General features: G+C 47.5%; 3 protein-coding genes and 1 pseudogene across 8 annotated transcripts; 3 read left to right on the top strand and 1 right to left on the bottom strand.

Moving 5' to 3' along the window:
- Positions 1–1,754: 1,754 nt before the first annotated feature.
- Positions 1,755–5,165, bottom strand: RBP5 (retinol binding protein 5). The gene is given in 4 exon segments (XM_060113903.1): positions 1,755–1,808; positions 2,265–2,366; positions 4,626–4,804; positions 5,093–5,165. Coding segments are annotated over 4 exon segments (408 nt in total).
- A 1,963-nt stretch (positions 5,166–7,128) lies between these two features.
- On the top strand, positions 7,129–34,265 carry CLSTN3 (calsyntenin 3). Its single transcript, XM_060112792.1, has 18 exons — positions 7,129–7,192; positions 9,478–9,600; positions 10,038–10,233; positions 11,842–12,050; positions 12,313–12,462; positions 12,720–12,905; positions 13,486–13,767; positions 14,559–14,671; positions 18,079–18,241; positions 19,217–19,273; positions 19,974–20,131; positions 20,263–20,411; positions 26,070–26,296; positions 26,599–26,769; positions 27,910–28,055; positions 28,292–28,427; positions 33,813–34,015; positions 34,125–34,265. Exons 1-18 carry the CDS (start codon positions 7,129–7,131, stop codon positions 34,263–34,265), a joined length of 2,874 nt encoding a protein of 957 aa, XP_059968775.1.
- Positions 34,266–52,567: 18,302 nt separating this feature from the next.
- On the top strand, positions 52,568–70,436 carry PEX5 (peroxisomal biogenesis factor 5). 6 transcript variants are annotated; one of them, XM_060112690.1, is made up of 16 exons: positions 52,568–52,713; positions 53,329–53,491; positions 53,799–53,834; positions 54,104–54,236; positions 54,457–54,588; positions 60,282–60,387; positions 60,907–60,997; positions 61,403–61,513; positions 61,776–61,868; positions 62,234–62,353; positions 66,871–67,014; positions 67,210–67,280; positions 67,678–67,890; positions 68,131–68,296; positions 68,637–68,794; positions 68,987–70,436. In XM_060112690.1, the coding sequence occupies exons 2-16, from the start codon at positions 53,345–53,347 to the stop codon at positions 69,186–69,188; spliced, it is 1,923 nt and encodes a 640-aa protein (XP_059968673.1). In that variant the 5' UTR covers positions 52,568–52,713; positions 53,329–53,344; the 3' UTR covers positions 69,189–70,436. The 6 variants fall into 6 exon arrangements, with proteins under 6 accessions (XP_059968673.1, XP_059968676.1, XP_059968675.1 ...); XM_060112695.1 differs by lacking the exon at positions 52,568–52,713 and adding an exon at positions 52,879–53,053; XM_060112691.1 differs by lacking the exon at positions 52,568–52,713 and adding an exon at positions 53,060–53,193.
- A 39,477-nt stretch (positions 70,437–109,913) lies between these two features.
- Positions 109,914–111,040, top strand: LOC132498832 (pre-B-cell leukemia transcription factor 2-like; annotated as a pseudogene).
- Positions 111,041–112,032: the final 992 nt, after the last annotated feature.

Raw genomic sequence — 112,032 nt, forward strand, 5'->3', positions numbered from 1 at the left:
CTGCACCTGGGAATGGAAAAGGTAGGATTCCCCCACTTCCTCTGAGCTTCTGCTGCTCTGCCTTCCCCACTCTGCTGGGGACCCTGTGGAGAGGTTGGACAGGGATGAAGTTGCTCAGGTCCACTCTGGATTCTTTCTTTTTCTTTTAAAAAAAATATTTATTTATTTTTGGCTGTGTTCGGTCTTCGTTGCTGCAAGCGGGCTTTCTCTAGTTGCGGTGCGCAGGCTTTTCATTGCGGTGGCTTCTCTTGTTGCAGAGCACGGGCTCTAGGTGCGTGAGCTTCAGTAGTTGTGGCTCACGAGCTCAGTAGTTGTGGCTCTCGGGCTCTAGAGCGCAGTCTCAGTAGTTGTGGCGCACAGGCTTAGTTGCTCTGCGGCATGTGGGATCTTCCCAGACCGGGGCTCGAACCCGTGTCCCCTGCATTGGCAGGCGGATGCTTAACCACTGCGCCACTAGGGAAGCCCCACTCTGCATTCTTGTCCAAATTCTTTTCCAGATTCATTCCAGGCTCGTGGTGGGATGAGTGCTGCAATCCTGGTTCTTGGCCGGAGCCCCAGAGACCATCTCGGATGTGCAGGGGCCTGGCCACTGCAGGAAGGGGCAGCAGGGGTGTTCATCCAGTGAGCACAGGCCAGGGATTTCCCAGCATTCCCCTCCTCTCCCCCAGCCAGGCTCTGTCCCCACCCCACCTTGAGCCCTCTTCTCTCTGCTCTTGCCCTACAGGAAGGACTTTTATTCTGAAAGAGCCAAGGCCCCTGGAGGTAGGGAGGTGACCAGAGGCTGGAGCTGGCCCTGAATCTGAACAGGCCCTACCCATCTGGGCTGTTGTCCAGGGCAGCGATTCTGGGACCCTAAGGGAGGGGCTGTGCTGTCTTCATTTGTCCCCCTTACCTTCTGGCCCCAGCCTTGCTGGACTGCAGGCAGAGGGTCCTAGAGGCCTGTTGCCTTCACACCTACTGTCACCTTCATGCCCTCATGTCCCTCATCTTTCTAGCCCTTGGCCTTGTATCCTTCATCTGCTTCCCTTTTCAGTCTTTTCTGGCGCTCTTACCGCCTGTCCTTCCCAAAGCAGACATGGAGGCCAGGTCACTATTTGGAAGCTTCCAGCCTCCCCCAGCACTGGACAGAGGTCTCGCCCTGACCCATCCCTCTTCCCCAACAGGTAGGATGCAAGCGTACAATGGCCAGGGCTCATTAGATGTTGGTCAACGTGGTCTGTTGAACTCTGTGTGGCTGGGGCCATGCCTTGGGCCTGGTTCTGTTGAGCCCATGAGGTTTCTCAAGAAGAAGGACAAGGAAATGGACAAAAACCCTCTCCCAGTAGCTGCTGTTTAAATTCTTGAATCCAGTCACACTTTTCCAAAAGGTCCACCAGTATCGTTTCCACTAATGCTCAAATGCTCAAAGCTGAGTTCTTAGATAGAAAATAGGAGGCCAGATGAATGAAAGAGAGTGGGGATCCGTTATCCTCTGGGCTCCTTTCCCCTTTGCCTGTTTCTCTCATCCAGGAGGCCAGATCTTGAGCTGGATATGAGGTCGCTATTGTGCAGTGGAGTGTGAGAAAGAAAGGGCTTTGGCCTGGGGGCTGCAAGTTATAGATTAACATGGGGTGGAGGGAGGGGGGAAGCAGAGGGAGGGTAAGTGGCCTGAGAAAGGGACTGCTGACCTGGGACCATCTGGGCTTGAAGGGGGCACAGACAAGAGGAGACTGGGGACTGCCGTGGTCCGGGGGGGGCTCTCAGCTCCTCTCCGGCTACTTGACCTTCCTGAAGACCTGCTCGTGCCCTGCATCCCTTGCAGTCATTTCCTGGGGATAGAGTAGGAATGATGAGAACAGAGAAGGTTCTTGCCAGCAGAGCCCATTTCTCAAGGCCCTTGACCTCCATTGAATCCTTCAGGACACATCAGCTAGAGCACTTGATGTATGGGGAATTGTATCGTGTTGCAAACCCTCAGCTTTCCACCCCAGAGGAAGGAAGGTAGCTGGGTCAGGGAACTGAAGTGGCTAAGTCTCCATGTCTCCGGTCATGATTTACGGACATGCGTCTGACTTACAACCAGGGCCCACCTTGCCCACTCCACTTCTTCCTCTCTCCACTCTTTCCAGGGCTTCTGTGTCCCCTCCTTAGTTGCCTTCCTTGAAGGGAGGCGAGGCTGGAGTAGCAGACTGACTTGATTTGGGTAAGGGAATGCATCCTAGCTGGAGGCCCCCCTCTCAGATACACTCACTTGCGTCTCCTCTCCCAGCCCTCACCCTGCTCACCAGATACAACGTCTGTCCCTCCAGCCAGTGTCTCCAGCCCCAGTCAGGGACCTCCCCTTTCTCTACACATACCAGCTGCTCCTCTTCCCAGGTGACAATGGTCTATGGGGGAAAGCGGGAATAAAGGAAGACTTGGGGGGGGCAGGACACCCCAAATGCATCCATCTCACTCTGGCTGGGCTGCCTGCTTTGCATCCAGCAGACACTGTCTTGCTACAGTCCCTTCCTTCTGAGTGATTCAGCAGGACTCCCATCCCCCACTCCTAAAGGCCACTGTTTGTGACAGTGACCATTTGGGCAGGGCAGGGATGAAGCAGGATCGTGGAGGGGTGGTGGTGAAATTGGGGGTTAGGGGATGAAGAACGGAGAATTTGTCCTCTGCCACTTCTGGTTGACCCGGAGGAGATTTTGGGAAAGAAGGGAGATTGGGAATCTCCAACCAGGGAATCTCTTTTCTCCTTTTTCTCAGTCTCAAGGGCAGCTGCAGTGTCCCTGAGAATGAAGGATCAACCCCCCAAATCACAGCTGGGTGGGCCTGGGCCTTCCAATCACCATTGTTAGGCCCCCCCAATAGGACAGGCCCCCCTAAACAAGGAGCTCAGAATCTTATGGATTTTTTGGGGGGCCGTGCCATGCGGCTTATGGGATCTTAGTTCCCCAACCAGGGATCGAACCCAGGGCCCTGGCAGTGAAAGTGCAGAGTCCTAACCACTGGACCACCAGGGAATTCCCAGGGAGCTCAGAATCTTGATCAGATAGAGGAACAGTTGGTAGGTATCTGTGATACCAGGCAAGACTGTTGACGGTGGGAGTGGGGAGGGAGTGCGTCTTCAAGGCAGTGAATTAGATTGGAGATGATGGGAACTTTCTAGCAAGGATAGAAACAGTATAGAGGTAAGAAAGAAGAGTAGGTAGTTGTGAGGGGCTCTAACCCAGTATGTTTGTGTGGAGGCCCTTGGATGCAATGTGGAGCATATGGACCTTACCTGGAACGTAACAAAATGTCACTGAAAGGGTTTAAGTCAGGGAGTGTCGTGGTCACTTTTACATTTTCGATAGATCCTCGTGGCTACAGTAGGCAGAGGGATTAGAGGAGGGTCAAGACTGGGCACCAGGAGAAATGAGGGCCTGAAATAAGGTGGAGACAAAGAGAAAGGTTAGGAAGGAACAGATAAGAGCCATGTAAACAAGTGATGCTCAATAGAAATGCAGTAGGTCTTAAATGCAAGCCACATATATAATTTTAAAAATTTCTAGTAACCACATTAGAAAAGCAAAAAGAAACCGGTGAAATTAATTTTAATAATATATTTTATTCAACCTAAAGTATCCAAAATATTATAATTTCAGCATGTAATCAATATAAAATTTCTGAGATGTTTTATACTCTTTTTTGGTATTGTCTTTAAAATTCAGCATGCATTTCACACTGATAGCACATCTCAATTTGGACCGGTTACATTTCAAATGTTCAATATCTGTATATGGCTAGTCGCTACCATACTGGACAGCACAGAAGAGTTATACAGGCTTCTTGACCCATTACATGTGGTGCACGTGTGCATGCGTGTGTGTGCACACGCGCGCACGTGTTGGAAGCATGGAGGTAAGGGAACCCAAGGTAATGACCGTGACGCAACCAGCAGGACCAACACAAGGTAATGACTTGGTCCTGCTGGTTGTTGACATTGAGGGAGACAGTAAATATAAAAGCAGGAATAGGTTTGTGTAGGAAGATCATGACTTCGGGTTTGACCTTGGGGCATGCAGATGGAAACATTTTGCAGGCAGTTGAAACTTCGCCCTGGAGCTCAGGTGGTGCCTCTGGCCGGAGAATCTGTGTCCAAGGCAGTTTATAGATGGTCACTGAACACATGGGTGTAGATGATTTAGCCCATGGATAGTATACAGACAAGAGAGAGAAGGTCAAGAACAAAATACTGGGGGGCAAATCCCAGTTTAAGGGATTAATAGGGGAACTACGGTCTGCAAAGGAGGCCAAAAGGAACATGTAAGAAGCAGAAAGGACTGCACGAGAGTGGAGTTAAAGAGGCTGAGGGAAAAGAGACTGTGGTGTCCACAGGGTCACAGGCTAGAGGGTGAGCACATGTTTGCTCATTGGCCTGGGGGTGACCTGCGCCTTTTGCCCCTTTGGCTGGTGCTAAGAGGGGGCAGGGGAGAAGTTGGAGGGAGTGGGGGCTGGGTGGGTGACATCAGGAGCCTGTTATCCTAGGGACTCCATAGCCTGCTGTGGTCATCACTTCCCGGCTCTGGATGGGAAAGGTCACTGTATTTTGCCCCACTCTGTGAAGTGCCCCCTGCCCATCCACACCCCCTCCCCGCCAGCCTGAGAAAAGGTACCTGGAACTTCCGTCCCTCCGTGATCCTCAAGTCCTCCTCAAACTCCACTCCCACCTCGAATTCCAGAACTTAGTTTCGGAGGGTGCTGAGGGTCTTCACTGTCACATGGTTGCCCCGATGGTCAGTCTCCTTGTCTGGCTTGAGCAGCAGCGTGATCTTCCGCAGAGCCACATTGATGTCTACGGGGCCTGTCCTCTTAGGACAAGGGTCCTCTTAGCCAGCTGGCCAGGGCCTCCTCCACTCGCAGCAGCAGCCTGGAGCTGGGAGCATCCCCTGGGCTGAGTCTGGGACTGTGGATTTACTCTTTCCTAGCAATGCCCTTGGCTAGACAAGGAGCCCAGCCCCCTGACCCCCAGCCTTTCCACAGTGTTGGACCCTCGCATCCCCCCTCCTCAATGGGACTGGAGGCAGGAAGGGAGAAGGGAGAACGGGAGTGAAAGGGCTCAGGAGGGGGGTGAGGCCATTACTTAGAGCTTGCAGGTAGTTCTCCAAGTTCTTCTGCGAGACAAAGCAGTAGTAGCCGGTGAGGTTGGGAGGCATGGTCCAGGCTGGCCAAGGTGGAGGTCAAGATTTCAGGAGAATAGAGGGGACAGGGCAAGGACGGAGGGGGTGTCATCTGACAGGTGGGGCTGGGAGACTCCTGGCCAGCCTCTGCACACACAGAGGCAGCTTGTGTAAGGTCTGTGCTACCAGGGTTTTTATAGAGCGGAGGCCCTGTTGCAGTAAGAGCTCCTGCCACACTTCCTCCTTCCCTCCCCCCCGCCACCCGCCGTGATGAGTGTGAGGCTGGTGTCTGCAGCTCCAGAGAGGGGCAGGGACTTGGCAAGTTTTTGCCTGACCTCGGCTTTTCCTGAGGAGGGAACCTGGACCAGGATCTGGGGTTGTCAGTCAGGCAACACTTGAGCCTTCCCGAAGGTCAGTTTTGGCCTCCAGCCCATTTCTGGCAGGTTTGGGAACCATCCTGAGACTCCAGGGGCAGCCTCTCCTGGGAGGGAGCTGGTCTTGCTGGGTGGAGGGGGGCGCCCTTTCAGACTCACCCAAGGGTGAGTTCTAACAATATCCTGAGATCTTGGGGCTGAGTCGGGGATCCCGAAAGGTATGAGGGGGAGGAGGTGGGGAAAGAAGTGGGGACAGCCAGCTGGCCGGGAGCCCCAGTGAAGAAAATCCTCCAGCTCTGGTCCTTACAGCTCCCTCAGACAGCTTCGCTGAGCTGGGGCCCCCGACACCGGCTTTCCAGACTCTGTCTTATAGGACCATTAAGAGGGGAGCAGAGAAACTGCAGAGGGGGCCGCCAGCAGCCTGACAAAGTCTGGCTGGAGCAGAAGGTGAGGGAGGGGTCGCTTGGCTGTTCGGGAGAATTCTACGCGCTTTGGCTTGGGACCCAGAGGTTCCCCTCTCCTTTTGGAGTCACTGATGGTACCGTCAGCCACCCGCGTCCGCAGCCGTTGGCCAGCCCACGCTGGCCAGATGTACTCCCATTGCGGGGGGCGGTGCGCCTCAATTACTGTGTGCCCCGCCCCGCACTCCCCCCACCTCCCCCGACGACGCGCACTCTTCTTTGCCTCTCGAGCCCACCAGCCTCCCTGGCTTCAGAACCAACTGGGCTGGTTCATCAGGGTTTAAGGTGGGAAATTTGGGGCGAGGGGGTGAGGGAGGGTGAGCGCAAATATCTCGCTCTTCCTCCGGTCCCAGAGCCGGGTCCACGGCCCGGCTGCCCACCCCGTGGCTTCCTCAGAGACCTGGGGCTGGGAAATGAAATGCTAGCATAGGTCGGGGTCAGGTTGTGGGTTTGACTGCGCGGTTCCCAGGAGGCACCCAGCAGGGACTTGCTGATGGAATGGGCTGTGAAAAGAGGTTAATGCAGAGTTGGTGATGGTGGTGGTGGGGTGACGTGGATGCTGTCCCTCCTCGCCTCCCTCAGGTCTCCGTTGACGTCTCCTCTCCCCACCCCCGGGCATCTCGCTTCTTCATTCTCCCCATGGCCCTCTTTTTTCCCACCCCCTCTACGGCTTTCCAGCTTCCTCCCCAGCCCCCGCACTTCACTTGTGCCCCCAGATTGCAGTCAGGGGAAAAAGCCCTAACACCTTCTCCCACCCCTGCTCTCCGGTCCCATTGGTTCCCTCCCCCCGCCCTGCAGCACCTGGCCGCCCCCCGTCACCCGATTGGCCAGCGGCCCCATCAATCCTCGCCTGGCCGTGCTGACGTCATCCTGCAGTAGCGGGGATGGGGTGGGCATGAGAGAGAGAGCCAGGACGCGGGGCTCCAGAGCGAAGGAGAAGAAGCCACTGCCAGTCCCCCACCTCAGCCACCCAGGTTGGGGGGCTGCTCAGGTCTGCTCTATGGACTAGGGTGGGCGGCAGGCTCCTTTCTGTCTCTGCCCTGCTGCCTGCTCTCTTCCCTCCCCTCCTTGGAGAGCCCCTGCATCCCTCCCCCAAGGTGGAATAAGCGGGCTTGAGGCTCCCAGGGGAGAGCGATCGGGGCCCTGCCCTGCCCGCGCCACACCATGACCCTCCTGCTGTTGTTCCTCTTGCTCGGCTCCCTGCTCCCCTCCAGCTCCTGCAACAAAGGTGAGTGAGGCGGGGGGCGGGGGCACTGAAGGAGGGGTCTCAGGCAGGGCGGGGGGGGGGTGGTCGGGGTGGGCAGGAGCCCTTAAGGCTCCCTGGCACATGACAGGTGGTTCTTCAGACCACCCCCCTTCCCATCCGTTTTCTCAGACCTGCCCCCTTCTCTTCTCCCTCGCACCCCCCTTCCCACATCCTCCTCTCTGGTCCATCTCTACCCATGTGCTTCTCTTGCTCCCATTTGGTCCCCATTCCCATCCTGGGGTCTCTCTCTCCCCCTCCCCCAATTTCTCCCTCCTGGAGCTATCTCAGGTCTCAGAAGGACTTGCCCCTGAGGGGCGATACACATCTCTGGGCGGGTCTCCGTTTTCACCGGGGTGTGCCGGAGCTGAGGGTGTGTGGCACATCCATCTGGTTCCTCTCCATCCCATCCTGGGGAGAAACTGTTCCCTGCAGCTCAGCAATTCGGAGCACGTATGTTTTGGCGTGTTCCTCTGCATCCATAACCTTCCGTCTGCATACAGCTGGGCTGAGGGTTCCCAGAGCTGCCCTCTCTGCAGACAGCAGATAAATTCAGCTGGGTGAGGCCGTCCGAGGGACCAGGAGGGAGGGAGGGAGGGGGTGGGGGCCGAGGGCTCAGGTAGGTGGAGACGGGCAGGGAAGGGCGGAGGTGGGTGTCCTGGAGTGCTAAATGAGTGGTGAGAGGAGAAGGGAGAAGGGAGATGAGGTGTGGGCGGGGATGAGAAGGGGGTGGACCAGGGTCAAGGTGGAGGCCAAAAAAAAAAAAAAAAAGAGAGGAATGAAAGGGAAATCAGGAAGAACAGTTGAGGAGAGGGGGAGGGGGAGAGTCCAGGAGGGAAAAGACAGGGAGCCCAGGAGTCAGTGAGAGGAGATGGACACAAGGAGAGAGTCGGGGGCCAAGAGGAAGGCAGCAGAAGGGCAGGGTGGGGCGTGAGCTGTGCGCAGCCCCTCCATCCTCGGCTCAATCTCTGACCTCAGCCGGCTTCTGAGCCTCCTGCCACTTCCTGTGCTGCCTTCTGGGCACCATCTTGTGGCTTTCTCCTCCGCCACTAGAGAAGGGGGTTATGGTGGGTCTTCGGCGAGGAAGGGGCCGGCATTCAGATACCAGAAGGCTTTGGGGGATGTCACTGGAAGAAAGAATGGAAATCAGGATTTCTTGCTCACCATGACATACTGGGGATGAATTTCCTTTTGGAGACTCAGTTTCCCTCTGATGATATGTCTTCCTCTGCCCAGGTCTCACTGATGGGCCATCGTGGATGTGCTTTGGCTTGATGGGATTCAATAGAGCAGGCAGTGGAGGTTGGCGTTGGTGAGGGGAAGGGAGGCCCTCACCTGGCTGGTGGGAGATCGGTCCTGGGGAGGAGACGTGATTGAGTTGAGTCTGGTAGCAGATGGGGAGATCTGGAGGCTGAGTGAGTCCCACATCCATCGTGGATTGGCTGGTGGCTGAAGGGAAGAGGGGTGGGGTAGGCAAGAATTAGGACTCAGCCATGAGTCTGTATAAGAGCGGGGCTCAGGGAGTGTGGGGGTTGGTGGCCTTCTGGGGGACATAGGGCCGTGTTGGTTATGAGTGTGTTCTCTGGGTGTGAGGGTGAGAAGCAGGGAGAGGATTTGTCGTGTTTCTAGGCCAGTCCGATAATCCCCGAGGATGTCGGCTCTGCTGGGCCCAGTCGTTCGGCATTGATTCCTCTGCTGCATCCCTGGCCCTCTCTGTCCTCCTCCCTCCGGCCTATAGATTTTCCCTTCTCTCTTTTCTCCTCTTCCCTCTCCTCTGGGAGAATGGCCTTAGGATGGGGCTTGGCCGGGAGAAGAAGGGATCAGGATTGAAATGGGGGGGTGGTGGTGGAGATGATAAACAATCAGGACCCCAGGAAGCTTCTAGTCTGCTTTTCCTAATCTCAACTCTGCCCTTAATCTATCTCTTCCCTTTTCCAGGGCCTTCTGATGGCCCACCACTGCTCCCTGAAGGCCCAGTGTCTACACTCTAGCTCTTGAAATCCCTCAAGAGAGTCTCCATCTTCTGACCAGGTTTCCCAGGGGACATGGCAGTCCCCCTCCCCCCAGGGCAGGCTGTGGCCATGGAAACTGTCTCTCCTGTGACCTCCCGAAGACCCTCTGACTCCTTTCATGGCTGGTTTCTCGTCCTCAGTCCTTTCTCCTGCAGGTGCTTCTGCAGGGGCTGGACAGGGTGGTGATGCTGGAGTGTGTTGTCTGGAGGTGGAGGGCCAGCTCACAGGGCGCTTCCTCTCCTCTCCCTGGGGGGGCAGCCAACAAGCACAAGCCGTGGATCGAGGCGGAATACCAGGGCATCGTCATGGAGAACGACAACGCGGTTCTGCTCAACCCACCCCTCTTTGCTTTGGACAAGGATGCCCCCCTGCGCTACGCAGGTAAATGGGGTTGGGGCAGAGGTGGGCGGGTAGGACAGAGAGAAGTGGGCGGGACGGCAGGGGCAAGGGAGGAGAGGGGAGGTGCTGGGAGGGAGCGCAGTGAGGACGTGGTGGGAGAGGAAGAAGCAGACTCCAGGAGGAAACAGGCCACGGCAAGGTGGTAAAGTAAAGGGGGCCAGAGAGGAGGAGGTGGGCAGGTGGGGGTCAACGCAGTCAGAGTTTGCCAGATCTCAGACCAGGGGGCTCTGAGAGGTTGCCGCTCAGGGAAGCTGGGGTTGGAGCTGAATGTCTGATAATTAATGCTTTTCCATGTGCAAGAGAAGGGACAGGGATTTGGAAGGAGAGGTGAAGTGGGAGCCTGAGGGGCGTTGGCGAGTGTGGGAAGGAGACCCTGGAGGTGGTGCAGGAGCTGCGTCCTTCCCTCCCTCTCTGGCCAGGCGAGATCTGTGGCTTCCGGCTGCATGGGTCTGGAGTGCCCTTTGAGGCCGTGATCCTGGACAAGGCGACAGGAGAAGGGCTGATCCGGGCTAAGGAACCCGTGGACTGCGAGGCCCAGAAGGAACACACCTTCACCATCCAGGCCTATGACTGCGGCGAGGGCCCCGACGGGGCCAACACCAAGAAGTCCCACAAGTGAGGACGCTCCTGTCCCCTGCCCTCTGCTGCAGGCCGCCCACCTCCTCCCAGGCCCCTCACCATCCTCTGTCCTCGCGGTCACTGACTATCTACCCCCCTCCCCTCTCTGTTCCTGGGGTTTAGGGACGGGGCCTTGTCGTCCGGGAGCCTTCAGCCAAGGGGACGGAAGCATGTGGTAGAACTCAGTGGGATCTAATCTCGGCTTTGCCTCTTACGACCTTGGGCAACTTCTTAGCCTTTCTGGATTTGCTTTTCCGTGTCTGTAAAATGGGGTGATGGTGATGCCTACTTCTTCAGGTTACTGTGAAGGTGAAAGGAGATGGTTTGTATAAAAAGCAGGCACTGCAGTGCCTGACACTGAAAGGGCTCAATACCCGGAGTCAGGATGCTGAGAGAACGAGGAAGAAGATGGTACATTCAGCACACACCCAGATTCCTCCGACTGTCCGGCCGTCTGCAGTGTGTGCCACACTCACACACAGAACATACACACACACAGCCGCGGGTGAGGGTGGGCAGGAGCTGGCTACGGCAGGAAGAAGGCTGGGGCCCAGGGCTCAGACATCTGTCCCCAGCTCACTTCTCCTTTGAGAATGGGAGGAAGATGGGCGGTCAGGACTCCTGGGCCACTACGAGGCACTAGAGATAAACCACTCCTCGTGATGACTCAGTTTCCCATTTGGAGACAGGACCCTTGCCTCTGGGCCCTGGGTGCCAGGATCTGGGCTGGGGGCAGGGCTCAGCATGAAGGGCTTAGCCCCTCCCCAGCCTCTGCTTGCCCCGCAGGGGGCCTGGGCGGGGGAGGGGGCACGGCCGGCTTGCTCACTGCACACATCAGATGACTTGTGACTCTGGTACAAATACCACTTCCCTGAACAGGGTTGCTTTTAATTTGGTTTTTATTCTGCATCTTCCTTTTCTTCTTTAAGAAGGTTTATTTATTTATTTATTTATTTTTGGCTGCCTTGGGTCTTGGTTGCTGCACGCGGGCTTTCTCTAATTGCAGCGAGCGGGGGGGTCTACTCTTCGTTGTGGTGCGCTGGCTTCTCATCACGGTGGCTTCTCGTTGCGGAGCATGGGGTCTAGGCACGTGGGCTTCAGTAGTTGAGGCTCGCGGGCTCTAGAGCGCAGGCTCAGTAGTTGTGGCACACGGGCTTAGTTGCTCCGCGGCACGTGGGATTTTCCCGGACCAGGGCTCAAACCCGTGTCCCCTGCATTGGCAGGTGGATTCTTAACCACTGCGCCACCAGGGAAGTCCCTGCATCTTCCTTGATTGTCCCATTGGATTTGACTCTCATGAAGGAACAACCTGCTGGACACAGAATCCTCTGTCTCGTGTGGCTGTCCCCAACCTATAGCATTCTGTATAGAAGTCATCAAAATCGGCCGCTGGTATCCCCTGGGGTCATTCCTCACCCCGTACATCAGTCACCCTTTCCCCGGTGGTGCCTGTCCCTCGCTGGGTCTGGTGCCCTGGCTGGGGGGATGAGCGTGCCCGCTGCCCCAGGCTCCAGGACCTGCTGGTCCTGCCTGCTCTGCTTCCCGGTCTGGACTCCTACCTGTGGCTGACCTTTCCTCGTCCTCCTCCCGCTCTGGCACCTGCAGGGCCACCGTGCACGTGCGGGTCAATGACGTGAATGAGTTTGCCCCAGTGTTTGTGGAGCGGCTGTACCGCGCGGCCGTGACCGAGGGGAAGCTGTACGACCGCATCCTGCGGGTGGAGGCCATCGATGGCGACTGCTCCCCCCAGTACAGCCAGATCTGCTACTACGAGATCCTCACGCCCAACACCCCCTTCCTCATCGACAACGACGGTGAGCCCCTGCCACCCCAGCTGCTCAGCCCTGGGCGCCCGCGTCCCTCAGGACATCTCGGGGCTGTGCCCTCCACTCCTGCCCCTTACATCCTCATTCCTCGCTGTCCTTCCCAGATGTGGAGCCTCCTTCCCTAGATTCCTTCCTCCCAGCTTCCCGCTGTCTAATTCACCTGCTGCCCTATTAGCTCACAAGTCCTCCCTGGCCTCCCCAGACTTTCTCTAGTGCTCCTGACCCTCTCCATCCCCCACCCCCACCCCAGGGAACATTGAGAACACGGAGAAGCTGCAGTACAGTGGCGAGAAGCTCTACAAGTTTACGGTGACGGCTTATGACTGCGGGAAAAAGCGGGCGGTGGATGACGCTGAGGTGGAGATCCAGGTGAAGCCCACCTGTAAACCCAGCTGGCAAGGTGAAGAGCTCCGCTCTGGGACCTGTCTTGTAACCCATCTTTCACCTTGGTCTCCCTTTGCATCCCTTCTGACAACCACAGGGGCTAGGCTAGGAGTCAGGGGAGGGATATTTGGGGAAGGCTTGTAGCTGCCTACCCTGGCTGGCTATTTTCGTAGGAGCCCGAGACTGTCCGTGGATGTGGCCAGAGCAGAATGGATAGGAGGGGCTGCTTTACCCATCTCCGTCTCCACTGCCAGCTCCCTCTCACCCCTGCAGGCTGGAACAAAAGGATTGAATATGCACCAGGCGCTGGGAGCTTGGCTTTGTTCCCTGGTATCCGCCTGGAGACCTGTGATGAACCTCTCTGGAACATTCAGGCCACCATAGAGCTGCAGACCAACCATGTGGCCAAGGGCTGTGACCGTGACAACTACTCAGAGAGGGCACTGCGGAAACTCTGTGGTGGGTGTGTCCCCCTTGGCTCCCCGGGCCTGTCCCCTGTGCCCCCTACCCCCAGCCTCTGCCTGAAACTCCCCTGCCTCTTTCTTAATAATCTGTCTTGGGAATTCCCTGGCGGTCCAGTGGATAGGACTCTGCGCTCGCATTGCAGAGGGAGCAGGTTCAATCCCTGATCCGGGAACTAAGATCCTGTAAGCCGTGCGTTATGGCCAAAAACAGAAACAGAAATAATGAATCTGTCTTACATCTCCCTTTGCCCATCCATAGATGTATATATCTGCCGCATGTGGTTATCTCTTGTGGTCCAAAGAGCCCATAAATATGTGGTTGGCAAAGATGCATAATTGTGGCCCAAGAAAGGCACCAGATACATTATGGGACAATGGCAGGGAGAGATGAAGAGTTGGAGTTGAGGTCACTGTAGAGCTATTCCTAGCCATTCCGTTCTCATCTCTGAAAGGCCAGAAGAGGCGGTGAAAGTAGCTGTAGGAAATCTTTTCTTGCCCCTCTCTCCCTGCCTGCATCCTGTTCCCCATCTGCTGCCCCTCCGCTCTGACACCTGTGCCTTCTGGGGCTCCGGCAGGCGCGGCCCCTGGGGAGGTGGACCTGCTGCCCATGCCCGGCCCCAATGCCAACTGGACGGCGGGCCTCTCGGTGCACTACAGCCAGGACAGCAGCCTTATCTACTGGTTCAACGGCACCCAAGCTGTGCAGGTGCCACTGGGTGGCACTGCTGGGCTGGGCTCCGGGCCCCAGGACAGCCTCAGTGACCATTTTACCCTGTCCTTCTGGATGAAGCACGGTGTAACTCCCAACAAGGGCAAGAAGGAAGAGGAAACCATCGTGTGTAACACTGTCCCAAATGGTGAGCCTTCCTTAGGGCACCCGTCTGAGTGTGGAGAGACTGGCTTCTTGTCCTGCCTCTGTCACTGTCCAGTCTGTGACTGTGGACGGGTCACTCCTCTGTCTTCATCTGTAAGATAGCAGTGCTAGGTTTCGTATTGCTGTGATTTACTCCCAACATGACAAGCTGAGATACTACCGCTCTCCAAGTGATGGAACTGCTCACCGCCCTTCCCATTTGCAGCTGCCTGATCACCCTGCATCCACCGTGTAGTAGACTGCCCCCCCAGGCCTGCTCCCCTTAAAGCCCCCTGTCGCAGTGGAAGAGCCTGAGTAATGCTGTGCCCCATTCTTCCTCTTCCACCACCCCATCCTCCTTCTTTAAGGGCTAGTGGGCTCCAGCTCCCAGGACCCCTCTTCCCTCTATGTCAGTAGCACAGCCCTCTTGAGGGGCTGAGCCTTGACCTGCTCTTTCATTTCTGCCTGTTCTCGGAGCTCATCTCTCTTGAACTGAAAAGAGTGTTGCCCGTGAAGTTTGTATTAAGCAAAGGACCAGTAAAGATCTGGGTGGGGGCAGGCTGGCCAGTGTCCCCCCTCAGCCAGTCAGAGTGCCCAAGAGAAGCCCTACACTGGACTCTGTGTGTGTGTGTGTGTGTGTGTGTGTGAGAGAGAGAGAGAGAGAGAGAGAGAGAGAGAGAGAGAGAGAGAACCTGAAGGGATGAAGAGGATCCGGCATCCCCTCCCTCCTGGTGCTTTGAAGCTGTTCTTGCCCACGCTTTGTGTTTGACCTCTGTCCCCATCCTCTGCCCTCAGAGGACGGCTTCTCTCACTACTCGCTGACAGTCCATGGCTGCAGAATTGCCTTCCTCTACTGGCCTCTGCTGGAGAGTGCCCGGCCAGTCAAGTTCCTCTGGAAGCTGGAGCAGGTGAGGCCGGAGCCAGGCTGCTGGGAAAGCTGGGTGCATGTAACTTGCTTTCAGGGGAGGAGGTCCTAGGGTGGGCATTTTCTGGGTTGCTCTGTGTCCCTTCTTTCAATCTCCACTTTCAGTTCCTGACTATGTTTACATCTCCCTGCGCGCCACCCCCCCACCCCGCCCTGGCTCCATTGTCTTGTTCTCTTTTTCCAAGGCTTGTCTCTTGCAGAAAGCACTCCTGGATTAAAAGGAAGTAGGGAACAAATGACTACGAACACCACACCTGACCAACCATCTTTCCCCTCTTGTTTTCTTTCATCTGTTTCATATCTAGAACCTTACCAGTGCAGATGCCTGACTCTCAAGCAGTTAGCATGTTGTAATCGAGGAAATAAGTAATCTGAGGAACATAGATTAGGTTTGAGTCCCGCTAGGGGAACTTCCAAGCCATGAAATCTTGGTTAATATGTTTACAACTCAGTTTTTTTTTACCTATGAGGTGAGGATAATAAGAATTCTGTATCCCAGGGTTGTTGTAGGATTAAATGATGTAATAGACCTTTATAGACCAAAAAGCAGTATATATATGTGTGTGTGTGTTTGTATATTTATATATCCATGCACATATATATATATATATATATATATACACATATATGTATATAAATTCTCACTATTTTCATGGTGATGAGGAATAAATTTAAATGGGCCAAAAAAAGAGAAAAGAAAAGAAAAATCTCTTGAGCCAACCGTTGCAGCCTCTTCTTTGTTCCTCCTCCAAGCTGACCACAAGGACCGTGGGGACGAACTGTGTTTCCATCTCCTCCTGTTTTTCTTGTGAGCCCCGGTGGAGTGGCTGAGTAAGGAAATGGCTGAAAAAAGGCAGGAAGTGGAAGAGAGAGGGGAACGAAAACCCACAAACTGGATAAGTGAGGGCTGTCTCCAAAAGCTTCTGCTTTTTGTGGCACTCTTGTTTTATTTTTTAATTTATTTTTTATCTTTTTTAACATCTTTATAATTGCTTTACAATGGTGTGTTAGTTTCTGCTTCATAACAAAGTGAATCAGCTATACGTATACCTATATCCCCATATCTCCTCCCTCCTGCGTCTCCATCCCACCCTCCCTATCTCACCCCTCTAGGTGGTCACAAACCACCGAGCTGATCTCCCTGTGCTATGTGACTGCTTCCCACTAGCTACCTATTTCACGTTTGGTAGTGTATATATGTCCATGCCACTCTCTCGCTTTGTCCCAGCTTACCCTTCCCCCTCCTTGTGTCCTCAAGTCTCTTCTCTATGGCTGCATCTTTATTCCTGTTCTGTTGTGGCACTCTTTTAAAGAGATATTCTGACATTTGCTTCTTCTGGATCTTTCTCCCACGTTGCTAATACTGGTAACATTCCTCTTTCTATTTTTCTTTTATTTACCCTTATTTATTCAACAAAGATTTAGTAAATACCAATTCCCTGCCATTCTGTTAGATTCTGGGGATACAATGGGGTCTAAGGCAGAACAAAATCTCTGCCTTCATGGAGCTTACATTTTAGTTGAGGAGATAGATTTTTAAAAGGTAAGCAGACACATAAACATGATGAATTGTGATAAATGCTGTGAAAGAAGAAGCAAGGGACTGAGGCAGAGAATAGGAGGCCAGGAGAAGGGAACTCACTTTAGATTGGAATTCAGGGAAGGTCTGATAGAAGTGAAATGTCAGCTCATCCTGAAGGATGAGACAGAGCTGTGAGAGAGAGTTCCAGGCAGAGGGAAAAGCAGATGCAAAGGCCCTGAGGCAGCAAAGGGATCAACCTGTTGCAAGCATGGAAAGAGGACCAGGGAGTGAGAGCACAGTGAACAAGGGCAGAGACTGGATTTGAGGTTGGAGAGCTGGACAGCGATCAGGTGTATGGTGGACTTTGTTAGTTGGGGTCATTTGGATTTTGTCCTATGAGAAATCTTTTGAAGGGTTTACAGCAGGGACATGACCTGATCAGATTTACATTGTAAGAAGATCCCTTTGTATATGTATATGTATAACTGATTCACTTTGCTGTACACCTGAAACTAACACAACATTGTAAATCAACTGCAGTCCAATTAAAAAAAAATCTTAAATTTTGAAGGTGCTGCTCCACCAAATTTGGGATGTATTTCTCAAATTAACTATAAATTTTTGGGACTTCCCTGGTAGCGTGGTGGTTAAGAATCTGCCTGCCAATGCAGGGGACATGGGTTTGATCCCTGGTCCGGGAAGATCCCACATGCTGCAGAGCAATTAAGCCCGTGTGCCACAACTACTGAGCCTGTGCTCTAGAGCCTGTGAGCCACACCTACTGAGTCCGAGAGCTGCAACTAGTGAAGCCCACGCGCCTAGAGCCGGTGCTCCTCAAGAAGAGAAGCCACCGCAATAAGCCCACGCACTGCAACGAAGAGTAGCCCCCGCTCGCCGCAACTAGAGAAAGCCCGCACGCAGCAACAAAGACCCAACGCAGCCAAAAAAAAAAAAATTTTTTTTTTGTTGCAAAAATAGGAAGGATTTTTCTAATTTTGCTTCAGAAAAGATTTGGTTACAAGTAATTTATTTAATTTGCAATTAGCTATATTTTTCAACAATTGTCATTTATATTTGGGAACATTTGTGAAGTGAGGAGAATCCAGTCTTTTCAAATGTAATGAGCTGTTAATGAATACTAAGTTTGACAACATTAAATTCAGTAGTGATTTAAAGATTAAAAAAAAAAAGAAGAAGATCCCTTTGGCAACTATGGGAGGAAGGTATCGGAGACACCTAAGCGTGTAAGTGCTCAGACGAAACTGTTGTACCAGAGAGAGACTGGGGACTTGAATGATTGGGTGGCAATGGAGATGGAGAAACGGCACAGAAACCCACAGCTTTTAGTTCTGTTTGGACTCGGGATGGACAGCACCTGCTGATGGACAGTGTTGTACTCCTCTTAGGAATGTTGATGCTTTTTTTTTTTTTTTTTTTTTTTTGCGGTACGCGGGCCTCTCACCGTTGTGGCCTCTCCCGTTGAGGAGCACAGGCTCCAGACCCGCAGGCTCAGCGGCCATGTCTCAAGGGCCCAGCCGCTCCGCGGCATGTGGGATCTTCCCGGACTGGGGCACGAACCCGTGTCCCCTGCATCGGCAGGCGGACTATCAAACACTGCGCCACCAGGGAAGCCCAGGGATATTGATGCTTTTAAAGGTTTACCTGCAGAGTGGAATTTTAGGTACGAGGTTGGAGCCTGATAGATTCTGGGCAAGGATATTATTCCTTTAGCTGGGTGGGCAGCAATTCACTAATAGGACCTGTTGATAGGACAGGGACTATGAGGGACTGTCCCCTGCCTCCCAGGCTTGTGTTCGTTCCCTGGGGATGATGTGACTGACAGGTTCCTGCCCTTCCCCGCCCCCCAGGTCTGCGATGACGAATGGCACCACTATGCCTTGAACCTCGAGTTCCCCACGGTCACGCTCTATGCCGATGGCATCTCTTTCGACCCTGCCCTCATCCACGACAATGGTCTCATCCACCCGCCCCGAAGGGAGCCTGCGCTCATGATTGGGGCCTGCTGGACCGGTAAGTCCTGCTGAGCTTCTCCATGGAGATGCTCATGGTTGGGGCCTCCAGTGGCTGATGGAGGAGCTCATGACCTCATGCGCTCATCGCCCTGAAGTTGGGCAGGGAGGCTGGGAGAGATCTCTTGGGGAGGAGACCACAGCCCCTCAGGTCTCCTTCCTGTTAGACTGGTCATCACGTCTGACTTGGAGGAATTTCCTGCTCAGGCATCACCAGCATCTTTCTTTCTGTAACTTCAGTCACTTCCCACTTTGTAACATCCCAGTGATGATGATTCCACAGCCCATTCCCCTGCTGGAGGACAGTAACCCTGCAGAGGGTCAGCAACCTTCTAACTCTTAAGCTGTTTCTTTCATTTTTTCCTTCTGGGAGGGTGTGTGTGTGTGTGTGTGTGTGTGTGGTGTGTGTATGTGGAGTGTTTGTGTGTGTGTGGTGGGTGGTGTATTTGCATATGTGGTGGGTGTATGTATGTGATGTATCTGGTTTGTGTGTACAGTGTATCTATGCATGTGTGTGTGTGTGCGTTGTACCAGAGCCCTTGTGTTTCCTCAGCAGCATATTTGTCTTTTTTTTTTTTTTTTTTTTTTTTTGCGGTACGTGGGCCTCTCACTGTTGTGGCCTCTCCCGTTGCGGAGCACAGGCTCCGGACGGGCAGGCTCAGTGGCCATGGCTCACGGGCCCAGCTGCTCCGCGGCATGTGGGATCTTCCCAGACCGGGGCACGAACCCGTGTCCCCTGCATCGGCAGGCGGACTCTCAACCACTGCGCCGCCAGGGAAGCCCCCTTCAGCAGCATATTTGGAGTTTGTCTATAACAGAGGCCTGAGATCATCTCAGACATGACAAAAGAAGGGTTGGGATTCAGCAGAGAGGTTCAAGTCCTACACGGGCAGGGGCAACGCCTGGAAGACCTCCCCGTCCTCTCTGTCAATCTGGCCACACATCCCTGAGCTCACTGGCACTTTTTCTCCCCCAGAGGAGAAGAACAAAGAGAAGGAAAAGGGAGGCGACAACAGTACGGACGCCACAGCAGGTACTTGCGTGTGAGATCTGGAGGCCCGAGAGCTAGCATCTCAGCTTAGGGCTCCGGCTCCCGCGTCCGCAGGGTCCTACCCGGCCTCACCGTTCACCGCCTCGCCCACCACCAGGGGGCAGAGCCTCCGAGCACCGCAGCCAGGCGGGCTCGCCCGGGAGAGGGCGGCCAGATGGAGCCGGGCTGGGCGCCAGTGTCCTTTGCTGCCCACGGAGTGAAGTCGAGGGTTCCCGTGCTGGCTTTCCGCGTGGCAGAGCGCAGAGGGCAGGAGGCAGCCACGCGGCCGGGAGAGCTGGGCATCCCTGAAGCTCACGCGCATCCTTCCCGGTGCTCCCCGCATGCACCGTGAAGACCCCCTCGCGCACCCTCCTCGTTTTCTGCCTTGAGTCTCCTGTTTCCTCCCTTTGGTCCTGCTTTCCTTCTCCTTTTGCCTCTGCCGGAAGCTTTTCTCCTTTCTGTGGCTTCTATTTTTCGCCCTCCGTCCCCCCCCCCCCCCCGCCCACCCCCGGTTTTATCCTGTCTTCTCGCTCTGCCTTGTCCCATCTTCCCTTCGCCTCCCTTGCCGCTCATCCATCTTTTCTTCTTTTGGCTTCCACCTGGCTCCTTCCCGTCTTCCTTCTCCGGCCTGCTGCTCTTTCTCTCAGCCCCCTCTCCTTGTGTCTCGTCTCACCTCTGGTCCGCCCCTGTGTTCCTGCCCTAGGAGACCCCTTGCCGATCCACCACTACTTCCACGGCTACCTGGCTGGTTTCAGCGTGCGCTCAGGTCGCCTGGAGAGCCGTGAGGTCATCGAGTGCCTCTATGCATGTCGGGAGGGGCTGGACTATAGGGATTTCGAGAGCCTGGGCAAAGGCATGAAGGTATCGCCCCTTCCTCTAGCCCCCTCCCTCCAGGCATGCCCCCTGACCCCGCCCTTCCCCACCCCCACCTCTGCTCCCTTCCTCTCCCGCCTCTGGTCCTGCTCTCAGCCCTGTCTGTGTCTGGGGCCCAGGTCCACGTGAACCCCTCGCAGTCCCTGCTCACCCTGGAGGGGGATGATGTGGAGACCTTCAACCATGCCCTGCAGCATGTGGCTTACATGAACACTCTGCGCTTTGCCACGCCCGGCGTCAGACCCCTGCGCCTCACCACTGCCGTCAAGTGAGTGTTGGGTGGGCGGGCAAGTCACGGAACAGAGCCAGACAGTGTCAGGACTCCTTGGCCTTAGGCACCACCGACGGCTAGGCACACCTCCCTCGTTTTAGGGATGAAAAACTGACCTTCCCAATTGACACAGCAATGCTGGGAGAAGAGCCTGGACCAGACTCAGATTTTCCAATAAAGGGTTCATGACTCTTCCCACTGAAGCACACCTCCAGGACTTGGGGGGTTTTAATCTCTGTGTCTCCGTGCTGATATGTAAAGTGGGACGGAAGAGGGTACTGGATTGGGAGCCAGGCGACCTGACACGAATTCTGACTCAGTACTAATTCTCTGGATGACCTTGGGCAAAGACCTCTAGTTGCTTGATTCATCAAGCTCTTGCAAGATCAAACAGGATGATCTAAGTCTGGGGATTGACAGCCTATGGCCCCAGGATCAAATCTGGCCTGCTGCTCATTTGCATATTGTTTATGGAAATGAGCTGCTTTCACCCTATGATGGCAGGGCTGAGTAGCTGGGACAGAGACTGGTACAAAAGGTCGAAAATATTTACTGTCTGGCCCTTCATAGAAAAAGTTTGCTGACTTTTGAGTTCTAAGTGAAGGATTCTGAATTCTTTAAATGAAAAATTGTGCATTACTTCAAGGTTTAAGTATATTAGGTATTTAAAAATACAGATTGAGAGGTCATGAAAGCATAACAGTTATGGACACAGAGTCTTTTACTTACTAGCTTTTTAAAAATAAATTTATTTATTTATTTTTGGCCGCATTGGGTCTTCGTTGCTGTGCACGGGTTTTCTCTAGTTGTGGCGAGTGGGGGCTACTCTTCATTGCGGTGCGCGGGCTTCTCATTGCAGTGGCTTCTCTTGTTGTGGAGCACGGGCTCTAGGCACGCAGGCTCCAGTAGTTGTGGTGCGGGGGCTTCAGTAGTTGTGGCATGCGGGCTCAGTAGCTGTAGCTCGTGGGCTCTAGAGCACAGGCTCAGTAGTTGGGGTACACGGGCTTAGTTGTTCTGCGGCTTGTGGGATCTTCCCAGACCAGGGCTCGAACACGTGTCCCGGGCATTGGCAGGTGGATTCTTAACCACTCCGCCACCAGGGAAACCCCTTACTAGCTTTTTAGCAGTGAGAAAATGCCCTAGAGCAGGGATAACAATAGAATCTAACTCATGGAAAGGTTGTGAGGGTAAATGATAGAATCCAGATCCAATGCCCAGCAAAGCGCCTGTTCTGTCAACATTGGCTATTATTATACAAAGGCTTTTTCACCCCGTATTATGTTTATGGGGCAGTTTTTAGGAGCTACTGCCATCCAGTGGTGTATCACATAATATAAGGGTCAGGATTCCTGTGTTCCCTTCTCCCCTGCTCGGCCTCAGTCTCTCCAAAAGCTGTCTGAAGAGAAACATCTCTGACTTGTCCCTGTCCTGGCATGGGTGGGTTTGGAGAGGCGAGGGCTCTGAGCCCTGGACAGTGACTGGGCCTGATTGTCAGGCCTCCCAGAGCTTTGGAAGGCAGGGGCAGGGCTTTGGGGAACTGGGCTGCTGGTCCATGGTGTGGTCCTGGTGGGGAGCTGAAGGCCACGGCAGATGAGGTCACGTGGGTGCAGATCTGCGCTGAGGATGCGCCCCACCGTGTTCTAGTCAGAACTCTAGCTGTTAGAGGGCTCTCACCCAGCTACGAAGATATGAAGGGCTTCATCCCTCAGGGACCAAGGAATGGCCTCATTCCCTTCGTAGGCTCAGGAGCCACGTCAGAGGGAGGGCTCTGTCTTCTGGCTTAGGGTGGAGCTCTGCATGGGGCAACCCCACAAGGGGGGAGTTGACACCCTCTTTGTTGACGGGCTTATCTGAATTCCTCCAACCTCTTTCCTGCCCAGGGAAGAGACTTATCCAAGGACTGGGAACCTGACGTTGGTCCTTCAGTAGAGGGAAGGGGCCTTTTTCCTTTATGAGGTTAAGAAGGAGAGAAGTCTCATTTCTCCATTTTAGGGCTACCACGTGGTTAGTGCTACCCTAACACTTCCTTGAGTTGAAGGAGAAAATATAGGTGTGTGTGTGTGTGTGTGTGTGTGTGAGAAACAGGGAGAGACAGATACCCCGTGGCACCTTCCTTCCAGTGATACATATCCTTGCCCTGGTCCATGTGGCTTCCCTAGCTTCCAGTGTTCAGTGCTTGGACCTCTGTCCATTTAAAGCCAGATTTATGCAGCCATTCAGTCAATGCAGGTTCCCCCTAAGTTGTTTTCTTTTTTTTTTTAAATCTTTTGGATTCTTGGAAAGCTCATCTGGCTACCACATCTTTTTCTCTAGCTTTGTTCTCTTTCCCTAGCTCTTGAATTTCTTCCTGCTTGTTGTAACCTCCTTCTAAAAGCTCTGCCAGCACCTCAGATCAACGAGCTAAAGCTTAATAATGAACTTCGATGCCTGAACTAGCCCCTCCCCCTGAATTCTCTGCTTCTGTAATGGGGTCTCTGTCCTTGCAGTTACCCCGGCTTGCAGCTTCTGAATCACCTTTGATTCCTCCGTCTGTATCCTCCACACCCCATCGGTTACCAGGTCACCTAGATCCCGCTCTGCGCCCATGTCTGGCATCCGTCTCCTCTTTTTCCATCTCCAGCAGCGCTCATTACCTCTCATCTGGCCTATTGCTCTAGCCTCCTAAGTAGTGGACGATCTCTAGTATTCTAACTTCAGTTCAGTTTCTACCCAGAGGCTAGGTTAGTGATCTGGAATCAGAATATCCGTCCTCACACTTCCCTGCTGAAGAAGACATCCACGGTTCCCTCCTGACCACTGCACAAAACTTGTGCTCAAAGCCCGTGACCATCTGGCCCAGTGTTTCCTGCCTCACGTTCCTCTACCCACCTTCGTGTATTCCTCACCCTCCACTCTAGGGTCAACTTTCTGCCCTCCTCCAAAGGCTAGCTCACTTGCTACTTCTCTTGATTATTCCTACCCTCCCTTGTCAAATGCCCCACTCCCATCCTAGCCAGAAACAACCTCTCCCACTCTGAACTCTTGTGGGTTTGTGTTTGTCCCATTCATGTGATGGTGACCATGTTGGCTCTTGTTTTAAGGTTTGCGTGCCATTTCTAATCTCTTGACCAGTTCATTAGTGTCCTTCGGGTCTGGACCAGCCCCCTAGTACCTTTTGGGTCCCCTTTGGATCACCCATCACAGTGGGAGTGTCTGTTGGTGTCTGTGTTTCCAGAGTTAGCTGGGGTTGTTTTCCAAGAGGCTTTGATCCGGGTCTCACTGGACGACTGTGCAGACTGTCTCAGGCCCTGCTCTTTATGGCACAGGAGCTCAGCAAACTGTGGGTTTGGTACCTTCAGGGGCTCTGCGTTCATGGTATCCGCTGAGGTTACACCTTCTCCCTCTGGCTACAGTAGTCAAGCTGGGCCTGCTCGGTAATACGTGTGATAGTCCTCTCAACAAAATCATTTCTGTTAGCCCAGGTGTATGCACCATAGGCCCTGCTCTGGAATTACCACCTCCCCTGTGAAGACTGCTTGTTCAAGGGGCACCTCCTTTTTTTTTGGCTGTGCCGTGCACCTTGCAGGATCTTAGTTCCTTGACCAGGGATTGAACCTGGGTCCAGGGCAGTGAAAGCGCCACGTCCTAACCACTGGACCACCAGGGACTTCCATGGGGGCACTTGGTTACAAATAAATTGGACTAATGCAAACCCACATGGTGGCTGTGGTTTAGTGGAAGAATCATGGACTTGGAATGAGAAGAATGGTTTCAAGCCTGGCCCGGGACACATATTTCTTATGTGGCCAAGATGCTTGACCCGAGAGCTTTGGTTTCTTATCCCTATTGCAACAGCAGCCAAAGAAGGTTAAATGAAAGAATGTGGACAAAGTGCTTCACAAAGCAGCAAGCACTCTGAGAATTATTGATTCTCTCCCAGGCTGGAGGCAATCCTGGGAGCGTGTTCCCCGAGCTGCTGTGCTATTGTTGGTTTGGGCTGGCTCAGTCCTCTAGGGAAGGTTTGTCTGGCACCAGGATCAGTGAGGCTTCATGGGATGGTAGATGGAGGTCCAAGATGGTCAGATTAGCTCACCTACTGAAATGTGTTTCTCTGATACTGGAGGGGATGAATTGAAGACACTCCAAGCAGGAGGACATCCTTTTTTTTTTTTTTTTTAAATTCACGTATAGTTGGTTTACAGTGTTGTTGTAATTTCTGCTGTACAGCATGATTCAGTTATACATATATATATGTTCTTTTTTGATATTCTTTTCCATTATGATTTATCATAGGACGTTGAATATAGTTCCCTGTGCTATACAGTAGGACCTTGTTGTTTATCCATTCTATGTATAAAAGCTTACCTCTGCTCACCCCAGCCTCCCACTCCATCCCTCTCCCAACCCCCCCCCCTTGGGGACCACCAGTCTGTGCTCTACATCTGTGATTCTGTTTCTGTTTCATACATAGGTTCGTGTCATATTTTAGATTTCACATATAAGTGATATCATATGATATTTGTCTTCCTCTTTCTGACTTATTTCACTTAGTAGGATAATCTCTAGTTGCATCCATGTTGCTGCAAATGGCATTATTTTGTTCTTTTTGATGGCTGAGTAATATTCCATTGTTTATATGTACCACATCTTCTTTATCCATTCATCTGTCAATGGACAGTTAGGTGGCTTCCATGTCTTGGCTATTGTGAATAGTGCTGCTATGAGCATAGGGATGTATGAATCTTTTTGAATTATAGTTTTGAGGGCATCCTTTGATATGCTCCCCACCCCCACCCCACTTTTGTTGTTGAATATTTTTTCTTTTTTTTTTTTTTTTGGTACACGGGCCTCTCAGTGTTGTGGCCTCTCCCTTTGCGGAGCACAGGCTCGGGACACGCAGGCCCAGTGGCCATGGCTCACGGGCCCAGCCGCTCCACGGCACGTGGGATCTTCCCGGACCGGGGCACGAACCCATGTCCCCTGCATCGGCAGGTGGACGCTCAACCACTGCGCCACCAGGGAAGCCCTGTTGAATACTTTTTTTTTTTTTTTTTCCGGTACGCGGGCCTCTCACTGTTGTGGCCTCTCCCTTTGCGGAGCACAGGCTCCGGACGCACAGGCCCAGCGGCCATGGCTCATGGGCCCAGCCACTCCGCGGCATGTGGGATCTTCCCAGACCGGGGCATGAACCCGTGTCCCCTGCATCGGCAGGTGGTCTCTCAACCACTGCGCCACCAGGGAAGCCCTGTTGAATATTTTTTGACACGTATCTACCAGATATTGTACTGAGCACACTTTTTTTTTTTTTTTTTAACATCTTGGGTGAAGAACTATGTATGTATATATATTTCTGTAAGTTCAGTTTGTAAAATACTGTTTGATAGATGTTCCACGGTCTTGGGGTAGGGCGTTGGTGATGTCATCATCCCCAAAGGTCAGGGTTGCCTAACCTTCTGCCCCCGGCCCTTCCCTGCAGTGGTATCCTCCCTGGAAAGGGTATCTCCCCCTCCAGCTTTGCTATGGGGGTGACGGTCGTGCAGAGACACTATGCCCCTTTCCCTCCCTGACATGGGGTGCTCTCTGTAGAGGTGGAGGCCCAGAGTGGTGGTCAGAATATAGATTATAAGGGAGGGGGTGATGGGGTCACAGGCTGCCTCTCTCCCTCTTCTCATATAGGTGCTTCAGCGAAGAATCCTGTGTCTCCATCCCCGACGTGGAGGGCTACGTGGTGGTGCTCCAGCCTGATGCCCCTCAGATCCTGCTGAGTGGCACTGCTCATTTTGCCCTCCCAGCTGTGGACTTCGAGGGACCCGAGGGGGTCCCTTTGTTCCCTGATCTTCAAATCACTTGCTCCATTTCTCACCAGGTGGAGGCCAAAAAGGATGAGAGTTGGCAGGGCACAGGTGAGGATGACCTCAAGGAGTGATGGTGTCCAGAGAAGGGGTCCGTGTCTGGAACCAGAGTGAAGGAAAAGATCTGGGGCTGGCCATGAGAGCGACATCACCCCTTATTCACGTTTCCAGCACCACTGACTGTCAGGAACGAGAGCCAGCGGGAGGCCCCCGGGTGTCAGAAGGTTGACGGGTGGTGACGTTGTTGACAGTGGTGCTGGCAGCTCTCAGGGGATGACCCCGGAAGGGGAGGAAGCGGGGCCATGGGGTGGGCCCTTCAGCTCTGACCCAGCTCCTGACTGCCTCCCGTCCAGTGACAGACACACGCATGTCGGATGAGATCGTGCACAACCTGGATGGCTGTGAGATTTCTCTGGTGGGGGATGACCTGGACCCCGAGCGGGAAAGCCTGCTCTTGGACGTGGCGTCCTTGCAGCAGCGAGGCTTGGAGCTCACCAACACGTCTGCCTACCTCACCATTGCCGGTCAGTGGGGCCCGAGAACCTGTCCTCTTTCCTTGGGTGCGCCCCTCCCCGTGGTCAAGTCTCTGGGAAACTCAGAGGGTCCTCCTTCCAGGCTCAGGGATGTGGCCAAGTGCCCCCTTGCACCTTCCCTGCCTGGAATGCCCTCTGGCTTCCAGATTGTCCCTAGAGGTGGTGGCTGGGGTTTAGGCTCTGATGGTTCTTGCCCAGCTTCTCTCTCCAGCCCAGCTCACCTCCGCTTTGGTCTCCACTCTTCTTTGGCTCAGTCTCTGAGTAGCTTTCTTTTTTTTAAAGTTATTTATTTATTTTGGCTGTGTTGGGTCTTCATTGTTGCCGCGCGCGGGCTTTCTCTAGTTGTGGCGAGCCGGGGCTACTCTTCGTTGCGGTGTGCAGGCTTCTCACTGCAGTGGCTTCTCTTGTTGTGGAGCACGGGTTCTAGAGCGCGGGCTGTAGGCACGCGGGCTTTGGTAGCTGTGGCTCGCGGGCTCAGTAGCTGTGGCTCACGGGCTTAGTTGCTCTGCGGCATGTGGGATCTTCCTGGACCAGGGATCGAAGCGTGTCCCCTGCATTGGCAGGCAGATTCTTAACTACTGTGCCACCAGGGAAGTCCTCTGAGTAGCTTTCTAATCCTCTAGCCATTTGGTACTCGCCCTTTTCTCTGTCTTGCGTCTCACTAATCTCATGGACACAGCATAGCTTTAAGTCAAGTGCTCATCTCTTAATGTCTGGTGGTAATGATTTTTTGGTAGCTTCCCAGGGAAGCCTCCTCCTCTCTGAAGGACCCTCCATCAGGGAGAGTAGAAGATGAGGCGGTCAGTTCCTTCCTGTTTCCGTTCCCTTCCAGAGCCTCACCGAGAACTTCTCCATTTCCCGCCCCCGCTGCCACCTCCCTCTGTCCTGCAGGGTGTTCCTATTTCCTTCTCTCCATCCCTCCTCCCAGCTCTCAGAGGAGGGCGGAGGCAGAAATGGAGCCTCGGTTACTCTATCCCAGTCAGTCGGAGCTGGTGGGGATGCAGGGGAGCGTCTCTCCATCTGAGAACTCGGGTCGCACCCCTGTTGAGGGGTGGCAGCTGGTGGGAGTCTGGGAGAGAGACTCCAGGCCTCTTGGCTGGCTCCTGCCCTGAGCTGCCTCCTGGTCGCCAGGGGTGGAGGGCATCACTGTGTATGAAGAGATCCTGAGGCTGGCTCGTTACCGGCTGCGACGCGGGGCTGCCCTCTATGCCAGGAAGTTCCGGCTTTCCTGCTCAGAAATGAACGGGCGTTACTCCAGCAATGAATTCGTCGTGGAGGTACCCAGAGTCCCCTTCCTTCCACAGCCAACCCTGTTGGCGAGGAGCCAGGGTCGGGTGGACTGAACCTGCTGGTGCGTGGGGATGGAAATTGCAGCCCAGGGGACTCCTGGCCCCGGCGGTGGCTGGAGAAGAAGGGGAAGCTGGGGGGCAGCGCGGGGGAGAGCTGGGCCCTCGGGGGGTGGAGGAGGGGCGGGGAGAAGCGAGCGTGCCCACTGAGCCCACCCTCGCCCCAGGTCAGCGTCCTGCACAGCGTGAACCGGGTCACTCACCCCAGCCACATGCTCAGCTCCCAGCAGTTCCTGCACCGAGGTCACCAGCCCCCGCCTGAGATGGCTGGACACAGTCTGGCCAGCTCCCACCGGAACTCCAGTACGTAAGACTGCGTGGGTCCAGCCGGGTGGGTGGGTGGAGGGAGTTGGGTGGGCACAAGGCATCCTCCCCGCCACCACTGGGCCGTGGGGGTGGGGGTGGGGGGAGGAAGGGGGTGGAGCCATGGATTCTGTTTCCTGTGGAACTTGACTTAGTTGACGGCTGTGATCCAATCCCTTTATCCCCCAGATCATTCACTTTGCCTAGTGGAGAGTCCGAGCCTTGGGTCATCACAGGGGCACTCATGCCTGGGATCATGGTCAGTGTGGGTTTAGCCTTTATTGTTCCTGCTGCCCTCTCCCAACAATATCAAGTTAGCCCTGGACCTACGGGTCCTCAACATTGAAGCTACCAAGTATGTATTAAGCACCTACTGTGTACTAGCACTGTCCACAATACAATTAAGAATACAAAATTTATAGGATAGATACAGTTCCTATCCTCAAGGAGAAAGTTGGTGCTATTGCATGTGTAATTATGTGCTATCCATAAAGTCATAAGACTGTTTCTAAAACAAAATATGCAAACACGCCAAGTATTACATCCAGCTGGAGCGCTGCCTCTCAAAGCAATCTCATTCCCTGGCCATGACTGTTTACTAACGATGCAATTTTTAATCCACAATTTAAGAGTTACTTAATTATAGAAAAACTAGAAACTATAAGTATAAAGAAGAAAAGTCAGCCATAATTCCACCACAATTGACCATTGTTAATACGGTGTTATTATGTGCCAGCTTTTGTCTGTGCCTGTTTTTTTTTTTTCTTTTAACAAACTTGGGATCGAACTATTTTGTAACCTAATATTTACACCTAATATTCTAAAATGAGTCTTCTCCCCCATTGTTAAAAACTGCAATGATTCTGATGTTGCTGGAAGTGATTTTTGGAATCTCTTTTTAGAATTGCTTTCAAAGTCATTTTATGAGATGCATTTATTTTTGTTCCTCTTGGTACACACCTTGCTTTTGGCCCAGTTCAGTATTACCCAACTTCAGCATCCACTTTTGTCAGAGTTGGCTCTGGATAGCATTCTGTGTTTGTAAACAAAAAACCAACTCTCAAAGGGCAGAGATTTGTCACTTCTTAAAAAAGTCAAGAGGCGTATCTCAGGCTCTGAAGGCAATTCCCTAAAGAGTTCCAAAAATGCTCTCTTGGAAGGTCATGGTCACTGAACCCTACCCTGAAAGGACACTCGCACATCAGCCGTGTAATTGGAAGAATAATGAACACATCGGTGTGCCAGGCACCCTGCCTGTGGGCTTTACACCTATTAACCCAGTGAATCATTACAGACAACAGATGGAATAAGTACTAGAATTATCCCCTCTAAAGGCAAAGAAATGGAGGCCCAGAGAGGTTAAGTACCTTATCCAAGGTCACACAGCTAAAACATGGTGGAGTCAGGATTCGAATCCAGGCAGCAGGATTCCAGAGCCCGTGCTCTAACCATCACGCTCTATACCGTCCATTTATGTTTGATGCTTTAAAAAAAAAAGTCTCGTTACTTTATAGTTGCACCTAATTTGGGGGAGCTCCTTAGGGCTTCCCAGTATATCTTTGACCGAGGCTAGCTCCCTGGTATCCCCGGAATTCAGTCGGTTTTCCTCTCCTTGGGCAGTGGCCACCACTGCACTGTCTCTTGTGTTTCCCTTTCCCTGGGACTGGCTCCCTTCATCCTTGCTCTCTCTGAAAACAACTGCAGACGCCTTTTAAAGTGTTCTTCCTGTGATTCCTACAGCAAAGCAGATGGAAGTAGGTGAGAGAAGGGAGTATAAGGCGTAACCAAGTTGCAAAGGTTCTAGGAAGCTTCACACGATCTTTAGAGGTGTGTGAGTGAACTAACCCTGTTTTTGTTAAATAGGCTTTTGGGGCCATAACTCTCTAGCTCTTCCTCCAGCTCTTTCCTTGGGAATTATCCCACTCAGCCTCTTCGGGGTTGGATACTGAGTTCTGCCACTCAGGTTAGGCTCAAGGCGCATCCAGGTTGGCATTGCTGCTGGGCTCGGTAAGACTCATCCTTGTTTTCTCTGCTTGCTCTGAGATCCCAGCTGAGAGCGGCAGCCTGCTTTTGCCTTTTCCCCTGATTTTGGCCAGAGTAGGACACAGAGTTCATAGTTCACCTGAGGGCCTTGGTGATTGACATCTCCTCAGCTTATCAGGAGATCCATTTCATCAAACCTGTTCTGTGTACCCTTCCTGACTCTTCAAGGTGTTCTCTCCCTTTCCCCTCCCTCCCAGCCCCAAGAGTGGAGTTACTGGATTGTGGTTTTGCAATTTCAAATTACTCTGACCATGCAAAAGAGTAAAAGAGAATTCCCTCCAATGAGACAGGGGCTTCATTTCTCTGAAGCTCCTAAGTGCACGAGGAAAGAGAGATCAGTGTGAACCAGGACAGTGAGCCAGGGAAGGTCCGGTGGTGCATTCAGACCTTGAGCTTGGACCTTGAAGGGTAGAAGGGTAGATGGAAGTGAGGGAGAATGAGGGTGGGTGAGAACTGAGGGTGGGTGGGTGGTATGGGGAGTTGTGTTTAGGGAGAATGAGGCTGTCTGAGAAGGGTAAGATGAGCGATGAAGACATTTATCCAGTCTTCCCAAACGTTGACGCACATCACAGTCGCCTGGGGAATAGTAAAAACGCTTGGTGCCTAGGCCATACCCAAACCAGTTCAATCAGAAGGTCTGGGGTCGGGAGCCAGGTATCAGGGGTTTTTAAAGATCCGCAGGTGATTCCAACGTGCAGCCAAGTTTGGAACCGTTTCCCGGTTTGTTACCTACATGTATCTGAGGCTTTGCGGAAAGGCCTGCAGTGCAATAGGATACAAATAGAAAATGAAATTGGAAGTGAGGAGGAAAGGACAATGAGGAAAGAAGACGATGAAGCCAAGGAATAAGTCAGTTCATAAAATACCTGCTGTGAGATGCTGCGACGTTGCTAGAATGGCCAGAATTTGGACTCTGAGCTTCCTTGTAGCTGAAGCAGAAGGAAAGCTGAGCAGTTAGGCAAGTCCTATAATGGGACCAACCAGTGCTTCAGGAGAAGCCTGGGGACCCAGAGCAGAAGGATGTTTCTCTCTAGGCTCTTCAGAAAGGGGGCTCCATGTGGAGCTGTAGGCAGGGCTTCAACCCTGTCTCACAATCACACGGAGCCAGGAGTTTCACACGGGCCACTGGCTAAAACTAAAACACCCCTTCGTATTGTCCTTGGAGGTCATTCAAGGCCAGAATCAACTGCTTGGGTCTAATGTAGAAAGAAAGGTTGATGGTACTTCCTAAACTCTTGATTTTTGTCTAATGTAATGTAATGTAACTAATGTAAAAATCCTCCCATCTCCCTGGCCTCCTGGCTGATTAGAAACTAATTAACCATACTTGTCTGCCTGCAGATAGAGGGTCTGCATTTTGTCTTTCTTGTGGTCATTTCTTATTCCTGGCAGTCAACTTGTCGCTTCCTTCACCAGGCCAGGGGCTCAGAGGAACAAATGCATTTGATTAAGGCACAAAACAGAAGCTTTGGCTTGTCGTCACTGTGCCCCTAGAGCAAGTTCACCTGCTATGGCCTCCACCCTGAGGAGGGGTTTCTACTCCTTCTAGAGCCTGGGCTTAGCTACAGGGGCATTCTGCTGGTGAGGTCACTGCCCTCGGAGCTTGCCCACTGACACGGAGACCCGGGAGGGGCTGTTGCCTACAGAGGAGCAGAAAGGGCAACTCTTCCTCCCCCGCCTCTTCCCCCATCCCCAGACAGTGCAGAAATTCTCATCCAGCCAGGCCTGTCTCTCCCCGGAGCCAGTGCCCGGGAGCCCACCTGGCCTGCTCAGCAGAGTCAGCTCTCGTTGGCCCCAGGTGGGCTATGGGTCAGGTCAGGCTGGGGACCGACCTGGCAGAGCATCATCAGGGCGGCCTCAGGGAGCTGTGAGGCTAGTATGGCTGCTCTGGCAGGGGGTGCTCCCACACCTGGTTGGCTCTGGAGTGCGTGGCAGCGTGTGTGTGCTGCCGGAGGATGGGTGTGCCACAGGGGTGGGGAGCTCCTGTGCTGTGTGCTTCCCTGCGCTCTGCTCTGTCTTTCAACATGCGAGTCTTAGAGGCTGTGGGTAAATCCGTGTGCGTGTGTGCGACGCATGCATTAATAGTCCCTCAGTAACGGGACTGCCCAGGGTCCCGTGAGGCTGTGGGCCTCATGCAGCCTCTGTGGTTAGTAAGCTGCTGTGCCTACACGGCAGGCAGGGTGTGCACCCATGTGCTGTGCAGTGGCCCAGCTGCCCCTGGGGGCCGTGTGTGTGTGTGTGTGTGTGTGTGTGTGTGTGTACAGGAGGTGGGCAAGGCTGTGCTCACGGCTGTTGGCCCTGTGGCCCTCAGAGCCCAGGTCTGTGGCGTTTACACCTTCCTGCAGGGGGTCTCCTGGTCTGCCCAGCTGGCGGGGAGCTGGGTGGCACTGCACGTGTGGCTCTCCTTTGCCTTGGTGGAGACCCTCAGGCGCGTCCCTTTGATGCTGCCGTGTGAGCAGGTCTCCAGGTGGCTGGTGTGGGCAGTTGTGCAGGCCGGCAGAGGCCCGGTGCAGGTGCGGGGCACGGTGAGCCCGGTCCAGCTGGGCGCCCACACGCTCTTCCCGGGCGCGTACCTGCGCCTGCACGTCTGCTTTGCTGCCGTCAGCTCTAAGGTCCAAGTGAGGGTCCACGCGCCCTTCTGCGTCTCACTGCCCTTCAGAGTCCATGCCCCCCTGAGCCTGTGGGGCTGCGGGCCCAGAGGCTTGACAGGGCCGAGGGGGAGGTGGGTGTACCCCGAGGGGAGCAGGGGCCCCAGGTGTCCAGGAGGCTCGAGCCCGCAAGGAGATGGGAGGCGTCACGGAGCAGGGGTGAGCTCTGTCCAGGTGGGTGCGTGAAGGGGCTGCTCTCTGTGCCCTGGACCTGTCCGCAGCTTGGGTGCCAGGCCGCGCTTGGAGCTTGCTTCTCCTCTTACGATGCAGGAGAACATTCTCTCCTCTTGCACGGTCAAGCCTGTGTGGCCGCCTCTCTCCTTTCCCCGCTGGGCTCTGGGCACCTCCTTCCTGGACTATGTGGTCCCTGGGGAAGGCACAGGCAGGAGGACCCAGCAGGGCCCAGGCCTTGTCCTCTGTGCGCTGAGAACAGGGCTGCTCCGGCCAGCGTTGGGCTGGGAGCCCTTCTCCCCTGCCCTTGCCTGCTTTGCAGATCTCCCTCCCTCAGGCTCTCTGTCCCTCCCCATCTCTGCCCGTCCCCGGGGGGAGCTCTACTTTTCCTCCAGCTTCTGCAGGGCAGACCCCTCTTCTGGGCCGTCATGGACCTGCCTTCTGCTCGGGGACTGCCTCTGCCCAGGCCCCCGACTCCGCCCCTGAGCGGAGTCTGCTCAGGTGCGCCTGGCTCTCCCCGCAGTGGTCCCGAGCGCGGCGACCCTCATCATCGTGGTGTGCGTGGGCTTCCTGGTGCTCATGGTCGTCCTGGGCCTCGTGCGCATCCACTCGCTGCACCGCCGCGTCTCGGGGGCCGGCGGGCCCCCGGGGGCCTCTAGTGACCCCAAGGATCCCGACCTCTTCTGGGATGACTCAGCTCTCACCATTATCGTGAACCCCATGGAGGTGCGCGGGGGGGCGGGGCGGGGGGGTGTCGGCAGCGTCGGGGCGCAGCTGGGGCGCACTCCCAGCGTGCGGACTCCCGCTGAGCTCGCCCTCTCCCTGCCTCCCCCAGTCCTACCAGAGCCGGCAGGCCTCCATGGCGGGCGCTGCGGGCAGCCAGCAGGAGGACGAGGACAGCAGCGACTCCGAGGCAGCCGACTCGCCCAGCAGCGACGAGAGACGCATCATCGAGACCCCCCCTCACCGCTACTAAGGCCTCCACCCCTCCCCAGACAGAGAGAGGATTCCGCCCTGGTGAGACAGACACGCCCCCGAAGAGAGAGGAGGACACGCTGAGAGAAGAGAGACCCAGAGGGAGCAGCTCCTGGAAGAGTCATCCTTTAATCTCAGAACCCCGTGGCCCTACCGGAGCCCGCCCCCTCCCCCTCTCCCCCAGCCCACCCCCCTCCTCCCCCCGGGTGGCAGACCTTGGCTGGCAGCCGGCCCCTTCGCTCACCCCTGTCTGTCTCTCCCCATGCCGGCCACGCGCTGTATGGGTTGTAGGCGGGACTGAAGGAAACCCTGTACCCTGCCCTTGCCTACTCTCCTGTCCACGGAGCCCCCCACCAGACCCCCAGCCGGGCCTCCCCTGTTGTCTTAGGAGCCCACCTCTCTCCATTTCCTTCTGGGGATCCCTGCTTCTCCTCCTGGCCCCCCTCCCTCCTCCCCTTGCCTGAGGTCCTACAGCCCCTGCCCTTCCTACAGGACCCGGCTGTGGCTGGCTTGTAGGGGCCCCGGGTGTATTATATATAATGTATATTTTTTCATGTCGTCGTGAGCGCACCCCCTGTGTTCCGTGTGCAGCTCACAGCCTCGTGTGCGTGTGGCATCGTCACGTCTTGGGGTTAGGGTAGGGATGGGTGTGCTGAGGAAGGGGACACACCCTAGGGTTTTCAAATAAAACAACCAGAAAAAAGCTCGGTGAGCTGCCTCTGGCCTGGCTGATCCCCGGTGGGCGCTGTGCGGGTGGCAGCTCTGGGGTCTCGGGCCCCTTCGGCCTCTGAGCTGAAGTAAGGGGCAGGGCTGGTTGTTTCCCACTGTCTTCTTCCCTCAGCACCTGTGGGAAGAGTATAGACAACTGAGGGAATGCCGCAGACGCTGGGGCTTTGTGGGGGACGTTGTCAACCCTTCCCCATCCCTTGGAATTTTCAGCCTGGGGTTCCGGGGCGCCCTGCCCGGGGAGTCTAGGGAGAGAGTGCAGACAGCCCTGCTATTTTTTTTTTTTTTATAAATCTATTTATTTATTTTTGTCTGCGTTGGGTCTTCGTTACTGCACACGGACTTTCTCTAGATGCAGCGAGCAGGGGCTACTCTTTGTTGCGGTGCACGGGCTTCTCATTGCAGTGGCTTCTCTTGTTGCGGAGCACAGGCTCTCGGCATGCGGGCTTCAGTAGTTGTGGCTCGCGGGCCTAGTTGCTCCGCAGCATGTGGGATCTTCCTGGACCAGGGCTCGAACCCGTGTCCCCTGCATTGGCAGGTGGTTTCTTAACCACTGCGCCACCAGGGAAGCCGAACCCTGCTGTTTGTAATAAGAGAGAACGGGCTCTGAGACACGTCCCTCAGGCTGTAAGGGGCGGAAACCAGATGGGGTTATTTCAGAAGAGTGTGCTGTAGGGGAGCATCCTTCCTGTGCTGTCCCGGCCCCAGGAAAGACTAGGGATCCAGGTCTTAATTCCTTTCTGTGGGATGGGGGTTTGAGTATCAGTAATGTTTCCCCTACTTCTCTGTGGTTCTCACGGACACAGTGGGGTGGGAGTGGAGCTTACTGACCTGCTGCGTGCACCACCTGTGCCTGGTCTTACTTCTGGCAGGCGCCCATTCTTCCCCCTGGCTTCAGCCACCAGCCATGTATTGATGTCCATACTTAATCTCCCACCCAGACCTCCCACCCAACTACTATTGGCAGTTCCCCTAGGACATCCTGTGCCTAAACGCAGCCTTGTCCCGGATTCTGCTCTCTTCTGTTACCTGTCCCTTTCACCTTTCTCCCAGTTACCTAAGCAGAAACCTGGGAGCCAGTCTGGATTTCTCCCTCTCCGTTAACCTCATGTCCAAATGATGACTAAACCTTCTCATTTTTACCCCTTAAAATCTCTCACATGTGTCTTTTCTTTCTCTTCCCCTACTGCTGCCGCTGCCTTGATCACGCCGTCTTTGATGCATGCCTGGTCTATTGCAGGAGCCTCTCCCCTGCCTGCTAACTCTTCTCCTTTTGCCTTCCGTGTTTTGCTCCACTCCACCCGGCTCTGGGTCCGAGTGACTTTTATAAAGTGCAGCTCTCCTTCTAGAACCTTCCCTACTTCCATATCATTGCCAGGGTCAAGTCCCGACACCTTGAGAGGCCCCTCAAGCCCCCTCCCTCACTCCCTGCCCCTCTCTGCCACCACCCCTGCACACCTGGGTGTCAGTCACACAAACCACTACTTGTCTTACTCCTTCTCGCCTTTGTCTTCGCACGTCCCATTCCCTCTGTCTAGCGTGGCCTTTCCGCCCGTGTGCCTAGCAATCTTCTCCTTATCACTGAAGACCTCGTTCCAGCGTTGCCTCTTCCAGGAAGTCTTCTGTGCTCTGGCACCTCTTGTTCACGCCTCCATCACAGCACTCCTTACGACATGGTGGTGCGCGTCTGTCTCCACCACCAGATTTGCTGTATTCTCAGAACCCACACAGGGCCTGGCGCGCAGTAGGGGCTACATAAATGATGAATGAGGTGACGTGTGTAGCTCTCAGACTGATTATAAGAGAAAAGACGTATTGGTAGGAGGGGAGAATGGCGCTGCCCTGATGGCCCTCTGGCCCGGGGGGCCAGTGCACAGAGGACAGCGGTCGCCCAGCAGGTGCCTGCAGCAGCCTCTCCTGGAGGGGCCCCCGCAGATGCCAAGGTCCTGTTTCCATGTCTGTGGCAATAACACGTGGGGGGCAGCCCTGCCTGTTCTACCTGGAGTTGCTCAGAGGCTCAGAGTGATGGCTCAGCGGGCAGAGCCTCAGCACTAACGGGGTGTGAGAGAGCGCTTTTAATTTATGGTCTTAAATTTCAGGGTGCTCACCGCGCTCCCACCCTTACTGTCCCCTCTAGTCCTCACGCACCCCTGGCCGCAGGGACCACAGCTTCCCATGAAGGGGAGCCAAAGCTAAGTGTTTGCCCTTGGATCCCCTACACCGTGGCTGAGACTCGGGAGCTGGGGTCTTCATTCAAGTTCAAGCCCCAGCTCTTGGGTGCGGGAGAGGGCGAGCTTGCAGGGCCCTCTGTCACTCTCTTTGAGTACACACGTATCGGCAGCACAGAGTCCGTCTCTTAGCACCTGCCCAGCTCCCAGCCTTCCTGGATCATCTGTCTCTGGGACCAAGCAGGGGTTTCTTCTGAAATGCGCCGTTCTGCATTCATTTTCCAGACGTTCTCCAGGGTCAGAACCACCGAGCACTGACTGTGTCTTGTAGGTGTAACGTTTCCTGTCCCTCCCCTTTTTTTTTGGTTGAAGCGTGAGGCATGCAGAACTTCCCTGACCAGGGATCAAACCCATGCCGCCTGCAGTGGAAGCACAGAGTCTTTACCACTGGACCACCAGGGAAGTCCCTCCTGTCCGTCCTTTTCACCGTCAGTGTTGACACTCCAGATGCCAGCCCATGGTTGCCAGCCCCTCCCTACATGACAGCTGGGTGGTCGTGTCGTGATGGGGTCAGTGTCCGCGGGAGTGTGGGTGCCTGGAGAAGACTTGGAAGCCCTTGTGCCCCCACAGCCACACATGCCCCAAATTACTGCACACACACCACACTGGAAATAGGCATCAGGAATGAGGCAAGATGCCAACCCCCATCGTGCTGAGAAAGGGCAGCAGGCAGGAGTCCAAATGGGTTTTTATTTTGTTGCTCAAGATCTGGAAAGTTCTTCCCCAGCGTCCCTCACAGAAGATGCCAGAGCCCCAGGATGCCAGGCCTTGGGCAGGGTTTCCAATTTCCCTATTCCCATTTAATTTGAAACAGCAAACATCTCCTTTGGCCTCACTCAAGTCTTTTCTTTTGCACTGTTAAGGCTGTTTTCCTCTGCAGTCCACTCTCTGCAGTGAAAATTAACGAGCTTCCTGAAAAGTGCGTGATGGAGAAACTAGGCCTTGGGAGAAGCTGGGCTGTAGAGGCAGAGACGGTAACCAAGCGCTCAAGATCCATAGGCGTTCTGCTTCCTGTTACCAGAGCAGAGACCTGAAAGCTCACCTTTGTGTCTTCCGGGCGGGTGGGCGGACACACACACACAGACACGCTCACACACCACGGCTCTGCCCACTTCAGGAGTCCACCACCCTGCAACCTTCAGGCTGATGTGCCATCAGCAACAATCCTGAAACTCGCATTTCCCCAGCCGCCAGCCCCTGCCCTGGGGGCGGGGAAGATCTCGTATTCCCCTTAGATTTTAATCCCAAGGTATGTCCCCTGGGCCCCCTCAGGGCTCCTCTGGACTGCGTTGATGGGTGAAATCCCCAGACCCTGGGATGTCCCCGGGTGTCTGTAGAATGAACTGAGATTCCATCCACAGTCTTCCTCGGTGCGCTGTGGGTTCTGGGGTCCTGGACCTCGCCTCCCTGCGAGTCCTCCCCACCCAGCGTCCTGCCGATGCTTCCCTCACAGGGCGCCCCCTCCCGGAGAGACGAGGAACAGGAGGAAGGGAGACGGTGTGGAAGGAGATCTGCGAGTCCGGGGCGGGCGGGGGCCTCTGACCCACGCGGGGAGCTGGCACGCTTATTTTCACAGCGCTGGTGTCACGGCATCGCCTGCGGCACCACGCTGTCGCTCCCTAAAATACCCCCGTCCTACAGGAAAAGGACAGATGAGGGTTTAAATTTAGCAACAGTGGGTGGGAGCGGGTGGGGCATGGGGACTCTGGGATGCGGTGGAGCTGGATTTGTCAGAAAAGGAATTGGAACCCCATGATGCCTCAGCTGACTTAAACAAAGACACACGTGAGAGTTGCGAGTTAAGTTTTATTTGGGGGCAAAATGAGGACTGCAGCCGGGGAGGCAGCGTTTCAGGTACCTCTGAAAAACTGCTCCGGGGAGGCGAGGGGGGAGCCAGGATATATAGGAGTTTTGCAACAAAGAGCAGGTAATTGGGAACGTCAAAAGATTATTGTTAAATAAAGAAAACCAGACATCTCAAGTTAAGGAATTTAGCACTTTTCTATGGATGGGAAGATGCAAGAGTCTGGGCTCACTGAAATCATTCCTTTAATAGGCACCTTAGCTCTCTGGGGCCCGTATTTTCACACCCTGAGTTTCCTCAGGGCTCACCAGCTACGCTGGAGGGCTGCAATCATTGGTGACTGTGACATCCTTTGTTTGTTGATATGGCAGGAAATATTCCATTTGTACATATTCCGTTCCACTTATAAATATTCCATTTATCACCTCGACCAGGATTCTAATCCACAGGATAAAGGAACATCCGCCCCAAATATCCATTCTCAGAGACCTGACCCAAATGTCTGAAGTTCTCATCCCCACTCTGCAGCCCCTCCCCTATCCCCATGAGATGTGGTCTTTTCCCTTAAACAGGTGACTTGGGATTATCCTTCCCTTTCTCTATTGGCTGCGGAGAGGCTGTCAAAGGGCCAAAGCAGCAGTTGAGAAAAGCCGTGATTTTCAGTTAGGCTGCTGAAGGGAGAGGAGTCTTTCTGCGCTCCGGGGCGCCACAGAGAGGGAGAATAAGTCCAAAGGGCACAGAACGGTGAACAGAGGGTGATACAATTTGCAGACGACCACAGAGCGAAGCCCCAGGGTACCAGGCCCAGGTGACTTAGCTGCTCTGCTGCCTTGTCCCCCCACAGGCCACCAGGCCACCTCAAGGCCCTTCTCTTCCTATACCATCTTGCTGCTTGGAGGAAATCCCAAAGCACAGAGGGCACCTCCTACTGTGAGGTGGTGGGGAGGAGGGAGGAGGGGTCCAGGAGGCCTTTGCTATCAGTTCCACCTGCGTTCAAATCCCAGCACTCAGTGTTCGGCCTTGGGCTTTAGCTTCTCTAAATGTTGGCTCACCAGGTATCAAAAGGAATTGTTTACTCCAAGGCTTGAGTGAGGCTTCAGTAAGATAACTTTTTCTGAAGCAACTCAGAATCGGCTTGTTATATGTGAGCTATCATTATCATTGATTACTGGGAGATTGACAGAGCCAACTCTAGCCTGGTGACAATGGGGTCTTGAAAAGCATCGAGTCTCAGGGATGGCAGGATCCCTAAAGCTCCTTCTCCCTGAAGCCCAGGCAGCACAGGCTTGTGGTTTTGAACACATGCTTTGGAGCCAGACATGCCTGGGTTTTTCTTTACCTTGGCAGCTTACAGAAGCTTATTGTGGCTAATGCCCATAGGAGATTGGCTATTTTTATAGTTACCAGGCTGATTTAGACAAGCACAGGTTATTTTTTTAATAAGTGGGGGCCTTACCAACAGGAGCTGCTAGGGTCTGTCGTGCTCTGAACGTGGGTTGGAAAAGAATTTTCAGATATAAGGCAGAATGTAAAGAAGATAGAGTTTATTAGAGGGAAGTGTCGCAGCCAGAACAGCGGGCTGACTTCCTAGCGGTCTGGGAGAGTCCAGCCCGAACATATGCTATTGATCAGTTTTTACAGCCAGAAAACAAAGGAATGGTCCGAGGTGAAAATTTCATTTACTGATTGGCCGAGGCACATATACCTTCCTTCTATAGGTGAGAGTGGGACAGGGCAGATGCTTTTCCTTACTTGGGACAGGTCCCGTTGCCCAGGTGGGCGTCGCCCAGGTGGGCTCAGGAATTTCATAACCATGGCAACGTGGTGGGAGGGTGGGTAAGAGTCCGGTAGGGGGTGTAACAGCTGAAACATTTTCAGGAAGGGTCGTCCTTTGTCCTTGAAGCACCATTGTCCTTGGAGCACCACAGGGTCTTGGTAACAAGAGCTCACAGGCTATCGGGTGCCGATTTCATGGGCAAAGGTGACCTGGCACTACAGGTAAGGCAAAAATAGAGGTTAGTTCACCAAATATATGGTCTTTTGGTCTTACCTCAAAATATTAGCTACAAAGGCTTTCCAGGTAAGGCACTGGTGGATGGAATAACTTTTTGTTCTGCCATGTTTTTCAGCCAGATTTTTAGGCTGACCCTCAACCTCAAAAGGAGCTGAGTTTCACTCCTGAGTATGTGTCCGTGAACTTTGTGTAGGCCCAAGTAGGCCATGCGTGACCAGCCTCTACCTGTCCTTGTGAACTGTGTCAGGGACAAGGGAAGGAAGTGTGAAAGGCCAGCCTCTCAGATCCTTAGGCTTATCCACAAGCTCCCAGGACTTACCGACAACCATCTTAAGGTGGCTCTGGAATTGTAAACTTTATAATCCTTTAGTCGATTATACAATCCTTGGCCAAGAATTTGAATTTTGGACTGTGGTTTTAGCTAGCAAGAGTGGTATATTTTTTCCAGTGAAGAGATCAAAAGGAGTGAGGATCCCTTATTTAATAGCGGATGTATCATTTTCCTGTGAAGATAGAGAAAAACTTGACCTTACTGCAAACCCAAGGGCTCAACAGGGTAATTCAGAAGGCCAGTGTCTGGAACATTCTGATTCTAACAAGCATGTTTGTTCAAGGAGTCAAGAAAGAACTGCTTAAAAACAACAACAACAACAAAAGAGCAACATAAAGTTTGGTCTTTCTTCTGGAATAAAAGAGGTGAAAATTGAAGGAAAAATACAAGGCCGATTAAGCTGGAGGAAGAAGTAGATTTCACTGGAAGAAAGGTCTATGGTCTTTGAAGACAGGCTAGATACATGTGGAAGGAGTGCAAGGTCTGGGAGGCCAGGCAGATATGAAAGGGAAAAGCAGGTTTATGTGGGTCTGATGACACTTAGAGGCTTAGAAAAGAGAGGTCATCGACAAGGCTAGAGGATCAGGTAAGAAAGAAAAATACAAAAGGACTTAATAAGTGAAGGAAATTTGCTGACATCTAGGTGGGGATACAGTAGCAGATCATCTACCCAAGGTAGGATAAGGTACAATGCAAAAGATGCCCTGCTCATGTGAATTGTGAGCCGGTCCAGCTGAAAACCCGCCCTGCGGTCAGCAGAGGTAACTCCACCTGGGGAGCGCTCAGTGAGTTCACAGGAGGATTACTTTGCAGCATGCAGCCCTGAAGCCCTGAGCTCTACCGCTCTGCTCTTCAATCTGACAGCTAACTGGTCTACGGCACTAATTTTTTGACCTAATAACCTCAGCTTTCCCGATGGTCAAACTGACTCTCCTGGGGGGGTGGGGGGAAAGGGTAGAATTTAGAATAGAGACAGTGAAGTAAATCATAGTATTTTGATGTTAACGTTAAGATAAGTTTAAAAATCTGTATGGGGCTTCCCTGGTGGCTCAGCGGTTGAGAATCCACCTGCCAATGCAGGGAACACATGTTCGAGCCCTGGTCCGGGAAGATCCCACATGCTGCAGAGCAACTAAGCCCAGCGCCACAACTACTGAGCCTGTGCTGTAGAGCCCATGAGCCACAACTACTGAGCCCATGTGCTGCAACTACTGAAGCCTGCGCGTCTAGAGCCTGTGCTCTGCAGCAAGAGAAGCCACCACAAAGAGAAGCCTGCACACCGCAACAAAGAGTAGCCCCTGCTCGCCACAGCTAGAGAAAGCCCATGTGAAGCAACGAAGACCCAGCACAGCCAAAAATAAATAAGTAAAATAAATAAATTTATTTTTAAAAATCTATATGAATTTAAGTTAAACTTTGTTGTTTCCAACTTGAAATATCTGTTGATTTTAGAGTTATGATTTTTAGTTGAAAGCTTATAAACAGTATTAGAACATTCAAGAGAAATCAAACAGCGAACATGGTAAATAAAGTAATTAGACTTACAAGAGTTGCTTATGTTATAAGAAAGATTTTGTGAGTATTTTATTTATTTATTTTATTATTTTTTTTGCGGTACGCGGGCCTCTCACTGTTGTGGCCTCTCCCATTGCACAGCACAGGCTCCGGACACGCAGGCTCAGTGGCCATGGCTCACGGGCCCAGTCGCTCCGCGGCATGTGGGATCTTCCCGGACCGGGGCACAAACCCGTGTCCCCTGCATCTGCAGGCGGACTCTCAACCACTGCGCCACCAGGGAAGCCCTGTGCGTATTTTAAATACTACCTTGTCAGGCAACTGAAGTACGTGAGGGGGAAAAATCAGATATATTAAGTGTATGAATATGGTGTAAAACAGTTATGGAAATTTTACCAACTTTGTAGATTAGACTAATTGCTAAGGAAATTTAAATCTGTTCAAGTTGAGTTAAACATCAATCAAAGAACAAGTGGAAGTAATTTTTAAAAATGTAGTACATCTATAAATAGAATTTCAGGATTTGTAACTTGAATTTCAAGGTTTAAGCAAAACCATGTTTTATACTTACAATTTTAATAAATTAAATATTAATTTAAACCCCAGGTAACTGGAAATAGTCTTTTCTATGCGCATTAGACATCGCGAATATTCACAATGATGGAGTGTTTGTGGAGCTGGTATCAGTTGTTGGATCAGAAAGAGTGACGGGATCTAAAGAAATCTGAGATGGCGAAGGCATGGCCCAGACAAGACAGGGGGTGCCAAGAGGGAGCTCCTGTCCAGGACACAACCGAGAGGAATAGAGAGTTCTCCCAAAGAGAATTTAACAGGTAAGACAGGTCCAACATGTTTTTCTAAAGTAGTTGTTCATTTACAGGTTAAGGAAGATTTCAATGGCTCCAAGTATTCAAGTAATTTTAACAAAAATCTCATCAATCTCGATGTTTATAGTAGTGATGATTTTTTCCCTGAATTATCAAAAATGACTGATACCCATGTTGCAGCAAAAATAGAAATGAGACTTTTCTGATAAACAAGGAAAAGAAGGAAACAATGAACCGTCTGGGGGAAACAATGTAAACAGGCCTGAAAGAGTTAATTCATCTTGGTTATTCTTTAGCTATTACTACTAACAGACACTCGTAGCTAGACTTGTCCTTCACCAAGCTGATTACTCTCTGACTCCATACAAATTATCCTTTGCACCTGGCATTTCTTCTCCCCCTACACTCCCTTGTAGCACTCTTCATTTCAGAAAGAAGGTCACGGGCCGATAACTTCAGGGACACCAGACCGGGTTGCTGAGCCACCTGATGCCAGCTTTGGCCATGAGTTTGCAGAAGAAAAGAAATGCAAGACCTTCACCACTTTTGATCCTTATCACATACCCCGGACTGAGAGCCCCATGTATAAATTCTTCCCTGATCCCCCTAGGAGGGTGGCACAGTTCTTGAGGCATTAGCCTACTGTGTCTTCCCTTTGCCTGGCAAAGAAAATAAAAAGCCTCTCTATTTCTTATGTTCCAGTTCTCTGTTTCCGTATTTTTATTCAGCATCGATGCATAGGGAACCAGATTTGGCAACACCCATACATTATAACAGAAGTCTCTCTGCGATAAGAGATAGCACTTAAATCTAAGGTTTGTACAAAAAGCTGAGTTTCAGTCTGGTGGCGGGTCTTTATTACAGCTCAGATTTTTCCAACTGGGGCAATTCTACAGAGAGGATTCTCAATGATAGTGTAATGATTCTAAGTATGGAGCCTGGAGTCAGCTGTAGTAGAGTCCATAAGGGAACAACTAACAACTGGAAGATTGAAACAGCTCCACCAACTTCTGTGTTGGAAAATCCTTTCTATGGAGTTTAATATCATAGTCTTTGGTATAGCCTGACACTGGTGACCAGAAGGGTGGATGTTGCAGAGATCGCCAGCTACTCACCAAACCTTAGTCCAGCCCATTCTGGGCATTAGTCTAAACTACATTTCTCAGGTTCCTTCTCTATTAAGGTGGCCGAAAGGCTGAGCCAGTGGAATGTGAGCATTACACCACATCAGCCTCCTGATTGGAAAATCCCTTCAACAGAGTTTAATTTCATAGTCACTGGCATAGCCTGACCCTGAAACCAATATTTCTTCTATTATTCATTTTCTCTAGTTACTTCTAAGTCTTTACTATGGGCTTTGGCTGCATAGTCACACTATCTCTCACCAGCCATCCTGAAGTCCACAAAATTTTGAAAACCAAAAGTGTTTTTAATTAGTCTGATGCCAAAATCCATCCTGCCCTGAACAGGTGAAACTGTTTATAGACTTTATCTCAAAGTAAATATTCATATTTTTTTCAGAAGAAGTATTAGTGTGCTTGATTCTAGGGGGCTGCCCCAGACCTGGCTGGGGAAGGTACGTAATCCATATACACTGTTGTAATGCATATACTATATTTACCTCAGTAAAATCCCCAGAGTTCTGGATACTGAAACATAACTGGTCCCAAAAGTTTAAGATGAGGGAATACGGACCTGAGCAAATATGGGTTTGGATTGTATAATGCATTGTTCCAGATTCTGGGAACATTAGTTTGCTTGGGACAATGACTTTTTTTTTTTTTTTTTCGGTACACAGGCCTCTCACTGCTGTGGCCTCTCCCGTTGCAGAGCACAGGCTCCAGACGCGCAGGCTCAGCGGCCATGGCTCACGGGCCCAGCCGCTCTGCGGCATGTGGGATCTTCCCAGACCAGGGCATGAACCCGTGTCCCCTGAGTCAGCAGGCGGACTCTCAACCACTGCGCCACCAGGGAAGCCCTGTTTTTGTTTTTTGGTTTTTCCTTCTGTCTTCTTCTTCTTCTTTTTTTTTTGGTCTAATTTTTCTCCGTTGTTCAGATCAGGTAATTTCTATTGTCCTATCTTCCAGTTCACAGATTTTTTCCCCTCTGTCCTATCCATTCTACCTTTGAGCTCATCACTGAGCTTTTAATTTAGTTATTGCATTTTTCAGTTCTAGAGTTTTCATTTGGTTCTTCTTGATAGCTTCTATCTGTTTGCTGAGGTTCTCTATGTCATTTGTTTCACTGGGTTTGTAATTGCTTCTTGAAGCATAGTTATCATGGCTACCTGAAAATAATTCTAATATCTCTATCATCTTGGTGTTGGCATCTATTGGTTGACATTTAAAAAATATTTTTATTTTATATTGGAGTAGAGTTGATTAACGATGTTGCATTAGTTTCAGGTGTACAGCAAAGTGATTCAGTTGTACGTATACATGTATCTATTCTTTTTAAAATTCCTTTCCCATTTAGGTTATTACAGAATACTGAGCAGAGTTCCCTGTGCTATATAGTAGGTCCTTGTGGGTTCTCTATTTTAAATATAGTTGTGTGTACGTGTCGATCCCAGACTCCTAGTTTATCCCACCTTTTCCCTTTGGTAACCATAAGTTTTTTTTTCTGTCTTTGAGTTTGTTTTGTAAATAAGTTCAGAGGTATCATTTTTAAAAAAATTCCACATATAAGCAATATCATATGATATTTGTCTTTCTCTGTCTGACTTACTTCACTTAGTATGATAATCTCCAGGTCCATCCCTGTTGCTGTAAATGGCATTATTTCATTCTTTTTAATGGCTGAGTAATATTCCATTGTATATATGTACCACATCTTCTTTATCCATTCATCTGTCGATGGACATTTAGGTTGCTTCCATTTCTTGGCTATTGTAAACAGTGCTGCAATGAACATGTATCCTTTCGAACCAAGGTTTTCTCCTGATATATGCCCAGGAGTGGGATTGCTGGGTAATATGGTAGCTCCACTTTTAGTTTTTTTAAGGAACCTCCATACTGTTCTCCCTAGTGACTGTACCAATTTACATTCCCACCAACAGTGAAGGAGGATTCCCTTTTCTACACACCCTCTCCAGCATTTATTGTTTGTGGACTTTTTGATGATGGCCATTATGACTGTGTGAGGTGATACCTCATTGTAGTTTTGATTTGCATTTCTCTAATAATTAGCAGTGTTGAGCATCTTTTCATGTGTCTCTTGGCCATCTGTATGTCTTCTTTGGAGAAATGTCTATTTAGGTCTTCTGCCCATTCTTTGATTGGGTTGTTTGTTGTTTTGATATAGAGCTGCATGAACTGTTTGTAAATTTTGGAGCTTATTGGTTGACATTTTAAAATTCAGTTTGAGATCTTCCTGGTTCTGGGTATGATGAGTGATTTCCTATTGAAACCTGGACATTTTTGCATTTTGTTATAGACTCTGGCTCTTATTTAAGCCTTCCATTTTGAATGGCTTATTTCGTACACCAGTCCTGCAGGGAAAGAAGGGGCACTACCTCATTACCACCATGTGGAGGAAGAAGTCCAGGTTCCCCATTTGGCCTCCACTGACACTTGAGGGGCTGGGACATCTCCTTTACTGCTGGGCTGGGCAGGGGGGTTAGTTTCAGCATCCCACATGGTTTCCACTAACATTGCCAGGAATGGGGGAGAGCCTCATTACTGGTCTGTGGAGATGGGCTCCTTACCTGGCCTTCTCTGACACCACCTCAGTGTGGGGTGTCTCATTATAGCTTCTTGAGGTTGGTAGTCTAGGCTCCCTTCTTGGCCTTTGCTGGTGGGGGGCCACAGTTTTTTAGTTGGTGTTTGGCTGGAGAAGAGTGGTTATTGTCTGGAAGTTTCTGTTTTTGTAGGCTACCCCTTTCCTGGTCTTTTGGCTAAAGAGCAGACTTAAAAAAAATAAATTTATTTATTTTTTAATTTATTTTTGGTTGTGTTGGGTCTTTGTTGCTGCGCGTGGGCTTTCTCTAGTTGCGGCGAGCAGGGGCTACTCTTCGTTGCGGTGCACGAGCTTCTCATTGCGGTGGCTTCTCTTGCTGTGGAGCACGGGCTCTAGGTGTGCAGGCTTCAGTAGTTGCGGCATGCAGGCTCAGTAGTTGTGGCTCGTGGGCTCTAGAGCACAGGCTCAGTAGTTGTGGTGCACAGGCTTAGTTGTTCTGTGGCATGTGGGATCTTCCCAGACCACGGCTCGAACCCATGTCCCCTGCATTGGCAGGTGGATTCTTAACCACTGCACCATCAGGGAAGTCCCTAGAGAGCTGACTTTTATTGGAGTGTTTTTTTTGGTCTGTGCATGCTGGTATTTCCAGGTTGCTGACCTCTAGCATCCAGTCTGGGATGTATGAGGGAAAAAGAAACCCACAGAACTCACTACCATGTTGTGTCCCGGGTCCTAAGGTCCTAGCCAGTCCGCTTTCTTTTTTCCACCTTTCAGAATCTTCTTATGTTTGTTTTACATATAATGTCCAGGGCTTTCAGTTGTATTTAATGGGAGCAATAGAGAAAAGCAAGTCTACGCCATCTTTCCCAAAGCAGAAGTCTTCCCCCAACAAACAAATCAACATACAAACACATAGTATATCTGTGTATGCTATAGATGTTTTGTGAAAAATCCTGAAAAGAGAGCAAAACCATTCATTGGGTGAAATACTCCCAAGTCAAAAAACTTGATTTCTTTTTTCCTTGCTTCCATCCATACTTTGGGGGGAGAAAGGATCAAAGGTTTCCCAGTTGGATTTTGGTAAGGGTGACATAGACTGAATCTTCCCTGTATTGCTAAAAGTGGTAAGATTCCGCTCCAAGCAGGGATAAAGGGAATATGCATGATGGTCCTTGTTGCTATCTGGGGGGAATTCCCTGCTATGTGTCCAGGGGATGGAGTTAGGTACCCAAACGTATGTTGGGTTTTACCCAAACCTACGTTGGTAGTTCTGAATACACCTGGGTAAATCTAGATTTCACTACTCTGAACACTTTTAAAGCAAAGTGAGTTTTGTCCATGTGTATTTAGATGAGCCTAGCTTTGGGATTTGCTGCGTCTCACTTCACGTACAGCTTTCCTCCCTTGTCAAGCTGTCTCTGCCAATGATGTCAACTGAGGGTGAAAGGAGGAGGGGCCATCATAACCAACAAACCCCTCTACGTGTACATGTGTGAAGACTGTACCTTGATTTGCAATTTCCAGAGCATGGATATTTCCATCACACTGCATTTTTTTTTTTTTTTTTTTTTGTGCGGTACACGGGCCTCTCACTGTTGTGGCCTTTCCCATTGCGGAGCACAGGCTCCGGATGCGCAGGCTCAGCGGCCATGGCTCACGGGCCTAGCCGCTCCGCAGCAGGTGGGATCCTCCCAGACCGGGGCATGAACCTGTGTCCCCTGCATCGGCAGGCGGACTCTCAACCACTGCGCCACCAGGGGAGCCCCTACACTGCATCTTAACATCATCAAAAAACCCTGAAGAATCAGATCAGATGAGGTGATTCCTCATTTCCAACTTTTCTCCCAACAAAAAGCTACAAAGTAACTTAACACTTAGGAAGTAAAGACATTCATTTACCCAAGTGAAGCTGTGAAAGAAATTAGCTGCACCTAAATGAGACAATAAAAACTAGATAAGGTTGTAACTTGTGAGTTGTGTATCATTATCAGTTGAAGGAGATGGCCTTGGGGATTCATGACACAGGAGACAGAACTCATCTCTAAAAATGGGTTGAGAGTGTTCACTTGTGATTCAGACAGCATCGTCTTGGGAGTATGTAGGTCCTAAGTGTTGTGTCTTGGTCTCAAACCTCTGACCCTTTAAGTACCTGTACTGTGGTTAAAAATTTAACCCAGTAATTTTGACCTACCTGAGCCAGTAAATTTGCTATCCAGATGTGTGTAAGTGACGTTATGAATTAAAACGTTTGATCTTTAAGAGAATCTAATGTATGAGCCTTCAATTTGGGAAGTAAAGTTTTAGACGAGATTTTAAGAGGACTAAGATAATTTCATAAATGTTTATAAATTTGATTTATTAGACCTATAGGGTTGAATAAGGGTTTAGAAAGATTTTGCCTGATGGGGTGGTGTGCCCTGTCAGCCATTTAAAGTGTTTTAAAATATGTATATTAAATGCCATGTAGTTTAAAATATTTAAGGAGATCTTTAAATTTTATTATTCAAAAGGGTAAGTCTAGCATAATGCTTAAGAGCAGGGACTCTGGGAGCAGGTTGTATAGGTTAGGGATCATCAAACTACGTCCAGCTGCCTGTTTTTGTACAGTCCATAAGCAGAGAATGGTTTTGACATTTTTAAATGGTCGAAAAAAATCAAAAGAAGTAAAATATTTTGTGACATAAAAAAGATATAAAATTCAAACTTCAGTGTCCATAAAAATTTTTACTGAATCACAGACATAGTCATTCCTTTACGTACCATCCATGGTTGCTTTCATGCTACAAAGGCAGAGTTGAGTAGTTGTGACAGAGACGTATGCTTGCAAAGACAAAAATATTTTCTGCTTGGCCCTTTACAGATAAAATTTGATGCCCCTGGTGTAGGTTAAATTCACAGCTTTGCAACTTACTAGTATAAGCTTGGGCAAGTCACTTAATCTCTCTGTGTGTCAGTTTCCTCATCTATAAAATGGGGATGATAACAGTTGTTATTAAGTTATTGTGAGAATTAAATAAATCAGTATTTGAAAAATGCTTTAGAACAATGTCTGGCACATAGTAAATATAGTATAAGTGTTTAAAAATTGGAGGAATTTAACTTATTAAACTTGAATTTATCAAACATTAATTAAAGAATAAGTAAAATAAAATATTAATTAAAGAATAGGTAAAAAATAATTATATCCATTTAATAAAAATATTTGTTTTGAATAGAATAAGACTTTAAAGTTGAATCTGGAATAACAAAATCTAAGGTTTTAAATCTGGAACTTCAATAAATATTAAATGCCCAAGTAAATCTAGTAGTCCTTTCCCAGTGCCAGAGTCCCTCTTGGGCTTGTGAGCCAGGTTCTGTGAAGAGCTATGGCCTAGGAGACCAAAGCTCTCCAGGGCTTATAAGCAAGACTGGGAGGCAGTGTTGTGTAATGGATAGGTATTTGGAGTTATGTCTGGATTGAACTTTGACTTCCTAGCTGTGTGACTTTTGGCTAAGTCTTAATTGTGACATGGGATTAGTAATACCTATTTCACAGGGGTATTATGAAGATTAAAAGTGTTAATGGACATAAAATGTTTAGTACAATGCCTGGATTTAAGTAAGCATTCAATAAACATCTGTTATTATCATTGTTACGATTCTCCTACAAGCGGCATACATAGTGAGTTATTGTTAATCAGTTACTAAACGCCTAGCAGAGCTGAAGGTTATATGTGTGTTATGGTTTGAATGGTACTGGGATCTGATTGCCTTGATTTTCTGACATTCTACTGTATCCTATCAGTTAAACATTGCTCTCTCCAGAGATCCTCTTTTTTTTTTTTTTTTTGCGCAGGCTCACTGGCCCAGCCGCTCCGCGGCATGTGGGATCTTCCCGAACCGGGGCACGAACCCTTGTCCCCTGCATCGGTAGGCGGACTCTCAACCACTGTGCCACCAGGGAAGACCCCTGGGGGATCCTCTTTTTTAAAGTATGCACTTTCCAGAGGGCATCCCTTCCTCACTGGCATGGTTTAGTTTATTAGGTACTAGGTATTTGCTTTACAATGTCAGCCTGAGACCAGAAAACAGGCAAGGGCTGGGATCCATGGTGAAAAGGTAAGGAAAAAGAGAAATTTTGCACAGTCTCAGGTTTTCCCTGCTGTTCTGTTCCCCTGAGGTGTCAGAACAGCTTCTCTACCATCTCAGGGATGAGTTTACACAGCCATGCCCCTCTGGTCCCCTGGGGCCTCCAGCTGTGAAATCTGCAGGACGGCCAGGAAGCCAGCCTGGCCCAGGGTGCCACCTGCTGACTACCTGCCTCCTCTCCTGTACCCTAGGCTGGGACGGTACTTTTGTCCTTTTGGCACAGACCTGTCCTTGCCCATCTACCAGCAGCCCTGAGCACCTCCTGCCCTTCTTCATGACATCGGGACACCCTTGGACTTGGAGGCAGGTGAGATTTCAGGGTTTGTCTCCCAGTGTCCTTGAGGTTTGACACCAGAGCCAATTCTGTGGCAGATGGTGGGGCCTGAGGCTTATTTCGTGATTAAAGATCACTTCTTGCATCATATTTGTGCATTCCCTGTCTGGGGCAGGGGGAATAAGGCCACCACGGTGACCTTGACCAGCGGTGAGGGAGGAAGGAGGGGAGAGGAGTGACTCACGGTGCACCTTCCCAGTAGGTTATCGGCTTGAGGTCTCAGGATGCGTTGGACCCTACTTTAGTCACCGGAATTTGTCGTCATCCAGTGCTATTTCCCCCAATACGCAGATGTGGCAGAGGGATTGGGGGCAGGCCTCTGTCACCATGGAGACTGTGACGCTGCCCTGCTAGGGGCAGTTTGGAAGGGGGCAGGCCTAGAAGGCTGGGGAAGACCCCGGATTTGACCCCCACCACTCCCGCATTAGGGCCTTTCTCTAAAACCGAGGCCCAGAAAGGGAGGGAATCCCCTTGGGTCACAATACGCCCCCGGGAAGAGGCAGAATGATCTGAGCCCAGGATCTGCGTGCTCGGCTTTCCCCCAAAGGCCAGGAAGCCCCTCCTAGCTCCATTCTTCTTTGAGCTTTCCATCAAACAAGTCCTAGCGTCCGTGATCCTTTCGAGTGCTCGCAGAGTCGAGGCTCCAAGACTTCTCCTTTAAGACCCACGGCTCCTCCCGCCACGCTGCGTCGCAGACTTAAGGCCCCGCCCCCCCAAACAGCTTCCGCAGGGCCGCGACTGTCGCGCGGCGGTCACGGCCCCTTTAAGCCCGAGCCCCGCCCCTGGCTCCCCAACCCCTTTTCTCCCCTCCCGCTCCAGCCCGCACCAGGTACCCCCGCGGGTCGTGTGGCTTAGCGCGCGGTGGTGAGTGCCGGGCCCCGAGGGGGCGCGAGGACACCTTCCTGGTCTTCCAGCAGCCCTTGCGGTGTCCTCGCGGGTCGCGGGGGGCGGAGCTTGAGCAGCGACCCGGGTGGGGGAGACTGGGTGCTCTGAGCGCCGGATGGGTGGGCCGGGACCGGCCGAGCAGGGGGAGGGGCTTAGGTGACTTACGGAGAGGGAATGGCCCCCACCAGTGCTTGCCCGGTGACTGCGGGTGTAGGGGACTGGGCTTAACGGTCCCGCGGCGTGTCCGCTCTCCCTTGCCCGGCCGATGCTCCCGTACAGCTCAGTTGCGGAATTGTCCTCCCGCTCCTCTGGGGTTCAGGTCCGTTTGTGGGGGGCGGCTGCCGCCTGTCCCGCCGCCTGAGACCGCCGTCGTGGAGGCCGCTGGAGAGGCCCAGGCGGAGAGCGGTGGCCTTTGAGGGGGGCGGCAGGAGGGCAGCGGCCCCCCGACTCCTGGCAGAGGTGGGGGCCGCAGCAGAAGGCGCAGGGGTGGAGAGTGGCCAGCGGCCCAAAACCGCCTCTCCCAGGTCCACGCTGAGTTGTGGGTTGGGGAAGGGTTTGGCTCCGGGACCTCAGTTCCAAACCTCTGCCCATCAGAGAGCCGGCGGTCACCATGGCGATGCGGGAGCTGGTGGAGGCGGAATGCGGGGGTGCCAACCCGCTCATGAAGCTGGCCGGGCACTTCACCCAGGACAAGGCCTTTCGTCAGGAGGGGTTGAGGCCTGGCCCCTGGCCCCCAGTAGCCCCAGCCTCGGAGGCGGTGAGTGTTCTTCAGGCGGAAAGCCCGAGTTGTGACCTGGGATGGAGGGTCCAGATGCACACTTTGGGATACCTGCTGTCTCTGAAATGATAATAGTTGCCACGCAATGGGTGTTTACTATATTAAACATTGAATGTCTTTATATAGACGAAGGCAACCATTTTATAGATGAGGAAACTGAGGCTTTGAGAAGTTTTGTGACTTGCCTTTTGAATAGAAGAGCTGGAATTTTAACCCAGGGTTAACTGAGTTTTGTGGCTGTGGTCTTCACCACTGTACCATATTGTCTCCCCTTCTTTTGTCTTAGGTCTCTAAGCCTTTGGGGGTAGCCTCTGAAGATGAGGTAAATATGCCAGTCTTTTCTGTTGCATTTTTCGTTCGCCCATTGTATTTTTACTTTAAACTTGGCTCATCCATACTTCAGTCTGTGGACTTCCCTGATCAAATGAGATTTGCCTCAGCTCTCCTGCTTGTGTTTGATTTAAGTATTCTTCGAGTGTTTCCAAATCTATAGTTTCTGTGTTTCCCTTTCCTTGTGTTTGATGTTAGTATCCCTCATCCATTGGGCCCCTGTCTCTTGCTGGGTTCATTTCACCATCTCTCTTCCGACAGTTGGTGGCCGAATTCCTCCAGGACCAGAATGCACCACTTGTATCCCGTGCCCCTCAGACCTTCAAGATGGATGACCTCCTGGCAGAGATGCAGGAGATTGAACAGTCAAACTTCCGCCAGGCACCCCAGAGAGGTGGGTCCAGAGTCTGGTTCTGGGTGGGGGGGGGCGGGGGTCACCATTTTCTGTGCAGGTAGGGACAAGGGGATTCCGTATTTAGATACCGCTGGTATTGAGGAACTGAGATGCAGAAGGAGACAAAAGGAACAGAGTGTTTTCATGTGCACTCAGGGTTCCTTAGGCATGATAGAATGATGGGTATTTTCCTTAGTTCTCTCTCTGTCTCTCTCTTAAGCCCCTGGTGTGGCAGACTTGGCTTTGTCGGAGAACTGGGCCCAGGAGTTCCTTGCAGCTGGAGATGCTGTGGATGTAACTCAGGATTACAATGAGACTGACTGGTCCCAAGAGTTCATCTCTGAAGTTACAGGTGAGGCTTCTTATGGGAAGATCTACAGTGGTGCCTGTGATGCAAAGTTCTACACTGTGACCCTCATTCATTTTAGGATATAGAGTGATTTCAGCTGCTTATGACATTTCTGGACTCTTGACTCTTTCCTATAGGGCACTGAACCTGATTTCTCTTAGGTGGTAACAGGGAATTGAAACTTATATTAAACAGAGGCGTGAGTTTGAACTGGATAAGAGATTTTGAGGAGAGAGAACACGAGGAGTTAGGTTTTCTTCTTTGTTATCTGGAACTTTAGTACTGTAGTTTGGTGGAGAGGATCCGCAGGTTGGATGGATGGCAGCGTTGCCCAGGAAGAGAGAAATGTTTAACACATCCCTTGGGATTCTGGCATTAAGTCATCTTGAACAGGGTTAGAGCCTTGGAAAGTGGAATTGTGGAGTTCAAAGGCCTGAAGTGTATGGTCTTGATGATAATAATAAAAATTAATAACAAGAGCTAATGTTTACTTAACCATGTTCTAGGCTTTGTTTTAGTGCTTTAAATGCATTGTCCGTTTAATCCCCCTGAGAACCCTTGAGGTAGTTATTATTCCTAGTATATAGATAAGAAAACTGAGGCTGAGAGGTTAAATAATTTGCCCAAGGAGTCACTGCTTTGTAAGTGGTGGAGATGGGATTTGACTCTGGGTTTGAATGATTCCAGAGTCTGTGGGCTTACCCATTATGCATACTGCTAGGCCTGCAACTTAAGCTCTTCAGGGTCCCAGCCTAATTTTCCCTCTTTGAGTTGTCTGTGCTCACTGCGTCCTGGGGGACTGATTCTTCTCCCCCAAGCCTTTCTGATTACGGGCCTGGGCAAGGGCATTCTCTTCCTGTTTGCTCTTCCTGATTGCCCTCAAAGAGAGCGCTGTTAGCCTGTTTCCAGTGTAAGAAATCAAGAATCGCAAAAGAGATAAAGGGAGAAAGTTGCAAAGATTCTTTCCTCACAGGGTGCTCACATCATCACAGTTTCTGAATTTTCATGACATGATTGATGGGACCTAATTGGTACCCCCTGCCCCCAATCATTTTTATTCTCCTAAAGACAGGGCTTCCTCCACACACAAGAGAAAACCCCCCAAATCTTAACAACTAAAACTCACCTTTAATAAAAACTGTTGGTCTCTATTATCATGACTCCCTTTCCCTCCTTTAAGTTGGAGTTTAAGGAAGAACAATGGGTGTTCTTGGTTTCTATGCACTTTATATTCTCAGAGCCAGTTGAGCTTCACAGAAATACAAGGTAGGTATTCCTCCCCCATTTTATAGACAAGGAAACTGAGATTTGGAAGGGTTAATACTTTGTCTGAAATCATTCAGTAACAGAGATTATATGCAAACTCATGTCTGTCCGACTCCAGGCTCCATACTTCGAATCATTACACTATCATTGAGAATCTTCTGTGTGGAATTGCCCCAATTGGAATATCTGAGCTGTAATAAAGACCCGCCACCAGACTGAAAGTCAGCTTTTTGTACAAACCTTAGATTTAAGTGCTGTTTCTTATTGCAGAGAGACTTCTGTTATAATGTATGGGCATCAGTCATTTTTGATAATTCAGGAAAAAATCATCACTACTATAAGCATTGAGATTGATGAGATTTTTGTTAAAATTAGTTGAATACTTGGAGCCATTGAAATCTTCCTTAACCTGTAAATGAAAAACTACTTTAGAAAAACATGTTGGACCTGTCTTACCTGTTAAATTGTCTTTGGGGGATCTCTCTCTTCCTCTGTTTTGTACATATTTTTGGAACTGTGCCTGCTTCACAGAGGCAGGGATATGGAAAGCTGGAAAGGGATATTGAGCTATGTGGGATCTGCCTTCATATAAATGTCCTATTGCAGTAGTATATTGCTTTGTATGTAGTGGCCCTTCAGAATTTATTGAATGAGAGAATTGAGATCTGGGAGAAAGAGCTAACGGGGATTGATTTTCTAGTACAGTTATCCCTTGGTATCTGCAGGGGATTGGTTCCAGGACCCCTGTGGTTACCAAAATCCTGGATGCTCAAGTCCTTTATATAAAATTGCAATTTTATATATAAAATTGCTCAAGTCCTTTATATAAACTTTATATAAAATAATATAAAATTGCATAGTATTTGCATATAACCTACCCTCCCGTATGCTTTAAATCTCTAGATTATTATAATATCTAATACAATGTAAATGCTTTGTAAATAGTCGCCAGCATGGGACAAATTCAAACAAAGTTTTGCTTTTTGGAACTTTCTGGAATTCCCCTGCCCCTCTCCCTCTGAATATTTTCCATCCACAGTTGGTTGAATCTGTGGATGTGGAACCCATGGATACTAGCCTCATAACATTTATGGCTGATATTATTACAGTAGTGGTTCAGGTTACCTATTTCTTTGTGGATAAGTAGACTGCAAGTTGAGAGAAGGTTATATTCTTTAAATCTTTATTATTTTTAACTCCCCATTGTTAGGATTCCAGAATCTAGTTTAAAAGGAACCTTGAAGCTTAGTTTTTTCCTTGTTAGAATGTTGTATTTGGAAATATAGTTTCACTGGAAGTCGCAAAAAAATGTACAGAGAGGTTCTGTGTGTCTTTCCCTCTGTTTTCGCCGGTGGTGACATTTTGCATTTGTTAGTTACGTACAATATCAACAGAAAATTGCCACTGGTACAATCCACAGATCTTATTAGATTTCAGCAGTTTTACATGCCTATATTTGTATGTTTATAGTTTTATCACATATATAAATTTGCATAACCATTACTGCAATCAAGATATAAAATTATTCCATTACCACATAAAGCTCATTTTTTAGTCTGAAATATTTCTTGATGGAATTCCACTCCTCCCTCTCACCCCAGTCTTCTGCGCCAAATAATTGTCCATCTTGTGATTGCTCAGCTCTAGAGAAGAAACGCATCTTTAAGGGGTTTTGAGTTTAGACAGCCTCAGCTAAAATGGTGTGTGAGGTTCATATGACAACTATGAGAGATAAACCTGTACTTTCATAGGAAGAGGAATGGCCAGCAGTAGCAGATGATGATTGGCAGTAGCTCTCCCCTGGATGGCAGAGGAAGAGGCTATGGAATACAAGGAATAATAATCTCATTGTGATGTTTTCCACTTTTGTATGGATTTGCCTTGAGCAGACAGTAATGATAATAATAGCTAATATTTGTTACTCTGTGCTTTGCATAGGCATTATCTCATCTGGTCTTCACAAGGATCCCTGTGAGGTAGCTATTATTATATCTACTTCATAGATAAGGAATTGGAAACTTAGAGGGTTGATAACTTGTCTGGAGACTCACAGTGAATAAGTGGTGGAGTTGGGATGTGAGTGCAGGTAGCCTGACCCTAGAACCTGCATTCTTGATCACTATGTTACTTAGTGGATGTGGAAACTTCCATGGGTGAAGGTGGGAAGTTCTGAGTTTTTGCCTGTTGAGCTTGGGGTAGATGTGCCTAGATGAAATGAACACACAGTGAGAACCTAGGCCAGGTGAATACTCTGAATCAGAGGTTTGGTATCTAGGCTGTTGGTTGTCACTCTGTGAGCTCTGTGACCTAGGATAGTCCCTCCCACTCAGCAGGACTTAGTTGCTTCCATCTCACAGGTATCCTGATGAATCTGATTTTCTGTAAGAATTTCTCAAAAAATATTTTGAAGGCCAGGTAGTATTCTTTTGGTTATTTTATTTTGACTTCTTTGTTGGAGCAGTTTCCCAATGCCAGAAAATCCTGAGTCTTGTGGCCAATATGGCTAAATACCAAATTACAGCTATTTGAGGATGACTTATCTCTGGGATTCTTTTTTCTAAACTACCTCTCGTCTGTTTTAAAGTCCAGGTGCTTTGTACTTTTTCTGTTGCTGCTTGTCCTTTAGAGGAGCATTTCACAGAAATGGTGTTCTCTGCAATTTGTGGAGTACTTTTGGCCAGAATATGCTTTTGTGAAACACTCTAGTTGAGAGGGAGTGACCGGAGAGTGAGGAGGGGGGACTGGGTATTTTTCAGCAGAACGGGACGGAGTATTAATCATTTCCTTATTAGGTCTCCAGATTTGAGCTAACAGTCTAGCTGGGGCAAAGGAAAGAGAAACGTTGCTTGTAAAAGCTAGTGAGGGAAATCTTGATATAAATGTTAGGAGTTCTCGAAATTAAGAGACCAAGTCTGTGATCAAAAAAATTGTCAACGTATCTTTTATTCTATTAGTAATAAATCACTTATTATTTATGCTTAGGTGAAATCTGTGAGTCTTGATCTTTTTTTTTCTTTCTTTTTCAGATTTTGACATTATTTTCTCAGATGTTGAGATTAGTTTGTTGAAATTATTCAGGCAGAGTCTCAGTTAAATGGAATAGAAAGTTCTGTTGCATATGAATCCCGAGGAGGTAAACCTGCCTTCTTGGTGTTAAAAGCAGTAGCAGATCTTCAAATTAGGGACAGAGACAGGATGACCCTTTGTAAGGATATGGGTGCAGAGTAGAAGGAAGGAACACGCCGGCCCACCCTTCTCTCCGTGCCCTCACTCTTCAGGGCCCCTTTAAATCCTTTAACTAATCTGTGTCATTACTTTTTTGTTTTCCTGGCCCTAGAATAGTAAAGAGCGAAGTCCTGGAGGTTGAGGAAAGTTCAGCACCCTCATTTGATATGTTTATTCTGATGTTGCAGCAGTGCCCTTTTTCATGAGAGTTGCTAACGTGATTTCTGGAATTAGACTTAAAAACATAGCTCTCAAAAGCAGTCAGAAGTGACAGAATTCAGGATAATGTTTATCCCGGGGGGTTGCGGGCCTGCCGGAGCCTGTGAGGGAACTGTAGACGGTCCATGTCGTGATCCGGGTGGTGGTGGCTTGAGTGTGTTCACGGGTAGAAATTAATGAAGCAGCACACCTAAGTCTGGTACACTTTACGTACCTTCACGTTTGTATGTTACATCTCAAAAAATGAAAAAAAACCCAGTGGGAAGAGTGGACCCATGTATCTTTAGTTCTAGCCCAGCATTCTGCTTCTCAGATTCTCTTGGTAGGTATATTAGGATGAACTATGAGGTTCCTTTTTTATTTTTTTATTTTTTATTTTTATTGGAGTTGAGTTGCTTTACAATATTGTGTTAGTTTCTACTGTACAGCAAAGTGAATCAGCAGTACATATACGTATACCCCCTCTTTTTTGGATTTCCTTCCCATTTAGGTCACCACAGAGCACTGAGTAGAGTTCCCTGTGCAGTACAGTAGGTTCTCATTAGTTATCTATTTTACACATAGTGTCAATAGTGTGTATATGTGGATCCCAGTCTCCCAATTATGAGGCTCCTTTTGTTGGGAGGGTGTGAACTCTGTAGATGGAGGACAGACCAAGGTTTGGTTGAAGAATGGGAGCTCCTGTGTTCTCCCCTGGTTCCCTGCCGGGTCCCTGCAGTACCTGTGAGGAAGGCGGAGGCCCAGTGCCCGCTATTTCTTAGTGAGGGCTCTTGCACTTCAAACAAAAGGGTTTGGTCCCTACTTCTCTCCTGAGCCTCCTTATTTGGTCTCCTGTCCCCAGTTCAGTAAACTCCTGCCCTAGGCCCCTTGGGAGCAGGTTGGATGTTGAAAATTTAGTAGTATTTTCTTTTGACCGGTGGTCTCTGAGTTAATATTCTCCCTTTCCTGATCCCTCGCTGATTTCCCCACCTCTCTGCTCCTTGCAGACCCTTTGTCTGTGTCCCCGGTCCGCTGGGCTGAGGAATATCTGGAGCAGTCAGAGGAGAAGCTGTGGCTGGGAGAACCCGAGGAGACAGCTGCCACTGCTCGCTGGTGAGTCCAGCCACTTCTCTCTGGGTGGCCCCCTGTGAAAGGAGGGCTGGACAGGTTTCCTGCTCCCCTCCACCAAGCTGCTCTATCCACATTCTTAAACCAAGTTGCAGTCCCTTCATTTTCTGCTCTAAGGTTTCCACTTGTATTATTACCCCGATTCATTTATGTCTCAAATATCATCGAGTCGAGAATCCTAACTATCCTACCAAAAGTTTGTAACTTGATCTTATGCACCCTGTTCCCCTTTTAATTTGGAGCCTGCAGCTGTCTATTCCTTCTCTCTGGAAAGCCGCGTTTGGGAAAGAGAGAGGTGAAAGCATGTAGCTAGTGCTTTGCCACTCCGGCCCAAATGTCCTTCTTTAATGTAAATTGAAATTAGTAGGTCCTCAACCAGAGAGAGCAGGACTGTCACCCTCTCTGTTCCCCGATGAGAACTGTAATTGCCATGGGCTGGGAGTGGGGAAGGATGTGGCAGACTAAAAACTGTGTGTAAAATGAGCGAATCCTCACCTGTCCCAGGTATGATGAGTACCAGCCTGAGGAGGACCTGCAGCACGCGGCCAGCGACTTTGTGGCCAAGGTGGATGACCCAAAGTTGGCTAACTCTGAGGTGAGCCACGTCCCGCTGCTGCTTTGCCCAGCAGAGCTGGTCTGAGAAGTCAGGAGTCCTGCTTCTCTTACCCCACTTTAGTTTAAGGCGAAAGAGATGAGCTCCGAGGTCCACTCCTTCCTGTCTGGACAGAGAGCAGAGACTTCCAACCCTGCCTCCTCTTCCAGTATCCTTGCCCTCCTTTCCTTGCCTACTGACCCTTTGTCTCTTCTGTGCCTTCTCAGATCTCTCGAGCCAGAAATCCCTTTCTTTTTGCTCTCTGCTTTTTCCAGGGTCTTTAGCCTATCTTGTCTGTAGCTAGAGGTGGTCAGGGGGAGGGGTAAGTGCAGGCTTCTCTGGGCGTGGTTGAGAGGGCACACCCGGAAGTCCTCTCCCAAGTGGCCTGTGTGTGTCTCTGTGCCCCAGTTCCTGAAATTCGTGCGGCAGATTGGCGAGGGGCAGGTGTCCCTGGAGTCCGGCGCAGGGTCGGGCCGAGCTCAGGCAGAGCAGTGGGCAGCAGAGTTTATTCAGCAGCAGGTAGGACACTGTCACCGCCCAGTCCTACCTCAGAGCCGGCTGGTGCCCCCGGCCGTGGGTTCAGTGTTCAGTGGTCCCAGATGGGGAAGGGATCTTATTGCCAGCTTGTTTGGTAGCATCCAGGTCCTGAGTGGGTGGGAAAGAGATTCTGAGAATGTTCTTCTCAGAAGTGCCCAGGTTGGTGGTGTCTAATGGGTATTTAGTTGATATTTAGTGGGTAGAAAGTTGGTGGTGGTGGTATGACCGTCCTTCTTTGTCACAGGGTACCTCAGAGGCCTGGGTTGACCAGTTCACAAGACCGGTAAACACACCTGCTTTTGATATGGAGTTTGAACGAGCCAAGTCAGCTATAGAGGTGAGAGCAGCTAGTACAGGTGTAACCAGTCCAAGAGAAAACACTTCTTCGGAGAGAGTGGGTGTCTTAACATCAGAGATGGGTGAACATTGTATTTCATAGCGTTCTTGGATGCTCTTTGTCAGAATTGCTTGGGATGGGGTGGTTGCCTATCAGAAGTGCAAATTCCTGGGCATCACAGACTACTGAGTCAGAATCTGGGGGTAGGATGTAGGAACCTGCATGAAGAAAAGCTCTTCAGGTGATCTGAAACACATTGAAATTAAACAACTGCTGCCATAGGGACTCCATCTTAGTGGAACTAAGGGTGGGGCGGGGTGCTCATGATGAATCTTCTGTTTCTGTCTGCCTTGCCTTCCTTACAGTCTGAGGTCGATTTCTGGGACAAGTTGCAGGCGGAGTTGGAGGAGATGGCCAAACGGGATGCCGAGGCCCACCCCTGGCTTTCTGACTATGACGACCTCACGTCTGCTTCCTACGATAAGGTAAGAACTAGTTTTTCAGACTGCAGGATTTCCTTGTTTTATTGTCTCTCCTTTAATCCTGCATCTGAAGGGTACCCACTTTTTTTTTTTTTGCGGTATGCGGGCCTCTCACTGTTGTGGCCTCCCCCGTTGCGGAGCACAGGCTCCGGACGCGCAGGCTCCGGACGCACAGGCTCAGCGGCCATGGCTCACGGGCCCAGCCGCTCCGCGGCATATGGGATCCTCCCAGACCGGGGCACGAACCCGTATCCCCTGCATCGGCAGGCGGACTCTCAACCACTTGCGCCACCAGGGAGGCCCAAGGGTACCCACTTTTAAGTAATTATTTTCTTGAGCCCCTTTCCGTGAAAGGCAGCCTGAATTATTCCCTTGCCCCTGCTCTCCTCCAGTTATTGAGAGTACGCTTTATTCTTGGGACATAAAAGTTAATGATAATAGACCACCCTTGTCAAATAACAACAATAAGCGACAGAATACCTAGAGTAGAGGTTTGCACACGATGCAATAGGAGCGCAGAGGAAGGAGCCCTGCTTTGGAGGTTGGTTGAAAACATTTTAAGAAGATTGACAGCTCCTTTGGTAGAGAGTGGTGGGTGTTAGGCTATCTCTCTGCCCTCCACCTTAGTATCTATTTACTCTTTTAACTCACAAGTTTATTTTAAATTCTGATCTCTTCCTGTAGGTACTAACCACTTGCCCCCAATTTAGGGTATTTTCAAAGAATTATATTAAATAATTCAAATGCTAGGAAGATTTCCCAGAAGTTGGTGGTGAAGAATGATTGAATTTTGCATGTAGTATATACTGTTGCCTTAGAAGCATATGTTATATCGGGGTATCACTGTGAAAAAAATCTGCTTGTGGGTTGTGGGGCATTCGGACATGCGGGTGATAATTGAGCTGTGAGTTGAAGCGTGATTGGGGAGGGAGAGAATTGCTTGGTTTTGAAAAAGGCAAAACAGGAACTGGGGAGGTGATCAGTGGTGTATTTTTCTCAGCTCAGACCTGGTTGGGGCTAGAACTAGAGGGCCAGGATTCTGGAGGTAGATCTTGCGAAGATAGAGAAGAACAGAGTTCAAGGTAACTTAGAAAAGGCTAGTATTTAAAAGCCAATGAAAATCTTAGTACTAGGAAAAAGATGATTTTGTTTATTATCCCAGCCTGACTTTCTGAGAGTTGTTCTGTGATATAATAGAAAAGGGAGCTTACCTTTCGGGACCCCGTCCTCTGGTTTTTCCATAGTAAGAGTTTCTTCTGTAGACTTGTGGTGAGGAAGAACTGAAGGAAATACCTGGAGATAATACTTTTTTTTTTTTTTTTTTTTTTTTTGCTGTACGCGGGCCTCTCACTGCTGTGGCCTCTCCCGTTGCGGAGCACAGGCTCCGGACACACAGGCTCCGCGGCCATGGCTCGCGGGCCCAGCCGCTCCGCGGCATGTGGGATCTTCCGGGATAGGGGCACGAACCCGTGTCCCCTGCATCGGCAGGCGGACTCCCAACCACTGCGCCACCAGGGAAGCCCCTACTTTTATTAATTTGTAATAGACACTTGATAAGTTGCACAGGCCCTGTCGACTTATAAATGGCAAGGTATAAAGTTTAGACAGAAATTTCCTGGGACTTCCCTGGTGGCACAGTGGTTAAGACTGTGCCTGCCAATGCAGGGGACATGGGTTCGATCCCTGGTCCGGGAAGATCCCACATGCCACGGAGCAACTATGCCCGTGCACCACAACTACTGAGCCTGCACTCTAGAGCCTGTGAGCCATAACTACTGACCTGTGTGCCACAACTACTGAAGCCTGCATGCTCTAGAGCCCACGTGCCACAACTACTGAAGCCCATGCACCTGGAGCCCGTGCTCCGCGAAAAGAGAAGCCACCGCAATGAGAAGCCCGTGCAGTGCAATGAAGAGTAGCCCCGCTCACTACAAATAGAGAAAGCCCGTGCACAGCAATGAAGATGCAACACAGCCAAAAAATAAATAAAAATAAAATAAATTAAAAAAAAATTCCCTGGTTTTGATAAATATAGACATAGCCCTAATATCATATGAGCAGCACCTCCTCTTAGCATTTTTTACTTCTGTATTTATGACATGATAGTTGGAATAAATTCTTTAATTCAAAACTTAAAAACATAATTATGTTTTTAGATCTTTGAACCCTATTTTGATATCATTGATACCTTGGGATATTGCAAAATTAGGATTAGAAACATTTGCATTAATGTTCCAGATTTTGTCTGCCTTTTGTTAAACTGTTAATAAATTATATGTCAATAGTACTTGTTTTTTTTTTTTTTTTTTTTAAATGTTGATCTGACTCTATCAGGTAAATTCATGGGTATTTTTTATTCATGATCCTTAAATTTTCAAGGCTACACCTACAGCTGGAGCAGATATGATACTGTATACTGTTAGCGTGAAGGAGAAATTTCTGTGATGGGACACACTCTACTTAGTAGTGATCCTATTTTTGCAGTTTGATCCTATGAAATTTTGAGCAGACCAGACGATGGATCAGACCTAATGAATGGCTTGGATTAGACTTTTTAAGATGCAACAGTGATCCCAAGCTTATCCTGCATCCTGTGGGTTGTTAAAGGTTCCTCCAGAGGACTCTTTTTTTTTTCTTTTTTTTTCCATCTATACAAATATTCTACTTTTGAAAAATTCCTCTCTGATCAGCAATTGATAAAATCTCAAGGAGGATAGATAACACAGACAAGAGCATACTTAGAGAACCCTGCGGTTGCAACATGATGGAATTGATTTGTTGCATTGTCTCCTGAGGATAATACCTATTCACGCACAGTATTTTAAGCTTTTCGGTAAGGCTGTGGCAGATATTCTCATTGGATGCTCTCAGTAGCTCTGAGAGGCAGGAATTACTTTCATTAGGAAATTGTGTTATAGGTGACAATGATCTGTTTCCTACGGGGTGGCTTAAAACATGGATTGAGGATGGGCAGTAGTCGAGGGTGAATGCAGAAGGCTTCATCTTGTGGAACTCTAATAGTCTAGGTGGGGCTGGCAAACTGTGGCCCATGGGAAATCTATCCTTCCACCTTTTTTTTTTTTTAATGGCCTGTGAGCTGAGAATGGTTTTAACATTTTTAAATGGTTTTAAAAAAATGAAAAGTAACAGTTTGTGAAATGTGAAAATTATATATTGATAAAACTCAAACTTCAGTGTCCATAAATAGAGTTTTATTGGAACACAGCCGTGCTTGTTTACATATCATCTGTGGCTCCTTTCTCACTGCTCTGGTGGAGATGAGTAGTTGTGACAAAATATTTATCCTCTGCCCCTTGCTGATCCTTGTTCTAGGGTCCTTTTCTGTCTTCTGAGTTTTCCTGTTGCACGGAGGTGCCCCAGGAACATTACCTATTCTCAACGTGAATATACTTTTTATACATGTATCCCAAATCCATCTCCTGTATGTCTCGCTTCTTAAGTCTCCATTGTAGTTATTTAATTTTTATTTGTTACAAATAATTTGCAGATTACTTATAATGGTTTAGAACTTTGCTGCCAAATTTAAGCGTTTCTGGTCCTTGAGCAGTTTCACAATGATAGTGGAGAAGGGCCTCACTCATGTCTTTATTTCGTACAGTTTCATTCTGATTTGTCCTTAACTACATTTAGAAAGGGCCCTGCCCTGTATTTAGCATCTTGTTTTCATTCTGGGGTATTGTTTTGTGATGGTAACCACTACTCTCCAAAAAGGAGCATTTTATTCCCTTGTCCCAAGTCACACGCTTACTAGGGACCCATTTTATCTTAACACCTCTCTGCCTACGTGGAAGACCTGGGGACAGAACTCTGCACAGAGCATCGTAACTTCCCTCAAACGAGAAAGCCTCAGCTAGAAGAGGACCGGTCTTTCTGAAGCGTTTTCTGCCCTCGGGATTTTGGAATCTAGCTTTCATTTACTATCAGATACAGATTAATATTAATAACTTTTAAGAATGAAATTGGGGAATATATTAAAATTTTCAAAGTGCTTGAACACGTGCTGTCCAGTCAGTGTGCACAGGACTCCGTGAGCTGGGTAAGAGTTGCATTTGAATAGCAGGGCCTCTGACTCCAAATTGCATCTCCTTTATAGATTATCACACTATTTCAGGATAACAAGAAATGCCCGTTGAATAGCTAAAGAGAACTTATCTCATTACTGTAAGCAGATCCTGTTAAGAAATGTGCTCTGTCCAGTAATGAGAGATCAAGGATGTGGAAACACCAGCTGGTAAAAACTTCCTAAAATGAGCTTAATCCCAGCGTGGATCAGAATTTGCCTGGCTTTCCAGCTGCTGTGGGCATGACACGGAACTTCTTTGCTGTGGTCGTAGGTGATCTTCTTTATGCCATGGAGAATTTGCCAGCATTTATCCGGATACCTTTCTGGAGGCCTGCAGTTTCTTTTCCACCTCAGTCTTGGTTGTCAGCTCCCATTCCTGCTGCTCTGTGATGGTTCCCTCCGAGATGGGGTCTTACTTGGCTTCCCTTCCTTGTAGGGGTACCACTTTGAGGAGGAGAACCCCCTGCGTGACCACCCCCAGCCTTTTGAGGAAGGGCTGCGGCGACTCGAGGAGGGGGACCTGCCGAACGCCGTCCTGCTCTTCGAGGCGGCTGTGCAGCAAGACCCCAAGCACATGGAAGTGAGCAGCTTGTTCTTATGACTTCAGATGAGAGACGCTCCCTCCAGTTTTGAGGGAGGGCCCTGAGGGTTGTGCCGATGGATTAGGGCCTGGGCGACAGCCTGGGGTTGGGTTCTGAGAGTGAGATGGTGGGTGGGGCGAGCAGTGGTGGGAAGGTGGATACCGGGGTGATGAAATCTGGCAACTTCTCTCTAGGCTTGGCAGTACCTGGGGACCACCCAGGCAGAGAATGAGCAAGAACTCTCAGCCATCAGCGCGCTGCGGAAGTGAGTACACTGAAAGGGTAGGGGGGGCAAGGTGGTCCCAGGGCTCTACAAATAACCTTTAGAATGACAGATCCTACTCTTCTTTCTGGCTACTAACACGAGTGTTTTCTCACGATGAAACTCTAAGGTTTGGGGTGAGTCTGCAGATAACTGGCTCCATTCATTCCTCAGCTTTTGGTTTTATTTGTGGGACCCTGGCTGGTTCCTTGGCTGCTGAAATGTTCCCTTTCTCAGGAATGTAACTTTATTAATAACCCACCCGTAGAGGATTCCTCTACACCTCAACTGAGGGCGTTGGCAGGTAACTCTGCGTTCTGAAGCTTGGCTCGGCTCCCAGGCTGCTGATAGGTGCAGTGTCAGCTGCAGAGACCAGCTCTGTCCGTCTCTGTCCAAACAGGTGCCTAGAGCTAAAGCCAGACAACCGGACGGCACTGATGGCGCTGGCTGTAAGCTTCACCAACGAGTCCCTGCAGCGGCAGGCCTGTGAGACCCTGCGAGACTGGCTGCGCTACACACCGGCCTATGCCCACCTGGTGGCAGCCAGGGAAGAAGGGGCCAGCAGGGCGGGCCTGGGCCCCAGCAAGCGCATCCTGGGCTCCCTGTTGTCCGAGTGAGTGTGGGGACCTCCTGGGATGACGAGTGGCAGCCCGAGTAGAAGGAGGACCTGGCTTGTGGAATTTTGGATAGATGGAGGCTCAGGGTCTAAGAGTGGGATGGAAGACTCAGGACTGGAAGGATAGATGGGTGCATCTCGGGGGTATGATGGGTTAGTGAGAGGGTTATTTGGGGGGGGGTAGGAATATAGACGTATCCACCCACCTGCTTTTCTGCATTTTGTTTTCTTGTCCAGCTCCCTGTTTCTCGAAGTGAAAGAGCTCTTCCTGGCAGCTGTGCGCCTGGACCCTACATCCATTGACCCTGATGTGCAGTGTGGCTTGGGAGTCCTCTTCAACCTGAGTGGGGAGTACGACAAGGCAGTGGACTGTTTCACAGCCGCCCTCAGCGTTCGTCCCAATGTGAGCCTCAGGGGAGGAAGGGAGATAGGACAGGACTCTGTACCTTATGGAGGAATCGTTTGTTGGGACCTTTGGAGTCATGGGATATTTCATTCCATTGTTCCATGTACTGGTTGCCTTGGGAGAATTGGGAAAGGAAGAGCGGGAGTCTAGGGTCATCTGGACTTAGGGGAGTCTGCGGGGGGTGAGTGGTTACGTCGTGGCCACACAGTGACCTATGGAGACAGGAATGGAATCGTAACATACATTAGAGAAACAGAGTGGGGAGCCAGGGGGAGATCGGGCAGAGTTTGATCTGAACCTGGCTCATGTTTCTAACCCTTGTCCATACCTGTCTTAGGACTATTTGCTGTGGAATAAGCTAGGGGCCACCCTGGCCAATGGAAACCAGAGTGAAGAAGCAGTAGCTGCATACCGTCGGGCCCTCGAGCTCCAGCCTGGCTATATACGGTCCCGCTACAACCTGGGCATCAGCTGCATCAACCTTGGGGCCCACCGGTGAGAGTATCTACTGAGGAATGAATGAATGAATGAATGAATGAACTCCTTCTCCCTGCCTTTGGCCCTGGCTCCTCATTCTCTGATCCTCTTATTTGACTACGAGCTCCAGCTTGCTTTCTCCGCATGCCAGCTGACCTACCTCCTTCCACTGGCGTTCTGCTCACCAGCTCTCATTCTTCTCCCTTGCAGTGAGGCTGTGGAACACTTTTTGGAGGCCCTGAACATGCAGAGGAAAAGCCGGGGCCCTCGGGGCGAAGGGGGTGCCATGTCGGAGAACATCTGGAGCACCCTGCGCTTAGCCTTGTCCATGTTAGGCCAGAGCAACGCCTACGGGGCGGCTGACGCCCGGGATCTGTCCACCCTCCTAGCGATGTTCGGCCTGCCCCAGTGACAGTGGGATGGGCTGCCCTGCGAGTGTTTGCCCGGAGCGGTGCCTGCTCTGGATGTGATCCCCTCTCCCCAAATGGGCCTGCCAAGGGGGTGGGCTGATGGCCACAAGCGGTACTGCCTCTCAGGAGCTGCCTCGGTGTAGGGGTGGGTAGTCTGGGTTCTAGTTCCTGCATAATTGTAGGAAAATGAGCTGTGTTGTCGGAGTCCCTTGACAATTCAAGGGCGGTCCGTGCAGCTCCAGATCTCTCTGCTCATCACGCCCTTTCTTGGTGCTGCTTTTTGGGAAGGACCCAAAGATACAGGTTGTCATCTGCAGCCATGTCTGATTGGGTCTACCACATCTGTAGCGTCTGTCCTACCCCCCACCTTTCTCCTTTTACCGGGACTTGATAATAGTACAGCCTCCTCGCGCAGTGGTGTGTGACAGGTTCTATCAAGCACCTCTGTGATGACTGTATCTAGGGTGGGACATGTCAGGAGTTGGCCTGTGTGATTTAAATGTTGGTTTGGCTCCGCAGAGCTGGGTTGTTGGGGTGCTCGTAGTTCTGTTGTTCTTGGACCTCCCCTGGCTGTAGCTCAGAGTCCCTGGATAACGCTGCACGCAGTAAAGGGCATCATTACCATAGGGGTCCTCAGGGGCTGCCGGGGTTACGTCGCTACAGAGTGTTTGGGTGTGGGGAGAGGAAGCCTCATTGTGGAATGAGCCTCGAAGGGACCACATGGGCTCAGGTCAGGGGCTCTGGCTTGGGGGCCTGTGGAGGGAGGACAGCAGGTGGGACGAGGAATGTCCTGAGTGCAGCCATCCCCCTCCTCTTAGAAAGACCTGCGAGTAGGAATTGAGTTAGCTCTTCTGGAAAGTTGGTTCAGAAATTGCAGTCTTGCCAAGTTCCTGACAAAGAGAGGGTTCAGTGTTACCTTGAGCCTTTGCTGTCCTTGAAATGTTTGTAGCAGGGAGGGTCGAAAAACCCCCTTCCCCCATATCACCTCCACAAGGTGAAGGCTGAGGGAAAGTGAGTGAGCAGCTTGGGATCTGCTGGGGAGATACACCAAGCCCAGAAATGACTGAAGTGGCCGTGAAGCCTCTTGCCTTGTCTTCAGTAGCTAATGGTCAGAGAGATTTTTTTTTTTAAGACTGCCGTGGTCCCAAGTTTCCATCCTAAAGTTTATTTTTCTTTGTATGAATATGTGTAAATGATTTAAAAAATAAAACTGTAAAATATTTGTATGAGGAATAAATGGAACAGACATGGCTTTGAGTCCTGCTTCTGGACGTGCAGTTGGGATGGTGGGAGAGGAGTTGCTGTTTGGAGGTTGGTGTTCAACAGTTTTTCTCGATTTATCTTTCAAATTCTCATTGGTACATCGATTACCCATCTGTCTACCAAGTAATTACTCAGCGCCTACTGTATGTGAGGCACATGAATAAGGTGGTCAAGGTCCCTGTGTTCATGGGACTGATGGTGTAGCAGGAGACGGATGTTGGACAATCATGCAGTTTTTACATCTGTGTTACTTCTATACAGGAAGATATGGGGTGTGATGTGATTGTTTGCTATTTTTTATTACGAATTATTACATGGGAGGACTTTTGTAGTTTCTTCAATGCTTAGGGCATTGAGATGCCAGCATTTCAATGCTGGCTCTACCTGGTTTTATCAGGAGCTCTCAAGAGACATATCAAGATGGGTCTCTACCCTGGGGAAAATTTTAAAAATATGAATATTTACAGGGGCTTCCCTGGTGGTGCAGTGGTTGAGAGTCCGCCTGCCGATGCAGGGGACACGGGTTCGTGCCCCGGTCTGGGAGGATCCCGCATGCCGCGGAGCGGCTGGGCCCGTGAGCCATGGCTGCTGAGCCTGCGTGTCCGGAGCCTGTGCTCCGCAGGGGGAGAGGCCACAACAGTGAGAGGCCTGCGTACCGCAAAAAAAAAAAAAAAGAATATTTATGTTTGGAGATAAATGTCCATATCCATGTTAGAATTTAAAATGTCTAAAGGAGAACTGGTTCAGTAATTATCCAGACAGTGAAATATTATTAAGGTATTTAATTATGTTTATGGAACAATTTCCAATGACAATAAATGCTAACAATATAATGAGAAGAAAAGTTTAGCAAACTTTTTACAGTTTTTATCTCAAGAAGAAACTGCCTTGAAAAGAGAAGAAGGAAATTCCCAGTATGTTAAATGTATCAGGATTATGAGCGATTTTCCCTCTTCTTTGTCATACTTCTCTGTAATTTACAAATTTTCTTTGTGTGTAATACTTTCATAGAAAAGAAAAGAAAAAAGAAAACATCACGGGGAGGAGGGCATCTGTTGCCACCACCTGGGGCTCTGAAGGCCAGTGGTGCAGGGCCCACGGGCCTGGGAGTGGGCTGGGCAGGCTGATGCAGCGGTTTCTGGAGTGGAGATACAAGAAGGAAAAATGTCTGGCTGGGTAAATGGCTTAGGAGTTGAGCTAACTTCTGGTTTAAGCAAAATCTCCAGGTTGATCTGCTCTGTCTGTGTTTGGTGGCGTGAAGGTGTCCAAGAGGATGCTTTCCTTGCATGGTCAGGTCCAAGCGCCTCTTGAATCCACATCAAATTCAGCCAGTATTTACTGAGCCCCTATCACGTGCCAGGTGCTGTCGGGTACCAGGGATGCAGTTCACAAGGCAGACGAAGTCCCTGCTCTCACGGCTGATGTACTAGTTGAAGGAGCAACGGAACAAATAAGTAAATAAGCACCTTCAGTTAGTGTGGTCAGGAAAGGCCTTTGTCGTGAGCTGGTCTGAGTGGGAGGGGCCAGCGGGGCATGGGGGTGGGCTGTTGTGGTGGGAGCCTGGTCTGGGTCCCAGGGGGGAAAGCAAACGCTCTGATCCAAGCTTAGAAGAGCCCTGTGCAGTCCACCGGGACGGGGGCCGGAGCGTAGGGAGAGAAGGAACAGCAGGAGACAGGTTGGAGGCGGTCAGGAGCACGGCAGCCTGGCAGCTGGGCTCTGTTCTTTTTAAATTTTCTTTATTTTTTTGGCCACGTTGGGTCTTAGTTGTGGCACGCGGAGTCTTCGTTGAGGCATGTGGGATCTTTCGTTGTGGCATGCAGGCTTCTCTCTAGTTGTGGCGTGCGGGTTTTCTCTCTCTAGTTGTGGCACGTGGGCTCCGGAACGCATAGGCTCTGTAGTTTGCCGCATGCGGGCTCTCTCGGTAGTTGTGGCGCGCGGGCTTAGTTGCCCGGCGACATGTGGGATCTTAGTTCCCCAACCAGGGATCGAACCCGCATCCACTGCATTGGAAGGCGGATTCTTTACCACTGGACTCGTTTTGATTATGGTGGAGAGTTTCAATTTTATTTTAAGTTCCACAGGAAATCACTAGAGAGTTGTAAGTAGAAAAGTGACATGGTGTGATTTAGTTTTCAAAGATCACTCTGGCTGCAGTGTAAAGAATGGGTCCTGCGAGTGTGGGGACTGGAGTGATTGGAGCTGTAGTGAGTGGACCAGTTAGGAAGATCCTGCAGTAAGCAAGTCAGGAGAGAGACGGTAGTGCTTGGTCGAAGTTGGAGATGGAGTGAGGACAGGGATGGTAGCACAGAGGTGGAGGAAGCCGGACAGATTTTGTAGGTACAACTGTTAGAACTTGCTGCCGGATTGGATGTAGAGGGTGAGGGAAGGAAATGAAGGCTGACTCCTAGGCTTTTGGCCTGAACAACTGCACGAATGGTGTTGCCCTCAGCCGAGAAAGGGGAAACTGGACGGAGCAGGTTTGGGAAGGAAAATACAGAGTTCTATACCGGACACATTAGATCAGACGTAGATATCTCTGTAAGTATAGATATCAAGTAGATGAATTGGATACATAAATCTCAGGGGAGAAGTCAGGGCTTGGTATATAAACTTGAGAGTCTTGTTTATATAGATGGAGTTTAAAGCCACGAGACTGGATATGGTTGCCTAAAGAGAGAATGGAAATGAAGAGCGTGTAAGGCTGTAAAACACACTGATTACCAGGCGTACAGGATCTATTGAGGCAGTTGTTTGTTCCTGAAAGGTATGAATCTATAAAGAATGACTTTTTTTTTTTTCTGAGTTGTAGGTCTTCTGACAAAAAAGCAACAAGCAACTTTTTTTTTTTTCGGTACGTGGGCCTCTCACTGTTGTGGCCTCTCCCATTGCGGAGCACAGGCTCCGGACGCGCAGGCTCAGCGGCCGTGGCTCATAGGCCCAGCTGCTCCGTGGCATGTGGGATCCTCCCGGACCAGGGCATGAACCCGTGTCCTCTGCATCGGCAGGCGGACTCTCAACCACTGTGCCACCAGGGAAGCCCGAAACAAGCAACTTTTAATTCAGGTTTTTCTGTTTATAGGAAGAAATGTAACTGGCAGATGGTCTGAGTGCTTACTTGAGTATGGCCAGAGCATTCTCCCTCTCTAGGTAAACTGATAGGAGGTGAAATAATTAAAAGGCTGCTTTGTGAATGAGGGCAATTAGTTTGATAAGGACATCCTAGTGCCCCCAAACTCTGGTTGCTGAAGGACCATCTCCATGATACCGTCAAGCCAACCAGCACGTAAGCATCCCGGGGCATCATCTTCTCCAAGCAGTGCTTCATGGGCATTGTCTCCTTGAGGCTCCTCTATACTTATTTTCTTTTTTAAAAAAATAGTTAAAAAATGATTATTTAAAAAAATTTAAATTGAAAAGATTTTAGAGCAGTTCTAGGTTTGCAACAAAATTGGGAGGGAAGTACAGAGATTGCCTGTATATTTACCTTCTGCCTCCAGACATGCATGGCCTCCCCCATTATCAACATCACTAACCAAAGTGGTACATCGTTTGCCAAGGATGAACCTACATTGACACATGAGCGTCCCCCGAAGTCCGTACTTTACATTAGGGTTCACATTTGGCGTTACACATTCTATGGGTTTGTATAAATGTATAATGATATGTATCCATTATTATAATATATATATATATATATATATATATATATATATTTTTTTTTTTTCCTTTTTGCGTTATGTGGGCCTCTCACTGTTGTGGCCTCTCCCGTTGCGGAGCACAGGCTCCGGATGCGCAGGCCCAGCGGCCATGGCTCACGGGCCCAGCCGCTCCGCGGCATATGGGATCCTCCCAGACCGGGGCACGAACCCGCATCCCCTGCATCGGCAGGCGGACTCTCAACCACTGCGCCACCAGGGAGGCCCTATTATAATATATTTTAATTGCTTTAAAAATCCTCTGCTTTGTCTATTCCCTCTTCCCTGAACCAATCAGTGATCTTTTTACTCTCTCCATAGTTTTGCCTTTTGCAGAACGTCATATAGTTGGAATCATACAGTGTGTAGCCTTTTCAGATTACCTGTTTCACTTAGTAATGTGCATTTAAGGTTTCTCCATGTCTTTTCATGGCTTGATAGCTCATTTCTTTATTTTTCTTTATTATTATTATTTTTTAAGAAGATGTTGGGGATAGGAGTTTATTAATTAATTCTTTTATTTTTGCTGTGTTGGGTCTTCGTTTCTGTGCGAGGGCTTTCTCTAGTTGTGGCAAGCGGGGGCCACTCTTCATCGCGGTGTGCGGGCCTCTCACTATCGTGGCCTCTCTTGTTGTGGAGCACAGGCTCCAGACGCGCAGGCTCAGCAATTGTGGCTCACGGGCCTAGTTGCTCCGCGGCATGTGGGATCCTCCCAGACCAGGGCTCGAACCCGTGTCGCCTGCATTAGCAGGCAGATTCTCAACCACTGCGCCACCAGGGAAGTCCCCCACTCTCTTCTCTAAATCCTCTCCCCTGCTTCTGTGATTTTTTTCTCTCCTAAGCTGCTTCTTCTCAGTCTCCTTTAAGCATCTCTTTGTCTACCTGCTCCTGAAGTGCTGATGTTCCTCAGGGCTCTGTTCTTGGCCTTTCCTTGCTTTGCAGGTTCTTTGACGACCTGATCCACACCTGTGGCTGTAACTACCATTTAAATGGTGATAACAGACCAGCCTAGATCTCTGCCCCAGCTTTGGATACATTGCACACTTATCTTCTTTCTCCTCTGCTTGGATGTTTCCCTGCTACCCTAAGTTCAACAAATTCAAAACAGGAATTTCATCCCCAACATGGCTCCTCATTTTGTACACTCCTGGAGACTTATTAGGAGAAAACTGTGAGTGGATCTGGATTCCTCCTCCTTATTTTCCTGTAACTCTCCTTAGTCACCCAGCTCTTCAGGGTCTACCCCCTCAATAAAGCCCACAAGTGTCTTCTGTTTTTTGTACTTTTGCTATTACTTCTGTTTAGGGGCTCATCCTCTCGTGAATTACTCTGATAACTTCTTGGTTTTTTCTCATTTCATTTACCCCCAACTCCTCATGATGAAACTGATATACTTCCTTAGACATGACATGCTGTCTCTTCCCTCTGACTTCTCACAGTTTGCACAACAGATGAAAGTTCAATCAATGCCTGTTGAATGAACCAAATACTGTAAGTCCCCTACATATGAACGAGTTCCATTCTGAGAGCATGTTCGTAAGTCCAATTTGTTCGTTAAATCCAACAAAGTTAGCCTAGGTACCCAGCTAACACAGTCGGCTATATAGTACTGTACTGTAATAGGTTTTAATAGTTTTCACACAAACAATACATAAAAAACAAACACAAAAAATAAACATTTTTAATCTTACGGTACAGTACCTTGAAAAGTACAGTAGTACAGCACAACAGCTGGCATACAGGGGCTGGCGTTGAGTGAACAGGCAAGAAGAGTTACTGACTGGAGGAGGGAGAGGAGGTGGGAGATGGTAGAGTTGAAGGATCGTCAGCAACAGGAGACGGAGGGCAAGCTGCAATTTCACTCACGCCTGACGTTGATGGCACAGGTTCTCGTTCCTTCCTGGATTCAATTCTAGCTAACCTCTTGCTTCTGGACATTCTGGGCTTGAAATAAAGATACTGTACTACTATATACAGTACTGTACGGTAAAGTACACAAAAGCACAACCACTTGTGGAGGATGCACACACGTGACAATGTACACCAGACACGTGAACTAACTTACGTGATTGGACATGTGAACGCAGTTCGCATCTTTGAAAGTTTGCACCTTGAAAGTTCATATGTAGGGGACTTACTGTATATACTAGAAATGTGGGCAGAGAATCCAGAAATGCCCAAAGAGCTGATTCGCATGTGGAAATAATGTTTTGATTCTTCCCTATTTGCAGAAGATGGACTGAAATCCTTTGTCACCGTGCCTTCCTCCTCCAAAAGAAAGTGCCCTGAGACAAAACTATAGGACGGGTACTTTTCTGGAGGGCTCTGCTAAAGGACAGACACACAGGGTACACCCTTCTTCAGAACAAAGCCATGGGACGAGCCAAAGACCTTCTTTAACTACTTTTGGTACCACGGAAGGGAGAACACAGCTCCTGGAGAGGGAGATCTGCGGGGGTGGGGCAGCCGTCCTGCACAGAGGCTCCTCGGGGCCCAGGGCTCACGTGTCAGCGGTCACGTGGTGTGGGAAGGAGCTCTCTGAGGCTGTGGCTTTGGGGACTGCAGCTTGGCTACAGAGCTTATAAGTGATTTGTGAGGGACCCCGGTGCCAGGAATCACAGGAGAGCAGCGTGAGAGAGAGCAACAGTGGCAGGGCACCACACTGCGTATGATGGAGCAGTGATTGCCTTGACCACCAGTGACATTGCAGAGGCCACTGACAGCTGACAAACTGCTTTCTGGTGCTTGTGGGGCTGCACCTTTGTCGGTCCTGCTTTCATTTACACGGGCAGGAGGGAGGAGGAGAGTATTGGAGCAGAACTCAACCATGGCCAATTGATAAGAGAATCAGAAGAGAACTCCACAAAACACACACACACACACACACACACACACGGATTCTCAAGAAAATGCCAATAGACCACAAAAGGACTTCTTTGGACTAATAAACATTTTCTTTTTTTTTTAATTGTTATTGGGGTGTAGTTGATTTACAATGTTGTGTTAGTTTCTGCTGTACAGCAAAGTGAATCAGTTATACATATACATGTATCCACTCTTTTATAGATTCTTTTCCCATATAGATCATTACAGAGTATTCAGTAGAGTTCCCTGTGCTATACAGTAGGTCCTTATTAGTTATTTATTTTATATAAAGTAGTGTGTGTATGTCAATCCCAGTCTCCCAATTTATCCCTCCCTCCCTTTCCCCTGGTAACCGTAAGATTAATAAACATGATTTTCTAAGTAAAAATGCAATAGAGAAACAAAAGAAGTATGATCACTGCTGAGAACCAAATTGATGCTCTGAAAAGCAAGCAAAAACAATAGAAAGTTATAAGAGCATAGACCTAATAATGAGGGGAAAGCCAAAGGACTTAGGGGGACAGATCTAGGAAACCTAACGTATCAAACTTAGAAACTACAAAAGAAGAACAAATGAATAAGTAAATTAAACAAATAATGGAAATTGTCCTGAGGCTCAAGGCTCAATTAAAAAGATATACTGAGCCCCACATAAGATTAATTAAAACACTGTTGTCCCTTGTGTCAATTGGGATGACAGGATTCTGGAATAGCAGAGGCTGTGTGGAAACACTTAGCCACAAGAGCAAGGTGGCCATAATTACTGTAATAGATGGTAAGGTTGGGGTGGAAACCAGGGGACACTGACCCATAGGAAATTAGGGTGAAGGCTAATAGACCATGGTGTTCCTAAGAGCCATTGGTAGGTAGCCAATGAAAGTAATGTAACAGGCTGATGTTAGTCGCTGTGGTGGAAAATCATGATCCCGTGCTCAGGTTCAAGGTCTTAGTCAGTTATTGATTGAAAGGGAGGCTAGGTCCTCTTGAAAAGGAATCCTGCAATGCTACCACAAATATATTCAATGAATATTCTCCAAATCTTCTCTAAAGAAATGTATGGCTATGTATCAGAGTACTCGTATACTAAGGGAAACGAGAATACCCAAATTTTCAAGGGACCTAAAATGCCATCATTGGACTTGAGGATATGGGGAGGGGGAAGGGTAAGCTGTGACAAAGTGAGAGAGTGGCATGGACATATATACGCTACCAAACGTAAAATAGATAGCTAGTGGGAAGCAGCCGCATAGCACAGGGAGGTCAGCTCGGTGCTTTGTGACCACCTAGAGGGGTGGGATAGGGAGAGTGGGAGGGAGACGCAAGAGGGAGGAGATATGGGAACATATGTATATGTATAACTGATTCACTTTGTTATAAAGCAGAAACTAACACACCATGTAAAGCAATTATACTCCAATAAAGATGTTTAAAAAAATTCCATGAGAAAGCCTATTGAGATGTTAATTGGGATTGCATTTAATCTGTAGATCAATTTGGAGAGAGCTAACATCTTTACAATGATTATTCTCTTCATTGAAACTTGTATAAGTGTCTTTCAATTTATTTTGATCTTTGTTTTTGTGTGTGTGTGTGTTTTTTTTTTTTTTTTTTTTTTTTTTTGCGGGACGCGCAGGCTCAGCGGCCATGGCTCACGGGCCCAGCTGTTCCTCGGCATGTGGGATCTTCCCAGACCAGGGCACGAACCCGTGTCTCCTGCATTGGCAGGCGGACACTCAACCACTGCGCCACCAGGGAAGCCCTGTTATTGTTTTAATGTAAAGTTTTATAATTGTTAGATTCACTTCTAGGTACTTGCTATTATAATACATGTATTTATTAAATTATATGTTAACATTTTATTTCTTGTATATGAAAATGCCGATTTTTTTGGTATGATGATTTTATATCCAACTGCCAAATTCTCTAACAAATTCAGTAGGTTTAATTAATCTGGAAATAGATTCTTTCAGATTTTCTAAAATCATAGTTAATTATACCATACAAAATCAATTATCTTATTTCTTTCTCTCCAATACTTACAACTTTTATTGTATATTTTTCTTATCATACTGTACTATCTAGAACCTATATTGAATAAAAGAATTTGTTCTTGCTTGTACATACAATACTTCTAACTTTTTACCAATTAGAATGTCTTACTCTAATTTTTTGGAAAAAACAATTTATCACTTTATAAAGGCTTTTGTTTTTCCTATTTGTTAAGAGTTTTCAGAAAATTGTGAATATTACATTAAAAACATGAGTATGTGTTTAATTTCTTTAGAAATCTTCAGATAAACACCAACTAGTAACTAATTTTTACAATATTGTATTATTCAAAAGTTCTAAAGTCCTTTTTAAAAAGAATATTTGTTTATTTATTTGGCTGCGTCGGGCTTTAGTTGCTGCACACGGGATCTTTTGTTACAGCATGCAGGCTCTCTGGTAGTGCGTGGGCTCAGTAGTTGCAGCATGCGGGCTTAGTTGCCCCGCGGCATGTGAGATCTTAGTTCCCCAACCAGGGATTGAACCTGTGTCACCTGCATTAAAAGGTGGATTCTTAACCACTGGACCACCAGGGAAGTCCCTCTAAAGTCATTTTGAAAATTTAGAAATTATATTGAAGTTAACATCAATGAACAAAACAATTACTGTTTTGTTTTTTTAATAAATTTATTTATTTATTTATTTATTTATTTTTGGCTGCCTTGGGTCTTCGTTGCTGCGCGGGCTTTCTCTAGTTGCTGCCAGCGGGGGCTACTCCTCGTTGTGGTGCACAGGTTTCTCACTGCGGTGGCTTCTCTTGTTGCGGAGCACGGGCTCTAGGCACGTGGGCTTCAGTAGTTGTGGCTCACGGGCTCTAGAGCACAGGCTCAGTAGTTGTGGCTCACAGGCTTAGTTGCTCTATGGCATGTGGGATCTTCCTGGAGCAGGGCTCGAACCTGTGTCCCCTGCATTGGCAGGCAGATTCTTAACCACTGTGCCACCAGGGAAGCCCCTACATTTATTTATTTTTTATTTATTTATTTTTGGCTGCATTGTGTCTTTGCTGTGCGTGGGCTTTCTCTAGTTGTGGCAAGTGGGGGCTACTCTTTGTTGCGGTGGGCGTGCTTCTCACTGCGGTGTCTTCTCTTGTTGCAGAGCACAGGCTCTAGGCGCAAGTGCTTCAGTAGTTGTGGCTTGTGGGCTCTAGAGCGCAGGCTCAGTAGTAGTGGCTCACAGGCTTAGTTGCTCTACGGCATGTGGGATCTTCCCGGACCAGGGATTGAACCAATATCCCCTGCATTGGCAGGCAGATTCCCAACCAGTGTGCAACCAGGGAAGTCCATGCAATTACTGTTGATTTGTCCAAACTTATCAGAGAAATATGGCATCTTAAGGTTTTACTCGGACTGTGTAAATGGACTAACTTTGTAGTCTACATAATTTGTACTGATGAGTAAGATTAAGAAAACCATTTTATAAAGACATTAATTATTTAAATTATTAAATTTAAATATTAATTAAATAAAAAAATTTAAACACCCATGTTCACACCTACATACATTTATATGCTCTTAATAATAGCAAAGGTAATAACTTATTTTATCTCTAAGGCAACTATAAGTAACTTAGGAGGTTTCATTTAATCTAGGCTTTTAAAAAAATGTTTAAAAAATATTATTTATTTATTTATCTGGCTGTGCCGGGTCTTAGTTGCAGCACGAGGGATCTTTAGTTGCGGCATGCGGGATCTAGTTCCCTGACGAGGGATGGAGGCTGGGCCCCCTGCATTGGACCACGAGTGCAAGTCCCTAGGCGTTTATTTTATTTTATTATTATTTTTGGCCATGCTGTGCCACATGTGCGATCTTACTTCCCCGACCAAGGATCGCGCCTGTACCCCCTGATTTGGAAGCACGGAGTCTTAACCACTGGATTGCCAGGGAAGTTCCTAATCCTGGCTTTTAGAAAGAAAAGTCCAAAATCTTGCATAAGCTATAATGCCATATTTGCATTTTTATTTTACAATGTGGGAAAAATCAGAAGGAAAATATATAGAAATCCTATATGTTTAAAATTCACATATCAATTTACTTTGATTAGAGTGAACTTGGATTAAAATTAAATTCTCATATTTATTTTTACCATCATAACTTCTATTTTTTTTGCTTTTTAAATTTTAGGACAAGAAGGTTTTAAAATATCTTTCAATTTGCAACAATATATTTGAAAGGAATTTAGACCTGGAATCTTTTGTATTTATTTTTAGTTTCTCTTCAACCTTTTCATGATCCCTAATCATTAGCTAATTGTCCATTTGCATTTCTTTTGTAGTTTTTCTGGTAACAGTGCAGGGACCCTGAGGTTATTAAACCAAAGTGATATTTCTTTTATTCTCATCCAAAAACACTTTAAAGTAGATAAATTTTTTTTTAGAGAATAAGAATGTTTAATTTTTTATTAAGAATTTATTTTATACACACTCATCCATATGTATTTAATTTTTTTTTCCTTTTTGTCAGTGTGGCATTTACTTTTAACCAAGGGATTTGTAATTCAAAGCAATTCAATGTTTCATTTGAAAAATCCTTTTCCAAGTAGAAAATCTCATCATTTTAAGATTTAGTCCTATGAACTATTAGTTCATAGGAGATATTAATATATTTAATATATTTGGGCAAATTAGAGTGGTGACAATGAAGATTATACTTTCGTTTTCCAAATAGGAAAGTTTTTCTTAAAGAGCTAGTGTACTTAAAGCATTCTGAGTTTGGTTGGATATTTGGATTTTCTTGGGAGATGTATTAATTTTGTCTTGCTGCAAAAAAAACCCACCCCAAAACTCAATGGCTTAAAACAGCAACAATGCTTGATTATTTCTCATGATTCTGTGAGTTGGCAGTCTGAGTGATTCTTCTGTACTTACCTGGGCCCCCTCATGGGACTGCCAGCTGGCATCTGATGGTCCATCTAGGACTGCGGTGTCCCAGATGTCTGCATAACATGTCTGGCTGTTGGCTACACATCCTCAGTTCTCCTCCAGGTGGTCTCGTGTTCTCCAGTAGACTAGACTGGGCTTCTTCACAGCTTGGTGGTGTCAGGGTGTCAAAAGAGAACCAACAGGAGTTATAGGACCTTTTATGACCAAGTCTCTGGGGCTCACACAATCTCACTTTTGCCACATTTTATTGGTCAAGGCAAATCATTTATTTTACAAACTTATAAGTGAAATGCAGATTCAAGCGTGTGAAGAAATAGACTTTGTCTCTTGATGAGAAGAAGTGACACATTACAGAGATGTGGCTATAGGAAGTATGATTTCTTTGAGGACAATATTACAGTGATCTACCACAGTAGCCTTTGAGATTTCTTTCAGGATTTATGTAGACTGCTTAATGGTCTTTCTTACAATAACTTAAATAGGAATCCATAGCAACTGAGACACTTTCCGGCCTTTAAATTTAAGAATATTCTAGAGACAGGCAAACTAATCTAGATCAAAGTTTCCTCTAGCGGTAAATGCACAAATGGGTTTTGTTCAATTTATCAGTTCTTTTTTATAAATTAGAAACAAAATTTAAATTGAAGTGTAGTTGCTTTACAATATTATATTTGTTTCAGGTGTATAACATAGTGATTCAATATTTTATAGATTATACTCCATTTAAAGTTATTACAAAATAATAGCTATATTTCCCTGTGTTGTACAATATATCCTTGTTGCTTATCTATTTTATACCTAGTAGTTTTATCTCTTAATCTGGTACCCTTATCTTGTTTTTCATACCTGTGATTCAGTTTCTATTTTTAATTTACCCATTTCTTTTCTCCAGAAATATATAGTCGCTGCAGATGCTGCTTCTGAATCTAAAGGCTGGAGTTCCCTTGGGGTCCTGAAATCATAGATTCTCTACTGTCTTTCAATGTTCTTGGGCCCTCATATAGGGAAACAAAATCCCAGTTGTTCAAACAATAGATGAAAATAATTAAAGTTTGGTCACATTAACCATTACAGGCAGCCTTGTGTTTCAAAGAAAAGAAAAGAAATAGTTCAATCAGGGGAAAAATCCCCACCCACAATCTCAGGATAAAACACTTAAACAGCTTGTCCTAGGATTTCTAGCATATCACACATTTATCCTACACTTTAAGGCAGTGGGCCCCTTGTCTTGAGGAAAGGCTGCCACCTAGGGCTGTATCTTTTGTTCTCCTCCAAGTTCTATTCTAGTAAAAGTTTCCAAGCAGTTTGAGAACACCTACGCCTGATGCCTGCTGGCTGGCTTAATCTCAAATGTCACAAAAAAAGAAGCTGTTTGTTTCAAGTTGAATTAATGTGTATCTAACTTGATAACATTTTCAAATAATTTTGAAAAATTTGAAGAGGACTGAGCTTAGATCACGTTTCCTCTAAATTTGACTACACAGTCTTCATTGGTTCAAAAAATATATGTGCTGATGCCACTGACAACATCTGGGAACCGCCACGGTGCAGAAAAAACTATGACTACCACCACTGTTATATATTTGAAGTTCTCTTACTTGCTGATGGTTCTCAAAGCCAAAGTAATTCCAAGTTTTTTGGATCAGGTTAAAGGTAAGCACAAGTCAGACCAGCTCCAAAACTCAAAGAAAGGTGAACTCATTTTGGAGTCATCATCCTCTGCCTTTTAATTCTTCCCAGTTTAATCAACCAGTTCAAGGGATGATAGTTTAAGTGAGAACCAATTAATCTCAGTCTCTTTGTTTGAATAAATGATCCAACAGAAGAAGAAAACATCATATGCAGATGATCCAGTAAGAGGAATAAAAAACAGCTAGAGAGAATCCAGACCATTTGCCACTGCCAACCCTGGATCAACAGCAGATGGCGCCAAAGAACCTTAGTAACAGCTCTGCTACCAGCTCCAAGATTGCCTTCTGCTTCCCACACCATTCACCCAGGATTGCTAAGGAGTGGAGGTTAAGAGCACAGACTCCAGAGTCAGACTGCCTGTCTTCACAATACTGCATTTGCTCGCTGGGTGACCTTGAATGAGTTTTGAACTTGGTTTTCCTCTTTGTATAATAAGGATGTTAACAAAAACTCCATCTCACAGGATTGTTGTGAAGATTACATGAATTCTTACATGTAATCACAGGTAATAGTTTCTTGTACATAATAATCTTTCAAAGTGTTATTTGTTAGTGAATACATAATATAAAAAGAAGTACTGCTGTGACATCAAAAGCATAATATTTAGGAGGGAGAGCAAAAGGTTAAGCTTTTGTATAGGATTGAAATTAAGTTGTTATGAGAATAAAATTGACTGTTAGTTATAAGTGTCTTTTGTAAGCCTCATGATAACCAAAAAGTAACAACCTACAGTAGATACACAAAAGGTAATGAGAAGGAAATCAAAGCACACCATTATCCAAAATTATCAATTCACAAAGGAAGATCACAAGAGAGGAAGAGAGAAACAAGGGAACTAAAAAAAAAAAAAAGAAAAAGGCAAGAAACCAATAGGATGGCGTTAGTAATTCCTTACCTATCAATAATTATTTTAAATGTGAATGGATTCAATTCTTCAACAAAAAAAGCAGAGTGGCTGAATGAATAAAAAAAATAAAACCCAGCTATATGTTGGCTACAAGAGATTCACTTCAGCTTTAAGGATACATATAGGCTCATTAAAGAGATGGAAAATGATATTCCGTGGAAATAGAAACCAAAAGAGAGCAGGGGTCTTATATTTATATCAGACAAAATAGGCTTTAATTCAAAAGCTGTAAAAAGAGACAGAGACGGTCATTATATAATGATAAAGGGTTCAGTTTATCAAGAGGATGTAACAATAATCAATATATATGCACCCAACATCAGAGCACCTAAATATAAAAGCAAGTACTTGCATCTCTAAAGGGAGAAATAGATTTTACACTATAATCAGGAGGCCAAGAATAGTCAGTGGGGAAAGGATAGTCTCTTCAACAAATGTCATTGGGAAAATTGGATAATCACATGTAAAAGAATGAAATTGCACCCCTATCGTATTCAATCCATGCACATTGACTTGAAATGTATTAAAGACTTAAATGTAAGACCTGAAACTGTAAAATCCTAAAAGAAAACATAGGGGAAAACTCCATAACATTGGTCTTGGCAATGATTTTCTGGAAGTGATACAAAAGCAGAAGCACAGGGCTTCCCTGGTGGCGCAGTGGTTGGGAGTTCGCCTGCCGATGCAGGGGGCGCGGGTTCGTGCCCCAGTCCGGGAAGATCCCACATGCCACAGAGCAGCTGGGCCCGTGAGCCATGGCCGCTGAGCCTGCGCGTCCGGAGCCTGTGCTCCTCAACGGGAGAGGCCACAGCAGTGAGAGGCCCGCGTACCGCAAAAAAAAAAAAAAAAAAAAAAGCAGAAGCACAAAAGCATAAATCAAGTGGGACTGCATCCAACTAAAAAGCTTCTGCACAACCAAAGAGCTATTAACAAAATGAAAAGGCAACTTCTGTGATGGAGGAGTATATTTTTCAGACCATATATCTGACAACAGGTTAATATCCAAAATATATAAGGAGCTAATACAACTGAATGGCAAAAACAAAAACAAATAACCTGATTAAAAACCAGGCAAAGGGGGCTTCCCTGGTGGCGCAGTGGTTGGGAGTCCGCCTGCCGATGCAGGGGTTTGTGCCCCGGTCCGGGAAGATCCCACATGCCACAGAGCGGCTGGGCCCGTGAGCCATGGCCGCTGAGCCTGCACGTCCGGAGCCTGTGCTCCGCAACGGGAGAGGCCACAACAGTGAGCGGCCCGTGTACCGCAAAAAAAACCCAAACAAACAAACAAACCAGGCAAAGGGCTTGCCTGGTGGCACAGTGGTTGGGAATCCACCTGCCAATGCAGGGGACACGGGTTTGAGCCCTGGTCCTGGAAGATCCCACATGCCACGGAGCAACTAAGCCCGTGCACCACAACTACTGAGCCTGCACTCTAGAACCCATGAGCCACAACTACTGAACCCTGTGCACCTAGAGCCTGTGCTCCTCAACAAGAGAAGCCACCACAATGGGAAGCCTGCGCACCGCAATGAAGAGTAGCCCCCGCTCACCACAACTAGAGAAAGCCTGTGTGCAGCAACGCAGACCCAACATAGCCAAAAAAAAAAGCCAAAAATAAAAAACGAAGTCAGAGGACCTGAATACTGAATAGACATTTTTCCAGAAAAAGGCATACAAATAACCAACAGATACGTGAAAAGATGCTCAACATCACTAATCATCAGGGAAATGTACATTAAATCACAATGAGATATCATCTCACATTGTTAGAATAGCTATCATCAAAAAGACAGAAAAAAAAGATAAGAGATAAGTGTTGGTGAGGATTTGGAGACAGGGAACACTTAAGCACTTTTGGTGGGAAAGTAATCTGTTGCAGTCACTGTGGAAAACAGTATGGGGGTTCCTCAAAAAAAAAAAAAGAATTATCATATCCAGCAATCTCACTTCTGGGTATATGTTCAAAGGAAATGAAATTATTATTTTGCAGCGACATCTGCAACTCCATGTTCATTGCAGCATAATTCATAATAGCCAAGACATGGAAACAACCTGAGTGTCCATCACTGGAAGAATTGTAAGGACTATATATACATATATGTGTATATATATGTATATGTATATGTGTGTACACACACAGAGTGGAATATTACTCAGCCATAAAAAGGAAATCCTGCTATTTGAGACAACATGGTGGGACTTTGAGGGCGTTATGCTAATGCAATAAGTCAGATAGAGAAAGACAAATACTGTACGATCTCACTTATATGTGGAATCTAAAAAAGCCAAACTTGTAGAAACAGAGGGTAGAATATTAGCTGACAGGAGCTGGGGTTGGGGGAAACGTGAAGATGTTGGTAAAAGGATAGAAGCTTCCATTTATAAGATGAATAAGTTCTGGGAATCTAATGGACAGTATGGTGACTATAGTAACAATACTGTATTATACACTTGAAAGCTGCTCTAATAGAGTAGATCTTGAAAGTTATAACCACAAAATGGAAAATGGTAGTTATTGTACTAATCGTTTTGCAATATTTACATGTATCAAGCGATCATATTTTATACCTTAAACTTACAAATATGTCAATTATATGTCTAAAAAGCTGGAAAAAAAGAGTTCCTGTTTTGTTTTAGGTTGGGGAAATGTTATATTGGGAGGGGCAGAAGCTTCTGGGTATGGAGAGCCTGGGTATTGAGGCTTCGCTGGGCTAAGTCAGGATGCTCAAGAGGGCTGAGGACCCCATGGATTCGGATGGTGACTATAGTTAATGATACCGTATTGTGTATTTGGAAAGTTGCTAAGAGAGTAGATCTTAAAAAGTTCTCATCACAAGAAAAAAAAACTGGGGACTTCCCTGGCGGTCCAGTGTTTAGGACTCTGTGCTTCCAATACAGGGGACAATGGTTCAGTCCCTGGTAGGGGAACTAAGATCCCACATGCCTCGCAGTTCGGCCAACAAATTAAATAAACAAACAAGAAAAAAAGTTGTAACTATAGTGTGATGGATGTTAAGTAGACTCATGGTGATTCTTTTGCAACATATACATTCAGTAGTCCCCTGTTATCTGCAGTCTCGCTTTCCCGAGTTTCAGTTACCCATGGTCAACTTTGGTCTGAAAATACTAAATGGAAAATTCCATAAATAAATAATTCTTAAGTTTTAAATTGTATGCCATTCTTTTTTTTTTTTTTTTGGCCATGCTACATGGCTTGCGGGATCTTAGTTCCCCTACCAAGGATGGAACCTGCGCCCCCTGCAGTGGAAGCGTGGACCCTCAACCGCTGGACCTCCAGGGAATTCCCAAATTGTGTGCCATCCTGAGCAGGGTGATGAAATCTTGCACCTTCCTGCTTCATCCAACCCCGGGATGTGAATCAACCCTGTGTGCAGTGTATCCAGCTGTATGTGCTACCCACCCATTGGTCACTTAGTAGCCATCTCAAGTATCAAATGGACTGTCCTGGCATTACCGTGCGTGTGTTTAAGTAATGCTTATGTTACTTAATAATGGCTCCAAAGCACAAGAGTAATGATGCTTGCAATTCAGATATTCTCTTACTGTGCCTAATTTGTAAATTAAACTTTATCATGAGTATACATGTATAGGAAAAAACAATTTAGGATTTGGTACTGTCCATGGTGTCAGGTATTCTCTGGGGGTCTTAGAATGTATCTCCTGAGAATAAGGGGAGACTCCTGTATACTGAATTATTATGTTGTACACCTGAAACTAATATAATGTTATATGCCAATTGTATTTCAATTAAAATAAAAGAATCAGGGAATAGAGACAGTGGCTGAAGGGACATGTAGGGTCAAAGACCCTCTCTTCGTAGGTGAGACAAAGTCATTGAAGAACTGTAAGGTGAGGTGTTGGCCTTCTCCTTAAAGGTATTAAAATTGTGAATCTTCTTAGCATGGGGACCAGAATGGACTGCTTCCTGGAAATCTCACCAGAAAAAAATTTAGAAATCCTTGGGGCATCAGGAAATGGATTTGGTCCAAAGCCATGTAGGTTTCAGAAAACTACAGCTTAGATTTCTCACCCTAGCCTCCCCCAAACTTCCTCGCTTTCATCCAGTGAAGCACTCTTAGGGCAGAGCTCTGTATTCTTCACAATTAACTTGTGTTCCAGGGACGGAAACACTCCATTTCTGTAACACACAGTTTATATTCTTCTTACTTCTCACTTGACACTTTTTCTACCCTCCTCTAAACAAATCTCGAGCTTTTGGTATTGGTGCCATTTGGTACAGGTGTTTCATTGGTTGTGTTGTTTACCCAGGCTGCAGCCTATGGTAGGAAGGAGCAGATTCAGTTTTAGCTATCGTCTGTCCAGGATATTAACCATCCCATTCATGGATCTGCCTTCCTTCTACTTGAGGAATACCACTTTCTTTAAAAAAATGTATCTTGTGTGATGTGAGGATTTCCACGGGCTTTCTCCTCCACTCTCTCTTATGGGAAAAATTCCTGAAGGAATCATTCTGGTAAATTCATATAATAAAGAATGGTTCTGGATTTCTAGTTGGATTCTACAAACGACTCTCCTCTGGGTTTCAGTATCTTAATCCTTTCTTCCTCCATGCACTCCTTCACTCTGAGAAGTTATATTTAGCACCATAATTTTTTGTGCTGCATCTTCCTGACTGCCCTCCCCAACCCTCTCAAGTACCATTCTGCTAACAGTGTGGATGGCATGGTGATATATTCTTGGTAATTTTTACTGAATGCTTTGGCTAGGCTAAGCTGGTTTCTTGTTACTGTATATATATTACAGTTTACCAATCCTGGAAAAGTCTGTATAGAAAAGAGTTAAAAGCTGCTCTGCATTCGAAAATTTGGAAAGCCATGCAAATTCATTGTCAAAAAGAACCCAAACTTCCTGCATTTGTTTTTATTTATTTATTTATTTATTTATTGCGGTACACGGGCCACTCACTGTTGCGGCCTCTCCTGTTGCGGAGCACAGGCTCCGGACGCGCAGGTTCAGCGGCTATGGCTCACGGGCCCAGCCGCTCTGTGGCATGTGGGATCTTCCCGGACCAGGGCACGAACCCGTGTCCCCTGCATCGGCAGGCGGACTCCCAACCACTGCGCCACCAGGGAGGCCCCCAAACTTCCTATATTTGATCATAAGCATCTGTGAAATCCAGAGGATGGAGCAAATCAATTATTAACTTTTCTATAAGGTTGCCTTTGTCTCTGCAGTCTTACTTGGGTGGATGCCTAAAGCCCCTGTTTCTTGGTCCTCTTTCATACTTTCTTTTGATTTCTTTTCTTCCCCTCTCACAGTTAAGGCTACATCCTGCTACCCTACCTGAGCTAATGTAGTAACATGTTTGTGGATGACAATTTAATGTCATTTTTTTTGTTGTTGTTGTTGTACGTGGGCCTCTCACCGTCGTGGCCTCTCCCATTGCAGAGCACAGGCTCAGTGGCCATGGCTCACGGGCCCAGCCGCTCCGCGGCATGTGGGATCCTCCCGGACCAGGGCACGAACCTGCGTCCCCTGCATCGGCAGGCAGACTCTCAACCACTGCGCCACCAGGGAAGCCCTAATGTCATTTTTAATGACTAATTTCTTTCTACTTTGGGACAGCAGCTATAACTTACAAATCAGTGAGGACCAGACTTCTTGGGTCACTGAGTCTCCTGGGAACATCCTCCTAGCAATCTGTTAGGACAAACATACCCTGCCTCTGCATCCTGACCCTCCTGCTTTTTTTCTAACTGTTGTGCAGAACCGTTGAGTTGCCCGGGTTCTACAGCATCCTTCGAGATCTGCTTGAGAGGACTCTCCTTTCATAAAGTGAAAGACAAATTAAGCTTTTTTTTTTTTTTAAAGCAAAAGAACTCTTTCTGCTCATCTCCTTATGTCATAGCGATGGTGCAGCTGTACTTTTTTAATCTCAAATTTTCTTCCTGTTATATTCCTGTGTGGTTATAATTGAAAGGCTGCCAAATGATAAATCATATATAAATATCCTGTCTCCTCTGTCAGGTCTGATTAAGACTTAATAAGAAGCCTCATGGCCTCCACCTGTTAGTATGTTGTGGTTTGTCTTCTGTATCTTTTGAGACAGAGATTTGTCGTGTTTGTTGTGACACATTTGTTGGTGATAAGCTGCTTGTTTTTGAAAATCAAAATTGCCTTGTTAATTGCTGAAATCTTATGCCTTTGAAATGAAAATATCAATTGCCTAAATAATGTTCTCAAAAATATTTCTTCTTACTTAAGAGAATTTCTCTTAAATGTCTAGTTCAGTACCACTCAGTCATTCAATAAACATTAGTTGGGCATCTATTAAGTTATAGACAGTGGAAATAGAGACAGTATCCTCAAAACCTAGTTTAGGAGATCGTGTGGCATATAGAGAAATGGGTTTACAATTTCAGGCACTCTGGTAACAGTACCTGGGAGGTAAAATGGTGTATTAAAGGAGTTATGTTAAGTATAGGCATTATGCCAATCTTGGGCCCTAGCAGGGCCTCAGCAGATGCCTGCAGCCTGCAGGGGCCTTAGTTGGCAAATCCAGATGGGGAAAGATTCACTGATAAGGAAAAGAGAATCTGTTTACAGATTTTTTAACTGTTAAAGGCAAGAACAAATTTATTTGTGTTATCAGTGCTCTTTAGGCTGGTCTGCAGGCGGGACTCAGCTGCTACAAAGTTCCAGGTGCAACACACACCAATGTGGGAGCATCAGGCTTTGAACTCTGAGTGTCACTGCAGTGGCACTAATGTTGAGTTTAAATGGTTTAAGAATCACCACCTACAAGAACTCAATAGCTCTGGAGTTGTTAATTACAAGAACTCTGAGCAGAGGTGGATTAATCATGACACGAATGAAGCGTCATCTGCATGGCCTCTCATTGCACCAGCCCCTTCCAAGGCCTGAGAGCCTAGCGCTGTGCTCACAAGAGCACAGGTTTTGAATGTGTCATTGTCTCTTATTGAAGAAAAGAAGCAATTCAGTGAAATTATTTCTTATCCAATGGCCAAGAAGTTAATTAAGTGCATGGAGCACTAAATCCAGGAATCAGATTTGTTCAGGAAATCAGGAAGAATCTGAAGAGGTTTAGAAAGCACATGCTGCCTTTTCATTAGTACAGGGTTGGTGGAAGGATAAAAATAAATTCAAACATGATGGACTGACTAACCCAGAGGAAAGGAGAGCTGTTTAAGGATGAAAGTCAAGATGCTAAGAGACAAAAGCGGGTAAATGGGAGCATGACCGTCAGCACAGACTGACATAAAGGGAAAAGGAGATGCACCAGGTGCTGGTGCTCTTAAACAGGGCTCTGGATCTAGTTGTTGGCAAATCAGAAATGGTGACTGGGAACCAGCCAAGCACAACAGAGGAAATAAGGTGAGATCTGAGGGAGCAGCTTGGGATGAAGACACAGAAGGAAGATGAGATCCAGGAAAATACTGCGAAGCACTTTCTTCATGTGACAGATTCTGTCTTCTTTCCAAATCTTCTTTCTCCTTTGTATCCGTCAGAATAGACTTTGCTCTGCTGCTGAACAGGTGAATCCCCAAATCTCAGTGGTCTCACACACACACACACACACACACACACACACACACACAAGCATTTATCATTAACCTACAAATGTACTGTCGTCAGTGGAGGGTTCTGCTCCACATAGTAACTCAGGACACAGGCTGACTGGGGCTCCACTATTTGGAACATGCAGTTTCTGGGGCAAGAAAGAGAGAGACTAGAGAATCACACCTGGGCTTTTCAGTGCCCCCACTTGGAAGTGACAGAGGTGACACCCACCCACATTTCATTGGCCAGAACTAGTCACTGGGGACTAGAAAAACAAATATTTGATGAGTATTGCTGTCTATGCCACATCCTTCAATAAAATTGTTGATAGCAGTGCTGTGAGTTTTTTCTTGCCTTGGAGAAGCTTCTGAGTTACAGCTTTGTGCAGAAATTAAATGTGATCTGACCCTCCCTAGAGTGGGATTTGAAGGCATTTTCTATTTGATTCCTTTGGCTGGTGTGTCTCTGACTCCTTACATTCACTTTAGCCTGTGCAGAGTGTGATTAGTCAGATTTGTGTGTCCCCTGTCCCCACCTCCCTCCCCCCACCCCTGTACTCACTAACTGCAGGGTTATTTTCAGCCTTTGTTCATGCATTCATTTTTTTTTAATTATCCAATATTGCTTAAGCTCTTACTATGTGCCTTTACTTGGTCCTAAAGGGGTATTGAAGAATAAGACACAATACCTGCTCTCAAGAAGCTCCCACTTTGGAGACAGTAAGCAAGTTTTTATAGACTAAATAGACACAGCAGTAATTTTGAGCTGGAAGAATCAGAAAGAGAGTCATAGAGGTGACAGCTCTGTGCATTTATAAACATGGGAAAATTTATGAATGATCTATCTGTAGTGGGCTTGAAAATGTGTCCTCTAGAATTCAAGATATGCATAAATGCAGTATTTTCTGTTTTTCTGTAACTGATTTCATCTTGCTCACTAGCAAGTGGTATTTCTGTGGATTAAAAGTTTCCATAAAGTTAACACAGACTCTCCCATTTAAAGTGTGTCCTTCGACTTAGCTCAGTAATAATTATCTTTTCAATCCTAGGTTCAAACTCCCTGTTGAGATTGGTTTTCCTCTTTTTAGGAGGCATCTTCTCTGTTTCTCCTCCCAAAGATGGTGTCTGGGACGAGGTGGTTTCTTACAATCCAGTGGCAGTGGGGAAGGGTCCTTGGTCTGCATGCTCTCCACTTTTATTTGCTTGTCTTTGATTTAGTAGCTTTGAGCTGGTCTGGTCTCTGGGCATCTGGTGCTGGACCTCTGGAGAAATGAATGAGGTCAATTCAGTGCCAAGCTCTTTCCTAGATGTTTCTGGTCATGGACTGCAAAGAACTGAACAGAGTCAATGGGCTGGACCTCAGGCAGCTCATGACCTTGCTCTTTCTTTTATGCCTTTGTGATGAAGTGGTCTTTGGTAAAGAAGCCTTTCCTAACCCTGTACCATCCATGCAAGGAATACAGATGGTGAGGTTGGTCTCCAATACTTTGGTGGAACAACTCAATTAACAATTTCCTTTTGATGTTATATAGATCTTTTTAAATTCAAAAAGAGTATTTTGTATTTTAGTCACTCTGTTTCTGATTGGTCCTAAGGAAATGTCCCTCAAGCACAGATGTTTAACTATTAACTTCCCTAGCAAAGGGATTACTTAACCTCTTAAACCTACATTTTATCATGTGTAAATTGGGAATAATAATGCCACATTACAATATTGATGCAGCATACTGTATTGTTTTACAATCCATTAGGCCAATCAAACAGTTTTCCTAAGTAAAAGAACAAAATTCTTTCTGCTCTTTACTTCTGCGCTTCTAATTCAATATAGAAGCTGTTGAACTAAATTTTTTACAGCAGAATTTTGTTCCTGTTACAGTCATGTGTGGCTGTAATTGAAAATGTGCCAAATGATAAATATATAAACATCCGGCCCACTTGGCCACATCCGATTAAGACTAGAGCACGAGGCTTCATGGTCTTCTCCTGTCAGTATATTGTGGTTTGTCTTCTGTATCTTTGGATACACAAAGAAACTAAATTTTTAAAACTGGCTGTCTCAGCACTGCTCTGGGAATGGGGCTGTATTTGTTTCTGGACACTGGAATTTACAGCATTCATTGCAGAAATGTGCTGTAATGAACCATGCGTAGCTTGTACCATTTAATAGTATTGAAATATCATTCCAACAGGGCTTCCCTGGTGGTGTAGTGGTTGAGAGTCCGCCTGCCAATGCAGGGGACACGGGTTCGTGCCCCGGTCTGGGAAGATCCCACATGCCGCGGAGTGGCTGGGCCTGTGAGCCATGGCCGCTGAGCCTGCGCGTCCGGAGCCTGTTCTCTGCAACGGGAGAGGCCACTACAGTAAGAAATATCATTACAACAAATGATGCAAATTGCATTGTGCTCTTAAGTCCTCACAACAAGTTGAACTATGTTTTCAAAACAGTTCTTTTTGATTGGAATGAGTTGTGTAAAACACCTAGCAGAGTGCCATTCATTCATTCATGTATTCAATAGACATCGTTTGGGATTTTTAATCAGCCAGGCATTGGGGATCTGGAGGCGAATTAAACACAGAACTTCTACCAAGAATATTTGCACTTATAAAGTAGAATTAGGAAGCAAACAACTTAATTCACAAAAGGGTTATAGATGGTAAGGCAGAGCTTCATGAGCTGTCGAATGGGGGCACCAAAGAGAGAGGGGTCAGTTGTAGAAGGCTCACAGCTCTGACTGGTACAAATGATCATCACACAACTGTGCTTTCCCAGTAGAATTTTACAGGCTCCAGTCAAGCTTTGATGTAACAGAGTTTAATTTCACATTCTAGAGTCCTGTGATTCCTGGGATGGGATGGAGAAAGATGCCCTAATAGTACTTCTCTACTACCACTAAGTATTGCCAGTAGCCAGCACTTATCACTTACTAATGCCAACTCACTTAATCCTCACCAAAACTCTGTCATCTAGGCCCCATCATAATCCTCCTTTTATAGACGAGGCAACCAAGATGTAGAGAGTTTAAGAACCCTGTTCAAGGTCACGCACGTGGTATGTGGCTGAGCTGTGAGTCAAGCCAGGGCAGTCTGGCTGCCCAGTCTGTTCTCTTGACCACTGCACTGCACTTTCTCAAGTTCACTATGGGACCCAGCTGGGTTGGTGTCCTCTCTAAAACTTTCTTCCTTTTCAAATCTTTGTTGAGATTGTACACTGATATTTCCTTATGTGGCAAAGACTTACCTTCATCAGAGGATGAGTTGGTCCATGTTGATACTGCACCCCAAGCTCTGGGGTATAGGGTGCTGCTTGGGGACAGCATGTCAGCTCTGAGTTAGCCCCTCTTTCCAGCCCATCCCTCCCTAGATCAGGGTCTGGAACCCCTAACAGTGTCTTATCTGTGAGATCTCAATCCCAAGGTAAGTGAGACCATGTGTACCTGGTTCTGTAAATGCATCCCTATGTCATCCTGTGGGAAGGGATGACTGGACTCCAGGAAGCACATCCTGTGTTCTAGGTGTCTGGCTAATGGTTTCTGGTGATGGTGTGGAATCCACAGCAGGTAAGGAATATTAAATCTGGGCCGCAGAGGGAGTATAGCATCAACTCTAAGTGACTGACCAGACCCTGGTCCTACTCTAGTACCTGAGTTTAAATTCCAGTCCTGATGTTTATAATCAGTGATTATCATTCATGTGTTAAGAGTACAGATATACAAGGAGATGGAGCTCGTGTACATCCATGGGGCTTCAGAGTGAGAGGAACGGATGACAAGTAAGTTATTCTTGTAAAATGAATGGGTGTTAGATTACATATAAGTAATAGATAAGTATATATTACCCTTATACTATAATATATACTTAATTATAGTATAAGGGTAATATATACTTAATTATCTATTAATTATTAATATATACGTATATTTAGTGAGAGAAATGTATGTGTTCAGTTGTCTTTTCTCCCTTTTCATGTATCCGAGTCTCAAGGAGAAAGAATGGGCATGGCAGGAACAGAGAAGCTGTGTCTGCTCACCTTGATGATGGGGTCCTCTGGTGGGGAATGTGACAGGGCTGTGGACTGACCCGCAGCTGCCCTCAGGGTTGGTCCCACTGAGACCTTCAGGTGTGGGACAGGGAGGGCGTGAACATGTCTCTGAGCTCTGGTGGGGACTCAGGGGCACGTGTGTCACAGAAATCTTCCTTCCCATGTCTGTGTGCTGAAATGTAGAGAGTTAAGGTGAGGGGGCCACAGGGTGGGCTTGTGTGAACTGCAGGGGTGCATCACGGGAACCCTGAACCTGAGGGGGTGTGAAGAGTGGGGGTAGCATGTTAGTGACCTTGAATTTTGAGGTGAGGGCTCAATCTTGCCTCCCCTACGGCCCCTCTCAGTCTCTCTACTCACCCCAGGGCTACTTTCTGGGGAGCTTCTGTGATCAGTGGAAACCAGAACAAGGCAGCAATGACGAAACCGGGCATAAGTCCCTTCTGCTTTGATCTTTCCCCTCAACCCATCTGGGTTTGCATACCTGCTGCAACCTTTCCTGTTAAATGCAGAACGAAGGAGGAGGGGTCACTGCTGGTTTCAGGCATCATGTATCCCCATCTCTTTGCTGTTTCTCATGCCTCTTCTTTGTCCCCTTGCCTGCATCCACCCTCTAGCAGAAGACCTTCTATTTCCCCTTTCTGTCTTGGGCAGTTTCCTTAAATTATATTTTGCATCTTCCTTAGTTATGATTTATAATACAATTGTGTTCTAAGTCCTACCAAACCAAACTTTCAGTATATAAAGGGGAAAAATTTGAAGTTTAGAAAAGCTTAGTCTTGGGGCTTCCCTGGTGGCAGAGTGGTTGAGAGTCCGCCTGCCGATGCAGGGGACACGGGTTCGTGCCCCGGTCCGGGAAGATCCCACATGCCGCGGAGCGGCTGGGCCCGTGAGCCATGGCCGCTGAGCCTGCGCGTCCAGAGCCTGTGCTCCGCAACGGGAGAGGCCACAACAGTGAGAGGCCCGCGTACCGCAAAAAAAAAGAAAAGAAAAGAAAAGAAAAGCTTAGTCTTTCAAAACTATTTATTTTCTTCTTGGGATCCGAAAATCCTATCTTGGAGGGCTATAGTTGACTGAGGACTTCCTCTTTCTCTTTATTTCCTGTAACAGCAATCTCTTTCTCTCCTGAAGCCTCATTTGGTGACTAGCTGAAAGGGAAATTTCACATAAAATGAAATGCGATAAAGGAAAAGGCGTTTAGTGTGTCTAAAAAGCCCCTGATATATAACTATTGTGTCTCTGTGTCTATGTATATATCTATCTATCACCATCACCATCATCGTCAATCCATTATCCCATCCATCTAATCTATTTTTTAGTGTCTATTTATATTGCTATTTTAATTAATTTCTTTATAGTCCAAACAATGCCACTCTGGTGTCTTCAACAATAGACCATTCTAAGATGTTTAAATATGAAAATAACATTCATTGTGATCTTTAAAAAAAACCCAAGCACTTAAATTTGACTTGACTTTAGCTTCCAGGAATTTCTCATTCCCAGCCCTGCCACCTTGTGGCAATCCTATAAACTGCACACCTGCAAAGTGGAACCTGATACTATTAGCCAAGTAGCATCCGTGTAGAAGCTGAAACCTTCATGCGTTGGACAAGTGCACAGATACAGTGAGTGGATTACAATTTGACCTTGGACTTTCACTGTGAAGATCAATCATTTAAATATTTGGAACTCAGAAGTCTAGAACCCATCAGGACTTTGTAAATATTCCATGTCTACTTGAGCTGAGGGCCGGCAGTAAGACCTGGGAAAGAGCAGGGGTAAAGAGTGGGAGGAATCATCAACACGAAAGTCTCCATTGCCTGGAAACCTCCCCATCCCAGCCACTCCTGGAAGAGATAGTGACCTAGACCTGGAGTGGAATGAGAGAGAGAGGTTTATTGTTTCCTTTTCCTTTTTCAAGAAGGTTGAGTGATTCAGAGGAGAATAGATAGATTTCCAGGTACTATAGAGCAATATGGTAAAAAATTTCTCTCTGATAATGATGGATAAGTTATTACCATTAAGGTAGCTAACTGTTAATATGTTCTTATTTTCAAAAGGATATGAGATGTCTACCGACTGCCACTTTTCATACAACAATTTAAATTTACATCATAGGAATATGTTTATTAATATACTCTGGGAACTGCAACTGTCAGGTGGGCTGGATATTACCTAAATGTGACCAAAGCATCTTCAAACTGTCCCCTCGGAGAAATCTGAGGCTGGAAGGCGAGGTTAGAGTGTGGCCTTGCGGGGAGAGCCAGCCTGAGGCCTACCCTCCTCCTCTTCCCATTTCTTTACCTCCCACACAGCCAGGGGCCTGGCCTGTGAGCAGGTGCTGTACCCCAGTCTGGGTGTCTTTGTTCCCTATAAACCGGCACCTTCAAATCTTGATGTGCAGAAGAATACCCTGGGAAACTTGTGACACACAGAGTCTATTTGCTAGGCCTGGGGTGTGGCCTGAGAACTTTCATTTCTAACAAGCTCCCAGGTCTTGCTGATGCTGCCGGCAGGTGGACCATGCTTTGAGAAGCCCTGGTCTAAACTGCACCCCCATCTCCACAGCAAACAGCAGGCCCCTGGCCACCCTCAGGACCAGGGTTGACCACTCGTTTTCTGCTCTTGGGAGCACGTGTTGGGAAGAGACCCAGGTTGGTTTTGAAGCAGGCTGGGCACCTTTTGGGCAGGGAATTCCTGGTTCTGAGAACCCAGATTGGTCTAGAAGGGGGATGGCATGGACTCCATCTGGCTGTGCATGTCCACTCTGCTCACAGACTCCTCTCCCTCTTGGGGGGCTGGCTGGGGGGCAGCCGGGGCAGTGTGCTGTAAAGTGCAGCATCCAGGGCGGGGCCTCTCTGGACTGAGTCTAAGGGGGGTTCTGCCTGGACACACCCTAATCACTGCACTGAGCCTGTGTTTTGCAGGAAGAAAAATGGTAAAGTGCCCCAACCAGGTGGCTCTGTGTCCTGAGCCCCACCCGGCTCTCAGGGCAGTACTGCTGGCCCTGGGCAGCTGCCTAGAGTGGAGGAGATCGGGTCTGTAAATATCCTGAAGACCACATCCCCCTCTCATCCTGGAGAAGGGGAATTTAGCCCCAGGTGACCTGTGCCTGCTGGACAGAGTGGACTTAGGGGCTAAGAGAGATCCCTGATGGGGAAACGTTAGGGTCTGTCAAAGCCCCATGTCACTATGAGCCCCTCAGTGCTCCAGGACCCAGTCTCCAGATCATTCTGAGAAGGGGGGGAAGACCAACAATCTCAACCCCCCCAACTTGATGGTTCCTACCTCATGCCTTCCACATGCACCTGTGAATTCCTGTGCTCCTGGTCCTCATTTTCTGCTGGGCTGATAATTATTCTTGTATTTCAAGCCTTCTTTCAGTTCTCTGCTTTGGCCCTGAGCTCTGTCACAGGGAAGAACAATGCTTGATTCCACCAACGATATTCTCCACGGGCCAACCGATCCCAGCACTCTGACCCTGAGAGATCTCACAGTCTGCAGAGATGAGCTAGGATGATTGGGGGAGAGAAGGCCATTCATGCTTTCTGATGCAACTTTTCTACGCCAGCCCTGGTCATGGGAGCTTGGTTCTCAGGGGCCCACGGAAGCAGGAGGTCAAAGGACCGTGTTGCTTATATAAGGAGATGTTGAAGATTCAGAAGCTAATTGGTGTTTGAGCTTCAGAAAGTGGCAGATGAAGGCTCCGATAGCATCTGAAATGGTAAAAGGTGTCGCTATTGGCTCTCAGTAGGGAGGATGTCATGAGATGGGTCTATAGAGATCTGTGTTGGTGCCCTGGTGCCTCGTCACAGGGTGATTTTGCAGCTGGGATTGTGACCTTGATGACTTGGGCATCAGGATGGCTCTGAACGGATGCCTCTCCCTTCAGGGACTCCGTTTCCTCCTCCTCAGCACTCTGTTGAGTGGGCAAGGTAAGAGTTGCCCTTCTTTCCTGGGGTCAACAGCAAGGGAGTGGACGCCTTGGGAAAGGGAAAGGTCTCTGGAGTTCTGGAGCCGAAGCCTCGGTGTGGACCCTCTGTTTTTGACTAAAAAGGAACCATGCTGACTGTGAATATTGGTTCCTCTCCTGTGGAGAGTCGACTGGCCGTAGCGGCAGGTTTTACAGAGAAATGATGCTTGATCTGGACTGAGGTGGGTCAGCTTCGGTCCCCTCCACTGTCTCCCTTGTTTTCAGGGAGCCTCTATGAGTCCCAGGGGCTCCCAGTGTGTGGAAGATCCAGCGATTGACCTCAGCTGGAACTCTGGGCTGTTCCCCACACACTCCATTTGCCTGCTGTGTAGACACTGCCCCTGGGATTCCCATGTTGTATGCGTTTATGCCCCTTTAGGCTCTGTGCTTGTGTGTGTGTGCTTGTGTGTGTGTGTGTGTGTGGAGAGCGTGAAGCCTGTCTGTGTGAGAGGAACAGGGCTGCTGAGGAGGGATTGAGTCAGTTGGTCTGTGAAGCACACAGGGTGCCCGCATGGCTGGGTGTCCTGTCAGCTGCATGTAACCAGATCATAGATACTCGTGCACCTGCCTGCTTCTCTCTGGCGCCTCTCCTCCAACCCCAGGGCCTCCCCTCCGCTTCTTGCAGTGCTTGCCCAGCACCGGGCTCTGTGAGAGGCTTTGCCTCCTGGTCTCACCTGTTCCCACCAGGTCCCTTGTGAAGCAGAGAAACCTGCGGGTACCTCTTGTTTATAGAGATGAGCTGATGCACAGCACCAGTTATATAATGTTTCCGAGTCCCTGCCCCAGTCCCTGTGAATTGCCTCCTGCTGTGCTGGGGTCCTGGGATGGTCCTTTCCCCTCCCTAGGATCTGCTGTGAATTCTGTAGGGTGCATTTTCTCTCTCTCTTGTCATCTTCTGTCCCTCCCTGGGGGCTGGTTTCCACTGAGTGAGAGGATGACAGGCATCAGGGATGGGCTGCAGAAAATCTAGTCCTCAGCCTGGAGGACGCGGCTCTTTCCGATTTGGGTCTTGGTCTGGCTGAGACTCAGTACAGCCCTGTCTCCTTTCAGTGCTCACTGTTGCCCCCTAGACCTCAGCTTCTAGTCCCACAGCTCTCTGTGGGAAGCCCCCTCCCTCCTAATCTCTGCTCCTCCAGTGCTGGGCAGATGCTAGTGAAAATTCTCCTCCTGGCGGCTGTGAAGTGCAGACGTGGGTTTTGGTCCTATGAGGGGGAGAGATAATGGATGTTCTGATACAAGGCTCCCTCCGCTTACTAGGAAAACTGTAGGAAACTTCCTCAGTAGTTTTATAAGAAGTAAGAACTTTTCACCAAAGCAAGCACTATTTTCATTTTCCATGAAACAACACTGTTCAGAGTTATCCTACTAAAATTTTATTCTACTTCATACGAGGTTGGACACTTGCTCTTTGTAAAACAGTGGTCTTGGCCTGTGTGAGCATCTGATGATTTCTGAGCTGGGCACACATTACAACAGTCTCCACCTTGAAATTCATGATGGGCATTGGCATCAAATTATCCCTCAAATGCAATTTATGCCATTATACACAAAAATGTAGACCCTCAAGATTAGATAATTTGGTATATATGATTTTGTAACCTGTTTTTACAATCAATAATATATTTTGGACATTTTTCTATATCATTAACTATGCTTTAACACACTAAAATGTTTTATTGTAGAATTAAAAAGCATAGGATTTCACAGGGATAGTATTGATATTTTTAATTGTCTTCAGTTATTTCACTATATGAATGAAATGCAATATACTCACCTAACCATCAGTATTGGGCATTTAGTTGTTTTCAACGTTTTTGCTATTTTGAAAAAAGTTGCTCTGAACTTCCCTGTATTTAAATGTAAGGATCATCCATGATTGTTTCTCTTAATCACATTTTAAATGTGGAGTTGCTGCTTTATAGGCTATGAGTACCTTTAAGGCTTTGGATACATAGAGATTAATGCCTGCCAGAAATGTTTGCACTGTATTTTAGTTCCACAAATATTGTACGAGAATGTTAGTTTCCACATACCCTCACCAACTTTGTCTTCTTATGAAGTTTTTAAATCTTAGCCAGTTTTGTAGGCAAAAACTGGCGTATATTAACCACTTTATTCCTTCATTTGTGAATTACTTGCTCATGACATTTGTCCTTTTAAACTTGTGATGTTTGTCATTTTTGTCATGATTTATATTGAAGCTCTTTGTCCTACTACTACTTACTCTCTACTAAAACGACAGCACCAGATACCTATACTGCATTCACTTATATGAACTCATTTGAGTGCACAGCAATCTTATAAGGAAGAATATATTTTTTACCTCCCAAAACAGATCACTGAGGCAAAGCAAAGTTAAGTCACTTGCCCAAGGTGAGACAGGTGTAAGAAGTAGAGGCAAGAATTGAACCCAAGCAGTTTGGGTGCAAGTCCTTGTCCTTATTGAATTATTCCATGTATAGGCCGAAGATATGTCCTTCAGTTTATTATTTTAATTTTATCTTTCCTTTGTTTTTAGTTTCATGGAAGTTTCTAATAATATTAATTGTCTATTAAAATTTCCCTTTTTTTCTGTTTTTGCTTTCAGAGCCTTAAGAATGTTCTTCTCCACTTCAAGTTTAAATAAATTATTTAATCTTTAATAATTTTATAAATATATTTAAATATATGTCAATATTAAATAACTGTGTAAGTTATTTTATATCCGATATGAAATTCTAATTTTATTTTTTCATATATCATTCTTGTAGCATGTCTTTTTCTTTTCTCACTGATTTGAATGCCACATAAAAAACATGCTAAATTACATCATTTCCATACCTTCTTTTTGGAATTTATGTAGACTTTCATTCCACAATATTTATTGATTTAAAGAGGAGCTTGTGGGGTATGAAATCCATACCCTTTGCAGTTCACCAGATGCTGAGGTACTAATGGTGATGAATGAAGTTTCCTGGCCCATAAAGCTTATAGTCTAGTGAAGCTGGGCACCAGAACAAGAAGTTATAATAAACTCTGATAAGTGCCATCAGTCGGGACACCAGTAGGGTTACTTAATCTGGCTGGGAGAAGCAGAAAACCTGTCCCTAAAGAAATAAATTTTAAGCTGAGACTATGCGTTCTAGAAATGAAGTTATTTAAAGTTTAGAATTTATAGTACTGACAGTAAATCCTAATATATAAACTCTTGTATGCATACATGTCTAGTATATGTCACTTTTATGTAATGTAATTTATTTAAATTGTTTATTTCAAGTATTAAAGCCTGAGAAATATATTCCAAGCTCCCATTACTATTATTCCTCTGTCAGTTTTTCCTTGCATTTGCAAAAGTTTTAGTCTATATACATAGTTTTTTTCTAGGTTTATTGGGATATAATTGCCATAAGATATGGTATAAGTGTATGGTGTACAATGTGATGCTTTGAAATACATATATGTATTCTCCAAGGAAGACATACAGATGGCCAAGAAGCACATGAAAAAAATCTAATTATCAACATCACTAATTATCAGAGAAATGCAAATCAAAACTACAATGAGGTATCACCACACATCAGTCAGAATAGCCATCATCAAAAAGTCTACAAACAATAAGTGCTGGAGAGGGTGCGGAGAAAATAGAACCCTCCTATACAGTTGGTGGGAATGTAAATTAGTGCAACCACTATGGAGAACAGTAAGGAGGTTCCTTTAAAAACTAAAATTGGAACTAGCAAATGATCCAGCAATCCCACTCCTGGGCATATATCTGGAGAAAAGCGTAATCTGAAAATATACATGTACCCCAATGTTCATTTCAGCACTATTTACAATAGCCAAGGCATGGAAACAACCTTAATGTCCACTGACAGAGGAAAGGATAAAGATATGGTACATATATACAATGGAATATTACCCAGCCATAAAAAAGAATGAAATAATGCCATCTGCAACAACATGGATGGACCTAGAGATTATCATACTAAGTGCAGTAAATCAGACAGATACAGACAAATATCATGTGATATCACTCATATGTGGAATCTAATTCTTAAAGAAAAAGATAAAAAATGAACTTATTTACAAAACAGAAACAGACTTACAGATATCAAAAACAAACTTATGGTTACCAACGGGAAAATGTTGGTGGGGGAGGGATAAGTCAGGAGCTTGGGATTAACACACACACACACTGTTATAAATAAGATGGATAACCAACACAGACCTACCGTATAGCACAGGGAACTCTACTCAATATTCTGTGATAACCTATATGAGAAAAGAATCTAAAAAAGAAGAGTATATGTATATGTATAACTGAATCACTTTGCTGTACACCTGAAGCTAACACAACATTGTAAATCAACTATACTCCAACTAAATTAAAATATTAAAAAAGAAATATGTGTTATGAAATGATTACCATCATTAAGTCAGTTAACACATATATCACATCACATAGCTACTTTTCATATGTGTGTTATGAGGACTTTTAAGATTGACTTTATTAGTAATGATCAAGTACACAATCCAGTATTATCAACTACAGTCACATGTACATTCCATTCCCAGAGCTTATTCATGTTATAAGTAGAAGTTTGTACCCTTTGACCACCTTCATGCATTCCTCCCACCCCCACCCCTGCCCAGGCAGCCACCAATTTACTCTCTGTTTCTATGAGTTTGGTATTTTAGATTCCACATATAACGAGATCAAACAGTATTTGTTTTTCTCTGTCTTACTTATTTCATTGAGCATAATGTCCTCAAGGTCCATCCATGTTGTCCCAAGAGACAGAATTTCCTACATTTTTATGGCTGAATAATTATCCCATTGTGTGTATCTATATCTACATCCGTAATATCTATGCCTGTATGTAGACTTAAACCTACATCTTTATCTATAGATATATCTATAAATCTATGCATCAAATATTTATCACATTTTCTTTATCCTTATAATTGTCAATGAACACTTAGGTTGTTTCCATGTCTTGGCTCTTGTGAATAATGCTGCAAAATGATAGGAGTGCAGATATCTCTTCAAGATCATGATTTCATTTTTTTTTTTTTTTTTTTTTTGCGGTATGCGGGCCTCTCACTGTTGTGGCCTCCCCCGTTGCGGAGCACAGGCTCCGGACGCGCAGGCTCCGGACGCGCAGGCTCAGCGGCCATGGCTCACGGGCCCAGCCGCTCCGCGGCATATGGGATCCTCCCAGACCGGGGCACGAACCCGTATCCCCTGCATCGGCAGGCGGACTCTCAACCACTTGCGCCACCAGGGAGGCCCATGATTTCATTTTTTAAGGTAAATACTTGAAGTGGAATTTCTGGATTACATAGTAGCTCTATTTTTAATTTTTTGAGGAACCTCCATATTGTTTTCCATAGAGGTCATACCTATTTAAATTCTCACCAACAGTGTACAAGGTTTCCCTTTTGTCCACATCTTTGCCAACAATTTTTATCTCTTGTCTTTTTTTGAAATAGCCATTGTAAGCGGTGTGAGGTGATAACTCATGGTTTTGATTTGCATTTTCTTGATGGTAAGTGATGTTGAGCACCTTTTCATATACTTACTGGTCATTGGTACATCCTCTTTGGAAAAATGTGTATTTACATCCTTTACCCATCTTACAATCATATTATTTTTGGTTTTTTGTGAGGTTTTTCTTTTGCCATTGATTCATGAGTTTCTCACATATTTTGGATATTAGCCACTTGTCAGATATATGATATGCAAGTATTTTTTCCATTCTGTAGGTTGTCTTTTTATTTTGTGAATTGTTTCTTTTGCTCTACAGGAGCTTTTTAGTTTGATGTAGTCCCACTGTTTATTCTGATTTTGTTGCTCGTGCTTTAGGTGTCATATCCAAAAACTCATTGACAATACCTATGTCAAGGAGCTTCTTTCCTATATTTTTTCCTAGAAGTTTTATGGTTTCAGAGCCTAAAGGAATTTAAGTCTTTAGTGTATTTTGAGTTAATTTTTGTGAGTGGTGTAAGACAGGGGTCTAGTTTCATTCTTCTGCATGTAAATATCCAGTTTTCCCAGAGTCATTTATTGGAAAGACTATCTTTCCCCATTGAGTATTCTTGGCTTCCTAGTCAAACATTAGTTGACTGTATATGCTTGGGTTTATTTCTGAGTTCTCATTCTGCTTTATTGATCTATGTGTCTATTTTCATATCATTTCCCTACGGTTTGGTTACTACAGCTATGTAGTATATTTAGAAATCACAAATCCAGGTCTGTTTGTTTTTTCCAAAGATTGCTTTGGCTATTTGAGGTCTTTTGTGGTTTGACACAAATTTTAGTATTTTTTTTTTTCATTACTGTCAAAAATGCCATTGGTCTTGATAGGAATTGCCTTGACTCTATAGATAGCTTTGGGTAGTATGGAATTTTAACAGTATTAATTCTTCTAATTCATGGACATTGTAGAGATTTCCATTTATTTGTGTCTTTTTCACTTTCTTTCATCAGTCTTATACTTTTTATAAGATCTTTCACCTCTTTGGTTAAATGTATTCTTAAGTGTTTTATTGTTTTTGATACAATTTTAAAAAATAAATTAATTCACTTATTTTTGGCTGCATTGGGTTTTTGTTGCTGCACACGAGCTTTTCTCTAGTTGTGGTGAGTGGGGGCTAGCTCTTTGTTGTGGTGCATGGGCTTCTCATTGCAGTGGCTTCTCTTGTTGCGGAGCATGGGCCCCCAGGCACACGGGCTTCAGTAGTTGTGGCTCACAGGCTCAGTAGTTGTGGCTTGTGGGCTCTAGAGAGTAGGTTCAGTAGTTGTGGCGCATGGGCTTTGTTGCTCCGCAGCATGTGGAATCTTCCCAGACTGGGGCACAAACCCGTGTCCCCTGCATTGGCAGGCGGACTCTCAACCACTGTGCCACCAGGGGAGCCCTCGTTTTTCTTAATGTATGCATTTATCACTATAAATTTCCCTCTTACAACTGCTTTTGCTGCATTCCATACTGTTAGTATGTGTGTTTCCACTTTAGTTTCTCTGAAGATATTTTAAAATTTCTCTTTTGATTTCTCTGTTGATTGGTTGTTCAGTAGCATGTTGTTTAAATTCCACATATTTGTGAATTTTCCAGTTTCTTTCCTGTTGTCTTCTACTTTCCTGTCATTGTGGTCCAAAACATATTTTCATTGGCAGGTGGATTCTCAACCACTGCGCCACCAGGGAAGCCCACCCAAAACATATTTTACATTATTTCTATATTCTTGAATTTGTTGATATGTTTGGTAGTTTAATATATGGTTTATTTTAGAAAGTGTGTATTTTTGAGAAATGTGTGTATTTGAGAAAAATTGCTACTCTGTTGCTGTTAGTTGAAAAATTCTGTATATATCTGTGCAATCAATTTGGTTTACAATGTTGTTCAAATCTGCTGTTTCCTTACTGGTTCCCTGTCTGGATAATGAATCCATTGATCTTAATATATTTAGGTGCTCTGATGTTGGGTACTTATATATTTATGAGTATTATATCCTCTTGATAAATTGACCCCTTAATCAATATTTAATGGCCTTTTTTCTCTCTTGCTACAGCTTTTGACTTAAAGTCTACTTTGTCTAATATAATTATAGCGGTCTCTGCTCTCTTTTGGTTTCCAGTTGCCATGGAATATCTTTTTCCATCCTTCACTTTGAGCCTATGTGTGTCCTTGAAGCTGAAGTAGGGCTTCCCTGGTGGCGCAGTGGTTGAGAGTTCACCTGCTGATGCAGGAGACACGGGTTCGTGCCTTGGTCCGGGAGGATCCCACATGCCGTGGAGCGGCTAGGCCTGTGAGCCATGGCTGCTGAGCCTGCGCATCCAGAGCCTGTGCTCCGCAATGGGAGAGGTCACAACAGTGAGAGGCCTGCGTACCGCAAAAAAAAAAAAAAAAAAAAAAAAAGAAGTGAGTCTCTTGTAGGCAGCTATACTTGGGTCTTGTTTTATTTATCCATGCAGTTATTCTATGTTTTTTGATTACAGAATTCAATCCATTTACCTTTAGAATAATTATTGATAGGTAAGACTCATTAATGCCATCTTATTAATTGTTTTCTGGCTGTTTTGTACTACTCTTACTCCTTTCTTCTCTCTTGCTGTCTTTACGTATTGCATATTTTCCATTGTGGTATGCTTTGATTCCCTTTTTAAAATTTATTATGGATCTATTGTAGACTTTTGCTTTGTGGTTACCCAGAGTTTTACATAAAACATCATATATATATATATATATATATATATATATATATATATATCAGTGTATTTTATGCTAATACTAATTAACTTTTATTGCATACGAAACTCTACCCTTATCCTCCTCCCCACATACATTTTATGTGTTTGATGTCACAATTTACCTATTTTTGTATTGTGGATTCATTGACAATTGTACCTATAGCTATTTTTAATACTTTTGTCCTTTTACTAGAGTAAAGTATTTAACACACCACTGTATTATAGTATTAGGGGATTCTGAATCTGGCTATATGCTTACCTTTACCTATACCTAGTGTGTGTGTTATATTTTCATATGTTTTATGTTAGTAATTAGTTTCCTTTCATTTTGGCTTGGAGACCTCTTATCAGAAGTTTTTGTAAAGCAGGTCTAATGGTAATGATCTCCATCAAATTTTGTTTGTTAGGGAAATTCTTTATCTCTCGATCACTTCTGAATGACAACTTTGTTGAGTAAGGTATTCTTGGTTGGCAGTTTCATTTATTTTTTTCTTTACTTCCCTTCCTTCCTTCCTTCCTTCCTTCCTTCACTTTCAATATGTAATCAATCCTCTCCTGGTCTGCAAGGTTTCTTTTGACAAATCTGCTGATCTCCTTATGTGAGTTCTCTTATGTGACAGAATTTTTTTCTTCTCTTTGGACTTTTAAAATCCTCTGTCTTTGATTTTAGACAGTTTATTATGTGTGTCTTGGAGAAGACTTTTGGATTGAAATTTTGGGATGACTTATTAGCCCCATGAACTTGGATGTCCACATCTTTCCACAGGTTTGGGAAATTCTCAGCCATTATTCCTTTTCTCCCTCACTTCTCCTTCTGTGACTCCATTGCATACATTGTTTCTCTTGATGGTGTCCATCATTCCCACTGGTTTTCTATGTTCCTTTTCATTCTCTTTTCTCTTTTTGCCCCTCTGATTGGATAATTTCAATTGATCTTTATTCTAACTCATTGATTCTTTCTTTTGCTTGGTCAAGTCTGTTGCTGAACCTCTGTATTGAATTCTTCAGTTCATTCTTATTATTCAGCTCCAAAATTTCTGCTTAGCTCTTCTTCTTCTTTTTTTTAAAAAATATTTCCTATATCTTTATTGTTCTCATCTTATTTATATTGTTTTCTTGGTATCATTAAATATCTATATATGTTCTCTTGTAGCTCTCTGAGAATCTTTGTTATATTTTTAAATTATTTTGAAATGTTCATACTGTCTCTCTCCACCGCCGGGGGGCTGGGGTCTCCTGTGTTGGGCCCAGATGGTACCCCAGGTCTCCGTTCAGGGCCACGGTGAACCCCGGGGAGAGCCGGGAGGGGGAGGAGACCAGGCAGGGGTTGGGGCGGGGAGAGCAGCAGCCCCAGCGAGTTTGGGGGAGTAGTAACCAGGTGAGGGGGGAGGGGCGGAGCAGGGAAGGGCCTCAGGGCTCCCCCCACCTGTGGACAAGTGGCTGCTGGGGCCGACCCCTCCAGGTGGGGGTTGGGAGGCCTTGGGTTGGTGGGTGGGGAGCCTGGGGGCCCTGCTGAACCTCCCAGTGGCAGAGACCCCAGTGGGGCTGGGGGTGGGGTCCCGGGAGGCTGAGGGAAGCAAGACATGAGGGACATTCTGTAGCAGATAATGACCATCACCGACCAGAGCCTGGATGAGGCCCAGGCCAAGAAACATGCCCCAAACCGCCAGCGAATGAAGCCTGCCCTCTTTAGCGTCCTGTGTGAAATCAAGGAGAAAACCGGCCTCAGCACTCGAAGCTCCCAAGAGGAGGAGCCTGTGGACCCACAGCTGATGAGCTTGGACAACATGCTTCTGGCAGAGGGTGAGGCAGGGCCTGAGAAAGGGGGTGGCTCAGCGGCAGCAGCTGCCACCGCTGCAGCCGCCAGGGACGGTGTGTCCCCGACACCTCCATCGAACACTCCGATGATCGCAGCAAAGTTGCCCAGATTTGCCACATTTACCACTCGGAGCTGGACAAGTATCAGCAGGCATGTAAAGAATTCACCAGCCACGTCATGAACCTGCTGAGGCAGCGGAGCCGCACGCAGCCCGTGGTACCCAAGGAGGTGGAGCACGCAGTGAGCATCGTCCACCGGAAGTTCAGCGCCATCCAGATGCAACTCAAACAGAGCACCTGCGAGGCCGTCAAGATCCTGCGTTCCTGCTTCCTGGAGGCCAGATGAAAAAGCCGTAACTTCAGCAAACAGGCCACTGAGGTCCTGACTGAGTATTTCTACTCCCACCTGAGTAACCCATATCTTAGTGAGGAGGCTAAGGAGGAGCCGCCAAGAAGTGCAGAATCACTGTCTCTCAGGTCTCCAACTGGTTTGGCAACAAGCGGATTCGCTATAAGAAAAATATTGGAAAGTTCCAAGAGGAGGCAAACAGCTATGCCATCAAGACGGCTGTGTCAGTCACCCAGGGCGGCCACAGCCCCACCAGCTCCCTGACACCCGCTTCCTCTGCAGGCTCTGGTGGCTCTTTCAATCTCTCAGGATCCGGTGACATGTTTCTGGGGATGGCGGGCTCACCGGAGATTCCTACCCTGCCTCCCAGGTGGAATCACTTGATGGGGCCGGGGGCTACGGGGATAACCTCGGGGGAGCCAGATGTATAGCCCTTGGGAAATGAGGGCAAACGGTGGCTGGCAGGAGGCTGTGACCCCATCCTCAATGACATCCCCGACAGAGGGACCAGGGAGCATTCATTCTGACACTTCCCACTGATCTCGCCCCTCAGGGCCACAGGGGTTGGGGGCTCACAAGGCAACTCTTGAAGAGGACGCAGGCATCCAGAGGACAAAACCCAGACACAGGGGAAGCACAGGTTAGAGAAGGGCAAATGGGGTCATCCCCTCCCTGGGCAGACTCTCTCATTGCTGGGGTGGGGGGTGATGACTACATGGCAGGGAAGATGGGGTCCCTTAAGGGGAGAGTGAAGTCTGTCTCCCCTTTTTTCCTTTTTTCATTCTTTTTGTTTCTCCCCCTTTCTCTCTCACACAGAAACACACACACCCAGAATCCTATTTTTCAGATTTTTCCTCTCCTCTCCTTCTCTTTCTCTCATACACACACATACAGCTATTCTGTTTCTTTCTCTCTCTTTCTCTCTCTCTGTCTCTCTCTGGGTTCCTGCACTCGCCCCCACCACGGCCCCCCCCCCACCACCACTTATATGCTCTGGGATCTGCGGAGATGCCAGCCCTGCCCAACCAGAGATGTCAAAAATGGGGACATGACTTCTGGACAGAGGACATGGGCCACGCCCCCTGTCCCTCCCCAGCCCCTGCCCCTCCACATGGCTTTATTACCTGATACCAGCTCATCTTAAACCAATAGAACTGTTCTGTGGACGAGAGTGTCTGACTCAGATATCTACCTCAGAGGGAGTTTCTGCTACTTTCGGGAATTGTTGACTGGGCTTTGGGGTTGAAACTTTTTTTTTTAAGGAAAGAAAAATTAACCCTGGGATCCATCTGTATTTTTAAAATTTTATTTCAGGGTTTTCTGTTGTTCGTGGTGGTTCTTAATTTTTAATTTATTTTGGGGAAGTAGATGTTTTTATAAATACGTTGATTTAAAAAATTTTTCTTGTTTTTCCTATATTAGGGGTGATAGCCAAAGGGGTCATGATAAGAGAAAGGGGAACAAATAGAACTGGTGTAGAGGCCTGCTTGGATCCAGTCCTGTCCATCAGGAAGTACATTTAGCAGGACCCC

This window comes from Mesoplodon densirostris, chromosome 11 (genome assembly GCF_025265405.1).
Source record: "Mesoplodon densirostris isolate mMesDen1 chromosome 11, mMesDen1 primary haplotype, whole genome shotgun sequence".
Taxonomy (NCBI): domain Eukaryota; kingdom Metazoa; phylum Chordata; class Mammalia; order Artiodactyla; family Ziphiidae; genus Mesoplodon; species Mesoplodon densirostris.

Coding starts and splice junctions, on each gene's coding strand:
- PEX5 (XM_060112690.1), top strand. CDS start 53,345: ATGGCGATGCGGGAGCTGGTGGAGGCGGAATGCGGGGGTGCCAACCCG. Junction 61,514..61,775: donor CAGAGTTTATTCAGCAGCAG/GTAGGACACTGT, acceptor TCTTTGTCACAG/GGTACCTCAGAGGCCTGGGT. Junction 67,891..68,130: donor CTGGGCTCCCTGTTGTCCGA/GTGAGTGTGGGG, acceptor TTTCTTGTCCAG/CTCCCTGTTTCTCGAAGTGA.
- CLSTN3 (XM_060112792.1), top strand. CDS start 7,129: ATGACCCTCCTGCTGTTGTTCCTCTTGCTCGGCTCCCTGCTCCCCTCC. Junction 13,768..14,558: donor GTGTAACACTGTCCCAAATG/GTGAGCCTTCCT, acceptor CTCTGCCCTCAG/AGGACGGCTTCTCTCACTAC. Junction 14,672..18,078: donor TCCTCTGGAAGCTGGAGCAG/GTGAGGCCGGAG, acceptor CCCGCCCCCCAG/GTCTGCGATGACGAATGGCA.